This window comes from Meriones unguiculatus, chromosome 7 (genome assembly GCF_030254825.1).
Source record: "Meriones unguiculatus strain TT.TT164.6M chromosome 7, Bangor_MerUng_6.1, whole genome shotgun sequence".
NCBI lineage: Eukaryota > Metazoa > Chordata > Mammalia > Rodentia > Muridae > Meriones > Meriones unguiculatus.
The window spans coordinates 32,526,622-32,631,456 of record NC_083355.1 but is presented as its reverse complement, the minus strand read 5'-3'; the positions used below and the strand labels follow the sequence as shown (position 1 = coordinate 32,631,456).

The window sequence follows — 104,835 nt, the reverse complement described above, 5'->3', positions numbered from 1 at the left end:
AACCTTGCTGAGCTGGGATTGGCTGCGGTACACTGGGCCCTGATTGGTTGGGTCGATCCTCTTGCTCATTCACAGATTGCGGACCCACTGCGTCTTCTCGGAAGCTTGTAGGTGGAAAGCTACTTCCCTTCCAACACTTGGCGCGGCTGTTGGTACTCATTCCACGTAGACGGGCAAAATTCAATTCCATGGTTTTCCAAATCCGGTGCTAGCTCCTCTAAGGGTGGCTGGTTGAGTCTGTTTATGTAGCTTACATCCAGATCCTCTGAGAGCAAGCGAGGGAACCAGCCTGGAGGAAGGAGTAAAGGAACAAATTTTGCCATCCAGACGAGACCATGATTTTTCATGGAGGGTCGATTGTTGGGCTAGCCTTTCACCCCCTTTGCCAGCACTAGCCCTTTGTGTCATTCATACTTAACGTCACACTCCTTGCCTTTGATCATACTGTCCCAAATGCTAGGAAGGCTTCTCCGCCGCCTCCATTTACCTATTTTTACAATGTGGCTAAATGCTTTTGCTACCTTGAAATTCACTCCTTACCCAAGACCTCAGAGCCAAAGATGACTGCAGAATTTATACAGTGTAATACTCTCTCTCTCTCTCTATATATATATATGTGTGTGTGTATTAAAACAAGCATGGCATGTTTTGAATTTACAGTAAACACCTATATGCCATTTACCCAGATTTGCAGAATTCACATTCTTTCTCATGCTAAGTCATTGTGGACTTTTTTTTTTTTTTTTTTTTTCTGATTTTGCCACTTTTTAGGTAACAGGCCTGGCTTGGCCTAGAACTTGCTATGTAAACTCCCCTGCCCTTGAATCACAGACATCCCTGTTTCTGCCTTCTGGGTGCTGGGATTAAAGGAATGAACTACCACCGTGCGATTTTTTTTTTCCCCTAATTTTTGTGAGTCGGTTTGTTGTTATTTCCCCGGACTTGCCTGCTTTCATCGAGCATTGCTGTGACCTGTAAAGACCCCGATGTTTCCACTCTTCCATCACCGCCCAGCCATGAACTTTACTTACCTATATGATCTTTTCATTTAACCAGCCACTCTTAGTCTAACTTTTTTTTCCCTGTGATGGTTAATTCTAGTGTCAGCTTGATTGGACTAATAAACAGGGCATTCGTGAAGCACGCCTTTGGGTTCTATGAAGAAGCTTGCAGAGGATGGCTCTTGAACATGGGTGGCACCATCCCCTGAGCTGGGGCCCTCCACTGAATAAAGGTGGGGAGGAGAAAGCCGGATGAGTCCTACCATTGCCTCTCTGCTTGTTGGTCTGTAGACACACAGCCGTGATGGACTGCACGCCTCTGAACTGTGAGCCAGAGTAAAACCTTCCCCTGCTGTCGCTTTTTGCAGGTATTTGATCACAGCAGAGGCATAAATAATTAATATTCCCTCTTTACTCCAGCACATTGCCTATTACATAGCTGACATTTTAAAAGAGACAGACTCCAGACCCATGTAGGGCTAGAGTGATGGCTCAGTAGTTGAGAACGCTGGTTGCTCCTCCAGAGGACCTGGGTTCAATTCCCAGTGACCCACATGGTAGCTACAACCACCTATAACTTCGCTCCTAGGGGATCCAATGCCCTACCCTGACGTCAGTGGGCATCGGGCATGCGCATGGTACACAGACATACACACAGACCAAACACCAATACACATAAGTAAATTAAAGTACAGACCCCTGACTTTTTCTTTTGCTTGAAAGTTCCTCATTTCGTGTTTGTCTGACATTTCCTCATGACATTCTTCACTGTTCCCTGGAATACTGCAATGGGCAATGTCCCCCAGGGTATCACATTTGAAAGCACAAGATGTCCCTGTGACCCACAGAGATGACATTAATTCTGATAGAGTGCTGCCTAGTTCTCCCCCCTCCCCGCAGCTACTCAGCAACGAGAGAGGCTCCTTAGGACTATTCACAACTCCTCCCCTTCATCGGAAATTCCCTCTGGATTCATATGAATTGGCTTAATGCGGTCTTTACCATCTCTGCACAAGGCATCTCTGCACAAGGTGAGGAAGAGAGAGGCTGACATCGGTGGTGCACATGCGTGTAATCCCAACACTTAGAAGGTGGACGCGATCAGAGGAGAACACTAATCCAGGATCCACACACAAATAAACCAGCCCCCCCCCCCCCTTCAGTCTCGACTCCTCCAGGCTGATTCCAGTCCATCACCAGTGGACCAGCCACAGAAATGTGACCCTTCCCATCTAGCCAACAGGCTTGACCTGTGCCGTGGGCAAGAGGAACAGGCCCTGCAGGCTGAATGTAGAGGCTGCTGAGGTGCTGCTCCCCAGGACCACAGTCCTGCCATCTCCTTAGGGTCCTCTTGTCCCAAGAGGCTTAGTTCCGATTCAGGGAGGGGAAGGTTTCCTTTTCCCTCTTCTCTCTTCTCTCCCCTCTCCTCCTTTCCCTCCCCCATCTCCATAGTCTTGCTACATAACCCTAGCTTACCTGACACTATGTCATCCAGATGGGCCTAAACTCCCAGTAATTCCTCTGCCACCAGTGGAGTGACAGTTGTGAGGCACTATTGTGTGCCTGCCTCTGTTTCGTCTTATGGAGAGATACCTGGTGAGTAAGCATTCCTGCCAACCCTCACTGCTTTGGAACTATATCAGACAACCTAAGTGAGGCTCTTCCACAGAAGAATAAGCCTTTTTTTTTTTCCATTCCCACTAATGCTCAAGGGCCAATGAGGCAGCACCAGGAAGGAAGAATGGGGAGGGGAACACTTGTTCCCCTCAAAGTAGGAAGGACATTTCCTCCAGGGTATCATAGTACCTCTGGCACCTACTCCAAGTCTCACTCAGGAATGTCCATCCACCCACTACACTCTCAATCTCTCTCTGTTCTCATGTACCTCAGGCTGGCTTCAAAATCTCTATGTAGCCAAGGATCACCTTGAATATTCTTTCTCAGAACAATAAGAGTGACAATAAGCAAAACAGTCCTGTGTTGTTGGCTACGAAATTAGTGAGGGATGAACTACACAGCCTGACTTACCCATGACTTTGTCAAAAAAGCAGCAACTGATTTAATCTCTCTGTGCCCAGAGAGGTGTTGGTGGCACCTGCTTCAGGGTCACCGCTCAGTGAGTTGCCATGGTCGCCAGTACGAATGCTTTGAGTGTTTGCTGTTATCGTTATCAGCAAAAGCGTGCGGTGAAGTGCTGGGCTCTGGAGTCAGGGATGAGTCTATGTCTTGCTCTAGGATGCCAGATGACTAAAAATCTGAGCTCCCTGTATCTCAGTGCCCTCATCTGTAATGCCAGACGGGGCTTTCCTGAAGGTTAACATATGCCAAAGTGCTTAAAACAGGGCCAGCCAGACACACAGTAAATGTTCAAAACACACCAGGACCAGAAAGATGGCTCAGGTTGGCTTCTGACCTCCACATACGTGCTGTGATACACATACATGCAGGTGCCCAGTCATACAGACATTCGTGCACACATGTGATAGGTAAATGTAATTTTAAAAGCTTTTTAGGAAAGAAAACAAAAGGTTATCCTCCGCTAGTCCTGTTTCCAAGCTATTGAGATGGAACTATCCTCTTTGCCATTTTAGAGATTACAGAAACAGAGCCAGGGTTGGAGAGATGCATCAGTGGTTAAAAGCGCTGGCTGCAATTCCAGGTTCAATCCCCAGCACCCACATGGCAGCTCACAACTGTCTGTAACTCCAGTTCCAGGGGATCTGATACCCTCATAGAGATATACATGAAGGCAAAACATCAATGCACATGAAATAAAAACAAATGAACCATTTTAAAATGTTTAAATAAAAAAGAAGGAAAGAAAGACAGACAGACAGAAAGAAAGAGAAGAAAAGGCTGCTAAGTCACCCAGCAAGGATGCGGTATAGCGGAGATTCATCTGTATCTTGGCTTGACCATCACTTCATTACTACATCATACTCTGGGGGACTATATTCAGTCCTTCTTCTCCTCCTCCTCCCCTGCTCCCCCTCCTTCTTCCTCTCTAAAAGTGCTGGGAGCTCCATCCACACCAGCTATAGAGTCAGTCCTTGCTTCCACATTCTAGGCCATTCCCCGCCACGCCCTCCTAATGCTTCCCTATGTGCTTTGACGCTCACCAACTATCTGCTCTACAGGCCACTTTGCTGCTATCACCCCTGCCCCCCACGACGCCGTCTACCCCACATCTAACCAGAGTGCACACTCACTCATAATCAGACCTTCCCTAGCCTCTCTCCGCTATGACTTCACTCATATTTTGCACAGAATGGAAACACTTTCCTTGCCCACTTAGTCGTTTTTTGTTTTTTTATTTTTGTTTTTTTTTTGTCTCTCAAGGCCCAGCTGTATGTCAGTGTCTCTAAGGTGCCTTTCCTTGGACCCTCCTCCCCCCAGCAGCGCTAACCACTTCCTCCCTGTGCCCCCCACAGATATGCATGTCACTTGTCATCAGTGGCATATGCTCTGTGGTATTAGTTGCCAGTTACTTCACATCTGCCTTCCCCTTAGACTTAGTTGCAACGTCAGGGCGGAAGCGCTACATGTTTTTCATCTCCAGGGTCTCGGTGTGGGCATATGAGAGGAAAACAAAAGTGGTCAGGAACCTCTTTGAAACATCCTAGGTTAAATGTAATAATAGAGGGACTAGGGATGTGGCCTGTTTTCTGCGGTACTTGCCAAGCATGAACGATGCCCTGGGTTCTGATGCGATGGTGCATACCTATAATTCCCACAGTGAGAATGCTGAAGCAGGAAGATCACAAGTTCAAGGCTGGGGCTGGAGAGAAGGCCCATCAGTTAAGAGCACTGGGTGTTCTTCCAGAGGACCTGGGTTCAATTCCCAGCACCCACATGGCAGCTCACAACTGTCTGTAACTCTAGTTCGAGGGGATCTGGCACTCTCAGACTGACATACATGCAGGTGAAATAACCAATGCACATAAAAGTAAATAAACTGTTAACAAAAAGGAAATAAATGAAAAAAAATATTTTCAAGATTACTCTTGATTATATACTGTGTTCAATGCTAGCACATGCTACAGGGGACCTTGTCTTAAAAAATAAAGATACAATTACAGAGAAAATTTTATTTTGTCTTTATTCTCCCTTCTTTTAATAGAGGTGATTTGTTGTTGTTATTCTGGTCTCATCATCTGTCTCTAATATCATAATAATAATTTGTTAAAACTGTATGTTCAAGCTGGACATGGTGGCGCATGCCTATGATCCCAGGGAGGCAGAATCAGGCCAGTCTCTGTGGGTTTGAGGCCAACTTGGTCTACACGGTAAGTCCAGGACAGCCAAGGCTACACAGAGAAACCCTGTCTCAAAAAAAACAAAACAAAACAAAACAAAACAAAACCCCAAAACCCAAAACAAACAAAGAAAACCCTGTGTGTTCACGATCAGGCATGGCAATATACCTTTAATTTCAGCACACAGGAGGCAGATGGATTTCTATGAGTTGGAGGCCAGCCTGGTCTACATAGCAAGTTCCAGACCAGTCAGAGCTTCACGGTGAAACTCTATTAAAAAAAAAAAAAGTTAAAAGTACATTAAAGCCATGTGTAGGGAACCTGGGAAACTGAGGCATAAACATTGTTGTGTCTTGTTATCTCTGTCCACAATTAACTAGAAGAAAATGAGTGGGAACATCTTGCAGTGAGTCTTTCGTAGCATTTTTTTTTTTTTGTCCCCTCAAAACACTAGATCAGAATGTACTAGACATTAAACACACTCTGAAACCAACTTTAATGGTTACACGGGATTCCTCATCTGTTACCCTCAGGCTTTACCCAGAACCAGCTGGACTGCTTGAGGAGGAACCCAGGGGCTTAGATTTGTTGCCACTCAATGCAAAAGCACAAGGTTTTTGTCAGGGCAAACTGGGCATGCCTTGGCGCGGGAGGGGTAGTTTAGTGGTTAGGAGCACTTCTCTTTCACAGAACCCGAATTTGCTTCCTTGCACCCTCATTGGGTGGCTTTTGGTGGCTCACAACTATCCGTAACTTCACCTCCAAGGGAACTAAGACCTCTTCTGCCCTCTGAGGACACCCATTCCATGTAACATATACTCAGACAGAGAAACAAAACTAAAGAAAAAAAATTTGTAGGGAAAAAAACCCCTCCAAAGCTAGTGATGTCCCATACACCTTGTAAGAAGTTATCCCTGAGCCAGGCACAGTGTCGTATGCCTTTAATCCCAGCATTCAGGAGGAGGAGGCAATCAAATTCTGAGTTCAAGATCAGTCAAGGCTACACAGTGAGATCTGCCTCAAACAAACAAACAAACAAAAACAAAAAACAAAAATCAAGCTAGCATAAGCCTTTAATTTCAGCGCTTGGGAGGCAGAGGCAGGTGGATTTCTGAATTCAAGGCCAGCCTGCTCTATAGATTAAACAAACAAATATATAAATATTTTTTAAAAAATGAAATAAAAAGTTGGTCCTTAGGCAAATAGTTACTCTCTCGTGGGGACATGCCAGGTAGGTGGTCTGGGAGTTACAGAGACAATCTCTGCTTTCCAGGAACTCCGCAGAAAACACCTGCGCTACTGCTAGGCTTTCCCCTGTCCCTGCCTAGGATGCAGGGACAGCCAGGGAGGAAGGTGTCGTACAGGGGGCAATGGTGAAGCTCCTGGGGTACCTCTCAGGCATTAGATTACTGCCTCCCCAGGTCTCCACTTATCCCCAGTTATCCTAAAAGGGGTAGTGTCCCCTTCCCCCTTTTTAGAGACTGCGTCTGTGATTCAGATCCTCAAGGGAAGCCGCTGCCGTGGCACACGCCTGTAATCCCAGCACTCAGGGAGGCATGAGGCAGGCGGATTGATGTGAGTTCGAGGCCAGCCTGGTCTACAGAGTGAGTCCAAGACAGCCATGGCTATACAGAGAAACCCTGTCTCGAAAAACCAAACGAAAACAAAAACGAAAAGTCTTCAAGTGACGCTTGATGTCAAGGTGCCTGACATGTCTCCTTTAGTTTGTGCATTAAATCAGCTAAACTGTAGAAGGAGATGGGGTTACCCAAGTGACCAAGTGGTTCCACTCCCATCTCTGTCCTGCCACAGGCTTTGTTAACGTCTTTGGTGGTGCTAGGCGGAAGTGGGTCTCACAATGGCTGGGATAACGTGGTCAATTCCAAAGCCACGACTGCTTGCTCTTGTGAACTGTTAGTACCTTAGCCTTGGTCCCGAGCTACGGACATCCTAACGGTGAAGCATCCTGTCTGCCTGGAGCTGAGCTGTCCAGCAGCAACTGTCCATCAGCCTCATCCTCACAGTGTGTAATGATACGTGCCCTGGTAGCCTGAGCTTACCACGGACAGAGTCTAGAAAAAGGCTCCCATCGCCTCCGTGTTGTGTGGTGGGAGCAGCAAGCATCCCCGTGGTTGGTTCTAGCCCAGGCAGGTGGGCGGGAAGACGACAGGAAGGGGAATCGTAGAAATGCACTCCGGGAAGACCTTCCAAAAAGAAGGCTCATTGTGATGCATGCTTTACCAGGCTCCACTCGGGGCGGAGATTTTGGATCACGGGATATCTACGCCTGTGTATCTCTCGGGATGCTCCCCGAGAGGACGGACTCGTGGAGCGGTGACTTGGAGGCAAGGAGCCATCCTCAGTGCAGGCCAGATCAAAAAGAAGTCTGAGGGAAAAGAACATGCCTGCCTGCCTTTCTTTCTGAACAAGTGTAGCTATCACTGCTCATCGGCTCAGTCACCAGCATCAGTGTGGACTCAGAATCAACTCTGGACACAGATTTCACAGTGCACCAGGAGTACTGGGGCTCCCGGATCCGAGCAGCTTCCCCAGTGTGCAGACAGCCATTTTTGGACTACCCAATTCCTGTCATGTAAGTCAACCTAATAAACCCCCTTTTGTTTATTTATTTTATCTTACTTTTATATCCTGGTTTTTCAAGACAGTGTCTCTCTGAGTAGTCCTGGCTGTTCTGGAACTCACTCTGTAGACCAGGCTGGCCTCAAACTCAGAGATCCACCTGCCTCTGCTTCCTGAGTGCTGGGTTTAAAGGCCTGCACTGCCATGTCTGTAAATCCCCTTTTATGATTCGCTATATAATATTTAGTAACACACATACATATTCTATCCTTCCGAGCCCACCTTCCTACTCTGTAGATCACGGCCCCAGAGTGAGTTGTGTAACTGAATGTGAAGGTTACAAAAATTTTGACAAATAGTAAAAGGTTTCTGAATGCACAGTGACCCAACATTAAATTGAAGCCAAACACTCAAAGAATCTGAGATGTTTTTCTGGCAGCATTCACCCATGTTTCACCCGTGACCTCACTGCAGATCTTGTTCTGAACATACAACACACACGCGCCATCACATCTCAGAAAGACCCAGTTAACAATGCCAGAAACATCCTGATTCAAATTCCAGACTATTATGTGTTATGAGTGGCAGTATTTTTGTTTTATTTGTTTGTTTGTTTTTCAGGACAGGGTGTCTCTGTGTAAGAGCTCTGGCTGTCCTGGAACTCACTTTGTAGATCAGGCTGTCCTGGAACTCACAGAGATCTGCCTGCCTCTGCCTTTCCATGAGCTGAGATTATAGGCATGCACCACTGCGCCCTGCTAAGTTTTCTGTGTTTATAGAAACAAAAATTTCATTATAGAAAACAAAGAGTTTTACTATTTTTCTATGGTCATTTCTCAGCATGGATCAAATTATTGTATTTGTTAAAAGTGTTTGATTTTTAAAATTGCTGTTTGGGGGTTGGAGAGATGGCTCAGAGGTTAAGAACACTCGCTGTTCTTCCAAAGGTCCTGAGTTCAATTCCCACATGGTGGCTCACAACCATCTATAGTAAGGTCTGCTGTGCAGGCAAAATGTTGTATAAATAATAAATAAATCTTAAAAAAAAAATAAAATTGCTGTTTGAGTTGCTGACTTGGCTGTCATAAAAAGTATTTAGTGAAGCTAAGTTGAGTGGCACAGGCCCTTGACCAGCACTCAGCAGGCAAAAGCAAGTGGAGCTCTGTGAATTTCAGGTCAGCCTCATCTACATAGTTGAGACTGTCTCAAAAAATTAAGTGAACTTTTGCTTGGGATTAGAACAGATTCCAGCAATTCTTAAAATGGCCCTAAACATGCCTTGCCAAGCTGTATTATATATTTATTTGAAGTGATGTTTTCAGCATTGACGATTACAACATCAATATATGAAATCTGAAGAACATTGAAGATGTTCTACTGCCTGCAGTATTCAGTCAAGACTTAATTCTTCATGTAAAAGCAGGCCCGTGCATCCAACTAGTATGCAATTTTTCACCTTTAATAAATGGTAAAAGTTATATGCTTACCAAAGGTCACTTTAAGTATGTTTAGTATTTATTAACAGTAAGCATTTATTTTGTGTAACTATTTTATACAGCCGTATATACCTAGGGTCATGTAGACAATTCTCAAGCAAAAAACGGTCAAGAGTCAAAGAAGTCTTGCTCTAGAAAGCCCCGACTAACACAGAGCCCATAGTCAATGTGTCCTGTTACTTTAAGGGCTCTAATGAGCAACATATCATGGCAGAGCAAAACCACCCATCCCCTGGATGAGGAGTGAAAGAAAAGAAGAAAGGGGCTAGGTACCACCATCCCCTTTTGGGTCATGGGAAGAGTATTCATAGTGCTCCACCATCTAAGCTCTATGACCTCCTAAACATGCTAATGCTAGGGACCAGAACAAGGTTTTCATAACTGCAGCAGAATTTAAACTTCACCCTCCAAGGAATGAGGAGTCACCCACCATAGCCAACAGGGAGCTTCGCCAAGTCTACGCTTCAGAACAGCAGCTACTAGCCCTGGGGGGCATGGTTAGCCGGCAGGGCTTGGGCAGCAGAGAACTGAGCTGGAGCAGGGCATGGAAATTCCAAACAAGTTCAGAAATTCCAAATAGGTTCAGCTGGGCGCTGTGGCACAGGCCTTCATCTCAGCGCTCAGAGAGGCAAAGGCAGGTAGATCTCTGTGAGTCTGAGGCTAGCCTGCTCTACAAAGCAAGTATAAGACAGCTAAGGTACAGAGAAAAAACTCTGCTTCCAAAAAAACAAAAAAACAAAAACAAATCAAACCAAAAAAGCCCTGAGGTTAGTGTGGTGTTTGTCTTTATCCAGGACAGAAACTTTGGCAAAGGCGAAGTGGCCATGGCCCAGCATATCCAATGGCAGCTGTGCTTTCCAGACTTGAGGAGAGAGGGGCAGGGGTAGGCACATCTAATTAGCTCTTAGTCAGGGTCACTATGGCTGTGATGGAACACCTTGGTGAGGGAAGGGTCGATTTGGCTTAGAACCCAGGACCACCAGCCGAGGAATGGCCTACCCACTGTGGGCTGGGCCCTCCTACACCAATCACCAGTTTAGAAAATGCCCTCCTACAGGCCTGCTGGCATCCAGACATTTTACATGGAGACATTTTCTCAACTGAGGCTCCCTTCTCTTCAATAACACCAGTTTTTATCAAGTTGATATAAAACTAGCCAGCACAGCCCAGTATACCAGAGAGTAGGGGCAGGAATATATTTATAAAAATACTAGGAGTTATTAGCATGTAGCAAGCCAAGCGTTGTTCTGTGTACTTCAGAATGTGTGGACTGATTGCATTCTCGCCAGAGGCCTTTGGAGTAATTGGGTGGGGGCAGAAGAGATGGCTCAGTAGTTGAGAGTGTGGCTGTTCTTCCAAAGGGCCAGGGTTTGATTCCCAGCACCCCCCCGTACGGTGGCCCACAATCACTTGTAAATCCAGTTTCAATGATGCCCTCTTTAGGCGCACATGCGGTGCACAGACAAACATGCAGGCACGTGAGCGCATCCTAGGAAGCAGAGCTTACTGGAAAAGCAGGAAGGAACTGGGTGCTGGAGAAGGCTGCTGAAGAAATGCGGGGCGTAGTGGGAAAGCCTTGTGAAACAGGGAATCTCTTTGGTGGGAGTAATTTCAAAGAAGTCTTAACAGCATCTGGGGTTGCATAAGAGCCAAGAAGTGGGGTGAGAAGGAGGTTCATGGGTTCAGACAACCAGGTGTCTGCCAGGGCCTCCCACTGAGCGTAGCTCCTGGGATGACTGGGGAAGGAGGCCAGACCACAGGAAACCAAAGGTAGAACAAGGCTGGGAGAAGTAGGAGAGGTGTGTCTCTGTTCTAAAGGAAGTTTCTTATGAATGGGAAGACGTCAATAGGGCAATGGCTCTCGGGCAGGGCAGGATCAGGACAGGATTTGTTTAAAAGGGGCATCTTGAAGTGTTGGTAGGTTTGAAGCAGAGCGGAGGGTGGAAAGAAAGAGCTAGTAGAGTCTTCTGAAGCAGGCAGGAGGTTTGGCTTGCAAAAGGGGTCTCTTGCCAGCTGAGAAGAGCAGAGCGCAGGGGCCTGAGCCAGGCAGCAGCTGTGGGAAGGAAGTAGGGGAAAGGGAAGGGAGAATGAACTACGGCTGGAAACCAACAGAATGCCCAGGAAAAAGAGGGGAGGAACTGAGCTGGTCAACCTTGGTGCCAGAGGTGGCATTAGGATGAGGGGGAATGGTTTTGAGCATGCTGTTAGGTGTCCCAGGGACCTGCTGCTGGAGACCCCAGGCAGGCAGCAGTTAGGAGGGGCTGGGTTGCGGGAGAGAGACCTGGCCTGAGCCTCTGGGTTGCTCAGAGGCTGTGGAGGCAGTGGATGAGGCGGCCCTGGGTGTGGGAAGCAGGAAGGCAGGCTGAGGAAGCTACCAGGATCACCCGTAGAGGAGGAGGACCCTGCTAAAGCCCACAGACAGGGCGCTTCAAGAGCTGCCCACCACAGCGACTGCCTTTGCTAATAACTTCAATGAAAATACGCTTAAACGTTTTATGAGCCATCCAGAGGCATTGTACAAACAGGGAAATCTCCAGATTGGCAGCTCCCCTCCCCCCAGCCCTGAAATGTCAACGTGACTGGGACAAATTTGAGAAAGATTCTTCCAGTAAGCAGAAAAGTGACAGGTGAAAAGTTAACACCATCAACTAGACCCTGCCGGCCAAAGGGGATAAATCTTGAGTCCTCGGCGACAACCCAGAGTCAGCAGAAGCACCGAAGCACTCCAGAATCTTCAACCTGGGGCTAGGAACCAGCTCCTGTCAGTTGGGGGGGGGGGAGTGGTGTCCCCTAAAATCGGGTGAAGGAGCGTGGGCGGAGGGGAACAAGAGGTCGTTGTCAGAGGTGTGGTTTCTCTCGGGGCATCCTCAGATTCCACCTTGCTGAAGAAATTACCCTTGACATGCAAATGATGGAAACACATTCTGGTCTGGAGCCTCGGTTTGTGGTTTTTTTACCATCAGATGTTTCTGCCGAGAGAGCCGGCTCAGCAAAGCTTGCTGACTGCAAGTCTCCGGAGGAGGAAGGGGGCTGTTTCCAGGGCTCCACACACTGGCTCGTCCAGATGTTGCTGATTTGACCTTCATCCTCTCTAGGTCCCCTCAGGTAGCTCCCCTTCAAAGCAGGGTTTGGTAGCCCTCCTCTCTGTTCTCCGCTCCCTCCCCATCTCCAGATTAGTGCAAGAAACCAAACCACGTGGAAAGTAGCCAAAGTTGATCGACCGTTTATTAAACACTTAGTGGAAACCCTAGTCCAGGCTCAGAAGCCTTGAAGTGATGGGGAGTGCTGGGTGGTGATAAGATGATAGGTGGGTGGTCACTATTTTGATCTCCCGCCCCAACTCTTACTATCTCCTCTGGCCTAGATATTATTTCTTAGACCTTATTTCTTTGGCTGAGCCGTAACCCCACAGAACCACCACTTGCCCACACTCCTGATGTCCCAAGGCCCGGAGGCTCACGCCCATTCTGCACTCTCACTTGGGGCTCCTGGTATGTGTCTGCAACTTCTCAGGCCAGCCTTACGTTTAGGTCCCCCTCCTTCCCAAATCTACCGTGTCTCAGGTGTCTTTGCTCCAGCAAGCCCCAAGTCAGCAGAGCCCAGACACAACGCACCCGGCCATAAAGGGAAGGTCCCAGACTCCCCATTTAGCCTCCCGGTCCTCAAGAGGAGCGGTCAGTGCGGATGACACGGAAATGCCCAGAGGAGACTGTCCTAAGGTTCCCCCCAGATGCCCCCTTTCCTCTATCCCTCGCAAGCGCATTGGCCTCCCGACCCCTAAGCCAGCTTCCCGGCCTGGGGAGAGGGCCTGGGGGTCGCCGCAGCCTGGGCCCCGCCGCGCGCGCAGCCCCGCTCCTCCCCGCGCGGCCCCACTTGTGGCCCCGCCGGCAGCCGCGCAGGGACAGCTGCATTTCTCGCCGCCCGCCGCTAGGAAGCCGGCCTCGCCTCGCTTTCTCCGCCTCCCGGCGCCCAGCCGCGCCGCCGCGCCGCCGAGCCGGGCCCGCCGCCGCCGCCGCCGCCGCCGAACCGCGCCCCTCCCCCGCCGCCCAGCCCCAGCGGCCCGCGGGAGCGGACGCGCGCGCGGTGCTCGGTAAGACCCCGATTCGCTCTCGCCGCCCCGGCCGCCAGCTCGTGGGCGCCTCGCTCCACCCCGGCCCGGCGGCCCCACCTTCCCCGGGAGCATCGCCGAGGCGCGGCCGCGAGGGCCGGGCCGTTGCGAGTTTGAGTCCTCGCGCGGTGGCCCACCGCTCCCCGGGAGCCCGCGCCTCCGCGGCAGTTCCCGGGCCGCCCCTCCCTCCCGCCCTCCCTCCGTTGGCTGCCCGCCTCGTCCCCGGCCGTGGGCGCAGGGGGCGTGCGGCACCCCGGGACCGCGATCCGAGCAGGGGTCGCCGGCCGGCGCCGCGGGGAAGGGACGCGGGGCCTGGGGAGCCTGCTCTTCCCCGGGGCTGCGCTGCCCGGTTCCCCGCTTTGTGTGGACACCCTCCCGGCTTCGCCCCGGCCTGGGGGCGTAGGCTGAATGGCGATGGCGAGGCGGGGGGCCCGGGCTGGGAGCTGAACTCCTTTTAGGGGGAGGGGAGGCTCGTTTCCTGCTCCCGCCGTGGACACCGGTCGGCTCAGCCCTTTTCTGGTCCCACCCGGTCCCCTGGGAGCTGCATCTCTCCGCGACCCGGCTGGGGAAAGTTCAGAACGCGCTGTCCCCGCCCCTGCTCCCCCGCCCATCGGACTCCATGTGCCTAGGGCGCCGAGCTCCAGGGGGCCGGGGCTGGCCTTTTTGCTTTCGATGCCCTCGGTTTTCTCGCTGAGTGATTGGTTGTCCTGCACCCCAGCACGGGCATGTCCATTTTTCTCACCTTTAATAAAAAGTTTTAGCGCCAAGAAATTTATACTGCTACTAAATCCCAGGGGAGGGTGTTTTAAGGAAGAGAGATTTTTTTTTAAAGATTTCCCTTATTTGTTTATTTACTTATTGCATGAATAGAGGCCGAGGGGATTATGGAGATATAGTGAGGAGACACCCTAGAGGTGATATTGGATAGAAAACCATGTGTCTTGATCTCCACCTGTTCCCTGGACAGCCTGAAACCCGGGAAATACACCTTTAACTCTTGCAACACCCGAGAGCCACCTGGCCCAGGAGAGAGGGTTCTGGGAGGTGTCTGGGTCCTCCCACCCCTGTTCTTTACAGGCTGATGGAGTTAGCCAGGTTGTCTGAAGGAGGTGCGGGATACTGGGACTCTCCTTCCCGATAGCATCTCATTGTGAAGTTCGTTGTGGCCCCGGCTGGATCAGCTGTGAAGTGGGGCCGTCCATCGGAAAGGAGAGTGGCACCGGATTGGGTCACAAGAGGTTTCGCTCTGTAGGGTGGGATTGGAAATCACCTGTCCACTGTCTGCTGCTGGATGGAGCAGGAGACAAGGAAACAGCCGGGCACAGTCTTGGAGAGACCCTGGGCGGTTAGGATAGCTCGGTGGAGGTGACAGAGAGGGAAGGCACGGTCTGAGGGCTTCTTGGGATCTAGGGAAAGCTATAACCTAACCATGTGTCCCAAACATGCACAGGTGCTGGATTATTCATAGGCACCGCGCAGGATCATTCATAGGGGTAATATTCTTCCCTTGGAACCAGGGTTCTAATGAAGAGCCCTGTGTTAGGGTTTGCAATCTAGTTCAGGCCCTTTGGAGCAGGTTCCTCCCTGTGGCTACTGAGTAGCTACTCCCAGGAGGCCCAAAGCAGAAATCTTGTGAGGTCTTTTCTCATGCCACTTTGAACTTGTGGCCATGGAGACCCGGAAGCTCTGGCCGGGCTCCCAGCTCCCTCCTGTTAGCTAGAGGACAGGGGCAATTGAGGTGGCCGTTCTCCCAGGACGGAGTTTGCTGTCTGTGTGGTGGGGAGGCCCTGGGCACTGAGTTTTGGGGCCACAGGGCTATTGAATTAGAAACAAAGGGACAAGTGTGGGGTGGGTATAGGAGACAAGCCTTTTAGGAGCCGCTGTTTGCTTTAGGGACACGAGGTTGAGGGACCTAGTGGAGAGTACTCTTGAGTGTGGAGGAGCCTTCTGGGGAAGCCTTGGAGCAGATTTTCCCAGGAAAACAAGTGTTTGCAGATCCATATCTTGAGACTTTAGAACATAAGTGGAGGCCAGATGGGCCATCGGGGTTCAACCCTTTCGAAGTCCCAAGGAGCGCCGCTCTGCTTTCCTTCCCCATAATGCCCTGGCTGCTGGACTGTTGGGCTGCTGTACAGGTGTGTCTGTTCAGGACACACCAGCAGCTATACTTGCTTGGGATCTGGGCCAGCCCAGGGGTCTTCCTTGGCAGACTTAATCTGCCTCAGTACCGAGAAGCCTTTCTTGGGCTCACACCACTTCTGGTGGACCAGAGCAACTGAATGTCCTCTTAATGGGGCCGCTCACATTGCCCGTAAGGCCAGTCATAAACAATAAACGCAGTAACAATCCACGGAAATGGAACTCTCATCTCAAAAAATACGACAGTTCCATTCTTTTTTTGTTGTCGTTGTGGCAGCAAGGGTCTTCAAAGAGTTCTCAGTGTGGCGAGGCGTCCTGACTCTGAGGATCTAAGTCCAGTGAGTGGGGAGTTTTCCTCAGCGAAGGATGCAGCGCCGCTTGGCATCTGTTTTCCCTTCAGAGTTCCCTAAAGTCACTCTGCTGATACTGAGCAGCAGGGTTGAGACTTTCCTAGAGCCTCGGGCTCACCTCTGACCACTCCAGACGAGCTGGGGCAGGTGGTGCCTGGGGTCTGCTGGCTCCTGACCTTACGACAAGGAACGGGTGGGTCTGGAGACCCAAACGACTGTAGTCTAGCAGTCCCTGATGTGGGAGCTGGAAGATGTTTTGGTGGCATGCAAGGCTCCTGTGCCTGGGATTTATCTCTCTGCTGAAGCCCTGTGCCGGGTATTGGTGGGTGGACTCAAGATGGTTCTTGCACTGGCTGCTCTGCTTTATGGTCCCCTCTGCTTCCAGACACCCAGAAATAACCTCTAACGTGCCAGAGCAATGTGATAAGGTTCTTCCTAAGAAATCAGCTAAAGTCCTCATCTTCAAAAGAAGCCATGGGGCTGGGCTATAGCTCGGTTGGTAGAGGGCTAGCGTACTTGCCTAGCATGCGGAAAGCCCAAGGTTCAGTCAGTCCCCAGCACCATATAGGCAATGGTGGTGCATCTTTAATCCCAGAACACAGGAGGCAAAGGCAGGAGGATCTCAGAATTTGAAGCCAGCCTGGTCTACAGAGTGAGTTCCAAGACAGCCAGGAAACCCTGTCTTTAAAAACTAAACCAGGGCTGGAGAGATGGCTCAGAGGTTAAGAGCAGGACTGCTGGCTGCTCTTCCAGGGGTTCTGAGTTCAATTCCCAGCAACCACATGGTGGCTCACAACCATCTGTAATGAAATCTGATGCCTTCTTCTACCATGCAGGCAGAACACTGTATGCATAATGAATTAATAAATAAATCTTAGAAAGTATTATAAAAAAATAAAACAAAAATAAATAAAAACCAAACCAAACCAAATGAAACAAAACAAAAAACCAAAACAAAACATTTCTACTAAGAAATCTTCATGCTTTGGCTTGGTTTTGTGGTACTGGACATTGAATTGAGGGCTTTGCCCATGCTGACCAAGCTCGTGCCCTACCATCGAGCTCCACCCCAGCACCATAGCTTGCAGGACCCCCAGCGCTTTCTCTGAAGCTTTCTGAGCACTTCCCCGTCTCGTTCTTAGAAGGCGTCGGAGGAGGTCCCACATGTGCGCCAGGCAGAATGATCGCTCCTCTGATGGAAGCTGTTGCTGTTATTTCTGCATGTGGGCTGTAGAGCTCTGAGGCTTCTTACTGAGGAAGACTCTTTGGTCAAAACAGTGGAGGCTGGGACAGATGTGGTGTTGTGGGGATGGGACAGCAATGGAGGGGCAGGGTTGCTGAGACGTCAGGGCGACATGAGGAAGGGTAGCAATGACTCGTGGTTGAGTGGCTTTTCTTGTAATGTTAGTGTTGGTCCAGAGGGATAAGGCACCAGGGAGGGTGTGCCACGGGTAAGCAGTCAGGAGCGGAGTGGAGTGGAAGTCCGTGGGAAAGGGCTTCCTGTGAAGGAAGAAGCATGGGGGCTGGGGATATGGTGGAGTGGATCAAGCTCTTGCTTTTACACACACACATACACACGCTCCCATGCACACAGGTGAGTAAAAACAGAATCTCCCTCCACTAATTGCCGTGTTTGTTTGTTTGTTTGCTTGAGACAGGGTTTTACTCTGTAGCCTCGGCTGGCCTGGGCGTTGGTGTGTAGATCTAGCTACCCTCAAACTCAGAGATCTACCTGCTTCTGCTTTATGGGGTGTGTTCTTTTTTTTAAATGTTAAAGATGCATTCGTTCTATGTGTATGAGTGTTTAGCTGTCTGTGTATTTGTGTACCGCTGTGTTCCTGGAACTAGAGTTAGGGCTAGTTGTGAGCTACGGGTGCTGGGAACAGAAATCAGATCCTCTGTAAGAGCAACAATTGCTCTTAACTGCTGAGCCATCCCTTCAGCACATATTCTTGGGCTGGAAAGATGGCTCAGGGGTTAGTGGTTCTAGTTTCCTCATGAGACCCTCTGATACGATATTTATTTTCTTTCCAGGTAAGGAAACAGAGACCTCAGCGGTAGATAGAAGTTATTTAGCCTCTAAATAACATGCCTGAAGCCATGTATCACCAAGTGGCAGAACTAGAAGTGGGCTGAGGGGGCTTGGCTGTAGGTTCACACCCTTGGAGACATCCCCATTGGTTACCTGTTGAGCTGGGGTGGGTGGCGGTAAAGGGCCTGCCAATGCAGTGGCCAGCGTCCCTGGAACAGGTGGGGTAGACTCTGCTTAATGCATTCTACTAAGAGCTGCTGGCCAGACAAGTCAGCTGAGGCCTGACCTAGGGCACAAGGCTCACCAAGGCGGCCCTGCCCTTAAGAGGCCTGCCGTCTAGTCACCCTGGCAGGGGCTAGAATGCTTGTATGAAGCCCTGGGGGCCCACGCCCAGCACCACCAAAATGAAACGAGATGAAACACTGAAGAAAGGAATGCTTGGGGGTCAGAAGAGCTACTTGAGCAGACAAGGCTTGTTGGGGGAGGGGATTTTTGAGTGGAGTGGGGATAATGGTGGCAGCTGTCTTCTAGGCACTTGATCTGGCCCCAGCAGATGGCGTGGCCCTGTTCTGTGATGTCAGTACAACCCTGAGGCAGCCTGTGGGCACGTGAAAAGGGTTAGGGTTTTTGGATCCTGTAACATCTTTGCTGGGTGAAGTGTGGCCAGCTTCCTAGATGCACTACAGTTTTTGAGCTTTTGCTTTATTTCTTGGGTTTTTTTTTTTTTGTTGTTGTTGTTGTTTGTTTTGTTTTGTTTTGTTTTGGTTGTTATTTTTGAGACAGTGTCCCAAACTAGCCCAGGCTGACCTGAAACCTTCTACATTGGCCCAGACTGGCCTTAGAGCCATACCTCAGCCTCCCAAGTGCTGGAATTATAGGCATGAACCAGCTTGCCAAGATAGATATTTTGTTTGTTTGTTTGTTTTAGTTGTTTTTGTTTGAGTCTCACTTTGTAGACCAAGCTGTCCTGTAACTCACTCTGTAGCCTAGGTTAGGCTTCAAACTCATAGTAATCCTTCTGCCTCTGCTTCTTCCTGTTCTAAAGTGTTGGGATTATATGCATAAACCACCATGCCTGGCTACTTTTTTTTTTTTAATTATTTTTATTTTTGGGTGTTTTGCCTGCACCACATTCATGTCCCCTGCCCGCAGGTGACAAAGAGGGCCTTATATTCCTTGGAACTGCAGCGCAGATGGTTGTTAGCCACCGCTGGGATGCTGGGAATCAAGCTGGATGAGCGGCCAGTGCTCTTAACTGCCATCTCTCCAGCCTGGTCTTTGTGGTTTTCAACAGTTAAGCAATGGTTGCTTCTCATAATGCCTTCAGCGAACACATGAAGAGACAGACACGTCTTATAAGCTTTGGATGCTAAGAATGCAGCCATTCGCTAGACAGGGGACCAGAGGTGAATGACTGTGAATTTCAGAGGGAGGTCTCAAAGAACATACAGGGAGGATGGATACTCCAGATAATGAGCAAGAACAGTGGCTCACTGGAACGGAGGGGGAATCCCCCACCCCTCCCCCACCTCTGAGGGGCTTTGGAAATAACAAGATTAATTTGTCTATGTGGTTTAAGAAGTTTCATCTGCAGACAGGACAGTGAAGTGGAGGTCCCTAGAGGTCCGTGCCTGCTCAGCGGTAGAGGGATGAAAGGTGGAATTTTTTGAGGTAGAAGGTTGCGCAAAGCTGGCTTAACCCCTCCTCATACTGTGGAGTCGTTGAAGAATGCTGGGTGACAGAGGGTAGCCTAACGATGAATTTAGAGCCAAGCTGTAAATCCTACCTGCTCAGCAGCCCTGCCTGGGTCCTTGCCACAGGGATGTTCTCTGGGAGTGACCCGCAGCCCCATAGGATAGAGTCCAAGCAAGCCAGAAGTAACCGGCTGCAGAAAGCATCCGCTCTGTTCAGAAGACAATTGCCCTTGGAGTTCCTGGGTTATGGACTTCACTTTCTAGTCAGCTCCTGAGTGAACTCCAGAGCTGCAGAGACAGGGAGCCTCAGTTAACACTGTACAATGAGGGAGCAAACAGTAAATAATCCAAGTTAGTTCTCTTTGACTGTTTACTTGCTGGGCCTGTGCTAATAATCATTGTGTGATCCCACCCACTCACAGAAAAGGATCATGATGGGCTGAGGGCCAAGGGCAAGGTTAACAAAATACATCTGAAGAGTCTTCTCAAAATACATAATTCTTCCAAAGATCATCAAAGGCCAACATGTGCATTTATTATGGCTTTTTCCTGCCCGCCCCCTCCCCCACCCCAAACATAAAAGGCTTCAACATTTCGGGGGGAAAAAATGTATTAGGACAATCCCGGTGCATTTAACAAGATGGCTGCAGAAGTCTCAGAAGAAAACAGGCTTACTCTCAAAGAGGACTCAATTAAGAGTAAATCAGAGAGCCGGGCATGGTGGTACACTTGGGAGGCAGAGCCAGGCAGATGGATCTCTGTGAGTCTGAGGCTAGCCTGGTCTACACAGTGAGTTCCAGGACAGCCACAGATTAACAACTCAGGCAGGCATGGTGGTCCATTGCCTATAATCCCAGCACTCAGAAAAATCTCCAGTTCAAGGACAGCCTGAGTATATAGTGAGACGGTATCTTAGAAGAGAAAATGGGGTTGAGGGAGGGTGTGGGTCAGCTGTTATGAGGGCTTACTGCTTTTGCATCTGTGTTGAGCAGCTTGCACAGGGTCTGCTACAACTCCAGAGGGTCTGATGCCTCTGGCCTCGGTGGGTATGTGCACTCATGTGTAAATACACATGCACACATTTGCACGCATGCACACACACACACACCCACACACACCCACCCCCTAAGTAATTTTTAAAAGCAGGGCTGGAGAGATGGCTCAGCAGTTAAGAGCTTTGCTTTTCCCAAAGCTGGATTTGGAGCTTTGCTCAGGCGAAGATGCTTTGTGGTTGTGTGGGGTGACCAGGCTCCGGAAATGATTTCACTTGGTTCAGGTCTGAGATTGGTTTCAGTTCCAGGCTGTCCTAGGAGCTGGGTGCTGTTAAGAGTCAGGAAGGGCCCTGCTGGGAGGGAGCTTCACAGAAGTGACAAGGCGGGTGGATGGGGGTTTCCTGGGCTGAGCAGGGAGAAGAGGGGAGAGCGCAGCCATTGAGTGACCGGAGCCTGGGCTGGTGTGGGACAGTTGGTGTGGGGGTTAGGGAAACATGTGAAGACATACGTGCTCCTGAGCTCCATGACACATTATAAGACAAGAAAGCTGCAGGCTTAGGCCATAGGGAGATCTTACCCAGAAATCACCTGGGTGAGGAAGCTTTCCCACAAGCAGGCAGAGAAGGTGAACTAAGCGTGCTACAAGCTCAAATGCACCTTGCACTGGCGTCTTTAAGACTAGCACCCTGTGTCTGCAGGGATGGTTCAGCAGCCAAGAGTGATCTCTGTTCTTCCAGGGAGCCCATTCCCAACACCAAAGTCGGGTGGCTCACAACCACCTGTAGCTGTAGTTTCCAGGGGAATCCAACTCACTCCTCTGGACTCTGAGGACACATATGTGGCATGCTACCACACCACTCCTCTGACTCTCTGTCTCTGTCTCTCTCACGCACACACCCTTTTTTAGATTTTTATTTTATGTTTGAGTGTTTTCCTCTCTGTGTCTATGGGTACCACATGTTCCTAGCAGCCTTGAAAGGTCATGTGAGGACATCAGATTCCCCCCAAACTGCAGTTATGGTCAGTTGTGAGCCACCATGAGCTGTGTAGGTGCTTGAAACCAAACCTAGGCCTTCGGCAAGAGCAGCGAGTGCTCTTCAACCTCGGAGCCACCTCTCCAGCCCCCGTGCATGCTTACTATAAAAAGTTTTTTTAAGATTTATTGTATTTGTATGTGATGGATGGGCACAGGTGTCCTTGGAGGAGGAAAGAGGTTGAATCCCCTGGAGATGCTTAATAGCTGGTTATGAGCTTCCATGTGGGTCCTAACCCTAGTGGCACATACCTGTAACCCAACTCTCAAGAGGTTGATTAGCTTGATGCCACTCTGGGCTGTACGGTGCGCTCCTGTCATGAACATACATAGCTAGCTCTGATTATCTTGCATTTGGCTCTTTTTTTTTTTTTTTTTTTTTAAAGAAAGGCAAACACAAATTGAAGACCTAATCATTGCAGACTTGCAGACCTTTGCACGCTGGCAATCCTCTGAGACCTCAAGCTGTCAATTTTCCCAAGACAGTTTGGGGCCAGCCTGGTGGTTTCACATTACCCTAGGAGGTTTTCCTCCTGACTGGTTCTGGGTGAGGCATACACAGATGTTTTTGTCCATCTTAGTAAGTTACGACATCCTACATTTGATTTTTCTTTTTCTTTCTTTCTTTCTTTCTTTCTTTCTTTCTTTCTTTCTTTCTTTCTTTCTTTCTTTCTTTGTCTTTCTTTCTTTCTTTCTTTCTTTCTTTTCTCTCTCTTTCTTTCTCTTTCTCTTTTTTCCTTCTCTCTTTCTTCCTTTTCCTTCCTTCCTTCCTTCCTTCCTTCCTTCTTCCTTTCTTTCTTCCTTCCTTCTTTTCTTTCTTCCTTCCTCCCCCAACCCCCGCTCCCTCTCCCAGAAAGACAGGCTTTCTCTGTGTAGCCTTGGCTGTCAGGCTGGCCTCAAACTCCCAGAGATCTTCCTGCTTCTGCCTTCCTGAGTGCTTGGGATCACAGGCAAACTCCACCACCACTAACGAAAATGACCTCTGCCCAGCAACCATTAATGCCCAGAGCCCCACAGCTTGTGCTGAGCCAGCTCAGTCTTGAAGTACTAGAAACGCGATGACAGAGCACATACTTCTGTTAAGTGTTTACAGTGGAGCTGGACGGTACGACTCAAACCCTTTGCTAGATATGGTGGGCCCTGGACCATGAGGACGCGCTTGCGTTTAGATCGCTTCTTTCCACACACAACACTGACTGGCATTTAGCGGTTTCACCGGCTTCCTTGGCTTCCTTGCCTCTGTTCGGAAGTTTGGGGTGTGCGTAGGGGGCTTCGTTGTGCGTAAGGGGCTTCGTTGAGTTCTTCTCGGACGGGGAGCATCCGTAAGCGGAGGCAGGAGGGCAGCCCTTTGGGCAGCAGGGAAATGCCCCTGGTAGCTTGCTTGCTCCGCCCCCGGGGTGGAGACAGTGCAGAAGTTTTTCTTTTTTAGGAATATGTGGGTTTGGCAGACGAACGTTCGTGTGAGACCATGCCGACACAAACGCCTCCCCAGTGATTTGCGCTGACCTTTTACAGAACTGCTGACAGCCCAGGAGCCTCCCCACGGGGTCTGAGACACTGTAGAAGCTGGTATGGGCCCCAGCCTTGAGTCACCTTTGCTTGGTGGCACCCTTTCCCTAAGGAGGCTCCAGGGTGTTTTTCCTGGAATATGAAAAAGAAAAGAAATTAATTTTGTTTGGCAAGCCCCGCGTCACTCCCTTGAGACACTCACTGCCTTTCTGGGCCTACTGAGTGGAAACTGGATTTTGATGCCGATCCATGAGCCCTCTCAGATTTCCCTGACAGGAAGAAGGAGCGTGTTAAAGATATTTCTGAGTGTGCGAATTAGAGTCCACAGCTACAACTCCTGTCATAGCTCTGCTGTGTAAGGGCAGTACCATCCTCAGCATTCAATTTTTAATGTCCCTTTCCCTTCTTCCTATCTTTTTTTTTTTTTTTTTTTTTGAGACAGTGTCTTGCCAGGCCTGATGAAACATGACTTTAATCCCAGCCCTGGAGAGGCAGAGGCAAGTGGGTCTCTGTGAGCTTGAAGCCAGCGTAATCTGCACAGTGAGCTCCAGGCCAGCAAGGGGTACATAGTGAGACCCTGTCTCAAAAACAAACAAACCAAAAACAAAACAAAACTCAAAAACAGAGACCTCCCAGAGATCTGCTTGCTTCTACCTTTGGAGTGCTGGGACTAAGGATATGTGCTACCACTCCTGGAAGAAAGGGCCTTTCGGTGTAGTCCTGTTCAAACTGGAACTTGTTACGTAGACCAGGTTGGTCTTGAACGTGTGAGCCTCTTCTTCTCTGCCACCAGACTGCTGGGATTATAGGCCTGAGCCACCCTCCCCAGCACCATGTATACCTGGGCTTCCCCCATGATAGTGCCCTACTGCTAAATCTTTGTTCCCAGCCTTCCTTGTAGAACACACCTCTCAAATAGAAGCACGGTTAACAGTCCCTGTCACACATGACTGCTGTGATGGTCCAGGGACCAGCCACACTTATTATATGCTTACCGGGTGCCAGGAAGCTTTCTTAGCATGTAGGAATTTTACTGTACTTATCAATGCTTATTTACTATTATTTTCTAGAGGAAATAATGTTGCTATTATTTATTATTATGAAAGATTTATTTATTTATTTAGAGTGTGTGTGTGTGTGTGTTTGTGTGTGTGTGCACCATGGCATGAATGTGGAGGTCACAGGGCAATTTTTCAGGAGTTGGTTTTCTCCTTTGACCTTGGTTTTTTGTTCTGGTTGTTGTTGTTTTAATACTTATTTATGTATGTGTTTTATGTGTATGAGTGCTCTGTCTGCATGTACACCTGCATGTCAGAAGAGGGCATCAGATCCCACTACAGATGGTTGTAAGCCACCATGTGGTTGCTGGGAATTGAACTCAGGACCTCAGGAACAGCAGCCAGTGCTCTTAACCGCTGAGCCATCTCTCCAGCCCTGTTGTTTTGTTTTGAGGTGGGACTTCCTGTTTCTGCCAATGTACCCCATCTCTTATTCGGAATATAGGATTGCTGATATGAGGCATCTGTCTGGCTTTTTGTAATGTCAGTTCCAGGGATCCAACACACGTCGTCAGGTGTGTGTGCCAAGCACTTCTATCTGCTGAGCTGTGCATGTCTCCGGCACCCAAACTGAGGCACAAAAGTTAAGCTGACTTATCCAAGCTCATCACCCTGGGTGGTCGAAGAGGTGGTATTTACACCCAAAAGGCTGCTGCTGGGTCTGCACAGGCCTCACCAGGGTGCTTGGTCACGAAGCTGTGCTGGGGTTCTTCCTTGAGTTGAGAAAGGGATAAACTGAACCTGGGGCAGATTAAGTGTTCAGAGGGAGGTGCTGGGAGGATTGAGGCGCTCAGCATAGGAGAGCTGTTTCCGGAGTGCTGGGGGAAACAGCTGTTTTTTAAGTTTGGGATTGAGCTGAGGAGATTCTGTAAGGGACAGAGAAGGGCCTTTTCCCGGTAGCTTTTTACTCTCTGCTGGGGTGTGTGGGGGGGTGCACCCCTGCAGGTTTAAGGTCCTCACGTCTCCTCCCCCTCCCCCTTCATGGCTCTGTATTTGGAAGCCTGTCTTTAGACAGGGTCAGCACAGCTGCAGTGGCTGTAGAGAGGCTGAGAAAACTGCCAGCAGCAGAGGATTCTTGAGACAGGGAAGGAAAGGTGAGTCCGGGATGGCCAGTGCATTTAGGAGATGAGTCAGAGAGCAGCTTGTGTCGAGCGGATGGAGGGCTGGGGACATTGATGACTTCCTTTTTTTTTTTTTATTGAGTTGATTTAATAAGGGGACAGATCATCTTGTTAGTTTTTGTCCTGGAAAACAGAGAGTTCCAATGACATGGCATTTGACTGAAGCCATCTGTGTCTGTCACCTAGACAGATGCCTAGACCTTGGTGGCTCCAGGCCGGGATAAATTCCCTCCAGAGGCCTTGGAAGGGCTCTCGGCTTCCTGCTGCTACTACTCTTTGGCCCTCTAGCTCCTGGTGGGGTTCTGAGACCCACTGGGGAGCCTTAGAGAGAAGGGGATAGAGTGTCATTAAAAGTAAAGGGCCAGGGCTGGAAAGATGGATTTGCATGAGTGAGGACTTGGGTTTGACCCCTAGAACCCACAGATAAGCAAGTCAGGGGGTCAAAAACCAAAATAAGGGCTGGAGACCTGGCTCATCAGATAAGAGCACTTGTTACTCTTTCAAAGGACCTGTGTTCAGTACCCAGCATCCACATAGTGGCCCACAACCATCCATAGCTCCAGTTCTAGGGGATCCAAAGCTGCCTTCTGATTTCCACAGGCACACATGTGCACACATATATACATGCAGACAGAACACTCCCACACATAAGTAAAAATTATAAAATGAAATTAAACAAGAACAAAAAAAAATAGCCTGGCATGATGACACACTTCTTGTTTGTTGGGTTGGGTTTGGTCTGGTTTTTCAAGGCAGGGTTTCTCTGCATAGCCCTGGCTGTCCTGGACTTGTTTTGTAGATCAGGCTGGCCTCAAACTCATAGCCATCTGCCTCCCTCTCCCTTCCTGAGTGCTGGGATTACAGGCGTGAGCCACCGTGCCCAGCCAATGGCACACAGAGAGAATTCTGTGAGTCCTAGGCCAGCCCGTTCTACAAAGTGAGTCCCAGGTCAGCCCAAGCTACACAGTAAGAACCTGTCTCAGAAACTGTAACAAGCCGGGTATGGCAGCACGTATTTGTGATGTCAGACCTGGGCATGTGGAAAATGAAGGGTTCCTAGGGCTTGCTTGCTGGCGAGCCAGCCTCCCTTGTTTGGTGAGTTCCATGTCAGTGAGGGACCTCATCTCAGGGGGAGCGCAGGAAAAGAAACGAAAACAAAAGTGGTGTGCAGTGGTGGTGCACATCTTTAAACCCAGTGCTTGGGAGGCAGACAGATGGATCTCCATGAGTTCGAGGCCAGCCTGGTCTACAGGGTGAATTCCAGGAAAGCCAGGGCTACACAGAGAAACCTTGTCTCAATAACAACAACAATGTAGACATCCCCTGAGGAATAACACCGGAGGTTGTTTTCTGGCTTTCACAGGCATTCAGACATATACACACAAAAGTAAAGGGCCAGTGAACTCACAATGATGGTTATTTTACATACACTGGCATAAAAATCATTCTGTAATGAACTCTATAATCAAAGCCCAAGGCTTAATCCTCAGTACTAGAAAAAAAAAAATCGTTCCCTAAAACTAGACAATGGAAAAATAGTTTTGACCTTCTGGGATATGCATGACTGTCATCCCCTGCCGAGGGAGGCCGCAGACCCCTTCTGTGCTAACACCCGATTCCTGGACTGTCTGTGGGGACATGCTGTTCCCTCTCAGACTCCAGCTGCCAGCCTTCCACATGTGGCCTGCCCAGCCTGGGATCCGGCTGGGGAGCACATCCTGTTCTGAGCCACTCTCTGTGTGACCTTTCTGTGGAACTGTGACCTGCGACCTTACCTCAGACTCTGAGCTGAGTGAGATCCCCCCTCCCCCGCAGGGAATGTAAAGGGTGCCCAGGAGGAGAATGAAGGGTGCCCTGAGAACTCCCACGTGGTTTGGGAACCATCAGCAGCATGGTTCCAGGTGCCCACTCTGGCTGCCGGTCACACATTTCTCTAAGTGCTCTCTTTTCTTGACAGTGCCTCTGCGTTCCGTTTGCCTCTGCTTCCTTCCTGTCCCTAGTCAGCAGAGAGAGAGGCTACTGTCAAGAGCCTCCCAGAGAAGTCCTGCTCTACTCAGACATTTTTACTTATACAATTTAATTTAGTTCTTATGCCAACCTATGGCCAGGGATCACTATCCTTTTGGATGTGGAAAACGAAGCCAGAAGGCAGTAACTTGTCTAAAGAACACACCCACTTTCTGGGTGGACTTCTGTTTGTTTGAGGTTTTTATTTAATTGTGTATTTATTTGGGTTTTTTCTTTGTTTGCTTGCTTGCTTGTTTTTTGAGACAAGGTCTCCCTATGTAGCTCTAGCTGTCCTAAAACTTGCTGTGTAGACCAGGCTGGCCAGATCCACCTACCTCTCTGTTTCCCAAGTGCTAGAATTAAAGATAGCACCATGCCTGGCTTTGGCTTTATTTGACTTCTTGAGACAAGGTATTTTTAAAAAATAATTTATTTATTTTTGTTTTATGTATATTGGTGTTTTAATTGCATGTATGTCTGTGTGAGAGTGTCAGATCCCTTGGAATAGGAGTTACAGGCAGTTGTGAGCTGCCATGTGGGTGCTGGGAACTGAACTCAGATCCTCTTCAAGGGCATTCAGTGCTCTTAACTGCTGAGCCATCTCTCCAGCCCTTGAGACAAGGTCTGACGTAGCCCAGGCTGACCTCAAACTCACTGTGTAGCCCAGGATGACTTTGAACTTCTGACAGTGTCCCTCTGTCAAGAATCTTTGTGATTAAAGCTTGTGCTACTGTGCCTGGCTTATGTAGTACTAAGAATAGAACCCAGGGCTTTGACTATGCCGTAGGAGCACACTACTGAGCTATTCTCCTAGCCCCTTGGTTTAAACCTTTATTATATAATAAACGTCAGGCAAGCACAGAATGCCAATACAATGAATTCTCTTGTACCCACCACCAAGGCACAGATACCTTTGGGTCAGGAGAAGGACCCAAAGGTAGGAGAAGTTTCCTTTCCTCCAGGCTCCTCAGCCTGGGAAGCAGATGATGGGGTGGATTTCTAGCCTTCCTTGACCCTCTGGCTGGGCACTTTGTGCTGGGAACAGCCTGTGTAACTGTATATGACAACCCTGCTTAAGTGTCTTCCTTCTCAACTTGCTTTTGGCATAACGAAGAGCACCAACAGCCAGACACATGGCGGAGTGACGATTGCAATGGTCAGTGTTGGGGCTATGTGGGACAGGGGGAGAAAAGCTCGGATACCGGGGACTTTTTCCACTTCATATCAAGAGTAATTTAGGAGATGATTCCAGAGGAAACTGCCTTCATGCAGAAGAGAGGAGACAGACGAGCTCTGTCTTGTGGATCCTGCTTCCTGGCATTACAGGATGCCTTCTCTCTGATGCTTCCCCCTTCTCTTCTCTTCCTGGGGGACAAGGGAGGTGCTTGTCTGTGGCCACAGCCCTGGGCTGGTAGAGGGAAGTAGGTGGAGTCCAGGGTGTGAAAACCCGGTGTGAGCTGTCGCTTGGCAGCTGCCCCCCTGGAGTTCCTCACTGGAACACTATCTGCCTCCAGGTGGCTAGCTTGTCTGAGACTGCTTAGCAGGGCCTATGGGTCATCAGAGGTGGGGCTTCTTCAGGGCAGCTGTTACACACACACACACACACACACACACACACACACACAGTGTTTATTGGTGTGCATGTATGTTACACAATTAATGTTACATAGTATCCCATGGAACAGAGAAATGTGCCAGAGTAATGGCCCAGGCCGCCACATCACACCTCCAGCTGCATCACAGAGATAACTGAACTCTGACATCCACTGGCTTGACTGTCTAGGTGTGCATTTTTGTTACTGGTTTTTGAAACAGAGTCTATCTGTGTAACCCTTCCTCACCTGGAAATTGCTATGTAGGCCAGGCTGGCCTCCAACTCAAGAGATCCACCTTTCCCTGCCTCTCAAGTACTAGGATTATAGGGGTGTGCCACTACACCTGGCACCAGGTGTGACTTTGCTCAGTCTGATGTGCCTGAGGTAGACATGTGGCCGCTCCACCTGGAACCCGGGACCTTTAAGGCAATGGCAGGAGGGAAAGAGAGAGGAGGTAGCATCTACTTCTGTCCTTAAAAAAATAAAAAGTGTGTGTGTTTGTGCATACACACACACACTTTTTTTTTTTTTAATTAAAGGAAAATTTAACCAGGTGTGGCATTTAGTAGGCAGAGGCAGGTGGATCTCTGCAAGTTCAAGGCCAACCTGATCTACATAGAGAGTTTAAGGCCAGACTGGGCTACAGAGTGAGACTTTGTCCTCCCTCTTCTTTTTTTTAAAAAATATTTTTTTGTGTGTATACGTGTGAGCATGCGATAGCACTCTTACCTGCCAAGCTTTTTCAGGCCCTTGTTTTGTATCTGAGACAAGGCCTTGCTGTGGCTCTTAACCTGCCCTGGAACTGACTCTATACCCAGACTGGCCTGGAACCTCCCTCTTCAGCCTCTGAAGTGCGGGAATGAGATGGGAGGAGGTGTGTGCCGCCTGCCACACCCGGCCTGTTACTTCTCTTCTCATTTCGCTGGCCAGAGTCGGTCAGGTGCCGTGGGAAGCTGGGAAGGGAGAGGGACAAGGGACTCTCGTCAGCTTCCAGAGGACAGACTTTTACATTCCCATCACTGGTGGTAGTCCACCAAAGGGCCTCTGGGTGAGCTGCTTGCCCAGTCACTGCGGTTTCCCTTGGACAGAATACCTGCTCCTCAGGCCCGGAAGGGAGGTGGGAGATAGCACCGAAGGAGGGTCACAACTGCACAATGACATGTCGGTCCTGGGACATTCATTTACGGATGCCATCTGGAACCCTTTTTCTTATTTGCTCAGGGGTGGGGAAAGACCAGCCTATCTTGGGTCAGACTCCACTGGGTGCAAGAATCAGAGCTGTTGGAAGTCACAGGAGAACTGAGGAACAGAGAGCAGGAAACACAGCTGGCCTCCCAGGTGTCCCTGTCTGGCACACCTGCTTTTGTGAGTGTGAATTCGGTGTTGTAATAATCTCTTGGTTCTCAGATATACCCACCTTCTCCCTAATAACCAGAAAGCAAGTGGTGTCTGGAGCTTGAAGCAAACCTCTGGGGGAAGAACCTAACTGACTCATGTGGTCAGTCTCCTGCTGGCCTGATCAGCTGCGATTGGTCATATGGCACCCCGGTACCATATTCCCTTATGAATGGAGGTGGGGGTATCCCCCCAGCAGGGACTTGAGCTGGGAGCTAACTTGAGAAGCGTTACCAGACTCACCTCCTCAGACCAGGTTGCATAGGGTTGATGCTATCTGGAAGAGGTCTGAGAACCACAAGGGACCACTTCAGTGTAAGCTAGCTAGCATGGGAGAGTGGGACCCCACTGAGCACCTTGGGACCCTGTGCCACCCTGACAGGGCACGGGCGGATGTAAAATGCTGTAAGCTAGAACTAGAAAGACTCAGTCAAGGCATGGGAGCTTTTGGTGGGAAAGTCCATGGAACAGGATGGGGTGGGGGTGGAGTGGCCAAGGCCAGCCAGGCCCTTGCTGGAGGCAGGTTTATAGGCTACTGGATCATAACCTCGTAAAACAGAGAGCAAATGCATCTCTCTCCCCTACGTAAACACAGCTGCTGCTGCGGTTGACATGGTGTGACTCAGGGAGAGGATGTTGGTCCGGATTTAGCACTCTGGTCCTTGTCCCTACACTACCCCAAATGGTTGTGTACCTGTAAGCAAACCGTCTCACCCCCTGAACCTTGCTTTGCTTTGCTTTGCTCTTTGAAGACTCTGTGTACAAGCATTTTTTTGTATCAAGCGGGTGAAGTCTGAACTGGGCAGTTGGGTTTGGAGACTTGTCCTAGGGTTGAGACTTGGGATTATTTCCTAACTGCCAGCGTTTCCTTCCCTCCTGATGGGGTGGGGGTGGGGCATATTGTGAGGATCACAGGAAACGGGTGCTCAGTGAAACATTAATTTTATTATTAGAAACCAAGGCCACAGGGCTTAGGGATGTAGCTTGGTTAGGAGGGCACTTGCCTTCACACACACGTGCCTGGGTTTAATCCCACACGCCTGGGGAGGTGGAGGCACAAGTTCAAGGTCATATATCCTCATCTCTATGGAGAGTTCCGGCACGTCACACAAGATATCCTGGAGAGAGACAGACAGGCAGAAAGCAGAGAGGAAGGGGAGGAAAAGAGAGGGGAGAGGAAAGGAAGGGAGGGAAAGGAAGATAGATACCAATTCCAGGGACTGTGGCCAGGTGGAGTGATAGAATGCTAGAACCCTTTATGAATGGGAATGAATGTGGGTTTTGTTTTGTTTTGTTTTGTTTTTGGTCTATTTGGGGGGAAACAGGGGGCCAGGAAGAACACCTGAGAGGGTGGGAGCTGGAAGAGGAGCAGAGGAATGGAGAGAGAGACCGTGACAGAGACAGCCTGGGCCTCTTAGAGGCTGTGAGTGGGAGTCTCCTGTTCATTCCTGTCTCAGGGTTAGTGTTAGTGCTGGGGTGGACACATGACCTGGGTCACAGGAGCCAGCTCTCTCCACCTGTTCTCCCATGCCTCACCTGTTTCCCTGCTCCTCCACCGGCACGGTCTCAGCGATGACTCCACAGAATTCTGGAAGTTTCTAGGCTCTCCCCTGGGTCAGGTATGCGAAGGATACTGCCTCTACAGCTTAGGCCTCCTGTCGGACCTGAAAGCATTACTGTTTTGAAGCTGCAGAACTCAGAGGTTTTGGTTTTTGTTTGAGACAGGGTTTCACTGTATATAGCCTTAGGTGCTCTGTAACTCACTCTGTAGATCTAGCTGGCCTCGGACTCACAGAGATCCACCTGCCTCTGCCTCTGGGGTGCTGGGATTAAAGGCGTGAGGCACTACTGCCTAGCTTGTTCTTTGTTGTTGTTGTTGTTTTTAAGATGAAAAAGCCCTTTGGACCACAGACCAGTTTAAAGTAAGCCTCTGCTTCTGTTGCATTCTCCAGGAACAGAGCTAGTCTCTGGCCACTCTCACTATCAGGAGCCCCACAGAGCCTACACTGTTCAGCATGGTCACCTTTCCTCATTGCCTTTGTCCTCCCTGTCCCTGCAGTTTCCAGCAAGGAGCTCTCTGCCTGCCAGGTCCAGACTGTGGCCTAGGACAACCCCTCCCTTTCCTCCCTCAGCAGCTGGGGCCTGGCCTCCACCCATCTCTCTTGGATCCAGGCCCCAGTGATAATGAATTACATAAATAAGTCATTGCCATTAGCAGCGCAGCCAGGCTCTGGCCCAGGAGGCAGGGCAGGTCCTGAGGCAGTATGGCTCTGGCAGGCGAGGTGGCTCTAAGCCCCTTGTATTTCCACTTGGTGTGTCCGGAAGGGACCTCAGTCCTCTGGTATCTTCCAGTGTTTGTTAGGCTTTCAGTCTAGGGGTTCCCCAGCTATCTACTTTCAGCAGCCAAGGGGCTCAGGACAGCATAGTTGGGCCCCTAGAAGGGCTTAGAGGTGGGGTGTCTGGAGGCCTAGGCTGCTCTTCTGGGCCTGCCTGAGCTTGGCTGGCAAAGGTGCACAGTGGCCATGGCAACCCTTGTCTGCAGGCAGCCCCAGGCAAACATGGGCTTTCAAAGGGGGCCTTGTTCCCTGTGGGAGCCTTTTGGTTTGCTGAGCCTTTCAGACCTGGAAAGGGAAGACCAGGGGATAGGGCGAGGTGCCGGCGCTCCTGCCCCCTCCTGCCCCTTTACCCTGGCCCCAAGCATATTTCCTGGAGGCCACAGTTTCCAGACCTGCTTCTTGAGAATGAAAGGAAGAGTGGGCAGAGGAGTGTGCCCGGTCTCTAGGCAACGGGCTGTCTGTGCAGTTGAGGGGAGGGGGGACTCGTTGTCACACTGGGCACCTTAGTGTGGAAAAGCCAGGGCCACATAAGCATATGCCTGGCTGAGTATCAAATCCGTAACATTTTATAACACTGGAGCTTGGAAGTACCTGTTGGTGGACTGATTGCTTAACATACACAAAGCTGTGGGTCTGATACCCACACGGCATAAATGATGGTTGTGGTGTACACATGTCAGACCAGAACTGGGGAGGTAAAGGCAGGAGGCTCAGAACTTCAAGATCATCACTGGCTAATTAGGGAGTTAGGAGTGAAGCAAACGAGTTCCAAGTGGCTTGAAGAGGAGATGAGAGGGAGAATGAGAGACACTAACCTGTTCGTATAATGTAAGGTGACCATTGGCAGTTTGCATGCTTGTGTATCACTGAGTGGGTTTAGTGGAAAAATGGATCACGGGGCTTTGCTGCCTTTGTAGAGGGGCTCAGTTCTAGATTCTCCCCCTTCACATTTTATCTTCATATAGAAAAATCAAGAAGGCTGTCATGTCTGTCCTCCAGCCACGTAAGTTGTATGGGGCTTTAAAAACATGCCTGTCAGTGAACGAGTGAATGTGAACACACCAGCGCCATTATTGAAGATGAGGTCCATATCTGATACCCTCCCTCCATTCGGCATTTCTCTTCATCCCATCCCGGCAGGCGTAGGGTAACTCAGGTGCGTGTGTAAGGGGTGGGACAGGAGGCAGATTCAGCTGTATCTGGGACAGTCGTACTGGCCACCCTGTCCAGTCATCAAGGGCTCCAGAGACCCCTTGAGGACCACATAGGAAAAGATGCCAGCCCGAAAGCAAGCTCAGAAGGATGATTGCTGGGCCTGTCATTTGCTCTTAGGTCACTGTCAGCCTGAGGAAGCAGCGTCCTGTCTGGTGGACTACAGCTCACTGCTGGCAACCTTGGTGCCAACCTTCCAGGTCTGGTCGGAGTGTGGCCATCCAGGAACGTGGGTGTCCATAGGTGAGGACCCTGGCCACTCACACTCACCCAGGAAAGCATGAAGGGTCTTACTCAGGGCTGGACACTGGGACCAAGATCAGGTGGCTGGGTTCTTCTCCCCTACATCTATTGTCGTCTCCTCCCTCTGTGATTCTTCCTGGTTGTATTGCTAAATTAGCTTAACTGGTGTCATTTAAAGGGGCTTCGTCAGCTGGGGTTGGGCTGGAAGGCACTCATGAACTTTCCAAAAAAATTTTTATTTTATTTTATTTTTTTAATAAGCAAGTGAATCTTCTGAATGAATGGGGGGGGCCACTCTAACTGCTAACTACCCAGTCAATGACTCCTCTGCTCTTGTTGCTGTGAGTTAGCCAGGTTGAACCCAGGGCTTCTGGCATGCTCAGCAAATGCTCTGCCACTAATCTGCATCCATAGCGCATCCCCCACCCCCCCTTTTTTATTTTTTTTATTTTGAGGCAGATTCTCACTAAGTTGTGCCAGGCTGGTTTTGAACCTGTCATCCTGCTGCCTCAGCCTCCTGAGTAGCTGGGACTGCAGCCTGCACCACCTTCAGGTTCAGTTCTTGAGCCGTAGACTGGATTAGGAGAGGTTGGTGCTGGCTGTTAGAGGACTGTCAAGAATCTCCAGGGACCACAGCAGGTGCCAGAGGGCCACCCCAGGAAGCGGGGGCGGGGCACTCGCTTGTAATGATTTGGCTGCTTAGGGCTCTTTCCGGCTGCAGGGACGGCCACAGAGGAATGATTTGTGCCCCCATGCTTTGGCCACGGCATACTCACCCCTTCCTCTGAGGCTTTCAGCTCTTAATTAGATTTCTTAGGTCTCATAGCAGATGTGAAATGTAAATATCTTTTTTCCCCTCTTTTTTAAGTAAAAAAAAAAAAAAAACGCTGCCTAAATGTGTGTGAGCAGTTATTCTCGTGGGCATGGCTGTCTGAGACTTAGCTGCAGTCTGGAACCTAGGAAGCAGCCACGGTATCTCACGAGGCCTCCCCGGACAGGTATGCCTGGCACCCATATCCCTCCGAGAGAGTTCTACTTTTCTTTGTCTTTCCTCAAGCCCTTATGGCAGAAAGGCTGTGGTTTCTGCCATTAGGGAAAAAAATAAGGATCCCTGGGTGTCCCGGGCTCAGCCTGGAGTTGGGGGAGATGTTTTATAAGAACTGACTGTCCAGAAACTCACTGTGTAGCCCGGGGTGGCCTTGAACTCACAGAGACATGCCTGTCTCCAGAATGCTGGGATTAAAGGAGTGTGCCACCACTGCCCCGCTGTAGGTAGAGCCTTGATGCGGAAGTCAGGTCTGCAGACGGTGGCACTGACTTTGACAAGACTTGGTTAGAAGTGAGGCATCAGGCACACCTTGGACATTGGAGTCACCTGCATTTTAAGAAGGTGGAGCAGGGCTTGGTAGCTCACGCCTGTAATCCCAGTACTCGGGCTAGGCAGAGTCAGGCAGATCACTGGGAGTTTGAGGCCAGCCTGGTCTACAAAGCAAGTTCAGGACAGCCAAGGCTACACAGAGAAACCCTGTCCTGAAAAAACCAAAACAAACAAACAAATCAACAAACTAAAAAAGAAGGAGGTTCATTTGTACAGGAGAGTCTGAGAAAGCTTGGGACAATGAGCATGACCAGTCTGTGCAAGCCTGGCAACACCCAGACTGGTCTGTGCCCTGTTCAGAGAGGCAAGTCTACAGAACAGACACTTGCATGTTGTGGAATGTGAACTTGTTAGAAAGGGTTTAAGCCTCTGCTACTTTCCTTCTCGGTTCTTAGATTAAGGGTTGAATCCCGGCACTTGCTGTGTGTTCTTGGGCAACCTGTGTGATTTTCACTTTTGTCATCTCTAAATTGGTGATAGTCATGCCCCTGCCTTGTAGGCTTGAGTGCCATTTAAGAGAAAAAAGTACACAGGATTCACACTTAATAATTTTTGGCATCCTGTTGATTTCTGACAGTTTGTGGCTGTGAGGAGCCAAGCAAAGCCTGAGAGCAGAATGCAGACAAAGTTAGAACATGTTTTAAGTGTTGGGAAGAAGCAATAAACACCATGTAAGAAATCTTTCATCCCTCAGGACCCAGCCATTAACCCTTTCCCGTCTCCACCCATGATGTGGCCTACTGGATTCTCATAGGCCCTGTTGGTTGCCTATGCTCCCTTTCTGGAAAAACTCAGACTTCCTTCTCAGTTATTTCTTGAGCAAGAAGGTGCGGTGAAAAGATAGAGCATCTAACTCAAGTCAGATCTCGGTCCTTCACTGACCTTTGGTTCTTAATTTTTAAAATTTTATTTATTTATTTATTCATTTATTTATTTATTATTGCGCATATGTGTATGTGCATAGGGGTAGTTCTGGGGACCACTTGTTTATTCTCTCCTTCCACCATGGGATCTGGGTAGCAAACTCAGGTAATCAAGCTTGTGTGGTGAGTGCTTTTTTTTGTTTGTGTTTTGAGGGTTTCTCTCTGTCACCCTGGCTGTGCTGGCACTCAGTCTGTAGACCAGGCTGGCTTCCAACTCAGGGATCTGCTTGTCTCTGCCTCTCAAGTGCTGGGATTAAAGGCGCGCACCACCACATGCCTTTGGTAGGTGCTTTTAACCACTGAGCCATTTCACCAGCCCAGGTCCTTAGTTCTTAATGTTGTTTCTGGTCCCAGACCCCTTTGGTCATTTCAGTGCCGTTATACTGTGCTTGTTTTGTTTGATTATACGGTGCTGGGGGTTGAACTCAGAGCTTTGCATAAGCTTTGTAAACACTTTACCACAGAGCTCCACCTCCAGTCCCCCTTTTGGTCATCTAAAGGGACTTTTGATTACCCTTCACCATGCTGAAAAGTCTATGCACACACGAAGATGTTAAACCGTGCGTCCGATTTTACAGGGGACTGGTAGGCCTGGCAGAAGCCTGCCTAGTCCTTCAGAGAGGGTTGTAAGTTTCACAACACCGGTACCCGCTATCCAGCGCGCCTCAAGGAGCCCCTGGGAGGCAGGGACATGAGCCAGGCGCTAAAGTCTATATTCTTTCTCTGCTACTTGCTGGCCAGCCCCCTTCTGTTAAGGCTGACCCTCCTTGCAGCTGGAGAGATGGCTCCTCAGTTAACTGGCTGCTTTTCCAGAGGACCTGGATTCCATTCCCAGAACACACATGGTGGCTCGGAATGTCTGTAACTCATTCCAGAGAATCCAGTGCCCTGTTCTGGCCTCCATGGGACCAGGCACACACATGGTATACAGACACGCATGTAGGCAAAACACCCATGTGTATAAAAATAAAATTAAAAACATTTAAGAGGCTTGCACCGTAAGACTTACTGTTTAGTTACAGAGTGACTGCTTGCCCTCTGAAGGAAGCCAGCTGCGGCAGGCAGGAGCTTGTTCAACTCCTGCATGGTGACGCTCTAAGGCTCTCCTTTGGACGGGTAGGGAGGGAACAGAATCCTTGATGGTTGGGGGTCAGATTGCTATGTTCTCTAGACACCTCGCTACTGTGTATTTAGTCTACTGCTTTTTTGTTTGCTTGTTTGTTTGCTCTAGCTATGGAAATCCTTGCCTCTGGGGCTTCCCCAAGACTAGACCTCCTACGCAGAGTGCGGAGGTGGAGGGAAACCTCAGTTAGCCCCAAGAAGACATTCTCTCCTTAGTTGACTCTGGTTCTTTTGCTTCCAGCTCTCTGCAGGTGGTGTGGCGTTAACTCTGGCAAAGCTGGTGGTAGGGGGGTGGGGGTGGCGACTTCAGGATACAGTGCGGAAACGGAAAAAGTACCTCTCAGGTGCCCCGCAATGAGGAGGGCTCGAACTGCCTGCTCCGACAGCCCAGACCTCTCTCTTCCTTGCAGTTGGGCTGTGGAAACCTGTTGCCCCCACCACCACCCCGTCTCAGCCCTGCACCCTCTCAGCTGTGCTGTGAGATTGGCCAGAATTAAAGAATTCCAAGCATTGACCCCCACTGGATCCTTAATTACATTAAGGCACAAAGTGGCAGTGCCAGCACCGGGCGGATCCTAGCCGGCTGTCCCAGAAACAATTGTAGGTCTGTTCTCACGGCCTGTGTCTCCCAGCTGTGCCTCTTTTCATCTCAGCCCCATTCCCAGGGACTCGGGGCTCTAGCTTCCTTACTTCTTCCCTGATCTCATTGGTTTTGTGTCTGCCTTTCCTCACCCTGGGGGCCCTGGACACAGAAGCCCCTTGGTCCATTTCTTTAATCTGCACAGCAGCCCCATCCAGCTCTATTTCTGCTATGCGCTAACTGCTTTGGTGCTTCTTGTTTGTATGTGGTCCTGAAGGGGAAGCAGGAGCCCCACCCCCACTTTATTTATTTATTCACTTGATTTTGTTTTCTCGACACAAGCTTTCTCCGTGTAGCCTTGGTTGTACTGGAACTTTCTCTGTAGACCAGGCTGGCCTGGAACTCAGAAATCCTCCTGCCTCTGCCTCTGGAGTGCTGGGATTAAAGGCATGCACCAACACACCTGCAGACCCATTTCTTATAATGACACCCCGAACTCCATAGCACCTTCAATTTGTGTATAATTTACTGGTTTTTAAAAGTGCAGTCTCATTTATTTTTCTCCCTCAGCTGTGTCTTGATGAGGCAGCTGGGATGGATTTCATGGGAGTGATGGCACTCAAGGCACAGCAGGGACTGGCCAGTCCATTTCCCAGGCCAGTGTGTGGGGGAGGGGTTGGGGATGGGGCTGAGACAGGGTCTTACAGTGCGGCACAGGCTGAAGCCCAGTGATCTTTCTCTTGCCTGCTTCTTTGGCTTTGTGAGTGTGGCCTTTTCAGTCCTTCCCAGTATCTCATCAGAAATGTCCGGGGAAGAGGCTGTTTCATTGGACACCCTTGATGACATCATGAAGGACCTCGTAGAGAGCTTGCTTTTATCACCACGTTTTGGAAGCGGGGAGGGTTAATTAAGATATAATTATATTACTTTCGCTCTGCTCTTTCCTCCCTCCAACCCTTCCCAACCCACACGTGTGTGTGTGTGTGTGTGTGTGTGTGTGTGTGTATTGGCTGTTGATTCTAAGAGATAGAATCTCACAGATTTCTTGGTCCTGTGGCCCTTCCAGTCTTTCCATCAGCTCTTCTGTGATGTTCCCTGAGCTTCAGATGCAGGCGTACATTATAGATATTACGGATGAATCGGTTCGGGTTAGGCTTCCCAGGATCAGCTGATCTCCGAATTCTGACCAGTAGTGGTTTTCTGTAGTGGTCTCAGTGCAAAGAGAAGCTTCTTTGACCCGGAGTGAGAGCTGCACTTCTCTGTGAGGTTGTGGAGTGGAGTGCAGTTAGGGATTCTGTTGGTTCTGTAAGGTAGTGACAGCAGGGTCTCCTCTAAGATTCCTGACCTCATTAGCCTGAGGTAGTTGGCTAGGCTAGAGACCTAGACACGATTTCCCTCCTGTTGAGCAGGCCTTAGGCCAAATTGATAGTGATTGGCTACTGCCTAGATATGAGTGTCACTCTTGTATGTTTAGGGCCATCTTGCCACGTGGTCGTTATTGCGGTTTATCGGCACCACAGCTGCGTGAGGCTATTGGCTGCTTCTCTCCCTTGGCAGCTTGCACGGCACCTTCTGCTACCATGAAGGCTAGACCCCAGAAAAGAGACTTTCAGGGTAGACCCATCGTGAATCCTGTGTCTGAAGTGGGTGCTGTCTTCAAGATTAGAAACTTACCTTCAACTTTGAGAGGCAACCAAGGGCAGTAGCAACACCCTTCATTGTTTGGGGAGTCACTTGGATTACCCTGACCAACAATTTGAGTCGGGGTTTCTCATGCCTGGTACTGGGGCATTCGTTAGGCAGTTTTTGGCTCTTGTGGGGAGCATTGCTTAGGTGGCGTAACTTCAATTAAGCCATGTATACATGTCTATAACATATACTTATAGGTTTTATATATGTATATTAGGTAAATATGATTCTTTGAAGCTTTAACAAACATCATCCTTAGTGGTATTTGTCCCTCTTCCTTCAGCACAGAGGTTTTGAAATCAGAGTCTCACTGTGTGACCCAGGCCTGGCCTTGAACGAGCCCTCCCAACCCTCCCTCCGCCTTTCCAGTCTTGGGGTTATAGCTGTGCTCTAGCTGGCAAGCACTTCTCTTTCCCACCTCTCTACTTGACTGTGTTCCTCCCCAGCTTCAAGGGACCAGGGCAGACCTTTTTCTCTCACTAGACTAGCTTGCTCGGGTCTTTCAAACCTCAGGAAAGAAATTCACTAGCCTCCTCATGCTCCACAGGCTCCTAGCGTGGCCCCCAGCACAGACACCCCCCCCCCCCGTGATGAAGGCGTAAAGCTGACCAGTTGGAGGAATCTCAGTCCCTCAGCTCCAGACAGTCCTTGGACTGTCCCTGAGGCAGTCACAGGCACCCAAGGGCAAGGGGGCCTGTATCCTCTCCACTGGCAACATCAGGCTCCTCTCAGGAGCTCCAACCCCCACATTTAGACCTCACTGGAGAGAGCTGCTGGAGTTCCTGGTCTTTTTTGACCTGTTTTCTCCCTCACATTTGCAGATGGTTCAGGGACCTGCCATTCTCTCACCTGGTGTGTCCTCAGGAGGCCTCTAAGCCCCATGTGGTGAAACTTGTCTCTTTCATGTCTCCCTGCAGTGGAAGACCTTCATCCCCTGCCTGGGGCAAAGCACCTGACCGCCCTGTTGGGTGCCAAACTCCTTTAGAGCATTTGAAAAGGGACAGCACTTCTCCAGTTGTTCCCTGGAGAATTTCAGTGCCTCAACAGGCCTCAGGGCCCCTTAACCATATCTGTGCCTGCCCAGCCCCTTGCAGTGGACAACTGCCTAGAGGTTGGTAGTCTCCCAGCAGGTCTTAGCTGATTTAACTTAGTGTGAGGTCTGCTTAGCCCTGGATAGTGATGAGGCTCATTAAGGAAAAAAAGCAGAAGATACTGCATCCCTAACCCAGGAAATGCTCCGATGTAGATTAAAGCCAGATTTTAAATGGAATGGCATAGCTAAAACGTTCTGACATTTATCTGTTTCTTTCTTCTGTGTGTATGCAATGCCCTGGAGTGGGTGTAGAGGCCAGAGGACAACTTGGCAGTGGAAGTGTGTCCTCTCCTTCCACCACATGGGTTCAAACCCAGTCACCAAGATTGGTGACAAGCACCTTTATCCACTGAGCCCTCTTGCTGGCCCTGGAATCGTTTTTTAAAAACATTATCCTAATGGCTACAAAATCTTTTATCCTATGGCTAGACTGCTGCTTACTATTGGCTCCTAACTCATCTTTACTTTAAGCCTCAGAATTTTGCAGAGTGAAAGTTAGGAACCACTTGTTGGGTTCTGTGGGTATCATATTAATGTGGGACCAGGCCTTTTGCCAAAGTCCCTTCCTGCCAAGGTTCCAGGAAGAGGGGCTTGCAAAAGTACAGGGCTGGATAGGAGTTTCTGGTTCCAGCCCTCAGCTCTGTGGTCTGCAAACTCAGACACACATTTGCCTGTAGGAGCTTCTCATGGCTTATGCAGGGCTGGGATGCAGGGGCAGAAGTTCAGGTTGGCTGTGGGGCCCATCAGCTCATGGATTGGGCCTCATTTTCAGCTATGAGCCTGGCTTGGTGCTTAGGTACCAGTGACATGGGGCTCTGACTTGCTCCACGGCCTTCCTTGAACTGTTGGTATGTGCCCTGGAGGGACCAGGTGCTACTCATCTTTCTAGAGCATCGGTTCTCAGCATGTGGGTTGTGACCCCCACCTGGGTCACCACAGCATGATGAACTGTATTAAAGGGTCACAGCATTAGGAAGGTTGAGAACCACTGTTCTAGAGGAAGTGGGCTGTTAGAAACTGCCTGGGGTAAAGAGATACCTGCCTTTTCTTTTAGTTACACTTGATGGTAATGATGCTTAATAATAATTTTAATAAACCCCCTCCCACTCTGTTGAGTTCTATATATTTTTCCCTTTTCTTCTCTACTCCAGGGAGGCAGTAAGTTAAGGCACTGAGCAATTTAAAAGTTTTGAGCAACAAGCTCTTGGAGTAGGAAGAATTGAACAGGATCAGTTTCCATCCTGGGTCTGTCCTGTGTAAGTTCCCTTGTTCATTTACTGCTTGAGCCTCAGTTTCCGCATGTGTCCATGAAAACAGAGGTATCAGGCTGGCAGAGTTGACATGAAGATCAAATGAAAGTATTCTGTAAAGCTGCCTGGCCTGTGCCGGGCATCCAGCATTTAATGATGTCCATGGTTTGTACTTCCACTTTTTTGTTTGGTTTTTGCTTTTGTTTTTGAAACAGGGCCTCCTCACTCTGTAGTCTGGCTGTCCTGGAACTCCCTATGTAGACCAGGCTGGCCTCCCACTCACAGAGATCTGCCTGCCTCTGCCTCACAGGTGCTGGGAGGAAAGGTGCCACCACACCCAGCTCAGAGTAACCTCTAAGCTGTGTCTTCATCGGACCAGCCCCAGGCCTGCAGCTTTCTTGCTTGGCTGGTGGGAGGGGTCTGGCTCGCCGGAGCTACTGTCTCTCCAGCTTTCTGTGGTTGGGACAGCCTGCCACACTACTCCACTCACCCCAGTGAAAGTAACCGGGGCCCTTTCCCTCTCACTGCTCCCTTGTGCTCTTGAGAAAGGCGACCCTTTCTGAACACAGGGTAGAGTCACTCTTCATTTGGTGGTGTCTTTGTGACCACAGTTGTGGCCAAGAAGCCAACAGGAAGCCAAAGACAGAGTCATCTGGGGACAAGCTTTGGTTCTTGAGCTTCGTGCCTCACTCTGAGGTCGTGTCCTTGACTGCTTCTGGGAGGTACCGTTTCCTGCCTGGCTGGGTAGAGCTGCAAAGTTGCAGAGGAGACAAATGCTGGAAGCTTTCTAGCCATCTGTCCATGGCCTGGAGTTTAGGGGACCCTTCTTCTGAGGCCATGGACCAGGTGTATTAGCATCACCTTGGCCCTAATTGGAAACGCTGAACCCTGGGTTTCACACCAAATGCACTGAATCAGAATCTGCATCCTAGGAAGATTCCCAGGAGAATCAGGTAGATGCTAAGAGCTGAGATGCTGAAATGGACCGCGGTCCTCAGTTGTGGGTGCACGTCAGAATCTCCCAGATTGCTTTTCAAAAAATGTACCGGTTTTCTAGGACCCACACTCATCTCCTGAAAAAGGATAGGATCTGGATGTTGGCATTAGAGAGAGAAAAGTTGTATTTGGTACTCACTTTTCTTCCCTGTGCTAGGGAAGTAGAGGCAGGATGGTTGGTAGTTCAGGCCAGGGTTGGTGTGGTAGCTTAATGGGTAAAGGCACCTGCCAGCAAGCTTGACAACCTGGGGTTAGCCTGAGGGATCAACATGGTGGGTGGAGAGGACCAACTCCCGCAAATTGCCCTCTGACCACCACAAACAGGCCAAGACATGCATCCCTACACTGCCACCCCATGCATGCAAAATAAATAAATAATGTGATTTTTACAAAGGGACGTAGGGGAAGAAAGAAGTGTGTGTGTGTTATGGCGGGTAGTAAAATGTTGCTTAGACAATTCTAACGTGCAGGGAACTGATGTAGAAGATCTCTGCCTTTGGAAGACATGCGAGTGGCAGTGCTGTGTTAAGCTCCCACTGCATACACACAAAGAACTGTATTCTTGACTGATATCTTCATTTCAAACCTCCAAAGGTGCTGGAGTTCTCCCTGTCTTTATTTGAGACAGTGGAGGCCCAATCTGAGTTCTAAGATGAGAAATGGAAAACAAGGCACCAGCCAGAAGGAGCTGAACCTCAGGCACCAAGTCTGCCGCTCCTGGCAGCGAGGGAACAGTGCCAGAGACGGTGGCCAAACCTCAGAACAGAACCTTGGAGGACCTGAGGGCCTGCAGAGAGGCCAGGTGTGGAGCGCAAAGGAAAGGGACCAAACACCTAAAACTGCCGTTTCTTGTAAATTTTTTTTCTTTCAGTTTTTTTCAGGACAGGGTTTCTCTGTGTAACAGCTTAGCTGTCCTGGAACTTATTCTAGGTCAGGCTGGCCTTGAACTCACAGAGATCCGTCTGCCTCTGCCTCCCGAGTGCTAGGGTCAAATGTGTGTACCACACAGCTCAGTGTGCTTTCCTTTTTATACAGTATTCTGCTTGTATGTGTGCCTGCAGGGAAGAACAGGGCACCAGATCTCAGTATAGATGGTTGTGAACCACCCTGGGGTTGCTGGGAAGTGAACTCAGGCTCTCTGGAAGAACAGCCAGTGCTCTTAACCTCTGAGCCATCTCTCCAGCCCTGTGCTTTTCTTTTTAATCCTACCATCAACGCACAACTAATTTTCATTTAAAATCCAAATTTGCCAGGTGTGGCGGTATACTTTTAATTCTAGCACTTGGGAAACAGGCAGGTGGATCTCTCTTAATTCAAGGCCAGCTTTGTCTACATAGTGAATTCCAGGGCAGCCCAGGCTACACAATAAGACCCTGTGGGGGTGGGGGGGAGGGGCAAGTACAAGCTCCTCTGACCCTCCCCTCCCCCATCCCATCCCACCCCTCAGAAAAAAAACCACTGATGACAGTCCGTGAAGTCTTTCTAAGCCCTTTTTGCATTTCCAATGTGTTACTGATGGATCTTTTAAAGTTATAATCCCTAAGTACCTTTCTTGATTTTATTGCCAGCTGTGTGTGAGTGAGTGAATGTGTGTGTGTGTGTGTGTGTGTGTGTGTGTGTGTGTGCTCGAGCAAACATTCTAAAGCTACTTCAGCAAGATAAAGCTAGGGTGGTTAACCAGCTGGCAGTTTATAGCAGCTAGTCTCCAGCCCTCAGAGTTTGCTAAAGTCCAGTCGGTTTGGAGACGGTCCTGGGAAGGATGCTAGAGAGCTGGTAAAGATGTTGCCGGCTGAGGACTGCAGAACGAGTAGTGAGGGTCTTGGCAGTTCGGGCTGTGGGCTCAAATAGACCCACTGGGCCACAGTTGCTAGCTGAATGGGCAAAGCAAGAACACAAGCTTTCTGTGCCTCTGAATTGGGAATAGGAATGGTACCTACAGGCTGGAGAGATGGCTCAGTGGTTTTGAGCACTGTCTGCTCTTCCAAAGGACCCGGGTTCAACTCCCAGCACCCACATGGCAGCTCACAACTGTCTGTAACTCTAGCTCCAGGTGGTCTGACATCTTCACACCAATGCACATAAAATGAAATTAAATAAATATTTTTTTTTTGAAAAAAGGTACCCGTACCTGGGTGTGGTGGAGCGTCCCTTTAATCCCAGCACTAGGGAGGCAGAGGCCAACCTGGTCTATAGAATTCCAGGACAGCAAGGGCTACACATAGAGAAACCCTGTCTTGAAAAACCAAAAGAAGAAGGAGAAGGAGAAGAAGAAGAAGAAGAAGAAGAAGAAGAAGAAGAAGAAGAAGAAGAAAAGACATTTGCCTCTGAGTACTGTGAAAACAAAAATGAACCCAGGCCTGTGGAATACTTAGCCATTGCCTGGTTCAATAAATATTAGTTATTAATATTGTCTAGAGACACATAGCATAAAGTAGTCCAGGCTAAACAGAAAGTACTTGCTGGTTGGCTACTATTTGGAGCTGTTCCCCTCCACTGTTCCTTTAAAGTCATTGTCAGCACCATCATGAGACCTTATAGGTCATTGTACTCATGCTCTTATGGAGAAACTGAGGTCCAGAAATGTTGAGTAATAGTCACATCCACATACTGAGAAGCCTCAAAGCAAACTCAGGCCCAGGCCTGGTGTTTGCTTTTCTGTATGGCAGTCAGCTTGTCCAGTCAGCTTATGCCCACACCCATTGCGTCTGTCACAAGGAGCTAGGATTCTTCAGGATGGCTTCCGGGAAGATGAGCAGACTCCAAACTGTTGTCCTGTCAAACAAATTGTGGAAACCCATGGATCCCCCCACATACTTAAAAATGTATCGTAACTTTAACCAGGATTATATGCCGTGTTCTTGACTCAGGTCTATTTTGGTCAAATCCCTAGAGTGGCAGATTCAGCCCAGGCAGTGTTGGGAAGTGTATGCAGTCATTCCTAATTGTCAAACTGGATCTCACGGTGAGGCCCGCCAGGAAAAGTCTGACTCCGTTTTCGCTGTTATGTGTGTGTGTGTGTGTGTCCCAGAGCATGTGGAAACCAAAGGTTAAGCTTGGCGTCATTCTCAGGTGCTGCTGGGACCCTCCCCCCCCCTTTTTTTTTTTTTTTAATAAATAAGAGAGGATCTTTCACTCTGACCTGGGACTGATTAGGCTTAGCCCGCCTGGCTATGGGCCTCAGGGATCCACCCATCTTGAGCCTCTCAGCACTGGGATTATAAGCACCTGGCTGTCTGTGTGTGTGTGCCCGTGCATGTGTGCTTGAGAGCGTGCATGAGAGGGAGACAGAGATTTTTCGGGCTATTGGACTTGGGCCCTCATGCTTACAAGGCCAGCATTTTACTGACTGAGCCATTTCCGTGGCCCCTCGATGTCTTTATTCAAGGAATGTTGTTAGCCAAATGTCCTTGGGTCAGAGTCCTTGCTTCCCAAGTCTACCTAAAATAAGCAGGAGGTTAGATAAGATACAAAGGAAATACAGCCAGCCACCTTCTCTGGGTCCTGAGGACATTCTGTCGCCCTGCCCTGGGACTCCCCTGTAGGACAGTGTGTATCTCTTCAGACAGGAGATGAGATGAAGTGTGTGTGTTTGTGGGGGGCCACTGTGAGGACAGAAGATTTAGGCTCGGATAGTGTTATACCCAGTTCGCGAGCCCCCAAAAGATCTCCAGGAATCGACTCCTTTGCAAAACACATGAGGGTCTTTTTATTGAAAATTACAAGCTGCAGCTCGGGCCTACACAGCCCCACCACCGAAGCGGTGGAGGCTGAGCGCCCCGCGCCCAGGTTAGTGGGGTGATTTATAGATTTTGGTCCCTCCCAGCATGCCCAAGGCAGGGGCAATTCCTGCCTGGCAAGCATCTATTGGTCAAGGTGTACATTTTGAATCGATTGGCTATAGGAAGGTTCCCAAGTCATTAATGACCAGGTGTCCCTCCTTAGGGGGAGGGTCCAGTTTCCTAGCAAGTGTATCTCTAGTGGGCGGGGAAAGAACGCAGCGAGTAGCTCTCCCCTCAGGGAACTTACTGACTGCTATACCATGCCTACTCTACATAGTCTTACTCATCGCTGCTTATCTTTTGGTCTCTCAATAGCATAATACAGGAAAGGCAACTGGCAGAAACTGATACCCTGGAGGTCATGCATGCACAGCTGAGCATCCTTGGGAATCAATAGGTGGCCCGCACGGGTTCCGGCCCCCACAGGTTCCTTAAGTATTCCTGGTGGGACGACCATTCAACTCCAGTCCCGCAAATGTCACCTAGGTGTTTGCTCTGTGAGCACTGCCCTATGCTTTCCAGAGCTGTGGCCTCTGGGAAGGTTCATTGCGGGAGCTGGGAATCACGCTCCTCTACGCACCTTGGATGTGTGTCACATGCTCATCTCCTCGCCCTAACAAGGATGTGTCCTAGCTACAGAGTGGCAAACCAAGTCCAGAATATCAATGTGGACGCTGAACCGGCCATGGATTCCCAGGGGAACCACATGCACCGGCTGGGTAGGGATACAGAGCCTGTCTCCGGAGTCCCTCCTCTGTGTTCCTTGGCCGCACTCACCCCTGGTCTCCGTTGGATGAGGCTGCTGTGGCAGGTGTGTGGCAGGTCATTGTCCACAGGCTCAGCAGCTGGGCACCCGTGTGTTTGAAGATGGGCTTTGCCTCTCACCAGGCACATGACACATCTCTCTCCTCCCTCTGCCTGCTTCCCTGTTGGTAAATGGAGAGGATAATGGCTCCCTCGTGGGGTAGCGAAGAGGATCAGGGAGTCAATGGTCCCTTAGTGTTTGGCCCACACAGCATGCTCAGGGAGTATTTTTGTTACTATCAGTTTTTGTTCCTGGTAGGGATTATAGACAGGAAAAGACCCAGCTCTGTGAAGTCCTGGGGAGAATTTCCAAGGACAGGTTGGTGGCCAACTTTGACTTTTTCTCAACGTGACAACACGTGAGAAGTGGGTGCTTAGCGGGTATCAAACGAATCACATCAAGAGCAAGCTAACGGGCTCGGAAGAAGGCTTGGCACAGTGCTTTGCCACGCAAGCATGAGGACCTGGAGGTTGCTGGTCTCCGGGGTTCAGTGAGAGACTCTGCCTCAAAAGGTAATGTACGCAGTGGCCTGTGGCGCTTGCAGGGAGGAAAACAAGAGCTGACTGCGTTAGAGCCCCTGCCATCTGCTGAACATCCTGTTGGCCCCTCTGGACCTCCACATTTTGATGGCATCCCAGGCCTCTCGTCCTTGTTCATGGGGAGATGAGGCCTGTTCCCCACATTCCTTCCCTTTCATCTAACTCCCCTGGCTCAGGGTTCTCAGACACCTGCTGCTGCTTCCGCCGTTCTTTGTTCCCTGCGTTCTTTCGGTCCTCTGGCACCGCGTGGGCCCCTTCCCAGCAGATGTTTTATAAGCAGAGCCCTGTGCCCTCCTTCTGTCCCCTCCCCTTGGGTATTTTGCCTTCTTTTCTTATAAACTTGCTACTGGAAGTTACTCCCTCGGTCCCTCCCTGCTCCTCAGAAGTAAGTAATGAAGCAGAAAGGAAGCGTCAGCCTCCCAACCCTTGCCCCATCGTTTCTAGGAATTCCTTTGTCAAGCAAAGAATCCCTTTGTGAGGAGAAGAATCTCTCACTTGGGATTTCTGTTCGGGTTTTTCTCAGGAGTCAGGGCCCGGCAGGCAGTTTGTTTGCCTGGGAGCCCTGTGGGGCCAACTGAAAGGGCTTCTAGATCTGCCGATCACCTTTCATCCTTCCGCTGCCTTCCTGTCAGGGCACCGGCCCGCCAACATCGATCATGCTGGCCCGGAAGGTGGTGACGGGCTTGTGTTTCTCACTCTGTGTTTTGTTCCTTTGCTTAGTCAATCGCGTCTCCATGGAAACAGGTGCAGCCTTTGTGTTGGCTTTGCTCCGGGTGAATCGATGCTCCCCACCTCATCCCCTCTTTGGGATCAAAGAGGGAGGTGGGTTCATCAGAGGGACTGACAAGGGCCCTTGTGGTGGCCTGGGGAGGCGGGGTGGGGGTGGGGGGCAGGGATTAATCTTCTAGCCAAGCATCCCCACAGCGAGGCTACTGCCGTGTCCACGCAGGCTCCCTTCCGCCTCGTGAGGCCATAGGGATGAAGTCGGGTATGCAGTGACTCATAAATGCCCTCACACCCCCATCCCAACCCCATCGCCAAGGTTCTCTGTATTCTCAGGGGAGCCGCTGAGCAGCTGGGATGGGTTCCAGAGTAGGGGTCAGCTGTCCGGCACTAACTCTGCTTCTTTGGTGTGATTGTGAAGGCAAAGCCTTTGACCTTTCTAGGCCTTGGCTAGATTGGAGAAGCTTACAACTGGGGAGAAAGTAGGGCAGAGCTGCATTAGCCCTAAAGAAAACCCACATCTGCAGTTTCTGTCCCTCTGTTCTAGGATCAGCAGTAACTTTTTTTTTTTTTTTTTTTTTTTTTTGTTTGGTTCAAGCCAGTGACATTCAAAGCCTCTGTCCAAGGAGCACCTTGATTAAAATGCAGCCTCCCCCACCCCCAGCGTTCTGTCTTCCCTGCTGATGACAACCTGTCAGAGGGCCTTCTGTTCCAGGCCAAAGCTCAAGTGCTGCTGGGTAGCCAGGGTCTGCTTTGTGTCCAGAGAATCCTTCAGTGTTCCAGGCAGCAGGCAGGAAGGGGCAACCCATGGGAGCTAGGAGCTTTCTGCTTGAGCTGCCTGAGCTGCCTGCCTGCCCGTCATCTCTGTGTGGATGTGATGACACCACTAGCCAACAGGTGCACTGGTTGGGTCTGCTTTCAATAGGAACTCGGGTGCTGACTTGAATGCAGTCCTAGCAACTTAGGTGACTAAATCGGCAACCCTTGCCTTATTTCTTTTTAAAACACTTCATTTTAATATCTGACCCCTGGGACCATCTGCTTGTTAAGTTTAGCAAAGGATGCATGTGACCTCAGATTTTGCATTGTTCAAAAGCCTCCCTTGAGATTGGAGGTGGGGCCATGCTGCCTGAAGAGACCTTCTAAATGGGGTCGGTAGTAGAGATGAGGTTATCCATCGCTGGCAGAGGAGCCACCTGAAGCTGCAGCTTTCCCAGGTTTATCCTAGGAAGTAAATGCAACCTACTAACACCGCTTCTGGAGTCCAACCTGAATCCTTTTCATTCTTCCATCTTTACAAAAGAGAGCTAATAAAGAGCAAGTGTCCTTCAGGCTCTCCTCAAAGACTGGGAAATCTCTCCGTAGCCTTGGCCAAATACGCCAGTGTCTCAGGGCTGCCTCCTCGGCTTCTCTCCTTCCAGTGACTGAGTTTCCTGTTGGTTAAACAAGGAGAACAGTAGTTGCCTCGTTGGGTTGTTGTGAAAATCAAATAAAGACTGTGAGATGCACCTTGCCAAGTGTCTGGCATATGGTCCATTTTCAATGATGCCAGCAGAATCTGAGCACATTTTATTTCCTGCCTTTTATGCTACTGAGACCTCTTGCTTTTTTTTTTTTTCCTTCTTTTTTCAGCCTTTCCTGAGTAAAGCCACTGGGGCTGAGGGTCCTCTTCAGACACCTAGAAAGGCCAAGTGGGGCCTCACCCCTCCACTGCCTTCCTCTAGGCTGGTATCTCTTAGCTAGCAAGGCTTGGACTATCTAAGCCGCCTTGACTGAGTCGGGGCCTTCAGGACAGGAATGAGTGTGCGTAGGTCATTCTGACTACCTTTCTACTTGGCATCCCTGTGCCAGGGAGGCCCGTGGTGATGATGATTCCTGCCCAAGTCCCTTGGAGTTTCTTTAATTTGGGCATTCTTGTCTGTTTCGTTTATTTGTCTTGTAAGGTCTCAGTCTGTAGATCAGGCTAGACTTCAAGTTCACCAGTGTAAGCCTGGGTTGATTTTGAGTTGGTCAGGATGCTCCTACATTAGCTGTCATTGATAATGTTTTCTTATTTCTTAGGTTTACTTTATTATTATTATTTTTATTATTATTGTGGGTATGAAGTTTTGCCCGAATGTATGTCTGTATACTACATCTTTACCCAGTGCTTTATCCAATGTCAGAAGAGACATTGGATCTCCTAGAACTGGAGTTATAGACAGTTGTGAGGCACCATTTGGGTGCTGGGAATCAAACCTGATTCCTCTGAAAGAACAAGTGCTCTTAGCTGCTGAGCCATCTCTTCAGCCTCTGCTTGCTTGCTTGCTTGCTTGCTTTCTCTCTTTCTTTCTTTTGAGGCAGGGTTTCTCTGTGTAGGCCTGGCTGTCCTGGAACTGGCTGTATAGACCAGGCTGGCCTGGAACCTCTGTTTTATTTTGAGACAGAGTCTAACTATGGAGGACAAGCCCTCCTCAAGTGTGTGCTATCATTAATTATTATTATTTTGGGGGGGGGTTGAGACAGGTTATTATCTATTTATTTTCTGGGTTTGCGTGTGTGCCTGGGCACGTGCCTATGCACCATTAGCATTCCTGGTGCCCACAGAGGTCAGAATGGGCATTGGATTCCCTGGGACTGGAGTTACACATGGTTAAGTCACCTTGTTGGTGCCAGGAAGCAAACCTGAATCCTCAGCAGGAGCGTTGTATGTTCTCGCCTGCTGAGCTGTCTCTCCGCCGTGCCTGTTGTTCTTGTTCAAATCTGTCCTTTTTTTTTTTTTTTTTTTTTTTTTTTTTTTACCAAAGAGAATTGTCACTCCAAGTTTTTGGCCTAACCATTTTTTTTCCTTAGTAATACACATTAGCAGATTGTGAAACTCAGTCACAAAAATGGAAAGTTGTCCAAGGTCTAGGAGAAACCAACCTGTCGTCCAGAATCTGGCCTCTTTGGCCTGATTAAAATCCCACTGGGCAGAAGGCCTGAGGTTCTGCAGCCCCAGCTGTGTGAAGGAGTGGGGCTGGGTTTTCTCTTAGATGTCCCCAGCCTTTTGATGCGGAGTCTGTTTTCTCTCTTGCCACTATTGAGATCAGGCCTGTGTCGTCCCAGCCATTGTTCCCGTTTGCTTTGCCTGCTTGCCTGGACATCTGTTCTCCTGATAATGTTTGCTCATAAATCCTGTCCCCTAGTGCAGGGCGGCTTAGCCAGGGAATAATGGAGTCCGCAGCCGGCAGCCAACCCCTCACTATGGTTACATGATGGTATGACCATAACTGTATGTGCTCGCTGATGGGTACTCACACCTGCGTCTCAGGCCAGGGTCGTGTGTGTGTGTGTGTGTGTGTGTGTGTGTGTGTGTAGGGGCTGAGGGTGGGGACTCTTTGGCTACATTTGGGAGGATTCTTCAGAGTGCTTTCTGTAGGCTTCTGTCATACCTCATGTTCTGTAATGCTTGGTCTCTGTGAAGAAAGGGTTTGTTTTTTTTTTCCTATTGCATTTCAAATGTTATTTACATATGACTTTACTTATTTACTGCATTTATTTGGCTAGCTATTTTTGTGGTGGTGCTGGAGATCAAATCCGGGAAGGTTTCATGAACTGCAGGCTCAGGGAGGGGTAAGGTAGGGTAGGGGCTACCCCACCTAGAGGCTAAGCAGCCTGCCTCTTCAGCAGACGAATGATAAGGATGAAAAGAGCTGGAGGAGAAGCAGCAGAGTAAAGTGGACTTAGAAACAAGCAAAGAAGTTGGATGGGATGGCACCCACCACATGGTAACCCAGCACTTGCAAGGCAGAGACAGGAGGATCTGGAGTTCACTATGTAGCCTTAACTACATAGTGAGTTCAAAGCTAGCCTAGACTAAAGGTGACCCTGTGTCAAGCAAGCAAGCAAATAGGCAAGGCAAGCAATGGAAAGACTAAAATATAATCCTCTCTCTACCCCCTCGCCCACAGAAAAGGAACATACACAAAAGGAATAAAGTACTCTCTCCTGGGATCTGCATTTGAGTGACAAAAGCAAGGAAGCCAGGAGCCAAGTTGTGACGCCTGCAGAGGGCTCCAGAGCAGCTGTAGTTTTGCTTCTTTTCTTTTTAAAGATTTTTTTTTTTTTGGTCTTATGTGTGTGGGTACTTTGCTGGCATGTATGTGTCTGTATACCACATGCCTGCAGCGCCCAAAGAAGCCAGAAGAAGGCATTGGATCTCCTGGGGCTGGAGTTACAGACGGTTGCGAGCCACCTTGTGGTTTCGGGGAATTGAACCCGGGTCCTCTGGAAGAGCAGCCAGTGAGTGCTCTTAACCACCGAGACTTCTCTCTAGCACATGCAGTTTTGTGTCTTGAAGTGGGTAGCCACAGGGTGTTTGTGGCTTGATAATTCATTACACTTACATGCTTTTGCAGTTTTCTGTATCTATTTAATTTTTAAGAAGTTGAGGGGCTGCCAAATTGCCTCAGAGGCTGGCGAGATAGCTCGGAAGGTGTTGCCACCAATCCTGACAGCCTGGGTTTGATTCCCTCAAGCCACACAGTGGGAGAGAGCTGACATCCACAACTTGTTCTCTGACCGCCACTCGCGGTGTGTTCCACAGTGCAGGTACATGCTCACCATAAACGGGATGAAAATATTTTCAGAGCTGGGGGTGTACCGATGTGGCTCAGCTGGGGCACAGAGTCAGAGTTTGATCTCCAGAATCACATATACTGGGTGTCTTGGCTCAGGAAAAGTGAGGCCAGAGGATCAGAGGTTCAGGAGACTGGTTAAATGAGGGTGGTAATGTCTGGAGTGTAGACCACGTGAGGAGGAGGAGGAGGATAGTTGTGTGTGTATATTTGTCCTTTGCATGGATGGGCGAGTCCTCAGTCGTCTGTGTCCTGCCCTTCCCCCTCCCCCTTTCTCTCAGTTATGGTCTGTGTTGCTATACTCTTTACCTTCATTTACTTCTCCTGAGCATGGGTTCCTTGGGTGGTGGTGGTGTGTGTGTGTGTGTGTGTGTGTGTGTGTGTGTGTGCATGATCCTAAGCACATACCCCACAGTCATCTTCGTATCGCAGTTGTCCATTTCTTTCCTTCTTGTTACACTGGAGAAGGCAGGGCCATGCCAAGGCACTGGCAGAAAAGGGACAATGGGAGAGTCTTGATGGTATGAAGATACCTCCCCAAATACTCCACCTACCCAAAGCTAGCTGGAAGGCTTTTTTTCTGAATCTCACACTTCCTCTGGGCTTTGGCTTTCCTCTGCCTAGATATAAGGTTTTCTAGGAGCCAGCCAAAGTTTGGTCTAGGGTAAGGCTGGGTCACATGTGGTGGAAAGACACAGCAGGCAGGAAGACTCCCCTTTTGGAGATAGCTACCCACAGTCCTCTGTCTGCCCCTGATAATTAGGATAAATCACTTGATAATTAGAGTAAATCAAGGCTTTATTCAGGGGGTTTTGGTTTTGGTTTTTTCAGGACAGGGTTTCTCTGTCTTCTCTGCCTTGGATGTCCTGGAACTTACTCTGTAGACCAGGCTGGCCTGGAACTCACAGAGATCCGCCTGCCTCTGCCTCCAGAGTGCTGGGATTAAAAGTGTGAGCCACCACGCCCAGCTAAGGTTACATTCAGGAGTTGGGCTTTTCTCTGGGTTCTAGAACAGGGCTGCCTGACGGAACATGGAAATGCCCTGATACATGTACTGTTCAGCACGATGGCCGCTAACCACAAACATGAGAATCAGCCTTCAGATCCCTAGCACTCACGTAAATGCTGGGTGGGTAGAAATCCCAGAGCCTGGGAGGCAGAGACCTGGAGTCGCCTGAGTGTGCTCGCTGCCTGGGAAGGCTGACTAGCTGAACCAGGAAGCTGTGGTTTCAAGTACGAGAACTTATGTAATATGTAAGGTGGAGAGTGGTCAAGGAAGCACTTGACATCAGTCTTGAGCCTCCTGAGGCATGTGCAAACATGTGAGCCCCCACACAATCACATGCACACACACACACACACACACACACACACACACACACAGAGTGAGAGAGAAAGAACAAATGCTACCTGCTTGACAGGATGCTCTAGATGGCGTGTCCTTTTGTAAAAGTTCTCCGTTGAAATCTTATCTCAAGTGAAGCAGAGCTGCCATTGACCACAAACGCCCCCACCCCCACCTCCCTTCTCCCCATCCTTGTGTGAGCGATAAGCAAGCAGGAAACCATGCTCCAACAATTCTACCTTGGGCGGGCCCGGGCCTCAGAGAGTGGCATCCCATTCAGGCAAGGCCGGGCTCCCTTATAGCTCCCCTCTAGGAAAGTGGAACCAGTGCCAGCTTCTGGCTGGTGGCAGGTGTGCCTGTGTGAGGCCCAGCCATGGGAGTAGTGTGCCGCCATTTCTTATGGTGGAGCCAAAGTTTTGGCCCCAAGTAGGAGAGAGTTTGGTCTTCTGCAAGACACCCCGTGTTTTATAGATGTGCGTGCGTGTTTTTGAGCAAGATGGGTGGAGGGCAAGTGACCGGGACTGCACTGGGGTACAGACGAGCCCACTTTTGATGGTCTCCCTTGGACTTTCCAAGTTCATGATGGCGTGAAACCGTATCCACAGAGCAGGTCCGTGTCTCACTTTTGGTGCAAGACACATTCAACACAGTAGATGAGGTTGTCCACCCTCGGCATGAAGCAGGCTTTGTGTCAGGTTTCTCTGCCCCGCTGTAGGCTGACGTAAGTGTCCTGAACCCATTCAAGGCATGTAGCACTGTGGTGTCTGGAAAGAAGGTGTATGAAATGTGTTTGTGACTTATGATAGTTTCAATCCACAATGGGCTTATCAGGATCCAACTTATTCTTCACCCCCGCTTTCCCACGCCTAGAGCCTGGAAGCCTTCTGCTGTCCCTGTCCCCTGAGTGAGTGGTCTGTGCCCACCACAGCAGCCTCTAGGTGGGCGCACCTTGTTCTCTCAGGCCAGGCTGTTGCCCTTTTCTTCCTACAGCAGATTCTCCTACTGTTCTAGGTTCTCAGATACATGCTCCTCCCACCTGCCCCCCGCAAACAAACTTTTTAAATCTCTCAGTGTATCACATCCCAACAATCCCGAGTGTCTGTCCAGCAAGTATCCCAGCCTGCTGTCTCTCCCAGCCCGGTGGCGTGTGGGACCCTGCAGGCCATGTGAAGAGTCCTCATCAACAGGAGTGCCATTGTATCCCAGCCCACTCTGTGCAGATGGGGACAGAGCCCCTCTGTGTTAGCCAGGATTTCCTGTGTGCTGATTGCTCTTTCTGAGTTGCCCGAGTGGCGCTCCCTTCTGCTCCTGGTTTGTTGTGCTCTAAAATGCAGTGCCTCATTCTATCCAAGTAAGCAAGATTCATTCACTTATGCATGCGTGTGTGTGTGTGTGTGTGTGTGTGTGTGTGTGTGATTGTGTGTGTGTAAAACATACACTATATGAAAGTTACCATTTAACCTTGAACAATTAAATAATATTTATTTTGTATGTATGTGTGTGTATGTGTGTGCGTGTGTGTGTGCATACTACCCGGTGGTCTATTCAGTTAATGGACTGTTGCTTCTACCTGCGGACTGCATAGGCAGTTCTGTCAATACTGGTGTAATGACCTGTCTGTACCCCTGTTTCAACAGTTTGTGTAGCTACCCATGAACAGAATGACCGGATCACATGAAAATTGTTTCCTACTTTTTTGAGGCTCTACCAAATTCCTTTGTCACACCGAACCATTTCATATTCCTACTGATACTGTACTTACTATTTTCAAATCTTTTTAAACTACTGAAATAACACAGGGAGCCCGGTGTGATGGTACAGACCTCTGTCCCAGCTCTCAAGTGATGGGGGGAGGAGGATCAGTTCAGGTTACCTTTGGCTCCAGAGCAAGTTTGAAGCAAGCCTGGGCTGCCTGAGAATCTGTATTAAAAATTAAATAATCACGGACCATGTCCTTAATCCCAGCAAAGGCAGGTGGATCGCTGAGAGTTCGAGGCCAGCCTGGTCTACAAAGTAAGTTCCAGGATAGCCAGGGCTGTAATACAAAGAAACCCTGTCTTGAAACACACACACACACACACACACACACACACACACACACACACAACTTTAATGAATAATTAAACATAAAAAAATCAAAGTGGTGGCCTTAGTGGCAGCACCTCTTGTTATTTGTTGCTGCCACTGAGAGATAAGAAGTGGGTGATTTCTCTGTTTACATGCGCTCTGCCAGATTGTTGCCTGTATGTGTGTGTGTGGGGGGGATACGGTGTCGGTTGCGTCTTGCCCTGGGGAAGCCAGGATCCCAGAGCCACCTTCCCACAGTCTCAGCTGGTCCTGAATCACTCCCCGGTGCTGCTCTAAGTAACCAGAGCTGTGAGCTTCCTTGTGCCTCAGGGCCACCCACCTGGCCTTAGGAAGTTGGCAGACAGGTCAGGCCACCCTTCCCTCTGGGAATACCACGTTTCGCTTCAGCAAGGAACTCAGCCTGAGTGGGGAGGTGAGCAGCAGGCTGGGGTGTGGGGCGGGGTGCACAGGCGTTTGAGTGCACACACAGACATGAATGGGAGCGAAGCTATTAGCATACTAGGTGCTGGTGGTATTGGGGGAAGGGTATTCACTATGATAGCTTAGGGGGGAGCCCCAAAACACATAGTCCCTTCACACGCTTAGCAAGACCTAGTTAGGCCTGGCAAAAGGCCACCTGGGAAGCCAAAGCCCAGACAGTCATTTGCCAGCACCTTTCTCTGCAGAGGCCCCCGGGCAGCTGCTGGGAGAGAGGACACAGAGGCCTGGAAAATCCATAAACGGAGTAATCAGCCCCTGTGCCTTGGCCCCTTGACTCTGTTTATTGCTTCCTGCCCCGGAAAGCCCTTTACAAACACAGCCGCTTTGAGGGGGGGGTGAGTGGGACCTGGTGGGTGGCCCGCTCAAGCTGGGCGTCCAGAGTGCCCAGGGAAGTGTCCCCGAACAAGCCTACTGATTGTTCTCTGTTTTTTGCTGCCACCCTGCAGATTCCGAGGAGCAGGGTAGGAGGATGGGGATGGATGAAAGGAGGGGGTTGGTATCTGAGAGTGAGAAGACCCTCAAAGAAAGGCAGTGGCCTAGAGAGCTTTGTACGTTGTCATTGACAAAGGCAGGGGTCTCACTGATCATTTCTTTCAGGGCCCCAGGGTTAAGCTCTGATGGGCAGAAGCAGAATGAAGATGTTGTCTGTTGGGGAGCCTGCAGGGTGGAAAAGGGAGTGGGGACATGGTGGCCATTTCCTAGGGCCTGAGGACAGCGGTAGTTCAAGTGTTTGTAGGCCTGGCTCAGAAGTCTTCCTGAGACAGGATTTCATGTAATCCAGGCTGGTCTTGAACTTGCTGAATAGCTGTGCTTGTAAGCATGCACCACAATGCTCCAAATGAAGTCTGTTTCTCTTCCTTCCTTTCTTCCTTCCTTCCTTCCTTCCTTCCTTCCTTCCTTCCTTCCTTCTTTTTTCCCTTACTTCCCTTTTCTTTGCATTACATTTTTTGTTTTGTTTTTTTGAGACAGGGTTTCTCTATGTAGCCTTGGCTGTCCTGGACTCACTTTGTAGACCAGGCTGGCCTCAAACTCAGAGAGCTGCCTGCCTCTGCCTCCCAAGTGCTGGGATCTCAGATAAGAACAGGTTGTTTTTTTTGTTTGTTTGTTTGTTTTTCCTCCTCATTCACTGCCTGTTCTCTCTGGTAACCACATTCCCTCCCTGCTTAGAATGAACTACACCTCATGTCTTTCCTACCAGGACTCATGGCTGAGCTGTAATTCTTTGGTTTTTGTTGTCGATTATTTTTAAAAGGAATTTGATTATTACGCTTATTTACTTACTGTATGTTCAGTGGCTGTAGGGAGCAGGGGTAGGGATGTGCCTGGCACCTGTGTTGTCAGAGGACTACTTTTGGGAATTGGAAGTTGGCTATCTCTCCTTTTACCATGGGAGTTCCAGGGATTGAACTCAGGTTGTCAGGCGTGGTGACAGGTACTTTTTTCTTCTTTCTTCTTTCTTCCTCTTCCTCTTCCTCCTCCTCCTCCTTTCTTGCTGAGGTGTTAAATAGCCCAGACAAACCTGAAACTTGGTTTGTAGCTGAGGGTGACCTTGAACCCCCGACCCTCTTGCCTGCATCTTCCAAATGCAGGGATCACAGGCATTCACCACCACGCTCTGGGGAGCATCTGCAGTACCAGCAAGCTGCCTCAGCTGCAGTTCCAGGGCTCCTGATGCCGGCGAGGGCTCTTAGGGCGTTTTTCTCTCATTTGAGACCGATGGGGATGGAGCGCAACACCTGCATGTTTGGAAGAGGAATGCCTTCGTTAGGGAAGCTGGCACATAGACGGTACATAGGCGAGCAGCCTTCCCACAGGAGAAGGGTGGGGTGGGGGGTTCCTCCCACTCAAGATGCTGGCTCCTTCACCTTCCTGGCTTGAGATGCTTCCTTATAATGCTGGCTTGACCTCTCTGACACGGAAGCCCTCTTCTACCCTCTACTGAGGCTTCTCTAATTTAAAAAAGTTCTGGAGTTGGCGTGGTCTGCCTTTGTATGCACTAGAACCTGTGGCTTGCTTGTGCTTTTTTTTTTTTTTTTTTTTAACTTTGTCAGTGCTGGGGATCAAACCCTCAAAGCCAGAACTGTATACAATGTACGTGATAGACAAACTTTCTACACACTGCTACGCTCCTTGCCGTTGGCTTTTCTGAGGTGGGATTTCATAACATAGCCGAGACTGGCTTTAGGCTTGTGATCCTCACGCCTCTCCCTGCCTTTCGAGTGCTGGGATTAGTTTGGTGGTGCATGCCTCCGTGCCAGGCCTGCCTGTGTTCTAAAGGTGGCCTGTGTACGCCAACTTCCACAGGCGACCTGTGTTCTGCTTGTGCAACTGTGAGCATGCCGCACCCTCCCAGCTGCTTTCTGAAAGTAAAATGCTCTACAGTCCTTGCTCAAGAACAAAGGCCCACAGCTTAGCCCTGCATGTTAATGATTTTCAAGTGTGGCCACTTCCTCTTGCCTGGCTTGACTTGCCCTGCCAGGGGTGGAAATGTGACTTCAGTAGTAACACGTGAAGAGAACCCAGGCACAGCTCTAGTAATCTCCACAGCTACTCCATTAAGGACTCAGATTCGAAAAGTGATCATCAGCAAGCAATGTTTGATCACTAGCCAAATATATAGCGTTATCTCTCTCTCCTTTGTGTGTGTGTGTGTGTGTGTGTAAGCCAGGGGACAATGTCAAGTGTCAACTTTTTAAGAATTTATGTTCATTGGTGCTTTGCCTGCATGTCTGTCTGTGAGAGTGTGTCAGAGCTTGGAGTTACAGGCAGTTGTGAGCTGCCCATGTAGATTCGAACCTGGGAGCGCAGTCAAGCTCATCTTTTTGTTTTGTTTTGAGACAAGGTCTTTGCTTTCACTGGACTGGAACTCACTAACTATGCTAGGCTAGCCTATGAGCCCCTACGGTTTTCCCTATCTCTACCCTACTCCATCACTGGGATTATAACCACACTGGGCTTTTCCTTTCCTTTCCTTTCCTTTCCTTTCCTTTCCTTTCCGTCTCTCCTTTTCCTTCTCCTCCTCCTCCTCTTCTTCTTCTGCTTCTTCAAGGCAAGGTCTCTCCCTCTCTCTCTCTCTTTCTCTATGTAGCTTTGGCTGTCTTAGAACTCTCTATATAGAACTCACAGAGATCTACTTGCCTCTGCCTCCCAAATGCTAGGATTAAAGGTATGAGTTATTACTCCTGGCTACAAAAACTGGGTTCTGGGGAATCAAAGCCCCTCATGCTTGCAGGGCTACCACTTTACCAACTGAGCTGTTATCACAACCCTCTATTGTGGGTGTTCTGTTGATGTTCTCTCTCTCTCTTTCTTTTTTTGAGACAGGGCCTCATTATGTAGCCCTGGCTGGCCTAGAACTCTCCACTTAGATGAGGCTGGCCTTGAACTCCTGCCTCTGCCTCCTGAGTGCTGGGATTAAAGGCACGTGCCAACACACCTGGCTTCCTACAGCCTATTTTAACGGTTGATTATGAAAGGATTCAAGGACTGAGAAAGGTCTCACTGCTTCTGGAAGGTTCTCACAGCTGCTGGCTGCTCTTTATGCTGTCTCTGTAATGTGCTGGATAACCTTGCAACCCATTTGTATTCTCCGCACCTTGGTTTTGTCCTGTGCTGGGAGGAAACTCATGTCCACACACCCCAGGCTGCTGCTTCCCACGTCGGAGTCTCTGCAAGTTTGGGCTTGTGGAGCGATTTGGCAGTGCTTTTGTTTGATGACTGTTGACTCAGGCCAGGTGTGCAAACCCAGTGTTTCCAGAATCCTGGTTGGCTCCGGGCTGGAGCTGGAATGAAGAAAATAGATGTTCAGGGGAGGAGGGAGAGGGTGTGGATAATCCAAAAGCCATTTGTTTAGGGCTTGGAGCCAGAGATAAGCTGTTTCTGCAGATTTTCCTAAATCAACCAGACAGGAACTCTTCGTAATGAGCCTTCAATGTATGTTGACCTAATAGTCCGCAATGCTCGCTTTGTACACGTGTGAGCCATCTGGGCCCGCAGAGAGGTGCAGGGATGGAAGGGCTCTCGGAGCTCACATGGTCTTCCCTGCCCATTTTTGCAGAAGGTCCAAAGGGTAAAGAGACTTGCCTGAGGCCACCTGGCTCCTTAGCGATGGAGCTGAAACTACCATTCAGGTCTCCAAACTGTATCGCCCTGTAAGACAGTGGTCCCATGTGACTGTGGATCAGAATGGCCAGGAGCTTGTGAAATTAAGGTTCCCTGGACACATGCTCCCAGCAGTTCCGAGTTAATAGCAGGGTGGAGAATGTGTTCTTAGCAAACCTCTAGGGACATCTGATGACAGTGAATGCCATGCTCTGCAGATGCTACTGGAATACAAAAAGAGTCTGCTTCCCAGGTCTGTAGGAAGGCATACTGTGTATTCCTTGAAGCCAAAGGCCCAGTCAGTTCAGGAAGTGAGAGCAGGAGGGACAGAGCCAAGCTTTAGTTATTTATTTAGCCAGTTTTGAGACAAGATCTCATGGAGGCCAGCCTGGCCTTGAACTGCTATGTAGCTAAGAATGATTTTGAACTTTTTAATCCTCCTGCCTCCACTTCTGTAGTATCGGTAATGCAGGTATGCACCACCATGCCTATTTTATGAGGTACTGAGGCTGAAGCTTGGGGCTTTGGGGCTCTGCGCGTGCTAGGTAAGCACTCAGGCAACTGGATCATAGCACCAGCCGTTTGCCTGGCTTTAAAGCACAATGCAGGCAACCTGAGTGTTAGGAGGCTTGGCACTCTCTTTCCTGCCCTGTGAGATGAGGCTGGTTAGACTTGGCATGGTTCTGGACAACGTGTAGCACACACCTGACTCAGAGTTGACGCCTGTGAAATGGCTGGAGTGAAGTGCAAGGTCATGAGGATCCTGTGACAGGATATGTGAGGAGGGTCTGCCAAGCAGCCATCCACTGCCGGGTTCTAGGTCCTGAGTGATTGCTGGGCGTGGGTGAGGGCAGGCTTCTGTTGAATACTGATGAGTTGCTACTGATTGCTACAGTGGAGGGAAAGGGGTTCTGGGTCTGGGACAAAAACGTCCAGGTCCTTCTGGCTTTGAGAGGCTGAGATGCAGTGACTTTCTGTATCTCACTGTGGGCTAGCCCTAGCAGATGGCGTCTTTCCCTGGCCAGGATCCATTCCCCACTCCCACCTGCGCACCCCAGGGGCTTTCCGTGGTCTGACAAACAGAGACTGCTGCTCTTCATTTTCTGGAAGTAGAAGAGATCTAGGCTCTTGGGAAGCAATGGAGGCTGGTAGAGGGGCTCCTGGGAAGTCTCACCCCTTCCCTGACTATCAGTTCTGAGAGACAGAACTACAAGCCCAGTTGGCCCTTCCCTACAGTCTTGCCAGAGCTGGGCTTGCAGGCTTTTGGCTGGGCGGGCCACTGCCTGGTTCTGCCAGTCCCAACCCAAGTCAGGTCAGCCTGACCCCACCAATGCTGTAAACATGACAGGCACAAATGACAGCTGGGGTAGGGGACACTGGGGGGATTCCGGGGCCTCAGTTGGCTCCGCCATCAGTCTCATGAAGGGAAAGCAGTGCAAAGCATCAGGAAACGAGAGGGCTAGTGGCACCCATGGGGTATATGCATGTACAATTTCAAACCAGCTTCAGAGCTGGGTGAGAGGAGAAGCAGACCAAGTTCCTGGGTTGGGTGAGAAGGAACTAGAAAAAAAACCCTGAGGAGGGATGTCTGTCTGTTACAGTTGGCCTGGAATAAGCATGCGGCATGGTTTAAGTGCACTGGTAAGTGTGGCAACGAACAAGAGCCCGTTGGCACACAGAGGTTTAAGAGATTTTTGTTGGAGGAAGCCACATTATATTCCGGGAGAGTCCTGGCTCGGGAGTCTAAGGATCTGAATCTCATCTCTTCAGCTATTACTCTCTGACCTTTGGCCTCTTGTACCTTTTAGAAATGATCATATGAGGATGCCACTGTCTTTGTGATCAGAGAGACTTTAGTGTGATGGCGGTGATGGAGGTTATCTGGTGGGGAGGGATACTGGATGCCTCCAACTGTGGAACAGGAGCCTTACAACTGCTGGACTATGGAGAGAGGAGTGTCAGTGGGGTAGAGGTAGGGGGACCAAGGAAAGTACAGAGCAGCCAGTGGCTGGGGAAGTAGCTGGCTTTTGCTTTTGCTCTAAACAATCCTATCAACCATCTGTGCTAGGCCTTTCTGGGTAGAATTTCTGACAGTGTCCTGGCTGGTGTGTGTTGTGGGGGTAAGGGTGAGGGTGAGGGTGACCGTCTCTGTGGCAGCTGCTGCCTGTTTCTTTGAAGTTCAGCCACGGGCCAGCCACCCATCCTAGCCTCTGTGCCTCTGCCTGGAATGTCATTCCTGAGCTGCCTAAGCAGTGTTTTTGAGTGCCCTGCAGCCTGCAGGCTGTCTCCCAGAGCCTGAAAACCCAGAGGGCACGCTCCCTGGAAGCCAACCTTCCGTCTTGGGAAGCAGAAAGACTGGGCTACCCAGGCTGGGGTAATAATATTCCAGTTACTCTCCCTTTACAGGCTTCTCTGGGGTCCAGGTCTGGGCAAAGGGACTATGGGGCCCAGCTCCCTGAGGGCTGCAGGATTCCCCTATCCTGAAGCCTTTGTGCTACACACACACACAGTTCCGCTGCAAGGCTGGACTGGGTCCAAGATCACAAGCTGTCCCTGACTCTGCCCTGCTGTGGAGTTTCGGAGTATGAGGGCTTATGCCAACCCTACACCTGCCCAGCCCACCAGGAGTCCCCCTCAGAAGAGGGCCCACCTGAGAGGCGTAGGTCTCCTTGTTTTGCAGACTTGCTGGGAGATGCACGTCATCCACATAGCTGCAGGATCAGGGTCTGCTGCACCCACCCTGGACCACCCCTCCCCCCCACCTTACTGCCTTTGCCCTTTGGCCTCCTATTCCAGACCAGCCCAGTAGCCACCAACCACATCAGGCCCTCAAGCCAAGGTCCTGCCCCCACAATGCTGAGGACAGGGACACCCCATTGCCCACCAGGCATTCATTTTCCCCTTGTATCCTCTGCTAGGAATGAGAGAGTCCCTAACCAAGATTGGGGCAGAGGAGAAATTGTGATGGTAGTGGTTGGGGTTGTCACACTGTCCCAGAAGAAAAGTCTGTCCAAGCAAACCTATCTGGTGGGAGTGGTAGGGAGTCTAAAGCTGTCATTCTTTTTGTTGTTGTTGTCTGGTTCTTTCGAGACAGGGATTCTCTGTGTAGTCTTGGCTGTCTGGAAGTAGCTCTGTAGACCAGGCTGGCCTTGAACTCACAGAGCTCCACCTGCCTCTGCCGGGTGCTGGGACTAAAGGCGTGTGCCACCATGCCCAGCTATGCCTGTCATTCTTAAAACCCGACCTGCTGTGGGCTGGCTTTCTTCTTAAGGCTTTCCCCCCCCCATCACTGTCTTCTGTTGCTGATGTTTTCTTTTAATTAGAGAGACCGTACCAGGGTAACAGCTCAGTTGGTAGAGTGCTCGCCTACCATGGCAGGAAGGTCAGGGGCATGGCAGCACACGCCTAGAATCCCAGCATTTAGCTGGCGAAGGCAGGGTGATGAGTTTAAGGTCATCCCCAGTTCACATAGCAAGTTGGAGAGAGCAAAACATGGACCTTGGGGCCAGACTGTTGATTTCAGATTCAGATTCCACCGCTGCTCAATCCTGTGTAAGCCAGTTCATCTCTCTGAGCCTCAGTTTCCTTTTCTATAAGATGGGTAGGGTGATGGTTTTACTGTGGTGACCTGAGGAGGTAACACATGACAGGCACTTAGCAGGTGCCTTGTCCATCCAAGGCATTCAAATTGCTTGTATCATAATTATCAAAGAAGCAGCTCAAGGGGCCAGGACTGTGGCTCACTGAGAGACCACATGCTTATCAGGCCCAAGGTCCTGGGTTCAGTCCCAGCATCAAAGTCAACAACTGATTGCCACGTAGATAACACACATATGCAAAATGAACCTGAAAAAAAAAATTCGTGGTGCTGCTAGTATTTTGATGCTCTTAGGGTTGTTTGCACATTTTTAAAATAATAAATGAACATGGACGAACATTCTGAAAGTATATGAAAACTTTCAGCTCTCTGTCCCTCTCCACACCCATGTGTACACACTCACCGTCCCCAACCCCTTCCACAGCACACCATGGTCTCACAGTATCACGACTAGACTCACGGGCGCTTTCACTGTTCCTTTAAGTCTTGAGCCATAAGAGACATATTGAGGGACACCCCATTGCCCACCAGGCATTCAAGAGACATATGGAGGGGTGGCTCAGCGATTCAGAGCACTGGCTGTTCTTACAGAGGTCCTGAGTTCAGTTTCCAGTACCCACAGGGTGGCTCACAACCATCTATAGTGGGATCTGCTGCTCTCTTCTGGCGTGCAGGTGTACATGCAGGCAGAACTCATACTCAGCAGGGCATTCCCAGTGGTTCTGATCAGTGGCTGTCCCACGGCTGCGAGGCTCCGCTCTGCTCTGTCCATATTAGGCACGGGTTCAAACTGCAGTATAGAAACACTCCATAGATGCAGAATTCATGAAGCAGTGTGTAGGAGCGCAGTGTGCATCAGTGTGTCCAGGAGAGGCAGGGGTTGGGAGCTTTCATTCCTTAGGCTTTCCTCCGCCGTCCTGAGCTGAGCGCCCAACCCAATGTTACATTGCTTGGCCTAGGTTTTTCCAGGCATGTTCACATGCTAAGTCACTGTAGGGACAGCCCCTCAGTGCTCCAGACTCCAGAGCTCATCATCTAGCGACCTCGAAGCTCCTTCTGTTCAAACTGTTGGGCCTGGGCCAGCATGCAATCACCCTGGAGCTGGGGCAGCTTCCCGTCCCTGAACCTGAGCTGCTGGCGGGCCCCTTCTCCGGGTCTGGGTCTGGACTGTTTCATTTGATTCCAGGCACACACATGTTCCTGCCAGTCCGTTGGGTGGAGCGGGGGAGCAGCCCTTCTCCACCCAATGAGGTTTCTTCTCTCCAGCCCAAAGTTGAACTGTTGGCTGAGCCAGTAGGGTTTGTTGATAGAGGGAAAAATTGTTGTGGAAATATTCCCTAACCCGCCCAGGTTTTGGTTCTATAAACAGTCTGTTACTCCGGCAACTTGACAGCTTTGGTGGGATGGGGAATGGGGGCTTTGTTAAGGAAACTGTTCTTTGTTTTGTTTTGTTTTTGCAAGCTTCAACTTCAACCTCCAGACCCCTCTTCCCTTGCTCCCCGGACTTACGCATTGTTTTATAACTGGAAGGTCCCCATTTAGCACTCCTCAGCTCCTCCAGGGTTAACTTGCACCCTAGGATCCAATGCCAGCCCCCCACTTCCGGAGTTGTGTGCTGTGTGCCCATTCTACTCTCTGTGCCAGGGAACACAGAGTAGCTCTCCCGCCTGACCGCTGTTGTGTTGAATCTGGAATCAGACAGCTTGAGTTCAGATTTCAGCTTGGCCCATTAGCCATATGACCTTGAACAAGTGCTTTACTCTCTCTGTAGCTTGCTTTTCTGTCTGTACTACAGGAGAGGGCAGGAGAATACTTACCGTTTAGGGCTGCAGAGAGCACAAAGTGCATTCACACACGGGAGGTCCCTGCCGTGGTGCCTGGTGAGGAAGGAGGCTTGGGCAGTGGGTCTCAGTCATCGTGGCTAGGCTGCCATTATCATTTGTCTGAGGCATTGTAAGGCCAGGCTGGCCTTGAACTCGCAGAGGTCTGCCTGACTCAACCTTAGTGCAGGCGTGTGAACTGTGACACCCGGCTTTAAAAAGTATTATCTGTTATTACATTGAATGTATTTATTTTTGCTGTGTACATGTGTGCTTAAGCTCACCAAAGCACACAGGTGGAGGTCAGAGGTCAGCCTGTAGAAATCACTTCGCCTCTACCTGGTGGATCCCTGAAATGGAACTCAGAATGTTAGGGGGTGTGACAAGTGCCTGTATACACCAAGCCATGCCACCCCCATACTTATTTATTTGCTTGTTTGTTTTTGAGACAGGGTTTCCCTATGTAGACCAGGCTGGCCTTGAACTCACAGAGATCCTCCTGCCTCTGCCCCGAGTGCCAGAGTGCACCACCACCCACCGCCCCACTCCTGTTTTCTGTTTTGATCTTGGGATTTCCCAGCGTAGCTCATCCAGCATTCCTCCTGGGGTTCCAGGTATGAGCCACCCACGAGCTTAACACAGGAACTGGCTGTGTTATGAATGCCTGAGGAGCTTCGTCTATAATCACCTCAGTTGGAAGCAGAGTTGGGCTCCTTTTATGGTTGCCGACTGTCAGGACAGGGATGAAGGGTTGTGTCCTAAGGGCTGAGGATCTCGGGCCAGATCTGCGCCTGGGGGAGGGACATTAACCTCCTTTGGAGCCTTTTGCCACCGTGCCTCATCCTCACGTACATTTGGCCACAGACTTGGTCACTCGTGTTGATGCAAGAGAGGGAAAAGTGACGAAAGGGTCTCCTGGTTTTTTTTCTCTCCCTCACTTTTCTTCATATGTTTTAAAGAGTTTGAAAGAAAGCCAAACAATAACAAAAATATTTTCAATGTTCTGGTCTTACAGACCCACTTAGAAAGAAGGGAAAGGAACTGTGCCATGTGGTAGCCCTGGGTGTAGGGCTCTAACTTCTCACCTGTGCCTGCTGTCTAGCCTGGAACCCATGTCTCTTCCTAGCAAAGAGTGTGGGAGTCTTTTATTATTATTCTTTCTTTAGAAACTATTCTTTAAATTTATTTTTATTTCTGTGTATGGGTGTGTGTGTGCACCTGTGTATATAATGTGTTTATTCAGGTGCCCACAGAGGCCAGAAGAGGATTTTGGATCCCTTGGAACTCGAGTTTCAAGCGGTTATGAACCAGCTAATGGATGCTGGGAACTGAACTCTGGTCCTCAGCAAACACACTTAACTGCTGAGCCATCTCTACAGGACCCACCCCACTGCACCCCCACCCCCTCCAGCGCTCTTTAAAAAAAAAAAAAATCCTCAAGTTTGATGAAAAAAGAGGTGACTAACACAGAGGAGGGCTAAGGACCAACCCTGGACACACAGCAGGGCGTGGCACAGCAGTGGTTTTCTCCCGGGTTTCCCTCCTCCTCCCGTGTCCATCCGGGCTTCTTGCTCGGGCTGCTGTGCCCGGGTTAGAGAATAGGCGCAGGTGTGGCTGTCCTGCAGTTCTGGGGACTCTGGGAATGAGGCAGGCTTTGTTGTCGTCCCGGCAGCTGTGACCGTTGGGGCCCCGAGTATCCATTAAGCCGTTTCCGAGCCTTGGGCGGGAGCAGAAGGCTCGGCATTTAAAGGTCACCCGGCTTTTGAAGCTACAGCGACATTAATAGCTTGGGAAGAAAACAAGCCTGTGCAGGGGCCGGAGGACAAGGCGGCTCTGTCAGCACTGCCCCTCCTCCCCGGGGTGCTTGGCCGCACGCACGCCTGCGCACACCCACACACCGACGGTAGCTTCTGCCTCCTGCTCGCCCACCTCCCTCTCCTCCCTTTTCGAGCCCCTTCAGTTCAGAAGCCTTAGAACTCGGCAGACTGCCCCGCATCCACCCCCACGGTGTCCGAGGTGACAATTGGATGAGGATGCAGCTGCCGGCACTGGGGGGTGGGGGGGGGAGGCAGCAGCCTCTCATTTCACACCGCCTCACCCACTTAAGGTTTCCCCGGGACTTAGCCACGTTTACATGTGACCTCATTCTGACCCCTCTGGCCCTGGTATCCTGGAGTCTTGCTGAAGCAGTGAGTCTGAGCCCCACCTCCCCTCCCATGTGGGCAGGGCGCAGATGCCACCCTTCAGGTCTGACGGCTTGCCTCGAGGCTGTGCCACGGCACTGGCTGCATGGGGTTCCGGGTGGGCACTGGAGGACAGAACGCCCGGGTGGATTAATTCCATCTGTTGAGGACAGAGCATAGAAAGTCTTGTCTGGTCGGCCACACGTTTACCGTCCCGCCTCTCCTCTCCCTTCCCTTTCCCCCTCCTCTCAACACCCCCTCCCCCATTTCTAAGATGCCTGTGCTATCCGGTGGCTCTTCTGTCCTCTAGGCAGTCCCAGGGTGGGGGTGGGGCACAGCAAGGTTCTGGGAGGGCAGCTGCGGTTAGTCCTTTCCCTGGAGGAGCTGTGGCCTGGGCCCTGGGACACCACCTAGTGGCCTGGCCTGGTGGTGTCACTGGGCTGTGCATGGTTCCTAGGCACGAAATGAGTCCCTTAAGACCATTGCAGGTGGACTAGATGTTCCAAATGTTCCTCATCCACTGCCAGAGAGGAAGCCTGGAGTAGATGGGGACAGAGCTGGTGGGGAGGGGGGATTGTCCCCTCCCTTCCTTTCCAGAGAGGGAGGAGAAAGTGCTTCTTGGCCTCACACCTCCTCCTGGGGTCTCTCCAGTTGTAACCCCCACATTTCTAGGTTGACGCTGTCCCTGCCTGGGGAAAGAGGCAGAGTCTAGGCATCTGTGGGAGTGGGACTGTCCCCCGACCCTGGCCGCTGACACTGGTGTAGCCATCTAGAAACGTGTGCCAAGGAGAAAGCCCTGAAGACAGGCAGAGAGAGCCTGTGGGACCAGAGCCACTGCTGAAGCACCCTAACCTCAGTTGCTCTGTCTGGGCCTTGGAGCTTGCAGTGGGGGTAAAGAAGCAGAGAAGAAAGGACTTTAGACACCCTCGGCCAGTTACTGAGTTTCTCCACTGGTTGCTTCTTTGCCTGCCCACGTAGCCAGCATGGGCTGACTCTACTGGGCGCAGCTGGGACCCTGGGGATTCCACACTGGATGTAGCAAATGTGCGCTTGGGAACTCTGTCCCAGTGTAGAAGATGGTCCCTGGCAAGTGTACTGTATGTGGTGTTTGTGACAGAGGATGACAAAGCAGGGCAAAGGTCGAGGAACGCTGGACGACAGATTGGGTTGGCAGAGCAGGCCCCCTGATAACCCAACAGGGACCAGAAGGAAGGGAGAAAAGAAGCTATGGGACTCATGGGGGAGGGGGGGTGCCAACACAGTAGGTGCTGTGAGAACCTGAGGCCCCAGAGGAAAGTGTAGTCTCGTTGGTAGAAAGACAAACATAGGGTCGTTCAGGGTGGCTAGAGAGACTGCAGCTGTCTGGTTCTGTAATTACATGCATCTCTCTATGGATGCACCAGTGGACAAACACAAATACAGAGTCTCTTGTATCTCACATTGGCCTTGAACTTGCTATGTAACTGAAGAAAACCTCGAAGTTTTGTTCGTCCATTTCACGAATGCTGGGATTACAGGTATGCACCAGCACTTCTGGTGTATGGAGTGAACCCAGAGCCTCCTGCATGACATACAGGCACCCTACCAACTGAGCTGCATGTTCAGCATGCATTTGATGGCAGGAGCATAAAGGGGCCTGGTAGGCCATAGTGAGGCTCTGGGATGCAGTCTGAGGACTTAGCCGCCAGGGGCTTTGGGAGTAAGGAAAGACGTGCCACCATAACACGCAGTCCACAAGGAGGCAGCCAGGTCCTGAGGGGCAGTTTAAAGGCAAGGAAGACAGGGATTGCTGTAGATTGAACGGAGGGTGTAAGGGATATGTTCTTAAAGATGGTCCCAAAGCTTTGACCTTAGCCACGAAGCTGACTGGACGGAGGTGGTGCATAGATAGGAGGCACAGGCTGGCTTGGACTGACCCGCTCTGTCTGTAGGAAACTTAAGAGGAGGAGCTAGCATGCAGCTGGCAGAAGATACTTAAAGGCACAGATTTACTTATGGAGTATAGCATGGGTACCAAGGCCTGTGACCAACCCACCACAGCCTGTCCCAGCCGGGACTTCCTCATCCCAGGAACCCACATAAGTTCCACCCTAGTATTCCTCCCACATATACACTGCCTCTGCCAGAGAGGAAGCTGGGGTTTGGAGACCTGAAATCGTTTTCCCAAGTCACACAGCCTTGCTGAGGTCAGAGGTGTGCCCAGCCCTCTGGTCCTCAGGCTGTCTCATCCCTGGTACAGAGCTGGCCATAGCCTTCACAAACAGGCCCTCCTAAGGCAGGAGGCTGGCTGAGTTGACCTTGGACGAGGCTAGGTGAGCCGCACCAGGGCAGCCTGCCCACCTCCCTGGGCCAGGCTCCAAGTGACTCAGGCCTTGCCGATTCTCACACTCCAGTTGGAGGTTGGCAGCAGGACGTTCCGGGCCTGGCTCCCCAGGCCCTGGGGGAGGACAGGTATGGAGTTTATGCTTCCAGGTCCTGAGGTCACCCACACCCATTTGCTCAGGGAGAGGTCTAACGGGCCCAGCAGGTTTGGTTCACTTCCTCCATCACAAGCTCATCAGGGATTCCTACCTTCCTGTTTTCTTGCCCACACTAGCAGAGGGTTCAAAGAGGTGTCCTGCTCTCTCCAAGGTCACATAGCCGGGTCTGGGGCAGTGCCAGCAGACCTCCCCCAATGCTGTCTGGGTCATGTTTCCTTTGATGGAATGTCCTAAACCCAGGCACACATGGCTGCATTTCTCAGGCTCCTTGGCTCTTAGCCATGCAAGCCTTACTTGGCATTGTAGCTCTTGGAGGTTGGATGCTAATTCTGGTTTTTCTACCTACCTCCTAGCTGTGTGGTTTTGGACAAGCTCCTTGACTTTTCTGAACTAGTTCCTATCATTCATTTTAAGACGGAGACGGGCTGGAGAATTATAGTAAATATGAAAGGAGCTTCGCTAAAGGTGATATGGGAGAGTGCCAGGCACAAGTTCGGCTGCGCGCCTCCATCCTTTCATGAGTTTCAAACTGCTTTTCATTTGAGCAGGGTTTGTTACAAAAGGTAGTGTGACTGGTGACTCTTTCCCCTGGCCTCAGGCTGGCTTAAGTTTAGCAAGGAGCAGAGGGGACGATACACTCCTCTGAAAACTAGCCGCTACCTGGTACCGGTTGCAGCAGCCTGGCTGTTGGAGGTCTCTGAGTCTTGGCTGTCGATCAAATCCTGTTTCCCTGGCTTCCTATTTCTGAACTACTTTCTCCAAACCCACAATGCTGCCTCGGTGGAAAATCTAGGCTTTTCCATTGTTGACTCCATATTCTTGAGCTGTCTGCCTCTTCAGCTGTACTGGAGGGGTACCAGGCGGCGCAATTAGGTGAGCAGGTTTGGTGGTCACCTGAACTGGGGCATCTCCTGCTGCCTCAGCCTCAGGACCTGGCTTGAGCTGGGAGAATCTACATAACCTTCAGTGACCTGGAGGGATTTCCTGGGTTGATAGCCGGGGGCTGGGAAAGAGCTCCCATAGCCTGCCTTCCTCCCAGAGGGCAGTGCAGCCACACAACCCCTACTCCAGCCTCATGGGGCAGTCTGCGACATTCCCACATTCCTTCCGGCCCAGGCTGAGGACCGGTTTGTTTCCTCTGCATGGAAACAGTGTAAGCAGCCCCCTAAGAGGAGGGCCCTGGGTAACAAAGGGACAGGACTTCCCACAGGAGAGTCATCAGTAGATTCCAGGGGTGTCTCAACACAGACAGCCAGCACCCAGGAGACCTGTCAGAAGGGGTTCACGAGATAAGTATAAGCCCATCATTTTTCTCCTTTCTTTTCATGGAGTTGCTCTTGGAGGAGTGACAACCCTGGCCTGTAATCTTTCCGGCTGAATGCACCAGGGGCAGGGAGATTGGGGCTGTGCTCTCAAGGGCCTTCACCGGAGCCTCTGACCCTATGTGTAATGTCGTCAGGGCTTGGCTTCTGGGGCCTGGTGGCCCAGAGGTTAGAGGCCTCATGCAGGCCCCCAGGGAAACACTCCTAACAGAACCACTGAATTGCCTCAGACTTCCTACTGTAGGGGCGAGCAGAAGGGGAGAGGAGGCCGTATGTACTTGGCAACTTTCTTGGGCTCATTTTTATAACCAAATCCATAGCCTGATCATCTGAGGCCACCCTTATTTCTCCTAGGGACAGGGCTTTGGCCTCCCTTGGCTGTGACTTGCTCCTCTGAGCAGGCAAGAAATAGAGGGTGTGAGATGGTCAATCACGGTTCACTCAGTTGGCAGGCGACCGCTCAATCACGTAACATGATGAGATGGGTCTCTGTGTTCTGATGGAGATGCCCAGTGTGCCATTGAGTAGATAAAAGAAGAGGTGTACTGGAATTTATGGCTTAGTCACACAGGAAGATAAGCTCATGCGCGTGGTAGCACGTGAAAGGATCAAACACCTACACATGATCTCATTAAATAAGTTCTCTCGGGGCAGGAAGGGACCTCAGTGTACACTGGCTATTCAGAACCTGTGTGCCTGTGATTTTCCACCTTCAAATCCAACCTGCTAGCTGGGTCTAGTATATAGATGGCTATAATTTCGGCACTTGGATGGTGAAGGCAGGAAGATTAGGAGTTCAAGACCATCCTTAGCTACATTGTGAGTTCAAGGCTAGCTACATGAGACCCCATCTTTTTAAAAACAAACAAACAGAATGTCAGCAAGATGGCTCAGCAGGTAAAGGCACTTACCAACAAGACTGATGATTTGAGTTTCATCCCCAGGGCCACCATACTCAGCTTCCCAAAACTGTCCCAAAGAACTCTGTGCATCTAAGTCTTGTTCATATTCCATCCCTAACCCATGGTGAGAGGAGAGAATTAAACCCCACGAGCTGGTCCTCTGACCTCTACCTGTGTGCCACCCCTCCACAAAATAAATACATATTTTAAAGAAGTTGTAAAAGCCTAATCCAACCCACCTCCCTAGAAATAGGCAGGCACCCACACTAGGTCTCCTTGAGGATGTTCCTCGTCATTTTGAGGAACGGGAGGAAGTAAGGTGTTTGGAACTCAGTGCGGTGGGCAGTCAAAGCCACTTCTGGAGTTTGAGATCTGACCTAAAGGTGTCGCATCAATGGCATTGATGGATCCTCTCATCCTGGGTGAGGTGGCTCCCCACTATCCCATCTTCCCTGCTTCCCTATGACCTTGTCTTTCCTGTCATGACAGTCAGTGCGTGGCCACTCTGACAAGGGTTTGCTCACATGACAGTTTCTCCATCAGCCATTAAGGCCATGGCTCCCAGCCTAGAAAACAAGAGACTAGGTTGACTCATCAATCTTAAGAAACCCTTAACGGAGCTGCCTGTGGTGGCCGTGCGCCAGGGAGGCAGGGGCAGGAGGGATCGTGAGCTTGAGGACAGCAGGGCTACAGAGGGAGACCTTGCCACTTTTCTACAGGTTGCTAGGACGACTACTCCTTGAGAGAAGATGGAGAAAAGTCAGGGCCAGATCTGGGGCTTGTTTTTAATTTTATATTGCAATGTATGTATGTGAGTGCACCTACATGTGCGGGTCAGAGGACAGTTTGTAGGAGTTGGGTTGTCCCCTCCCACCACGTATGTCCCAGGGATTGAACACAGGTCATCGGGCTCTGTGGCAAGCACCTTTTCCCACTGAGGCAGGCAGACCTCTTTGAGCTTGAAGCCAGCCTGGTCTACAGAGGGACAACTGGGACTACACAGAGAAACTCAGTCTTGAAAAAAACAAAGCAAACAAACAAGAGTTCAAGACCGGCCTCAGCTATACTTCGAGTTTGAAGCCAATATGGGCTAAAGGAGACCCTATCTCAAAACCACCACAAAAATGAAAACAAAACAAAGAAATGAGTAGGAAAGAATATGCATGTATTTTTCCTAGACTCATTTATTTACATATTAATATGCACAAAGCCCTGGATTCTATCCCCAGCGCCTAAACTAGGCTAGATATGACAGCTGGAGGAAGGACAGAGCCAAGCGGTCTCCCTGGGCTGGGTAGGGGTCACCTTCATTTCCTAACAGCCCACCACTAAAGAGTTCAGGTCTGTTTGCTTCTGCTCCTGATTCTGTCTCTCCTTTCAGGTGACGCCATCAGGTGGCAGGATGACCCCAGGATGCGGATGATCCGCCGTCCAGCTACAGCCTGGCCGAAGTCCGTATGCCACCACCACCCCGGCCCCTGTCCCCTAGCCCGGGCCTTGCATTCCCGCCGGGCGTTTCTGTGGACAGAGAAAGCACAGGAGTGAGTCTTCTCAGCCCCCTAAGCAAGCAAGCGGCCGACGGAGGGACCCTGGGCCGGAGGCTCCTGAGCTTGTCGGAAACATTCTCCCGCAGCGGCTCCACAAGATGACCAGCCTGTTCCGCAGGAGTAGCAGCGGCAGCGGTGGTGGCGGTGCCACCGGGGCTCGCGGGGCCGGGGCGGGGGCCGGGGACGGCAACGCCGCCCCTCAGGAGCTCAACAACAGCCGCCCGGCCCGCCAGGTGCGCCGCCTCGAGTTCAACCAGGCCATGGACGACTTCAAGACTATGTTCCCTAACATGGACTACGACATCATCGAGTGTGTGCTGCGCGCCAACAGCGGCGCCGTGGACGCCACCATCGACCAGCTGTTGCAGATGAACCTGGAGGCGGGTGGCGGCAGCGCTTACGAGGACAGCTCGGACTCCGACGACAGCATCCCACCCGAGGTAGAGGCAAGGGCGGGACAATTCAAGAGGCATGGGGGTTGGGTGGGTGGGTGGAGCTAGCTGGCTTCCAACCAAGATGCATAGGAAACTTGTGATCAGGCAGTGACCCATCTTATGGAGAGCACCATGCAGTCATTGAACAAACACCCAGCGAGCAAGCACAGACTCAGTGCTTTGCTCGGGATAGTACAAGACCATGGGCTAAGGTCATCAGAATTAGGGTGCTTGTTTAAAATGTAGGTTCGTGGGCCCCACTCGTTTAACATTTTGACCCTTCAGTTCTAAGCCTGGTATATATTTGTTCCTATTTTTAGAGACAGGGTTTCACTGTGTAGCCCCGGTTGTCCTGAAACTAGCTCTGTAGACCAGACTGGCCTGGAACTCACAGAGCTCCACCTGCCTCGACCTCCCGAGTTCTGGGATTAAAGACATTCAACACTATGCACAGTAATTCAAGAAAGGCTCTTGAACGGCAGAGTATCACCTTAAGTGGCCAGATCAGACAATGTTTTTGGAGTTCACAGGCTAGTGTGGATTTAGCACAGGAGTTGGACCAGAGGTGAGAGGCACACGCAGAGGAGAGACACAGGAAGAGCAGAGAAAGGAGGTGAACCGGCCCCAGGACCAGCTGTCAAGATTCCAGAGGGGGGTGAGAGACCAATAAAGCTGACCTCACCCTCCTCCACTTAGAAGAGTGGGGTTGTACCCCTACAGACAGGGAGCAGGGGAGAGTTGCAGAGTGGGGAGCACCTGGGAGGATTATTTCAGCTCCAGCCCTAAGGTGCACCTAAGCAGAGAGCCATTCCCAGGGAGGGCACTGCCAGCCACAGTGAATTAAGGCCTACCACTTGGGGGTGGCTGGTTTTCTCCGACTGCGGTTAAGAGTTCTGTGCCCAACCAACCTCCAGTCTAGAAAGACGTGCAGGGCTCAGGGAAAAGGGGTGAGGCAGGCGGTCAGGGCCAGAGCATGGATGAGACAAGGATTGATGGAAAGGGACTCCACTCTTTTCCTTCCAATCCTGAGGGTCAACCCAGGACCTCATACATGTCCTGCAAGCCACCGTCACGGAACCACAGCCCGCAGCCCTCTTTTCACAGAGCACCCCCTAGGCAGCCCCAGGGAGCCTTGCGATTACTCTGTGGCTCAGGCCAACCTTGTGCTTTCTATCCTCCTGCCTTGGCCCCTCGGGTAAGTGGGATGACAGGCATGCTCCACCAGGCCTGGATGGATGCCACTCTCTCCAGAGTCCAGCCTGTGCTGGGCATCCCAGCTGCTTCAGAAATACATTCTTTCTGCCTCTCAAACGTGATGAGAAGAGCCAGCCACCCCTGTTTACGGGAGAACTGGGGACCAGATTTGATTGACTGAAGGCTATGGCCTTCTTGCTCCTCCTCCATCTTCCTTCCTCCCTTAGTGAGTGCTTCTAGGACTCTCTCTCCATGGAGGAGAAGCTGTACCGGCGACAATGACATATAACAGTATGATATAATCTCCCCAGGAACATAGCAGGGGAATGTTTGCAATGCGTAGATGTTACTAGTATTTGTGTGTACATGAGTGTTCGTATGTGCATGTGTGCGTGTGTGCATGCATGTGTGTGTGTGAGCCAGAGATCAACTTGGAGTGTTGCTTCTCAGGAACCAGCAACCTTGTTTCTTGGGGAAGAGTCTCTTGCTGGCAAGGCTGGCTAACTAGGGAGCTCCAGGGATAACTCCTGTCTTTATATCCCCTGCACTGACAAAGCCCCCAGCCCAGCTTTTCACAGAGGTGCTATGTTTCAGGACACACCCAAGCTTCTGTGGCAAGCACTTTCCTGACTGAGCAGCGTCTCCCCAGCCCTGTTAACGCTGTCTTTGCATGGTTCTCTGTCACTTTTTCTTCTGTCACACACCGCTTTGACCTGCCCGGATTAGCCAACGGAACGAACCCTGGAAAATCCAGAGCCCTCTCATTGGAAGGAGGTGTGGACACATGTGTGTGTGTATGTGTAGATGCCTTCTTTCAGTGTGAACTGGGAAGCTTTCTGCATGCTTTGACTCTCTATAGTCCTGTTGGTCCTGACAGTCTGGCGGGCGGGACATTTCTCGCTTTGCCCATAAATGCCGTGGCATCAGAGACCTCTGCCAGGCTTTCCTTAGCCCCAGGCATCATGTCCTGTACTGCACTTGTGTTCCCAGCAGCCTACTGTCCAGGTCGAGCCCCTTCTTCGGAGGCTCTCCTTGGCTGTCTCCCTTCGTGGGCCCATCAGCAGGCAGCTCCTGAGCCAGAGCAGAGTGCTGCAGGAAATTTATGAGCAGCAGTAAGAATGACAATAACTGCTGACTGGAAAAAGCCCCCCTCTCCAGAGGCTGACGGATGGTGGGCTGGTCCTGGGGATATCCTTGTCATAGAGAAATGGCTCCTGTCAGATAAACGGCCCAGACCCTGCCTCCCTCCCAGCCTCTGGAACACCTGGCAGTTATTCATCATCCACACTCCGTTAGGCCAGGAGGCCACAGAACCTCTAACACCTTTAGAGCCAGGAAAGCTCCTTGTGTCTGGAAAGATGAGGGGTGGGCTGAAAGACACTAGGGTTTCCCTCTGGGACTACAGAGCTTCCTTTCTGGAGCTGACCTGCTTACCCAAAATCAAGCTGCGCTGTAGCGTACATTTACAGAGCCCGCCTGACCCCTGTGCTCCGTGAGTCTTGCGGCACACCACAAATCAGAGGAAACCCACCCATGGAACTCTCCTCTCCCTCTCACCAGACCAGGCCTGGACCATGTCCCTCAGAGCCAAGGACTGTCAAAAATAGGTGTGTGTGACCTGAGAGAGGTAGCACCCAGGATCTTGCTCAGCACCTCCTGTGCTAGGCAGCGGCGGGGGGTGAGGGGGGGTGGGGGGAGGGTTGTCACTGTGGACCAAGAGCCCATTCCTTGCACTGTTCCCTTTGCCTGGTGTTCCTCTCCTTCCTGGTGGAATGTGGGGTGAGCAACACAGTGGCCCGGCCAGCCAGGCAGCCTCATTCTTCTTGTTCTGCAGAAGCATCTGTTTAAATACTTTCTGCCTCACAGGAAAGAACACGCATTCCGGGGCGGGAGCCTCCTTGGATCAGGCTGGCGTGTGTGTATGTGTGCGTGTGCTCGTGCGTGTTCGTGTGTGTGTGTATGTGTGTGTGTGTGTGTGTGTGCGCGCGCGCATGCTCACTGCCAGGGTGTCCCTGCCAGTCTCCCTGTCCTGGGTGTGTCTGGACTAGGGGTCAGATGTATCAGTGGAACCTGGACTGGCAGAAGCAGAGACGCAGCTTTAGGGGTGTCTTCTAGGAACCCAGGGTTCAAGAGAGGCTGGGACTCAGGGGTTGAGTCAGGCAGGGCCCCTGAGCCCTTCCCAGGTTCTTTGGTGGCTGAGAAAGTGAGAGCAGAGCTGTGGGGGCAGGGTGGGTCGAGGTGTGTGGGAGGGATCAATGAGGATGCTTCTGGGGGTGGTGGGGGTAGGGTGGGGGTGGGGCAGATTCATATCCACCAGATCTCAGGAACGCAGCCTTTGCCCTACTCTGAATCTTTCCCTGCCCTGCTTTCTACCTCCTGGGTGGAGAGAAAGATCCAGAGGGACAGTAGGCTACTGGGCTGCCCACCCTGAACATCTCCCCTGGGTGTACAGGCAGCCTGAGGGAAGGGTGTGCCCATCAAGCCCAAGGTCCAGGTTGAAGATTCCAATCTAAAGCCAGTGGGTGGTTTTTTGCCAAGGTCCAGGTTGAAGATTCCAATCTAAAGCCAGTGGGTGGTTTTTTGCCAGCCTCAGCCTCACAGGGCCTGTAATCTGAGCCACTCAGCAGGCAGGTGTGTGTGTGTGTGGTCAGAAGTGTTATGTCCTGCTGTCCTTTGAGCTTGACATGGCCATTCCCATCTTAGTCAGAACAGCTCTGACTTTCCACAGCAGCCCTTCAGCAAGCTTGGGCCTGTTCTCTCACAGAAGGTGGGAAGGGTCATTAGAGAACTGTCACCCGTGATTTTAGCCACTCCCTCCCTCCTACAGCCACCTCCCAGCTGTACATATTTCTGCCCCAGCTGCAGGTGGATTTCAGAGATTCTGGAGCAGACAAGAGGTTAGCTGATTCAGGGACTCTGGAGCTTTCAGGAGGTTGTTACCCATGCTGGGCTGGGCCTAGTAGGATACAACTGGCTTTTTTTTTTGGGGGGGGAAGGGGGTGTCTCTCCCTCTAAGTAACTCCTAGACCTGGGTGAGATCACTTCTTTGGGCTGTCCTCGGTGTCCTCTCTTGTTTACATCTTCCCGAGAGAAGTAATGAGACAGGTTCGAGGCCAGCCACGGCAACTTACTGAGACCTTATTTCAGAATAAAGGTAAAAAGAGCTGGGCTGTAGCTCTGTGATAGAGCACTTGCTTCGTGCATTTGCAGCTCTGGGTTCAATTCCAGGCACCACAAAACAAGTAAAACACACCTAGGCCTTAATTTTCTTATTGGAATAATGGGACTTAACTTGCCAGACTGTTTGGGGTTAAGATAATAGAAGGTATAAGCGATGTCATCATCAGAGAAGAATACAGGCCTATGGAGGACACGGGTCTCAAGCGTGCAGTCCAGTGAGGTTTCATAGCATGTACCTACCACGTGCTAGGTACCCAGATCAATACACCTCTTCCTCCACGGGCCCCAGGGCCCCCAGCACCTCCTGCCACTCTCGCTGTCTCGCTGTGTTTGCTTTGCTGCTCTTGAGCATTGCTTAGATGCAGCATCCACCATGAACGACCTTCGGGGCAGTGTGCCATCCTGTTTGCTGAGTGTAATTGAGGGGCTGTGGTAGCCACGTGTTAGTGTCAACGCGTAAGGCTGGCCTCCCAAAGGAGCAGCTCCCAGCAGCACGCGCAAGACTCCCTAGTACGCGTACGTGCCCATACCTGGCCGCCGAGGTTCAAGGATGGAGTATTCAGGTCCTAACCAATAATTACTACTGTGTCTCTCTCTGTTGTCTCCGACTTAGATCTTGGAAAGGACCTTGGAGCCCGACAGCTCTGAGGAAGAGCCCCCGCCTGTGTACTCGCCTCCAGCCTACCACATGCACGTGTTCGACAGGCCTTACCTGATGGCTCCTCCCACTCCGCCTCCCCGGTGAGAGTCTGCTCTGTCTCAGGGGCAGAGATGGAGACGACGGAGTTGGGGTGGTGAGCTTGCAGAACTTCCACACCGTGGGGCTGGGGAAACGGCCCTCAGTAGGCAGAGTGCTTGTTGCACAACCATGGGCTTGAATTCCTAGCCCCCTGCCCATAGAAGCTGGGCATGGCAGCCCACATCTGACACACGAAGCCGGAGTGGCAGAGTCAGGCAGTTCCCCGGGAGGTCAGTGGCCAGCTGATTTAGAGAGTCAGTAAGAGGAAGGCGAGGGAGATGGCTGCCCGTAAGGTGCCTGCAGAGGAAACATGAGGACCCGAGTTTGGAACCCACATAAAATAGTTGGCTGTAGCAGCATATGCCTGTGGGATGCAATTAATTAAATATGGTACAGCCTCCGGGTTTTGGGGATGTGTAATCAAGGGAGAGGCAGGGTAGGAAGCTGAGCTCATGAAATATTGTATTGACTCTTCCCTCCCTCGGCCTGTGGACACGTTAACGGTTAATCATTGTGCGGTCTCCTGCTGTAGCGAGAAGAACCTCAGAATCCCTCCCAACCCAGCACCCCCAGGTAGCCACCGGTCACCCGTGGGATGAATCTTTGTCACCCCTGGGCTAGTGATGGTGAGGGGATTTTTAAGCAATGTGAAGCTGTGTGGTTTCCTGGTCTGATGTTTGGTTTCTAGTTTGATGACTGGAGACAGGAGAGTGGGCAGCAAGGTCCCCAGAGACTTGTCTCAGCTTTGAGACTCTTGTTATTTGGAAGCTTAAAATGAAGCTGGCTGCCAGCGGTGTCCATTGCATGTGAGGTGTTTGCGTTTCTGGGCCCTGTGTTTGGCGGCTGCTGGAGCCTAGGTATGGTTGCTTTGTCCTGCAGCTGCTGTTTCTTAGAATGACAGACTGGGGGACCTGCTATTGTAATCCCCTCCCCCCATGCGAGGCATCTTAGGAGCCCCAGGAGAGTGGTAGTGGGGAGCCTGACCTGGAGAGCCAGTAAGAACAGCTACCATTTGCTAAGTACCCTTCAAATGCCAGAGACAATGCCACTTCAGGTGGCAAGCACTGCAGTCGCCCATTTTAGAAGATGCTAGATGCTGAGCCTCCAGAGAGGGTCACTGCTGTCTGCAGCGCTTGGAGCTGGGAGTGCACCCAGGTCACCTGACTTTCAGGCCCTCTGTCTTCCTTGCTATGTCCTCACCTCCCTGCTGAGAAGTCAGACTGTAGCTTAGGGAGCTGAGGAAGTCCGGGAAGTTAGCTGAGTGGGGTAGAGGTCCTCCATTGAGTCAGGGACAGGGGAGAACTAGGGCCTGTCACAAGTGGTACAGAAGATGTAGGCTGGGGGAGCAGGAGTTAGAGGCCTGAGTGAGAAGAGCACAAAGGTCGCCCCTTTGGCAGCTTACCAAGATCAGGGGTAAATGGGTTTCCTTTGACTTTTGGTGGGTTGGTTTTTTTTTTTTTTGGGAGGCTGGGCAGGGAGAGGCAGGGTTTTGAGACAAGGCTGCTTTGTCTAGATTTACCTGTCCTAAAACTGATGTTGTAGACCAGGCTGGCCTAGAACTCACAGAGATCTGCCTCTCAAGTACTGGGATTAAATGTGTGGGCCACCACCAACCCGCTTGACTTGTGTATTTTTACTGTTTTCATATCCTCTATTTCATTTGTGTTGTTGTGACAAAAAAAAAAAAAAAAGGCAAGGACTTGAGAGAGGAAAGATTTGAGCTCATGCGTTTGAGAGGGATTTTAGTCCATTATGACAGGGAAGGCATAGCAGAGCTGTTCTGACTGCAAGAGGGCAGGGCCCTGGGCCTTCACATCACTGTGCATCAGGAAGCAGAGAGAGCTGGCCCCGAGCCAGAGGCAGGCCCGCCCCTAGTGACTTACTAGATCTAGATCCTACCTGTAAACCTTCCCAAAGCAGTGCCACAGAGGCTGGTGTTGAAACATACAAGCCCATGGGGGACGTTGCAGATCCAAACCATAACACTTACTCCAAAGAACTTAAATATTTTCAATTACAATTTGTGTGCGTGTTGTTTGTCCACTGGGCCCCCCTTCTGTAGACCAGAATGTAGGGGAGCCACAAACACGAGGGCTCATAAAGCTGCTGCCCAAGCTACAGCCTTAAGTCCACACATCCTAGCAGTAGTCTAGGGAAACTGAGGACTGGAATGTGTTCCAGGCGGAGGAAAATGGGCACGTACGAAGGCCTGGAGGCAGGGACAGGGGGCCATCTCGGGGAACTCCTGGAACTGTAGTGCACCAGAGTGGGTGGAGAGGAGCACAGGGGATTCTCCACTCTCGGTCCTGGGGACCCAATGGGGCTTGCCAAGAGCACACACCTTACCCTGCAACTACAGGAGGCTGTGGGGGCTAGATCACAGCAGGCCACTGGGAGGCTGGTATTCTAAAAATCTTTGGCTGCTGCAGGTTAGATTTGAGAGGGGGTACGGGTCGGCCCCTTTCTGTCACCATGTCTCCAGGATGAGCCTGGAGATAGGGCAGAGTTTCAGAGCTTAGATACTGTCCTGCTAGGCCCAAGGAGGGCAGGGCCATTCCAGAGAAACAAACCTGGAATCCTGAGATCCTTTGCTCAGGTTTTGCCTGAATGACCCAGCTATGAGACCTGTGACAGGAACTGTGAACTGTGAACTGCACATCCAGACTGCGCTAAAACCGCTTCTGGAGAGGCCCATCTCTGAAATCCTTCCTAGCTAGGTCCAACATCCCATGGGATCCCCTGCCGCCTGCTTAGGTTGAAATTCTAGTTTGGGGTCGCCAAGGGCTTACTTAGTCCCTGAAGATCCTCTTGGCCTCTGTCTCCTTCCCCCTCCCCGACTGCAGTCCTTCCCTCCATCTGCCAGAGTCTCAAAAGCCCCAGACCCCTCCACGGGCCGCCTGCTGTTTTTGTGTTGAAATTGCAGCCTTCGAAAGTTTTGCCTCACAGCTCATTTCTGACATTCCTTTCCAACCACAACGGAGTTGCTGGGCTCCCTGGGCTGGGCTGGCCCCCTGCAGCTGAGGGTGACTTCATCAAGAGGCTTGGAAGAGACTGAGCCGGTCTTTTCTCCAGGACCTCAGCTCGGCAGCCAGGGAGACAGAAAGAAAAGAAAAGTCAGTCAGCCCTTACCCCACAATGTCTAGAAGGGTTTTGGTCAGAGAGTTTCCTTGTGCAGCTACCCTGGGTGGCTTCCAGGTGTGACCTCACCCCAAACGAAGCCTGGACTGGACAAGCCTTCTTCCATTACGGCTGGAAGTGGTGTCTGTGGGACTGACAGATGGCCCTCGGGAGGAAAACAGAACTTGGGACAGGGACACAAGTGGCAGAGCATTGTGGACGAAACCTGGCCTGGGAATTTGTGTCCTGGGTTCCCCTGCAGGCGCCTCTCTGGAGATCCCTGTGTGTCTCCAGGCTGCCCCTAGCACTTAGCAGCTGGTTATCCATCTGCTGCTGCCCCCGCCCTCCCCTCATACCCACTGGGCCACCAGCCCAAAATAGAAAAGGAAAGGAAGTTATTTCCACAAGTTAGCAGCAGACGGAAAAGCTCCCCTCCAGTGAGGGGGTGGAGGGATTCCTGGAGCTGGAGGCCAAAATCAAAGCCAGGCTGAGCCCAGCATGGCCCCCACCACCCCACAGCCGCCTGCTCTCTCCATGTGTCATTTCCCTGATTCAGCAGGACACGTGTCCTGCGGTTGCCACGCAGCAGGCCGCTGAGGAGCTGTGGAGCTCCTGGCCCAGCTCCAGCCTTCTTTCAGGCCTGGGCTTGAGGATGGAGCCTGGGGTCAGGGCAGCCAGGCCCTTCTTCCTCTCCTGGCCTGGCTGTCTGGCACAGGTACACCCTGCCTGGGAAGAGAGGCTCCATAGAACCCTTGGAAGCAAGAGCTTAACGCTGGCCTCCAGCTGTTCAAGCTGCAGCTTGTTGGGGGCTGGGAGGGGAGGGCGGATGACTCCCAGAAACTTGGCAGGAGGTCAGCAAGGTCTAGATTTGATAACAAGACACCAGGGGCCAGAACAGGGTCTCTCCTGTGCTCCTCCCTTTGCTGGCTGTAGTTGAGCCAGAATGGGAACTCAGATCTGCTTTATTGTCTAGGAATCTTGGGAGCTCCCTTCCTCAACAAACAAGGACAGGATGGACTGTTGGCAGGCTGCTTGTATCTACCACTTAACAGTTCGGCACTGTGCCAGCTAGGGACGCAAGCACAGAAGCATCTGAGAATCACACCCCCACACCCCATCTGTAGGGGACATTCATAAAGTCTGTATCTAAATTCACAACACTGACATTTGCACCACAGACACTGAGTGACGGGAAAGTAGCCCTAATCCCAAGGCCAAGGTTGAGGAGTTAAGGAAAGCAGAGCTGACTGAGGGGAGCCACAGTGATGAGAGGGAGAGATCCCCACTGGCCCTCGCCTGGCTGCCATCCTTCTTGGCAGTACCATTTTCCTCATTCAGCAGTATGCATGCCTCTGCCTTCTTCCTGAAGGCAGTGTGGGCTCGGGACACTCTGAGTAAGAGCTCTATCTGCCCCAGGGCCTGTGATGAGCCATCAGAACTGTGGCTAGTAGGCCTGTTCTCTCATCTCCCATCCCCCAGGATTGATGTCCTGGGCTCCGGACAACCTGCAAGTCAGAGGCGCTACAGGAACTGGAACCCACCCCTGCTGGGCAACCTCCCGGATGACTTTCTCCGAATCCTGCCCCGGCAGGTGGACAGCATTCAGGTAACCGGCTACCTTAAACCTCCACGCCCACCCGCCTGTCCAGCCTCTCTTCTGGGCTAAGTGACAATCTGTTGCTTCTTGGTTTTCAAGCCCAGGCAGAGGAACTGCTTCTGTAGATAAGAGTTTGTAAGAAAAGAAAGATGAAGCCACAGCCTGGCTTCCTGGCTTCCTGTCTGGCCTGATGGTTCCAATTGGGCCCCGGGAAGGTGGCTGCCTGAGGAGGACCTCAGGACAGAGGGAGGGAAACGCTGTAGCTAATGGTGGGGCCCAGGGCTGCGCCTTCCTCTTTCTGGGACCTTCTTTCAGATGTACTGGTGTTCTTGCTATTGGGGGCATGCAACTGGTGCAGGCAGGTGGCTGAGCTGTTTGCAAATTGATTTTTAGGAGGATTTAGGTTCCGGAAACAGGAATGAGGTGACCCTAGGTTGGGAGGAAACGTCCTCTTGATGTCCTTCCTGCTTCTGATGCAGAGACAGTTCTGAGCTGTCCCAGTGAATGCTGGCTAATGACTGGGTTCCACTGGGAGGAGGGAGCTATAAGATGGGGCTGGAGGATTCTGGGAAGGCGCACATGTGGGTACAGCTGTACATGGATTTAAGTAGGTGATCTGTATGCTCGATCTTCCTCAGGGTCACCCCGGGGCCTCCAAGCCTACGAGTGGAGAGGGAGGCCCACCTCCCGTGCCAGGGCCTGCTGCCTGCGACCAGGACAGCCGCTGGAAGCAGTACCTGGAGGACGAGAGAATTGCCCTCTTCCTGCAGAATGAGGAGTTCATGAAGGAGCTGCAGCGCAACCGTGACTTTCTTCTGGCCCTGGAGAGAGGTGGGCACTGAGCCTCGCCGTGAAAGAAGAGAATGATGGGCAGTAGCCTCAGGCCTCAGGAGGCATTGTGCTGGAAGCCAGCATGCCCGGCGCTTTCTAACCTGCATAAGCTTGGCCCTCCCTGGGTCTCCAGGATACAGCTAGTAGGGGGGTTGGGAACATCTGGGAAACCACAGGAAAAAGGGTGTGACCACCTGGGCCTTCTCCTCCGCCCTGCATATCTGTTTGAGCTCAGCATTAGCGTTGGCTTGAATGACAGGGGGAGACATGCTGCCTTTCCCATGAACTTCTAGCCACGAGGCAGAGGTACCATGTCTCATGCCCAAGGACAAGGTGCCAGAAGGGAGGCTTCCTGAATAGAGGAGGTTAGACCAGGGTATTTTTCATGATGTATGGATGGGTGGATTTGCTCCCCAACCAGGCTGCCTTTTCTTTTTGAGGTAGGATTTGGAGACAGGGCTGTGGAGGTGGTCTTGTAAAGGTCACCGAGGGAGGGAGGGAATCTGATGTGACGAGGCGGGGAGGGGGGAGGAACAGATTGTATAGCTGGCATGTTGGGCTGGGGGAAGCAGGCCCCACAGGCAGCATAAAAGTGGCTGGAGCCAGGCAGGCAGTGGTGGTGGACACCTTTAATCCCAGCACTCGAGGCAGAGGCAGGTGGATCTCTGTGAGTTTGAGGCCAGTCTGGTCTACAGAGGGAGTGCCAGGATTTCCAGAGCTACATAAAAAACAACATGTGTTGACACCCCCCGCCCCCCAAAAAAGGCTTGGCTGTGCATGCAGCTGACACCTGCAGCCCCAGCATAGAGGAGGCATGAGAACCATGAGTCCCAAGAGAGCCTTTAGCTCTCTTTATCAAGGCCCTAAAATAATGTAAGAAATCAGTCTTGGACTCCCGGGAAGCTGCTAACTGTGGCATTCCAACATCTCGAATGCTTTTCAGGTGGTTGTTCTATCATCACAACCTCTTTGAGAGCTGGTAGATCCTGTGGGTGAATATTTTGTGTGCATGTGTGTACTTATGTGTGCTTTCAGAGGTTCGGCCTTCAGCAGCCTCTGATGTACCCTCCCCCCCCCCCCCGGGCACCCTGGAGTTCTCTTCCCTCATAGGAACCATCTCTTTTTCCAGATCGATTGAAGTATGAATCCCAGAAATCCAAATCCAGCAACGTGGCAGTTGGGAATGACTTTGGCTTCCCCGCCTCTGTCCCAGGTAAGCTCCGCTGTCCTGAGAGAGAACCCACACCCCAACTTTACCACCTGTATTGAGAGTTAAGGGGTAGACTGAGGAGACAGAGAAAGGGTGGACCTTAGCAAACCAGAAGGGAGGCCTTCTGTGGGGTGAGATAAACCTCTCCACTGAGAGGCCCTAGGTTCTTGCTGGCCTGCGAGCGGTAGGTTACCGTAGGCTGGCTGACCTCCCAACTATTTCTGGATCTTGGGCTACCAGAGGACACGCTGAACCACGTAATGTCTCTTAATAGCAGCTGAGAGTAGAAAGGCCTCCGAGTCTTGTGAGGCGTGGCCTAATGAGGCTCACTGCCTAATTAGTAAGCAAAGGCAAGACATACATGTTGATGGTATCCAGTGCACGGAGAAAAAGAGGGTGAGATCAATCCGGGAAGGCCCATTCATTCACTTAAGTAGCTGAGGATTGTCTGCCCTGAGATGTCAACTGCAGTAAGTGAGCAAGAGACACTCTGAACTTGGAGCACAGGGTGGTTTAGCAAGAACTGCCCCAAGAGGGCCAGAGAAGCCCTGTTTACAGTCTGTCCTCTAACCACCCCCAGCTCATTTCAAACTACCACACGACTCCCCCCCAGTGCCAGCAGCACTGGGGCTGAAAGGCCAGACAGTATTGCTAGGATGCACGGGCTGAGAGCAGAGCTGAGGCTGGGAGTGTGAACAGAGGCCCTGTTGTCATACTTGGCCTCTGGATCCCCAGCCAGTTACTGCCGGGCACCCCATGTACCTATTCAAAAAAGGCTCAACAGTTTTTCAGGGAGCAGAGAGAGCCTCCTTCTTACAGCTGAGCTGGGAAGGCAGGAACAGAAGGGGAAGGCGCCCTGCTAATCCCAGCTCAGTGAGAGAAAATCCCATAGAACTGATTCATAAGCAAGAGGCCAGGCGCTTAGGCCCCACCAGATGTTCATCTGGGAGTTTTTCACAGAGCTTCTCGTCCTTGATCCCAAATTAATGAGGGACACTGGGGCTGCTGAGCTGGATCAGACAGACTCAAAGAGAACTTAGGAGGCAAGGTGACTCAGGATGAGCCAAGTTACAGGTTGGTGAGCTACGGCTGAAGGACAGTGAGAGATAGTTGGGAGGCTACCCCCAGAGCCCCAGAGTCACTGGGTTCTGACTCTTACCTGAGCCCTGCTCTCCTTCCTGTCTACCACCTGGGAGGACGGGATCTGCTCAGCATTCTTGGCTCTATGTCCTCTCTGCTTCAATTCACCGGAGTTAGGGAGCACAGAGGGTCAATATTCTGCTCTGTGTGCCAGAGAAGCCTGGTTTGCGGTCCCTGGGGCCTTCCATGATATAAAGCTCCCCACCCAGCTTATTTCAAACTAGCATAATGACTTTGAGAGTATGGGGCTGTTATGGAAGCTGGGGCCCAATGCCAGCCAACTTCCACACGGGCAGCAGATCTTAAGACTGCCCTCAGCTGCTCAGAAGAGGAAAAGGTGTCTTTCGAGAAGGACGGATGCACTCTCGCAACTTTCCTCAAACTCCTGTGGTTAGGGAAGAAGCCTGCACTTTTGCTGTAACGAAAGGATGGACAGAAACCACCATGGAGAGGCACCCTCTGACTTACTTCCCTGGGGCCTTGGTGGCTTCTCACTCACTCTTAGTGGGACCTCTGAGAACCAGTGGGCCTGGTCCCTTAGCAGGTGTCTCCTCCTTCCAGGAACCAGTGATACCAACCCCACTGCGTCAGAAGATGCCTTATTCAGGGACAAGTTGAAACACATGGGAAAATGTGAGTCCTGAGCTTGTCCCCTCCTTCTCCCCGCTCTCGTGAGGCAGGCCCTCAGAGGAGGGCCGGGCCCCTCCCCAACCTGAGGGTTTTAAATGCTATTGACTCTTGGTGAACTCAGGTGACATTTTAATCACAGGCCAGCTCCCCAGCCTTCTTTCCTTCCCTTATTCTGCAGCTTGAGTCTGGAGACAAATTAAGTTTAAATCCTCTTGAGCCAGCTGTCTGCAGAAAAATAATGCGAGTCAGCGTTCACATTCTCTGTGGTGTGAGGGCTTGGCCAAGACAGGAGTCACTGCCTGAGTCTGTCTTCTGAGGGAATGGGAGACGTTTTGGGGACAGAGACCTCCTCCCACTGCCCGCTTTTTGTCATCCTCCTCTTTTCCGTCTCACAGACCCATAACCAGTGGGCATGAGGCTGGGATCCTTTCAAGGTTTTATTTCAGGGGAAATTTCCGATGAGTCATGGAAATCCTGGCACCAACTGTGGAGGTGGCTGGGGAGGGGCGGGAAGGCCGTCGCAACCGGAGGCGGGAAAGAAAGCCAAGATCTGCCGCTGTTGCCTCTAGGGAAGGAATACCCGGATCTTGGACTGGAGGCAGGCCATGGACTTGATTAGTGGTGGCCTGTGCTGCCCCTGGAGGCCGACCTGGGATGGCACACTTGCTCCCTAGGTGGCACTGGTGTCTGTAATTCCTGTCACTTTCCTCTTCCCAGTCCCCACCCAAGGGGCCTGGTGCTGCCCTGGCTGCCTCCAAAACCTGGAGGGAAGCCATCTGATGCTCTGGCTGGCTGGAGCACGGAGGGCTCACGAGTCTCTCTGCCCCAGCCACGCGTAGGAAGCTGTTTGAGCTAGCCCGAGCCTTCTCTGAGAAGACCAAAATGAGGAAGTCAAAGAGGAAACATTTACCGAAGCTTCCGTCGTATCCTTCTGCTTGGCACTGGGTTGGGGTGGCGAGTCTTAGGAACAGTGATGGAGGTCCCGCCTGGACCCCTTGAAACTGCACCTTCCTCCGGTGTGGGATCTGTGGCCTCCCCTCCTTGCTTGGGAACCAGGACACCCTGTGAACAGCTCCTGTGTCCCTTCCCTAGGACACTGTCCTTCCTATGCCTTCTCTACTTTTGGCCTTGAGTCATCTGCAATTTGGGAGAAAACGTGGCCCTCCCTTTGAAATCAGCAAACCTCTCCCTAATTTTGCTAATTGAGCTGGTTCATAGCCACCCTCACCCCTCTGCAGCCTTGTCTCCAGAGGCCTGCTTTTCCACTTTTGGTTCTTTGAACGAAAAGATGTTTCCCTGTCTTCATATCTGAGCTCTCATCCCTGGTTATCCAAAGGAGCCCAGGGATATTGAAAGCTTAGTAGCCAAAGGGGAACAAGGAGAAAGTCACCAGAGATGGGAGCAGAATAAGGGGGTCGGGGCTGGCTAGCTGCTTGGCTGATCCCAGGAGAGGGGCCTGGGCCGTGTGAGGCAGTTTGGGGACAGGAGGGAAGGTAGAAGCCTCTTGAGGTTGGGAGTGGGTGGGAGGACAGAGCACAGGCAGACTGAATAAGTGGTGACAGTTATCACTCATCTCTGGGCTAGTTTTCCTGAGCAGTCCGACAGGCTGGGGGCTGCTGCATCGACAGCCAACCTCCTGGATGATGTGGAGGGCCATGCTTATGGTGAGGCAGGGCGGGGAACATTGAACTCCAATTTGCTTGTGATGGGTGACCCTTTGAGAGGAGGTCCCGGCTGTTAAATGTTCAGCAGGGGAGGGGGGACATGTCAAGGGCTGGCAGGCAGGTGGCCCATGGAAATGTGGATCCTTGGCATGTGGTGAACACAATGCCACCCCCTTCCTGTAGTGTCTGAAGGGGAGCCCAGCGTACCAGACACTGTTCCTGGAGAATGTTCTCCAGGGAGTGAGGGACAGACTGACAGCCCTCAGAGATGGACAAGTTAGAAAGCTTCAGTCTAGCCAGGTAGTGGTGGCACATGCCTTTCCCAGCACTTGAGAGGCACAGGCAGAGACAGTCAGGTTTCTGTGTGTTCGACGCCAGCCTGGTCTACAGAGTGAGTTCCAGGACAGCCTGAGCTTGCACAGAGAAACCCTGTCTCAAAAATGCAAAAGAGAAAAGAAAAAAAGAAAGCTCTAGCCTGAAGGCCTTGAACTTTTTTTATCCAGTCCCTTCCAAAGGCCACAAGGAGTCAGAAGACTAGGCCACCCAAGGATGTGCCTTCATCACAGGCTCTTAAAGGGTTAGGAGACACCCAGATACAAAGACTAGAAGGCCTTGGCGGTCTTCTGGATACTCCATCACCCCTATCCTACTTAATAGATTAGGAAACCAAGGCCCAAACAAGAGTAAGACTTATCCAGGGCCTTAGAGCTCAGTGGTAGAGGCAGGCCAGCACAGGGTTGCCATTTGACTCTCTCACCACACGCTCACGCTGCTACCTAGGGATCAGGATCCAAGCAAAGGGACAGAGCTGAGGCAGCTCCCCTGCCCAGCCTGGGGACAGGCCGGAATGAGGTTCTGCAGGGTGGGAGATGAGGTTTCCCTTTGCCTTTCAGATGAAGACTTCCGGGGAAGGCGGCAGGAGGTACCTAAGGTGGAAGAGGCCCTAAGAGAAGGACAGTAAGAGGTATGGCTTGGGGCCAAAGCTTGCAGGAGCAGCTTGGATGAAGACCTTGCCCCACCATGTGTCTTCCCAGGGATCCAGAAGTGCTGGGATGCAATATCACAGTAACACTGATCCTGGTTTACTTCTCCTGTGGCAGAACACAATTTCCCCCTGCATACCAGCATGACATATATATATATATGGCTTTTTTGAATCTCACTTTGTAGATCTCAGACTCTCAGAGATCTGCCTGCTTCTGCCTTCCAAGTACTGAGTGCTGGGGTTAAAGGCATGTGCCACCCACTACCCACTTTTTTTTTAATGCAGTTTTATGTAACCCCGTTACCCTTGAATGCACTGCTGATACAGACAATGCTGGCTTTGAACTTCAGACCCTCCGGTCTCCTCTTCCCAAGTGCTGGGATTACAGACTTGCTACATCACACCTGCCTTTTAAACTTTTAAGAAACTGGTTGTTTTTTCATTTGGCAAACAATAATCGCACCTGCCTTTGACAGCTGCCCTGAGCAGAAAAAAAACCAAATCAGCATTTAACCTTGAAAAGCTTGCAGCCCCACTGAAGAGAAATTCCAGGACACACAGCGAATATTAAGAGGATAATGTAAGAAACATTGTGGTAGCCACGAACATGCAGAACTATGTTCAGTCTTCTGCCTAGGTTGGATGGTCAGGGATCTGCTGAAGGTCAGGAAATAGCCCCTGGAATGGCTACTTCTGTCCAGAGCCCTAGGGCTGGTCTGCCTTTCCTCCTGTCTCCCTTGTATACTCTTCTGGGGGACATACATCTGCAGAGACTAGGCATGCCTGTCCTTCTCCGTGTGCCCCGCCCCCAGTGAGAAAGCCTGCCCACCCATCTGCTTTACTTGTCCAGCTGCTGTCCTGCTTCCAGTGTTCAGCATCTACTAGGCTTTCCTGAGCTGTGGTTTGGCAGGTCTGTTTCCAATATGGAGGAACAGATGCTCCTCCTAGGGTAGTTGTAGAGGTGAGATATCCAGGCAAGAGAGGGCACAGCCAGCAAATGTAGGCAGCACCCTCTTCCCTTTTGTCCCACATCCACATTCTTCTCTTCAGCTTTCTTCTGCTGTGTTCCTCAGGCTTTCCTCACCCATAGAGTTTCACCCCAGCTTCCCACTTTTCTGGAGTACCCAAGTAAGGGCAGCTAGGAAAATACCCACATTCCTACCCCATCTTTCATCCCACTGGTCCCTAGGGAAAACAAGTACCTCCCAAAGCCACCCCATGTCAGGACTTGCTCATCACTTTTGAGTCTTCCAACTTTTTCCCCTCTCAGGTCCCCACTGTAAAAGCCAGCATCCTGCTTTGTCTACTGCAACCTGGCAGCCTCCAGAAAAAGACTGAATCAAGGTTGTCTCCTGGCAGGTCCAGGGGCTGCTGTGCATTGGTGCTCCTGTCTACACTCAGTGCTCAGGTTTTGGCTGAAACTCTTCTTGGCTTGCCTATAACCCCAGAAGCCCTGATTTTTCTAGGAGCCTGCCTATCCGTTGCTCTGCCCTTGACTCTCCTCAGTCTTCTCCCTTCCTGCTCTAAGGGCCCATCTGTCCATTCTACAGTAGCTGCTCTTCCAGATCAGCTAGGTCCCTCCTGTACCCTGTGGTCTCTACAGAGCATCCTGTCAACTCACTGCCAGCCAGTCTTTCCCTGCTTCCTTTCTCCTTCTGCCTTTTCCCATCAGAGTCTTGACAGATTTGTCACTCATGTCTTCATTGCTCTACCTGTCAATCCCATCACCAAACACCACTTTTTGTTTGCTTTGTTTTGTTTGTTTGTTTTTGAGACACTATTTCTTTTTTTTAGCTCTGGCTGTCCGGGAACTAGACCAGGTTGGCCTTGAACTCACAGAGATCTTCCCCCTTCTGCCTCCTGAGTGTTGGGATTAGAGGCATGTGCCACCACAGCCTGGCCACCAAACACCACTTTAGCCCTACTTCTGCCATAATGGTTGGTTTTTTTTGTTTGTTTGTTTTGTTTTGTTTTGTTTTTCATGTGTCTTCTGAGCAAAAGTCTTAAGAGCTCAGCCTGGTGCCTGAAGCCCACCAAATTCTTCTAGCCTGGGATTGCTTTTCTGCCCCTTCAAGTCCTCTTACTTAGTGTAAGCTACTTGGAGATACTAACCAGACACAGGCTGGGTGGGTCAGTCTCCCACCTGTGAGGCCTCCCCATGCAGGGGCTTCCTTCCCATGCCATTCTCCAACTCCATGTCTTGCTAGTCAGGTTCCTGAAGTTGAGCAGGGTCCCCAGGATGATTTTGAGCCACTGGAGAAAGGAGGAGGCACCTCATATTCTCCAAGAACCAGTGGCAGGGAAAGACCAGGGTGCCCCTTTGATGAAAACTTCACACATTTTCCCTGCTCCCCAGGTGCTGTCGGCTTCACCTTGCCAGAGCTGCTCTTACCCCGTGGAGGCGACCAGACAGCAACACCAGTGCCCTCCAGCTGCAGCAGAGACAGATGGTGCTTGCACACCAAGGCCCAGGCTTCTTCAGCCACAGCCCAGCCACTGCCACTTTCCAAAGGACTTAGAACTTTCAGAGTTGCTTGTGATTGGAGGAGGGACAGAAGCCAGCCACAAGCCCACTTATAGTCTGGCTCCTCTACAGGGAATGAGCAGAAATACAGGAACCACCCCTCCCTTCAAAAGAAAAAGAAAAGAAGAGAAAAGAAAAGAAGAGAAAAGAAAAGAAAAAAGTCAAGATTCTAGGAAGCAAGCGCCAAGGTTGCAGTTTAGGAACTGCAAAATGACCCATCCTGAGGCTTTTTGAGCCTGATGAGGGTTCTTCTGCTTCTTTCCCCTCTCTCCTGGCCTGTCACAGTGGGTCTGAACTCCCCCCCCTCCGCCACCGCCCCCTGTGGCCTTTTTTCCCCAAAGGTCTGCACCTCAGCCTTGCCCCTGACTGCTGACTCCTGGCCCCGCCCCCTCCACGGAACTCTGGACACTCTGGCCTTGTCAGGTCCAGCTCATAGGGCTGCTTCTATTAAGGGCTGGCTGTCACCTCCAGCAGCCTCCTCTTGACCCAGCAGGGATGGGGAGGGTGACCCCGGAGCTGGAGGGATTCTGTCTAGGCAGGGTCTTTAGTTTGGCAGAAGACGGAAGCTGGTTGTAAATTTACATCACAGTTCCTCGGGGGCCGGACCAGTCCTTCGGTTTTATAAGATGGGGAGGCGCTGGAGTTTCAGGGTGGGAGTGACCCCAACTGAGAAGGAGCAGGGCTGAAGCGCAAGCTGCAGAGGCTGCCAGCCTGGGGCAGGAGAGGGGCCTGGTAAGCACCTAGAAACAAGAACTTGCCGGGTGCCTCAGGTGGAGAATCAGAGGTGACCTGAGAAAGAACACTCCGATTCTAGGAACTCTTAGCCGGCACCAACCACTGCCAAAGGGACGGAGGCGGCACCCACGTGCCGCTGTCCCATGACCTGGGAACGCGCTAACCTTTAGAGAGAGCCAGGAAGCCTGGGCAGGCGCGGGTGGGATCCTGGTGGAGGATGCTTGGGTGATAGGCGCTGGCAGGAAGTGGGAGCGTAGCGGGAATGGGACCGCAATCGCTTCGACTCCTCAACTCCTGCTGGTTGGTCGAGCTTCCCCGGGCTCGGGAGAGCAGTGCGCGCAGGGAGTAGTAACCAAGTCTGGAAGCGTGTGCAGTGCGGGGTGGGGGTGGGGACCACGCTGGCCCCGGGCCAGGCCTGTGACCCCCTGGAGAGGACAGCTCCCTACCTCCCAGGAGCACTGGGCAGCTAGACTGTGCTCCAGACGTGTCTGGGCCTTCCCTGCTCCAGGGCTAGCCACACTCGGGGAAAGCCCTAGGTCTGTGTGTGTCACTTTGTTGTTTTTTGTTTTTTTTTCCCCCTCCTGTGTGCGGTTTGTTTCCTTGGAGCTGTTTCATAGGAATTCCGGTAATAAAGACTTGGTGTTCTCGTGGTGCTCTGATGTGGCTGGCGGCGTGGGCTGGACCCTCCCTCCTTTTGCCTTATAGGGGAGAATTTGGCCTCTGGAGACATGCGGAATCCTTGGGTGGCCCCGCTTTCCCCCATCCCCACCCTACCCTCCCGTGCCCTTGCTGGGTTCACTCTCAAGACTATTTCTAGGGTCCAAAGGACTCAGGCGCCCTGCATACCGCCTCAGGTGGTGACGCCTGCTGCCTGTGCGACCTGCTGGCTTTGTCTAGCGCTGCTCCTTCCTTCCTCTTTGCCACACGAGAAACCACTTGCTGATAATGGAGAGAACGGTGTTGAGAAACACAGCTGGTTGCGAAAGCGCCTTGCTGTGCCACCCTGCATTAAACGCAAAGCTTCTGGTGTGTTGGTGACGTTGGGCCTATTGGAAGCTCCGAGGTGTGCATCGCTCAGGTGTGTGCCTCACACTTGAAAGGGAACACAAGGTTCTTCCTCTAGAAGTGTCATAGCTTCCTCTGCCCCCAACTTAGCTGGACTCCCTTTTCACCCTTACACTGGCAGGGATAGGGCGCTGGCTACTGAAAGAGGAAACGTATGCCCTCTGCTGAACCGGTAATTCAAGGTTAAAAATTCTTCGTGTGGAGCCAAAGGCCCCCCTGTGGCTTTTAACAACACATCTTGTTCTGGACTCTGGGTCATCCCGCCAAGGCTGTCTCCCAAGGAAAGGATTTCAAGCTACGACACAAACAACTGTCCCCATGCCTTTCCATCAGAGTCCTACCTTGACCCCAGCAGGTAGAGGTAGGCTGGTAGGGCAGCATCCCCGGAACAGCTGGCCTGCTGTGCTAGGCAAACGAAGATTCTCGTCCAGCCTCTGGCCAGTTGTTCATCAGTGTCCTAGAGGTATGCAGTACTGAAAAAGCCACCTGTGAGCTGGTAGGAATGCTTGTTCTCAGGGTTGGGGAGCAGGCTGTGTGGCTAAGGGCAAACACTGCTCCTGGAGAGGAACCAAGTTCAAACTCCCAACGCCTACCAGGCAACTCCCAATTGCCTGTGACTCTAGTTCCTTTGCCTCTGATGCTCACTTCTGACATCTCTCTCTCTCACACACACACACATATGTGCATAATTTTAAATAAAATTTTTTTTTAAAAAAGAAATGTTCCCTTCCAGGCCTTCTGAGTCAGAAAGTGGGGGCCGTAACCATGCAATCTGTGTTTCCTATACACACGCTGGAATTTGGGAGCCGTGGTGTTAGGCTACTCCTCAAATGGTTTTCCAAAATTCTATGCTTAGTACTCTAGACCAATTAAATCACCGACTATGAGGCTTGTTTTTAAAGTGCCCAAGGAGGTTCAAATCTGTAATCAAGTCAGACGGCTCCAGGCTGTCAGTCACGTGTTTCATGAGCCAAGCTGACCTTGCCCAATAACAACCACCTTACAGACAAGGAAATGACATAACTTTAGGTGACCTACCAAGATCACAAAATTGGAGCTGGGTTAGGCTAGAAAAGGGGCTCCCGGCTAACTCACCTGAAAGCTCCTTGCCTCTCCTCAAAATGTGCTCCATGTACTCCCTGGAAGCTTATTAGAAATGCTTATAAGATATCTGTCTACCAGCAGGGAGAGCCTAGCACTCCAGAAGTGGGAAGTGCTTTTAGGAGTTTGAGGCCAGCCTTGTTTACAGAGTGAGTGACATCCAGAGCTGCAAAGAAGAAACCCTGTCTCGAGAAGCCAAAAACAAACAAACAAACAAACAAAAAACTACCAAAGTTACAATGGGAAGGCATTGTACCAAGCCCTGAAGAGGACTATAATTCATTCTCAAGCTTGAAAACCACAGTTCAGGGCCAGTGAGATGGCTCAGTAAGTAAAGGCAGTGGGCTGACAGCCTGAGAATACGAGTTTGATCCCCAGGTCTCACTATGGAAGGAGAGAACCAGTTCCTGTTCTCCTCTGATCCCCGAGTGCATGCCTTGGCATGCGCAAGTGAGCGCACACACAACTATAATAAATAAACATAAATTGAAAAAGAAGACAGCTCCCGGAGTGCCAGAATTACGTAACGTGTTTTTATTCATCAAGTGACTTGTATGAAGGTTGTAGCTTAAGAAGAACAGGGGTTGAGATTTGCATTTTAGAATACATTCATCCTATAGACCCTGTTGTTCTTGGTTTGCTGTGTAGCCTGGGGATTCGATTGTAAGATCTCGGGTGATTCTAATATACAGCAAAGTTCTTAGAGCCAGGTGCCATTTTGCCTGTTGGTGTGAATGAGACTGAAGGTGATTGTACTACACCACAGGGTGAAGGGGGCCTGGGAGAGCCATGTGAAGACCGGACCCAGAGACAGCCTGTCCCTGACCATGGCCAGCAGCCCTTGGACTTCACGCTCACCTGCACATGTGAAGATCCTTGTAGCCACGAGGTGGTATTCAAAGATTTCTGTAAAATTCAGCCAGGCTGTTCAGGATTGGGGCCTCCCGGTGCCCCTGGTCCCTTCATACATTTTGGCATCCCTTGGCATTGGTCCCAGCTTGCTAGAAAATCATAAGGTCTGATCAACGTTGTGCACAGCAGAATGGTGTGGGTATGTTGGAGTCTCAGTTTCTGTCCCCTAGTTCTCTTGAAAGCACCTGCTTGGGAATGGGGGGGATAGTAGTCAGAGAAAAAAAAAATTTTTTTTAAGCACAGAGGCAGGTAAGGTGTGGGATGACATGATGATAGCAGTTACCGGGGCTCACTGTGTGCTAGTCACTCTTGTGGGGTGCTTTGTATGTTTTAGTGTACCTAACTCTGCAATGAGGATATGAAGTTTGTACTACTCCCGTTCTTACACGCCAGTGAACAGAGGCACAGGGAGGCCCCTTGTATGATATCCCTGGATTTGAACCCATGCAGTAGAACCCCAGAGCTGATGCCTAAACGCTAAGCTACCTGCTAGGGATGGGAGGAGGGCAAGCGATGAGATCCAGGATCTTCACGTGGCTACAATTTGTGAAGAACAGAAAGGGCCTGCCTGCTCAGGAACACCTACCTCCCAGGGGCAGGACTGCCAGCAGAGCCAGGACTCCACCGCTGGCATTCTTTATCCGGGTTTAGAAACAAAGTCCTAGCCTATCCGACAAGCAGCAGGCCTGCTTTTGAGAGGGAAGCACACGGACTCCTTATGCCCATTACCACAGCCCAGATTAATTTGTTGGATTAGTGATCTGGGCCAGCTCGGAGCAAACTGGGAATTTCTGGAAGGGGGGGGGGAGAAGGATGCTGGAAAGGGTCTGTGAAAACCTACTGCCACCAGGTGGTCATTTTGCAAAAGTGGAAGTCACTGACCACGGAAAATGGAACATCGGCTTTGCAGGAGGCCATGAGTACACCTTCAGCTCAAGCCATTCAGCCCAGAATTTTTTCATGAAGCCACATTTGGTGAAACTCGCAAGATGAAGATGTTTTTAAATGTAAAATGTCACTGGAACTATATAAGAGTCAGGACCCATAAACCCTACTCTGCCTGGGGTGCCTTGGCCTGCCTACAGGTGTCACTTTTATCTCTCTCTCTATATATTTATTTTTGAGAGGATCTCACTATGTAGCCCTGGATGTCCTGGACTCACTCTGCAGACCAGGATAGCCTCAAACTCACGGAGATCTGCCTCTGCCTCTGCCTCTGCCTCTGCCTCTGCCTCTGCCTCTGCCTCTGCCTCTGCCTCTGCCTCTGCCTCTGCCTCTGCCTCTGCCTCTGCCTCTGCCTCTGCCTCTGCCTCTGCCTCTGCCTCTGCCTCTGCCTCTGCCTCTGCCTCTGCCTCTGCCTCTGCCTCTGCCTCTGCCTCTGCCTCTGCCTCTGCCTCTGCCTCTGCCTCTGCCTCTGCCTCTGCCTCTGCCTCTGCCTCTGCCTCTGCCTCTGCCTCTGCCTCTGCCTCTGCCTCTGCCTCTGCCTCTGCCTCTGCCTCTGCCTCTGCCTCTGCCTCTGCCTCTGCCTCTGCCTCTGCCTCTGCCTCTGCCTCTGCCTCTGCCTCTGCCTCTGCCTCTGCCTCTGCCTCTGCCTCTGCCTCTGCCTCTGCCTCTGCCTCTGCCTCTGCCTCTGCCTCTGCCTCTGCCTCTGCCTCTGCCTCTGCCTCTGCCTCTGCCTCTGCCTCTGCCTCTGCCTCTGCCTCTGCCTCTGCCTCTGCCTCTGCCTCTGCCTCTGCCTCTGCCTCTGCCTCTGCCTCTGCCTCTGCCTCTGCCTCTGCCTCTGCCTCTGCCTCTGCCTCTGCCTCTGCCTCTGCCTCTGCCTCTGCCTCTGCCTCTGCCTCTGCCTCTGCCTCTGCCTCTGCCTCTGCCTCTGCCTCTGCCTCTGCCTCTGCCTCTGCCTCTGCCTCTGCCTCTGCCTCTGCCTCTGCCTCTGCCTCTGCCTCTGCCTCTGCCTCTGCCTCTGCCTCTGCCTCTGCCTCTGCCTCTGCCTCTGCCTCTGCCTCTGCCTCTGCCTCTGCCTCTGCCTCTGCCTCTGCCTCTGCCTCTGCCTCTGCCTCTGCCTCTGCCTCTGCCTCTGCCTCTGCCTCTGCCTCTGCCTCTGCCTCTGCCTCTGCCTCTGCCTCTGCCTCTGCCTCTGCCTCTGCCTCTGCCTCTGCCTCTGCCTCTGCCTCTGCCTCTGCCTCTGCCTCTGCCTCTGCCTCTGCCTCTGCCTCTGCCTCTGCCTCTGCCTCTGCCTCTGCCTCTGCCTCTGCCTCTGCCTCTGCCTCTGCCTCTGCCTCTGCCTCTGCCTCTGCCTCTGCCTCTGCCTCTGCCTCTGCCTCTGCCTCTGCCTCTGCCTCTGCCTCTGCCTCTGCCTCTGCCTCTGCCTCTGCCTCTGCCTCTGCCTCTGCCTCTGCCTCTGCCTCTGCCTCTGCCTCTGCCTCTGCCTCTGCCTCTGCCTCTGCCTCTGCCTCTGCCTCTGCCTCTGCCTCTGCCTCTGCCTCTGCCTCTGCCTCTGCCTCTGCCTCTGCCTCTGCCTCTGCCTCTGCCTCTGCCTCTGCCTCTGCCTCTGCCTCTGCCTCTGCCTCTGCCTCTGCCTCTGCCTCTGCCTCTGCCTCTGCCTCTGCCTCTGCCTCTGCCTCTGCCTCTGCCTCTGCCTCTGCCTCTGCCTCTGCCTCTGCCTCTGCCTCTGCCTCTGCCTCTGCCTCTGCCTCTGCCTCTGCCTCTGCCTCTGCCTCTGCCTCTGCCTCTGCCTCTGCCTCTGCCTCTGCCTCTGCCTCTGCCTCTGCCTCTGCCTCTGCCTCTGCCTCTGCCTCTGCCTCTGCCTCTGCCTCTGCCTCTGCCTCTGCCTCTGCCTCTGCCTCTGCCTCTGCCTCTGCCTCTGCCTCTGCCTCTGCCTCTGCCTCTGCCTCTGCCTCTGCCTCTGCCTCTGCCTCTGCCTCTGCCTCTGCCTCTGCCTCTGCCTCTGCCTCTGCCTCTGCCTCTGCCTCTGCCTCTGCCTCTGCCTCTGCCTCTGCCTCTGCCTCTGCCTCTGCCTCTGCCTCTGCCTCTGCCTCTGCCTCTGCCTCTGCCTCTGCCTCTGCCTCTGCCTCTGCCTCTGCCTCTGCCTCTGCCTCTGCCTCTGCCTCTGCCTCTGCCTCTGCCTCTGCCTCTGCCTCTGCCTCTGCCTCTGCCTCTGCCTCTGCCTCTGCCTCTGCCTCTGCCTCTGCCTCTGCCTCTGCCTCTGCCTCTGCCTCTGCCTCTGCCTCTGCCTCTGCCTCTGCCTCTGCCTCTGCCTCTGCCTCTGCCTCTGCCTCTGCCTCTGCCTCTGCCTCTGCCTCTGCCTCTGCCTCTGCCTCTGCCTCTGCCTCTGCCTCTGCCTCTGCCTCTGCCTCTGCCTCTGCCTCTGCCTCTGCCTCTGCCTCTGCCTCTGCCTCTGCCTCTGCCTCTGCCTCTGCCTCTGCCTCTGCCTCTGCCTCTGCCTCTGCCTCTGCCTCTGCCTCTGCCTCTGCCTCTGCCTCTGCCTCTGCCTCTGCCTCTGCCTCTGCCTCTGCCTCTGCCTCTGCCTCTGCCTCTGCCTCTGCCTCTGCCTCTGCCTCTGCCTCTGCCTCTGCCTCTGCCTCTGCCTCTGCCTCTGCCTCTGCCTCTGCCTCTGCCTCTGCCTCTGCCTCTGCCTCTGCCTCTGCCTCTGCCTCTGCCTCTGCCTCTGCCTCTGCCTCTGCCTCTGCCTCTGCCTCTGCCTCTGCCTCTGCCTCTGCCTCTGCCTCTGCCTCTGCCTCTGCCTCTGCCTCTGCCTCTGCCTCTGCCTCTGCCTCTGCCTCTGCCTCTGCCTCTGCCTCTGCCTCTGCCTCTGCCTCTGCCTCTGCCTCTGCCTCTGCCTCTGCTTGGATTAAAAGAACGTGCTACCTCACCTTTATCTAGGCAAAGTGTTCTGCCCTCAGGATCACTATAATTAAATTAAGACAGAAAACAAAACAACAAAAAAACCAAACACACCGAGAGGATTACTCCAGGGACTCTAGCGTGAGCACTTGTGAGGCTCAGCTTAATCTGCGCAAGCTTGGCTTGCAGTGACCTTGTTGCCCCCAAATGTGGCCTGGATGCAGGGCTCTCAATGCTACAACCAAGAAAGTTCAAACTTTCACTGTCAACTTGCGAAAGTTGGTTACCTTATTTGCATACTTGTAGACTGGCCGTCATCAACCAGGAAGCTTGTTAGAAATGCAGTTTAAGCCCCCACTCCAGGCCAACCTAAACAGAATCTGCCTTTCTCCAACTCCCTAAGAGCTTTCCCCCAGATTTACCCCAGATTCACACACCCCGAAATACCTGCTCTGAAGGCCTCTCATCCTCCCTGAGCCATGAAACCCAGCAGAGTGATTCTGATTAGCATAAACTCCAACAGAAGGTCCCTCAAGCTCAGCTCAGCTCCTTCCTCTTCCCTTGGTGGTGGAGAGGAGCCAAAGTCACACAGACCTCAGGGGCAGTCATGGGCACAAAGTCTTGATCTCTCCTTTGTCTGTGCTGGATTCTCCTCCCGGGCAATCACCCGTTGGCAAGGGAAGCCATGCAGCACGTCACATTGTCTCGTGAGCTGTTAGGTGTGATTTAACCATGGAACGCTCTGCTCCTAAACCATGGGATGTCCTCAGAAGCTGCCATCAGCTCACTGCACTAGTGCTTTGCAGAATTAACACACCAACACCCACAAGGCTCTCTCGACCCTATCCCCCGCCCCATGCCCCTGAGACAGGATCTCGCTGTGTATCCCAGACTAGCCTGAACTTTGAGATCCCCCTTGCCCCCACCTTCTGCCTCCCTAGTGCTGAGATTACATGCGTGCACCACCACTCCCAGCAAACAGGCTTTGTAAGAAGTATTTATTCATTCCTGAGACAGTGGACAGTCGGGGGCAAAAATGACAGGACACATTCAGCACGTGGTAGGGTAGGAGACTAACTCTACACAGACAGCGTGTCTTGAAAAGGCAAGGGCAGATGTGTGCAGGCAGCTCGTAGGTGGCCTGTGGTCACTACGGCTTCATTTGGCTTCATTTGTCCTAACTCGGGTTCAGTCATTCGTGATGTTCACTAGAAAGCTCACTAGGAATCAGTGGAGGGCCCTGCCCCAGGCTGCGTGTGGACAGAGACAGGCCCAGTTCCTACTCTGAAGGAGGCCCAGTGAGATAGACTCAGCCTAGTAAACAGAGTTGTGGGGGAAAGACTAGGTTGGGGCAGTAACCCCGTGTGGCTGGGTCTGATGGGGCCTGCAGGTACAGCTGTCCTAACGTGCACGCTCAGCCAGAAAGGAGAGCAGAGCCCACAGCCTGCAGAAGAGCAAGGCTCTGCATCTACCCTTCTCTGTCTTGCACACTCCTTGTCCTGGACCCATTCAGTTGGTGTGTGTGTATATGATGTATATGTGTGTGGTGTGTGTTCTCTGTGTGTATGTGTGTGTTTGTGTATGGTATGTGGTGGTGGTGGTGGGGTGGATCTGTGTGTTTTGAGACAGATCTCTTTGTATACTCTAAGCTGGCCTGGAAAACACTATGTAGTCCAGGCTGAGCAGCCCTGTAATTCTTATACTGTGTACGAATACATACTGTTTTTCCTTCCATTCAAAGCAATTGCTGAGGCCAAGGAGACAGCTCTGCAGGTAAGGCCACTTGCTGCCAAGCTGAGGCACCTGAGTCTGATCCGTGGCGTCTACTCCGAGAGAGTAGAAAACCAGCTCCACTAGGTTCTCTTCTGGCTTGTGCCCCCTCATAATATTTCAATATTTAAATGAAGCAGTTGTCTAATTATCCCCTGATCCCAGCTCTCCAGCACATGAGCTTAGCAGCTCTCATGATATTGTTATGCCAGGTTCACAGGACCCTCAGAGACCACCAGGAGATGACTCGATGCAATTGCAAGAGAGCTTTATTACGAGAGCGATCGAACTCGGGACCCAAGTCTCACTGGCACAGCAGTAGAGAAGTGGGACCCCGAGCTCTGAGTGAACAGGATTTTTAAAGGGAAAGTCTGTGAGCAGGGAGTTTTTATGGTAGCAAGCAGGGGGGCACAAGCCTTGGCATTACAGAATTGGGTGAAGTTTAGCAGGGCAGGGTGACCTTTTCTGAGGCACATAATCACAATGGCTAAGGCATATAATCACAATGGCTATTTTTCTAAACCATATCTGAAACATTGGGGAGAATTTTCCCACCCGATTCTCAACCAGTTCTCATTGATTATTGCCAGGGAGTTTGTCTCTATTTTCTATGAAGCATTTATTCTGTTATATTTCCTGGAGGCTGTTACTAGGAGAGTTAACTTTGTT

The 104,835-nt window shown here is 51.3% G+C and overlaps 1 protein-coding gene across 3 annotated transcripts; it reads left to right on the top strand.

The window, feature by feature from the left end:
- The first annotated feature begins 13,020 nt into the window (after positions 1 to 13,020).
- On the top strand, positions 13,021 to 96,129 carry Cuedc1 (CUE domain containing 1). 3 transcript variants are annotated; one of them, XM_021658138.2, is made up of 11 exons: positions 13,023 to 13,423; positions 75,333 to 75,938; positions 80,920 to 81,047; positions 85,642 to 85,768; positions 86,398 to 86,590; positions 87,720 to 87,803; positions 89,502 to 89,573; positions 90,400 to 90,493; positions 91,176 to 91,234; positions 92,128 to 92,198; positions 94,576 to 96,129. In XM_021658138.2, exons 2-10 carry the CDS (start codon positions 75,597 to 75,599, stop codon positions 92,193 to 92,195), a joined length of 1,167 nt encoding a protein of 388 aa, XP_021513813.1. In that variant the 5' UTR covers positions 13,023 to 13,423; positions 75,333 to 75,596; the 3' UTR covers positions 92,196 to 92,198; positions 94,576 to 96,129. The 3 variants fall into 3 exon arrangements, with proteins under 3 accessions (XP_060242989.1, XP_021513813.1, XP_060242988.1); XM_060387005.1 differs by lacking the exon at positions 13,023 to 13,423 and adding an exon at positions 56,204 to 56,328; XM_060387006.1 differs by lacking the exons at positions 90,400 to 90,493; positions 91,176 to 91,234 and having other exon boundaries at positions 13,021 to 13,423.
- The last annotated feature ends 8,706 nt before the right edge of the window (positions 96,130 to 104,835 follow it).

What these genes read in the sequence shown, in the direction of transcription:
- Cuedc1 (XM_021658138.2), top strand. Translation starts at nt 75,597, where the DNA reads ATGACCAGCCTGTTCCGCAGGAGTAGCAGCGGCAGCGGTGGTGGCGGT. An exon ending in CCTCCCACTCCGCCTCCCCG is followed by an intron (nt 81,048 to 85,641) that starts GTGAGAGTCTGC and finishes CCCATCCCCCAG; the next exon opens with GATTGATGTCCTGGGCTCCG. An exon ending in GGCAGGTGGACAGCATTCAG is followed by an intron (nt 85,769 to 86,397) that starts GTAACCGGCTAC and finishes GATCTTCCTCAG; the next exon opens with GGTCACCCCGGGGCCTCCAA.